At 39.0% G+C, this 144,179-nt stretch overlaps 1 protein-coding gene across 6 annotated transcripts; it reads right to left on the bottom strand.

Annotated features, from left to right (window-relative positions):
- Positions 1-40,844: 40,844 nt before the first annotated feature.
- l3mbtl3 (L3MBTL histone methyl-lysine binding protein 3) lies at positions 40,845-143,554 on the bottom strand. 6 transcript variants are annotated; one of them, XM_052024429.1, is made up of 23 exons: positions 143,435-143,554; positions 127,921-128,063; positions 127,504-127,615; positions 126,983-127,139; positions 121,661-121,808; positions 121,435-121,518; positions 114,550-114,649; positions 113,524-113,618; positions 110,106-110,210; positions 105,475-105,610; positions 102,683-102,774; positions 100,576-100,727; positions 96,560-96,636; positions 93,671-93,756; positions 92,313-92,423; positions 90,353-90,467; positions 84,773-84,875; positions 70,520-70,687; positions 67,547-67,681; positions 59,161-59,243; positions 58,079-58,242; positions 53,837-53,899; positions 40,864-43,625 (listed from the first exon to the last, which is right to left on the bottom strand). In XM_052024429.1, exons 2-23 carry the CDS (start codon positions 128,035-128,037, stop codon positions 43,482-43,484), a joined length of 2,547 nt encoding a protein of 848 aa, XP_051880389.1. In that variant the 5' UTR covers positions 128,038-128,063; positions 143,435-143,554; the 3' UTR covers positions 40,864-43,481. The 6 variants fall into 6 exon arrangements, with proteins under 6 accessions (XP_051880394.1, XP_051880389.1, XP_051880390.1 ...); XM_052024430.1 differs by having other exon boundaries at positions 127,921-128,060; XM_052024431.1 differs by lacking the exon at positions 143,435-143,554 and adding an exon at positions 140,983-141,082 and having other exon boundaries at positions 127,921-128,060.
- Positions 143,555-144,179: the final 625 nt, after the last annotated feature.

The following is a 144,179-nucleotide window of genomic DNA, read 5'->3' as shown; positions in this document are numbered from 1 at the left end:
GCAGCACTCGGTCTCTCAGTTCTACAACACTTCCCAGTGCCCTGCTATACACTGTGTATGTCCTGCCCTCATTTAACTTACCAAAATACATCACTTCACACTTGTAAGAGTTACGTTTCATCTGTTATTCCTTTGCCCACTTTTACATTTGGTCTAGACCCTGCTGTAACCATAGACAACCTTCTTCACTGTCCACTATACCACCAATTTTGGTTCACTTGCAAACTTACTAACCATGCCACCTATGTTCTCATCCAAATTGCTAATATATATGGCAAACAACAGGGGGCCCAGCACTGATCCCTGTGGCACACCACTGGTCATATGCCTCCAACCTGAAAAACAACCCTCAAGTACCAGCCTCTGACTCTTTCTGCCAAGCCAATTTTGTATCCAATTAGCCAGCTCCCACTGGATGCCATGTAATCTAATCTTCTGGACCAGCCTACATTGCGGGACTGTCAAAGGCCTTGCTAAAGTCCATGTCAACAATATCTACTGTCCTGCCCTCATCAATCCTCTTGGTCACCTCTTCAAAAAAAAACTCAGTCAAATTCATGACACATGATTTCCCATGCACAAACCTATGCTGACTATCCCTAATCAGTTCTTACCTTTCCAAATGCAGATAGATCCGATCTCTCAGAATCCCCTCCAGTAACTTTCCCACCACTGATGTTAGGCTTGCCAACCTGTAATTCCCTAGCTTGGCCTTGCAGCTCTTATTAAATAAAGGCACAACATTAGCCACCCTCCAGTCTTTTGGTACCTTACCTGTGGCTAATGAAGATACAAAAATCTCTGCCATGACTGCAGCAATTTCTTCCCTTGCTTCTCACAATGTCGTGTGATACTAAATGGCACAGGCAATGAACATGCAGTCAATACATGAGTTGTTCCTAAACTCATGAACTCAACACTTGGCTGTCACACATCTCTGAGACATCTCTTCTTAACTCATGTTCATTTTTTTTTTAATCTGCTTTTACTTGATGCAAGTAATGGAATGTATACCATGTTGTCCAATAAACTCAGTGTGAAGTTAGATTAGATATTAGATTATATATTTATTTATTAGTCACATGTACATTAAAACACACAGTGAAATGCATCTTTTTGCATTGCTAAGAATGTGCTGGGGGCAGCCCGCAAGTGTCGCCACTTTTCCGGCGCCAACATAGCATGCCCACAGCTCCTTACCTGTACGTCTCTTGATGGATTCCCCCAGCTCGTTGTTAATATCATCTTTCCTTTTTTTTAATATATTTTATAGTGATTTGCAAGACAGCACACAGCAAAACTGAATATCGATAAGGAAACACAGAATTAGAGGTGCCCCAGTCTATCAGCTGAAGAGCGATGTACTGAACCCAGAGATCTGAAGTCTCAAAACCTGCCTACAAATGCGGTGGAGTAAGTAGAGTTTGTATAATCATTTTGAGAATTCCCACTGTGGAGTCCACAACCCATAGCTATAAACTGTTGTACGATCACTTTACTGAACAGGAGGATGCCATGGAGACCAGGGCCAACCAGTGTCCTCATTGGTCCAGATCGAACATCAGCATTAATTTCCTTAAATTTCACTACCTTCTCTTCACTTGACCTATTAGAGAGCCAGATAACCCACTTACCATGCAGCCCATTTTCATGATTTTATCGCATATATTTGTTTGGTTATCTTTAAACATAAAATACAGCTTGTATTAACCTGTCAAATTCTTATTGGTTTAAATATTTTCTATTATCTTAATCACTTTAGTTTTATATAATTATTTTGTTAATTCACTCTGGGACACTTCCCAGAAATTATGCCCTGGCTTAAATTTTCTGTTAATTATTTCTTCCACATTCACTATAATAAAATAGTAATCTATTGATCTTAATTTTAAGTGCAAACCTGACAAAAACAATCTGAATTGTTGTATTGAGAATAGATTTCTAGAATTGCCAAGTATATGTAGACAGTTGCAATGTGTCACCAAACCTTTGCACTTAATAGAAATGCAATGAATCTAAATTCTTCTCAGTCTGTCAGTCAAATATCTCATTCAATTTTATGTGACAAGAAAAATGCTGAAAATTGACACTGACAAAGTAGCTCATGAATAGCTGGAGGAATCAAGCCACTCCACTTACAGAGCTGGTTCAGCCTTTTTATTGCCGCTGTCTCCAATCACTAACACTATTCAGAATCTATGGGAGGACTCATGCTTCCATGTTAATAACTGTAGATCTATTCCCCAGCAGTACAAATCTAGTTTTTATTCAGAATTTTATTTGTCTCTGAAAACAAAAGATAAACATTTCAAAATAAATTTAGTTGTTGTATATTTAAAAGTGTATATTTGTTTATATTTCATCATAATCATTTTAATGTAGATGCATCCATTCACCGTAAAATTTATTAGTGATTTCCAACCATCCGAATGTTCCTTTATTGAACAAGTATGATCAAATATGCACCTCTAGTCAGTTACTGACTAGTTGAAACATTCTCGCCCTACTTCTTAATTCAAAATCCTCTCGTGTAATAAATCACAGTGACTGACTGTGGGCTGAATAGAGTGCAAAGCACAAGAGCACAGCCTGCTTCTCAACATACAGTATGTAGCTTGAGAGTGGGAATGTCTCCAGTGCCAAAATAAATGCTAAAACTTACAGAAAAGCTGATAGACATAATTTCAGTTATATTTATTGCAAAAGCATATGCAAAGAAATTTTCAAAAGGACCATCTAGCTCAGAGACAGGTAATGTCCATACAGTTTGTGTAATGTCCATACAGTGGTGTGTTCAGCTTGTGAGGTGTGGGAGTACTGGGAGACATTCAGTCTCCCTGATAACTACATCTGCATGAGGTGCATCCATCTGCAGCTCCTTACAGACCGTGTTAGGGAACTGGAGCTGCAGCTGGATGATCTTCGGCTCCTACGGGATACTGAGGAGTACGTAGACAAAAGCTACAGGGAAGCAGTCACTCTGAAGCTGCAGGATGCATGCAGCTGGGTGACTGTCAGGAGAAGGGCTGAGAATAGGCAGGTAGTGCAGAGTATCCCTATGGCCTTTCCCCTCAATAACAGGTATACCACTTTGGATACTGTCAGGGGGACAACCTACAAGGGTAAAGCCACAGTGACCAGGTCTCTGGCACGGAGCCAGGTTGTGTGGTGCAGAAGGGAAGGGGGGAGAAGAGGAGAGCGGTAGTAATAGGGGATTCCATAGTAAGGGGGGGCAGACAGGAAATTCTGTGGATGTGAAAGAGACTCCCGGATGGTATGTTGCCTCCCTGGTACCAAGGTCAGGGACGTCTCAGATCGGCTCCACAGCATTCTGAAGGGGGAGTGTGAACAGCCAAAGGTCGTGGTACTTATTGGTACCAATGACATGGGTAGGAAAAGGGATGAGGTCCTGAAGAGGGAATATAGTTAGGTAGTAAGCTGAAAAGCAGGACTTCAAGAGTAGTAATCTCTGGATTGCTACCTGTGCCACACACCAGTGAGGGCAGGAATAGATTAATTTGGCAGATGAATGCGTGGCTGAGGAGTTGGTGCAGGGGGCAGGGTTTCAGATTTGTTGATCATTGGGATCTCTTCTGGGGAAGGTACCACCTGTACAAAAGGGATGGGTTACACCTGAACTGGAGGGGGACCAATATTCTTGCAGGGCGGATTTGCTAGAACTGTTGGGGAGGGTTTAAACTAGTTTGGCAGGGGGATGGGAACCAGAGTGATAGGTCAGAGGTTGCTTCATTTAGTGTACAACTAGATGCAGAGTGTAGAAAGACTGTGAGGAAGAACAGGCATTTGAAAGGGCAAAATTGCAGTCAGTTGGATGGGCTGAGGTGTGTCTAATGTGAAAAGTATCAGGAACAAGGCTGATGAATTAGAGCGTGGGTAATACGTGGAAGTATGACATGGTGGCCATTACAGAGACTTGGCTGTTGCAAGGGCAGGAATGGCTGCTGGATATTCCGGGGTTTAGATGTTTCAACAGGCACAGGGATGGACGAAAAAGAGGTAGGGGAGCGGCTTTGCTGATCAGGAACAGTATCACAGCTGTAGAAAGGGAGGATGTCCTGGAGGGATCGTCCACTAAGACACTGGGTGGAAGTCAGAAACAGAAAGGGAGCGATCACTCTATCGGGAGTATTCTACAGACCCCCCAATAGCAGCAGAGATGCTGAGGAGCAGATCTGGAGGCAGATTTTGGAGAGGTGCAAAAATAACAGGGTTGTTGTCATGGGTGATTTCAACTTCCTTAATATTGATTGGCACCTCCTTACTGTAAAGGGGTTAGATGGGACGGAGTTTGTTTGGTGTGTACAGGAAGGATTCCTGACACAGTATGTGGACAGGCTGACTAGAGGAGAGGCAAAACTGGATCTGGTACTAGGCAGAGAGGCTGATCAGGTTTCAGATCTCTCGGTGGGAGAGCATTTTGGAGATAGTGACCATAACTCCTTGACCTTCACCATAGCCTTGGAGAGGGATAGGAGCAGACAATATGGGAAAGTATTTAACTGGGGAAGGAGGAATTATGATGCTATTAGGCAGGAACTTGGGAGCATGAATTGGGAACAGATGTTCTTGGGGAAGTGCACAGCGGAAATGTGGAGGTTGTTTAAGGAATACTTGCATGGGTTCTGGATAGGTTTGTCCCACTGAGGCAGGGTAATGATGGTAGAGTGAAGGAACCATGGTTGACACGAGATGTAGAATATCTTGTCAAGAGGAAGAAAGAAGCTTACCTGAGGTTTGGAAAGCATGGATCAGACAGGGCTCTGGAGAGTTACAAGGTAGCCAGGAGGGAGCTTAAGAATGGACTTAGGAGAGCGAGAAGGGGACATGAGAAGTCCTTGGCGAGTAGGATCAAGGAAAACCCCAAAGCGTTCTACACATATGTGAAGAATAAGAGGATGACTAGAGTGAGTATAGGACCAATCAGGGATAAAAGAGGAAACGTGCCTGGAGTCAGAAGAGGTAGGAGAGAATACCTTGCTTCAGTTTTCACCAGAAAGAGAGACATTGACATTTGTGAGGATGGCGTATGACAGGCTGATACGCTAGGGCATGTCAACATGAGGAAAGAGGATGTGCTGGAACTTTTGAAAAACATCAGGATAGATAAGTCACCGGGGCCAGACGGGATATATCCAAGGTTATTAAGGGAAGCGAGGGAAAATACTGCTGCGCCTTTGGCAACGATCTTTACATCTTCACTGGCCACAGGAATGGTGCTAGGTGATTGGAGGGTGGCAAATGTTGTTCCTTTGTTTAAGAAAGGGAGTAGGGATAACCCTGGGAATTACAGACCAGTGAGTCTTACTTCAGTGGTGGTCAAATTACTGGAGAAGGTTCTTAGAGACAGGATTTATTGGTATTTGAGAAGCATAGGCTGATTAGGGACAGTCAGCATGGCTTTGTGAGGGGCAGGTCGTGCCTCACAAGCCTGAATGAATTCTTTGAGGGTGTGACAGAGCACATTGATGAAGGTAGAGCAGTGGATGTGGTGTACGTGGATTTTAGTAAGGCATTTGATAAGGTTCCTCGTGGAAGGCTTATTCAGAAATTCAGGAGACATGGGATCCAGGGAAGCATGGCTGTGTGGATTCAGAATTGGCTCGCCCATAGAAGACAGAGGGTGGTGGTAGATGAAGTATATTCTGCCTGGAGGTCAGTGACCAGTGGTGTTCCGCATGCATCTGTTCTGGGAGCCCTGCTCTTTGTGATTTTTAATATATGACTTGGATGAGGATATGGAAGGGTGGGTTAGTAAGCTTGATGATGATACAAAGGTTGGTGGTGTTGTGGATAGTGTAGAAGGTTGCTGTAGATTACAACAGGACATTGACAGAATACAGACCTCGGCTAAGAAGTGGTAGATGGAGTTCAGCCCAGATAAGTGTGAAGTGATACACTTCAGGAGATCAAGTTTGAAGACAGAATATACAAGGTTAATGGCAGGACTCTTAGCATTGTGGAGGAACAGAGGGATCTTGGGGTCCACGTCCACAGATCCCTCAAGGTTGCTGTGCAGGTCGATAGGGTTGTTAAGAAGGCATATGGTGTGTTGAACTTCATTAGATGGGGTATTGAGTTCAAGAGCCACGAGGTGATGTTGCAGCTCTATAGCACTCTGGTCAGATCACACTTGGAGTAATGTGTTCCGTTCTGGTCGCCTCATTATAGAAAGGATGTGGAAGCTTTAGAGAGGGTGCAAAGGAGATTTACCAGGAAGTTGCCTGGATTGGAGAGTATGTCTTATGACGATAGGTTGAGTGAGCTAGGGCTTTTCTCTTTGGAGAGAAGGAGAATGAGGGTTGACTTGATAGAGGTGTACAAGATGATAAGAGGAGTGGACAGTCAGAGACTTTTTCTCAGGGCGACAAGACTAACACGAGGGGACATAATTTTAAGGTGATTGGAGGAAGATATAAGAGGGATATCAGGGGTATGTTCTTCACACAGAGAGCGGTGGGTGCATGGAACGCACTGCCTGCAGAAGTTGTGGGTCAGATACATTAGGGACATATAAGAGACTCTTAGATAGACACATGAATGATAGAGAAATGGGGGGCTATGTGGGAGGGAAGAGTTAGGTAGATCTTAGAGCAGGATAAAATGTCAGCACAACATTGTGGGCTGAAGGGCCTGTACTTTGCTGTAGTGTACTATGTTTTGGTATTACAGATGGAGTATGCTATTATCATGCATACCCTTTCTTGTAATGTGTATCATGCTGCAAATTTCAGGGTAATTCAACACACTGAAAAGAAAATGTAAATCATCACTGGTTATCTTGTATCCTAAGAGAGAGTGAAAATAGCATATGAAAGCCTGAAAAGGAAATCCAAACCTTGAAAGCATTGAATTGTGTGCTGCATTTTACAGGATTTGTAGCTAACCTCTGAGAAGAATTTGTATTTTTGAACAAAAAAATTGTTTATGTTTCTTTTATCCACTTCTACTTTTCATGACTTACATTCAGTTAATAAATGAAAAATCAAAGTGAGATTTGGATTTCTAGTATACCAGCTAAACCACCACTTCATCAAAGGCTACTCTAATGAATGATGTTCATTAACTTACTCACCCATTTATGTTGGTGCTCCAGCTGGGATGGTCTTGGACAAACTGTTAGCTAGTTGGAAGAAATGTTTGCTGTAGTTAATCCTCTGGCATCCTTTAAGATGCATAGGAATCTTAACGGGCAATGAGATGGAGATCATACCATTGGTATCCATTATTAAGTGGCCCATATCAACGAGACATAAGATACTAAATGGCTCAGGATCCACATGTCAGTAGCCCAAATCTTTACAGTAATCTTGACTATATTTATCCAACTTATCCTTACTTTCACACACACACACACACACACACACACACACACACAATCCAACTCTTCTTGTGGCTCTTTGCCAACTACCAAAAGTGTTTTTCACAACTATGTATAATTTTACCTCATTATTAGGGAAAAATTAATATTCCGCACCTGTTTGGTGCAACATTAAACATTTTATAGTATACCAAAATTTCTTTCTGGATCTTACTTCTTGTCACATTTCAGTGTTTCCTAATTTAATCTAGTGGAAGTGATAAGCTTGTCAGAAGTAATGTATGAAAGCAGAGGGGGAGTAATTTTCCTCTGAATTTAAAGAAAGACATTACTACAATGGAAATTGCTTCCTATTATATTCTGTTTATTCATTCTGTCGAAATTGTTGACCAAGTTCGTAAAATATGAGTAAAGCCCTGTAAGAAACAAAACACCACAAAAATAAAAATCAGTGTTGAAAATTTTGAATAAACAATGAGACATACACATATTTCAAAATAAGAGCAAGATGATTAATGCATAGGCTATTGGAAAGGAAGAAAACTGAAAATAATGGTAATCTGACTACAACTTCCAAAGGGGAACTTAAAATACTAAAATAAACTAGTATTTTAGTAAGGTTGGGAAACAGGAAACAAGAGCAGGAGAAGCAGCAAATCTTATTATGTTCCTGTCCTGATGTATCCAAAGGGTTATTGAGATTAGGATGATCATGATTGGTTTGTTCCATATTAGTTGTTGCTTTGCTGATGGAATTAGCAATATTGTGACACCCTTGCCATCAACTGTTGAATTAAAATATAATATTTCACTTTATTTTTCTTTCTTGATCACTAGCAGAACATTCCTGCTTTGTTATCAAAGCTATTATGTATTCTTTTCCTAAAGTAAATGGAAAACTTTAATAAATAACATGAAGGGTATCCTGCATAGGATGCCCATGGAGCAGTATCACTTCTTTACAGTGTGCCTATGATGCAGGAGTTAGAGAAACCAATCATCTCACCACACCCTAACCCAGTTGTTCTCTCTTCCAGCTTTAACCTCTGATGCCCTGGCTCTGTTCCCTTCACTGTAGTAGAAGACAGGGTAGATTAAAGATAGGCTACAAAGCAAGATTGTTTTGTGCTTTTATTGACTACACGCTTTCTGAAAATTTGTCCAGTCCTCACATTTGGGTCCCTTATTTCATGGCAACGAGTGGAAATTTTTGAAGCTCCCACTTAGCTCTGTCTCCAGATTGCTATTAAAGTAGTCATGCTGTTTTTTCACTTTCACTTTGATAGACTGCAATTATGCTATTCACTGAAATGGATCAAGCTCAATATGAATACCAGAAATGGAGGCATTCATTGCAGCAGATTATCACACCATTTTACTTGGCCCATAATCCATTGTATTCTGCATGACAGACTTAACACAGTGCATGTTATGGTTAGTGTTTCAACACGTTCAGTTTCAGATTAGCATATTGATCATGAGACCAGTTTTAAAAGAGATATTAAGCTACGGTACTGTCAGTGGTTCAGTGAGAGAATAGGTAATTGGTATTTTAGTGTATTTACATGAAACTCAACCCATTAGGAAAGAAAAATAAATTACAGCGAAACTAAAAATGAGCAATGATCACCACAAATATGTCTCAATTTATGTAAAATAGTAATAGCAACATCAAGACAAATCGATATACAAGAGGTTTTTACTGCCAGTCATTGGTGGGCACTGAGGACAACTTCCTTAATAGATTATGGATGTTCACAGGGATAAGCTTTTCCCTCAAAATTGAAAAATTGTTTATGCCATTTTGCACCTTAGAGCCGCAGCAATCTGGCTAAAGGCCAGATCTGAAGGCAGAGAACTGTGTAAATTGGTAAATGGGAGGAGAGAGCCCATTGCAATAGAAATACATTTATGTGGCATCTTTCAGCTCCTCAGGACATTGCCACATCACTTTGCAGCCAACAAAATATTTTTGTTGAAGCGTAGCCACTATTGTTAAACAGACAAATGTCGACAGCCAAAATGCTTTCAGCAAAATCTCTCAAAGAGCTGAGAGATAAATTTCCATACAATTTACTATTGTAACACATTTATGACTCCACTTCAAGTAATTGTGAAATAAAGAGAATTTGCCTTCCTCATTTCCCCCAGGCACAAGGCTCCATCTGTTTAGAGGGAGGAGAGAGTTATAGAAATCATTGTAAAAGTTCTAAACACGTCAATTTGAATTGGGTGGAAAGGCAAGAAAGCAAGAATAAGTGATGGTTATTATAAATGCTCAAATTAACAAACTAGCTGTGCTAGCATTAAAACATAGCTATGGAACAGGAACATTTTTTTTCGAGTGATTATAGACATTGAAGAAGGCAGCACAAAAAACATAATAATAGTTCATATGGGTGTACCAGTCCTACAATAATATGTAAGTGTGACAAAAATGCAAGCTCCTGCACTGGCAATAAAATCCTGATGTTCAATAAAGAGTGGTTTGATAACGTTACTAATTTGTAAATTGGTACCCAGTACACAATGGTGATAACAGTATATTATCACATTTTTAAATGTAGTTTCCTGGTAGCTTTACTAGAACTAATTACGTTACAAGGATAAGTAGCAGATTTAAGGGAAGCAATGGGAGTCAAAGTGTCAAATAACTTAGATAATGATAAAGTAAAGAACTCATTGAGATCCCTTTATGAAAGTACTTTCCAGTGCAAGGGAACACTATGTTAGAACATTTATACTTGACCCAGATTATCTTGATATAAAAATGATGTAAAAATTGTTTGTTCGTACACTCCAGTCAAACGTATCACATTTAGAAGTTTCTGTGTGCAGTTGCAATCATAAAGTCCATCAAGAAGTTTAAGAAATATTAGGCTGGAAATTCTAGCACAGAAAGTTCTTACGCAAGTATGTATGCAAGGCCACGAATGTAAATTAACTCACTTTCTGTTGTTGCTGACATTGCTGCAACCTCTCTGACTAACACTCTCTTTCTTGTCTCTCTTTCTTGTCTCCCTCTCCTCATTCCCTCACTCTGTTCCCCCTCCCCCTCCAGTGCTTCATATGAAATGCCAGAGAACTGATTGTAAAGTGGAAGCCAACTGTTAACAAGCCTGCAGAATGGCACAGGCAATTTTAGCTCAAATTCATGCCTAGCTTTGACTCTTGCCTGAAGTTAGCAGAACTGGTGTCACCATGGGTGAGTTGGGCCAGCAGTGGAGAGCACATAAGGGCCCACAGGTGAAATAAGTAATGATGTGGAGAGGGTTGTGTGGAATCTGTGTCAGAAGCAGAAAGTCTGCAATAGGACATAGGCTACATCAGAAGACTTTTGCCTCCTTTTGAAAATTGAAATAAAAGAAAGTCACTTAGGCTCTTGGCCAGAATTCTTCCTGGTACAAGCTTCCTTTGACAGCTGAAAGTTATGTGTGTGTGTTTGTGTGTGTGTCTAATAATATTACTGAGATTTAGCATTACCATTTAAATTGGACCCTGGGTCATCAAAGAGTGTTGGCACCAAAGATGTCCAATGATTGTGAAGCCAGATGAAGACCTTTCCTTCTAGCTGACACATTGTGCCTGATAACGAGCAGTTATTTAAACACTGCAGTGACAAGAAAAATGCTGCTTCCATAGTGAAATATCAAGGGCACGAAAATCATCCTCTCATCTCAAAAGGCAATTGGGAATGGCAATGAATTCTGGTCTTACTAGTGACTCTCAGGTATCATAAGTGAATTTTGAGAAGAATTAACCTTGTTCTACATGTTTTTATTAAAACATGATCTATAGAAATCACTTAAAATAGTTCAAAGTTGACAAAAACAGTTACATTTCTTTATAAGAGATATATTTTATAAGGGCAGGACCACAGCTTTGAACTGGTCCATTGGTAGTGCGGTCAATTAGCTCTGTTGATTGCATGCTGTAGAATATATTCTATAATTTCATGAAACACATTAGAAAAGGTGGTGTTCACAGAAATATGTTTCATTATTGGATATGTTTCAGGGCAAAACTATAAATTTGGATCTCTATAAACTGGCATGAGAAAGTGGGAATCCAGTCTAAGTAATTTGTGAGAAGCCTTTTTTGCTCTAAGCCTGTATGTTGCCGTTAAATCACTCGTGAGTCACCACAATTCTCACCAATGAGTAACACCAAAAACAAAACAATCAATCCAATCTGTTTGACTTTCATCTGACATTTTCACTTTATCGAGCTTTGAATATGAGTATCTGTGCTTGTTTTTGGCAATTATATAAATAGTCCACTGAAACTGGCTATCAGCCTAAAATATTCTGACTAGTCCAGTTGGCCACCAGCCTAAAGTATATTGACTGGTTCAATCTCTGAAGCCAGTAGTCTTGACATACTTAATATAGAACACAGCTGGACATGCCCAAATGCTGGAATTAGCATCACTTGCAGTTAAAGTAGTACTCAAAAAGATTCAAATACTGACTAGTTGCTTGCCAATGGAAAATTCTTACCCCCTCTGAGGAATTGGAGAGATTTTTGGCAAGCCTATGATTAATTGCAAAATAGCAGTCTCTTGATAATATTAAGCTTTTTACTGTTACAAAGTATTGGACTGAATGTTAGCTGCTGAGACAGGATAACTTTTTGAAAGTGGCATTGTAAATTATTGAGTTAGAGATTTTCTTTTTTCTTTTGTTATGAACAATGATGCTTTACATTGTACAGCAATTATTAAAATACCATGAGCCCTTAATTAGGAATATTCAAATTTGCAACCACTCACTATAATTCTATCCTGCAAAGAAATCCCAATTAAGCAACACCTCAGATTTAAAATTCTCATTGTTTTTAAATCTTTGATTAGTATTGGCTCTCCCTACCACCGTAACTTCCTTTAGCCCTGCAGCCTTCTGAGATAGCTTTAGTTCCAGTCTCTTATAGATCCTGGATCTTAATTGCTCCACTACTGGGGTCTGCGTCTGTAGTTCCTCCATAAATTTCTCTGCTTCTCTTTCCTCCCTAAACTGATCTTAAATCCTTTCTCTTTGACCATTCTCTTGGTTATCTGCTCTAATATCTCCCTAGATGGTTCAAGATTATTTTGTTTGATGATTCTCCTGATAAGTGTCTTGAGAAATTTTGAAGCCACATTTTGTTAATGTAATTCAACAGTACTGCTGAAATCCGTACAAATGATTACCAATCAATGACTGAGTCAGGAGGTCTAAGAGAAGTGCTGCCACTTATCATTCAACTGACTTTTTAATGTTTTAGGAAACCTTTATTTGCTATTTCTTTTGTTCACTTCTTTATCTGACTAATCTTTTATTAATATTGCACCAATTTCAGTAGGTACAATTTGTATTGGCATAAAGGTTTCCTTGCAGAAATTCTGTTATTTGGAAAAAGAGCAGAAGGAAAATTTAGTCAGGTAAAGAGACACCAAACAGAGGCAGCTTGAATTCATGGTTATCCTTCAACCCATGCACATTTCTGTCCAGTCTGTATGATTCAGTCTTCATAGCAAAGTGGAACCCATAGTCAAATTTCTCTGTGCAGTGTTCGTAGACAAAGACATGGCACTCTAACTTTTGTGGAACAAGAGACAATGCTAACAACAGTCAATTTACTTTTAACAGAGATTTCAAGCAGGTATCTGTGCCTTGGTTTGCCAGAGCATGTAATTGCATCACTTCTACTAGGGTTAGCAGTGGACTGCATGAAAAAAACATCATTTTTTCAAGGTGGCAGAATTTCACAGGACATTTGAAATAAAGAGAGAATGCTGGAAATACACAGCAGGCCAGGCAGCACCTGTGGAGAGAGTAACAGTTAATGTTTCAGGTCAATGGCTTTTCATCAAAATGTAGAGCTATCCCTTTTATCGTCTTCATCCCTCCCACTTCTCTGCAATTTAAAAGATGCTCAATTTCTAAATTTTCCCAGTTCTGATTATTTGGCATCTTACCGAGATCAAGGACAGCTCCTTACTTCAGCTGGAGGCAGTAACCTGACAGCAGTGAAGTGACTTCCCATTATTCACCGGTCAGATTTTGCATCCGATCATGGTCAATGGATCAGAGAGGTTGTGCAATGTGTGGCTGATCTGTTATCACCAGTTTTCTGCTACCTTGAAAGTAACAATTGTCCCCTTTGTATTGGTTTCCAGTGTGAATGCATCCAGCTTTCTTTGTGCATGTTGTTCTTACATTTTTTTGAGAGGAAGATGATACAATGAAAGGAATACAACATATGAACATTGGAACAGGATGGATGGCCTCTGCACAGATATCCATCCAACTTGTACCTATACAGTATGCCAACAAATGCAGGAAAAGGAGCCTGGGCATGTGTATGTGAAAGTGCAATGGTCAATTCCTGCTCACCATTGACTTTGATCCATATATCTCTAACAAAGAGATTAAATTCAAAGTTACACATTCCTGAAATTGTTTCAAATTATACTGGGAAATGGGAGAAAGAGCACCCAATGTGCAGTCCTCAGGTACATTAAACATGCTTCTGAACTTTTTTCTAGAAGGCCAAAATGTCTATTTCCCTGTTTATAGAAAAATGTTTCCACTCTGCAGAATTCCTCAATGTCCTGGGTGTTATTGGTAATTGATTGAAAACTTTGTTTTGCATGCCATTCATACAGATCATTTCAAAACATAAGTACATTGAGGTAGTACAAAGGTAAAAGTAATAACAGAATGCAGAATATATTGTGTTACAGTTAGATAAAGTAGGTAGACAATAAGGTGCAAAGGCCACATTGGGCGAAGATTGTGAGATGAAGGGTTCATCCTTATCATACAAGAGGTCAGTTCAAGAGCTTTATAGCAGCAGGATAGAAGCTGTCCTTGAGCCTGGTGACACCAAAATGACTTGTACTCACAAATTCTATTTCTGAATTCACACTGAATAAAGTGAGGGAAAGAAAGGGTCTTTCCTCTGTTAATGAAGGTTACCATCTCCAGAAAGAGTTAATTAGCGAGTCTAGTTAGACATAGCTGAGCACAAGAAATACTCTGAAGATATGGAAGATGTCAGCAACTTGCTCTCTTTAATCTGGCACATGATACCAAGAATACCACCTAAACCAAACTGTAACAAACCTTGCAGTCACCATATATTATCAGTGAGCATTTTAAAGACATCTCAAAGCAGTGATATATCCAGCATTTTCTGATTTTAATTTCAGAATATCAAATTGGTACTTTTGTTGCTACTTACAATTAATGTTGTGCTTAGAAACTATTATCTATTGTTTGTACTCTCAGAAGAAATAAAAGCAGAAGCAAGCCATTTGACCCCTCATGCCTGCTCTGCTGTGTTCAATGAGAGCATGACTGACCTTTTATCTCAACACCAGTTCCCTGTACTAAATCCCTGTATCCCTTGTTTCCTGTTATATCTTAACATACCAAAATGGTAGAGACTGTGTTTCTTCTTCCTTTAGGAAGTTTTTTTTATTTTCTTCAAGCCTGCTGAGAGCAAATTGTCTATAAGCGTGTTCCTGACAGACATCAACCAAAATGGTGTCTGCCAAAGATCAAAATGGTAACACAAGATAAGCCCTAAAAGCACCATGACCGCTGTTGGCTTGGAGAAGAACTATCAACTACACACATTCAATATTAACGAGATCAATCATGTACACTACTACAGTTCTCTTAATATCAAAAAATCTATCAACATTTGACTTCAATATACTCAGTGAATGAACACCCAAAAACTCCTTTCTCTCTGGGTGAAGAATTTTCTTCTCATCTCTGTTCTGAATGGCCAACATCTTATTGACAAAGTTTCTTCTCAACAGCCAACCAGAGGAAACACCGTCCCTTCATCCACCCTGCCCAGACCCATAAGAAATTTGTACTTTTCAATGAGATCATGACTCATACTTCCAAATATAAAGGAGCACAGGTCTTGTCTGCTTAATTTCTCCTCGTATGACAAATTTTCATTGCATTCCCTCTATCCTTCCCTTGATAGGGAAGCTTGAACGTTCTACTATATTCCAGACGCATTCTCACCAGAGTTTTATATAATTGGTACAAGACATCTCTACATGCACTCAGTTCCTCTCATAGTAAAGGCCAACACATCGTTTGCCTAATTTCTTGTTAAACCTGCATATTTAGTTCACTTTGATGCTCTTGTCGTGGTAGTGAACTGGGTGAGAAACTACAAAAAATCTGAGTAAGTCAATCAAATGGTTGCGTTCATGCCTGACTTAGGACTGTCAACATCTTCTGTAGAAACTTTTGTTCATGCGTAGCCATGTTCACAAATTTCATTTTTGAATTCATGCCCAATAAAATGAGGCAAAGAAAGGGTCTTTCTTTTACTAATGAAGCACACCATTTCCAAAAAGAATTACTTTTCGAGTCTGGCAGGATATAATTAATAGTGCAAGTAACACATAAAGGGTATGTGTCTGTGATGCTGCTGCAAGCAGGTTTTTCATTGTACCTGTACCTCACTGTACTTGTGTACATGACAATAAACTTGACTTAACTTGACTCGATATATGGAAGAAGTCAGCAGTTCTACAGAAAGCAGCTAGGTCAAATTAAGTAATGTTTCCTTTTGCCAAGTAACATCTTGACTATGCCCTAATAATACATGGGAGGAAATAACTCCTCACAACCTATTGTTGATGACTCAACTGAATGCTTCCTATGACCTTACGAGCCAGACGGTGGTGGACACAAAAATAAATGAAACCTGAAAATAAAGCTGCATTGTAATCTTAAAAGAATTTTGCACAGGTAATCTTTTTGATGTCACAGAACTGCATGTTTATTTCCTGCAAACAAACTGTGAGAGATTATAACTCTGTGAGCAAATGCGTGATGGATTGACTGAGAGTTTAAATTCACAAAAATTGATGCTCCTACATTGAAAGGTTGACTTGAAACCATCAGCTTCCTGATTCAATCAGGGTATGTCAGGCTGTTACTGAAAAATAGCCTCAGGAGAGTAGGTTGTTAATAAATTGTAAGTTGCCCATAAAAAGCAATCTTAACATCTTATCTGGTACCATGGTCCTTGCTATATCTAGTGCTCTCAGCTGTTTCTTGACATTACATGGAGTGAATAGAATTGGCTGAAGGCTAGCTTCTGTGGTGGGTGAGTCTTGGGAGGAACTGGGATGGATCATCCACTCAAAATTTCTAACTGCATGTGGTTTCAAATACTTCAGACCTGTCTTTGGTGTGCTTTTGCAGGAAACACCATTTTCAAGTAAGGGGATGTTCTTGGAGTCTCTTCCTTATGTTGGCTGTTTAATTGTTAACCATCGTTCACAAGTGGCAGGAGTGAAAAAAATAAATCCATTCACAGGATGTGGTTGTCAGGAGAAAGGCCATCCCTAGGATTGCTCTTGCACTCAATGATTTGCTCTGCTGTTTCAGAGGGCTCTAAAGGTCAATCACTTTGCTGTGCATCTGGACTCACATATAGCCCATGATAATGATTTCTCTCTCTGAAGGACACCAGTGAAATCAATGGATTTTTTTTTACTACAGAATGTTTTACTATTGATGCTAGCTCTGTGTTCCAGATTTATTTATTATCTGAATTTAATTCCCCAATTACCATGCTGGAATTTGAACCTTATCTCTGAATCATAATCCAGACCCTTCGATTGCGTGTTCAGTAAAGCAAGTATTACCTAATTTGTTTTCACTGTTGTTCTGGTAAATTTATGATGTTGAGGGATTTTTGTGGTGTCAAGGACATCTGCCAGAATACCCACAACAACTTGTTCAGTCAAATCACAGAAGGAGTTGAACTACTGCAATTGCTTGTGGCAAGCAAATATTTGCTCATTTCAGAATTTTTCTGGATCAAAGAGTATCAAATAACAAAACGGTTTGTTGGAGAAAAAAAAATGTGCCTATCATTTAAAACTGAAGTGTTGAAATCAATGATAGTATTTGGAGGCCTAATTAGCATAACCAGTTCAATTGATCTGTTTCAGCAGATCTCTTGCAATTTGTAATAGTTCATTGGATTAACAGTGATTATTAATTTTGAACTTAAATCAGTGCGTTTTGCAAAGAGTTACTAAGCAGCAGTAAGTAAGCCTCAGTTATGTTAGGTGTTTATATTCAGCACTTTGAAGGATGTCCAGTTGTTTTGTTCTATATACATGCCTTGAGCTTCGTCAGTTTCATCTAGCTAACTAATATTGTACAAAACAAAGCATGTTCAATTAAGATTTTCTTTTAAAAATGTATTAATCCCCATCATTTCTCCATATGCCACAGAAGCCTCTCTGTGATAATTCCATTATTTCATGCCACTTGTAAGCAGCCAGGCGACTTGCTCTAAGGTCGCTGCTGATGCTGCTGTGAGTCAGTTGCTAGGAGATGAGCGAGACTAGTGGGGGTTGGTTCAGCCTTTGGCTTTACCTCAATCTCAGAATTAGCTCAGCACCTCCCCAGAAGGATTTAATAGTTCATAGGATCCCACTGTTCTCTAACAATAACACAGGGCTGAATATAGTTCATGGTTCATACAATCTCTTTAGTTAAGAGATAACTAAAATGCTTGCATATAGTTGTGACAGCAATCTATATCTTTAAATCAACTCCAAGGAGATGAAATCCAATTTATCAAAAATAAGTCTCAGGTGTAAAGCAGTTTTCTTAGTGTAAATTGACTGATATGTTAAGTCAGAAGAATTATGAGGTCAAAGTTTGAACTAGGCTCCACATAATTTATTATGCCATTATAAGTTATAAATGAAACCAATGCAATGGCAATATTATTTCTTCCTCCTCCAAGACTTTTCTTTAAAGTTTTCTCTTTCGCCCTACCTCTTTAAGTTGATAATTCATGTTGGAGTGCGGTTCTACACATTGTAGCAGATAATAGCAATTTCAAAGTCCAGGTAACAAGTTAATCTGTGCATCAGCACAAATAACCTTAATTCTGCCCATGTCTAAAATACACACATGCATACTTTTAATTATCAGCAGCAGGACTCTCAGCTGATTCTTGCATATGAATCTAAAAGTGGACCAAATTATATCAAACTCATCAGCCTTCCCAGCCCAAAGGACCATTGACTGAATCTCCTGATTAGATTTATGCTCAGCTGATGTGAAATTCTCTATTTTTCTTTCTACGCCACACTAACTTAGCAACCAATCTATTGTGTGGTTAATAGCATCTTTCAGGCTACCAGTTCAGTGACGCATTTTTTTTAATACCAAGAAGTTAATTAGGAGGGCAGACAGAGGTCATGAAATATCGATGGCAGGTAAGATTAAGAAGCATAATCAGTCATTCTATAAATATATATGAGGAGCAAGAGGGTAAGTGGGGAAAAAATGGGTCCACTTGGGGACCAAAGGGATTACCTATGTGTCAGGGGATGTGGGTGAGGTCCTAAATGAATACTTCTTGTCTGTATTCACCAAGGAGAAAGATATGGAGGATACTGAGTTCAGGGAGGGATATGCTGATTGTCTGGACCATTTAGGTATTAAGAAGGTGGAGATGTTAGATATCTTGGAACACATCAGAGTGGATAAATCCCAAGGACCTGATGAGATCATGGAATTGTACAGCACAGAAACAGGCCCTTTCGGCCGAACACGTACATGCTGACCGGGATGTTTATCTGCACTAATCATTAGACCCAGGTCCTTCTATGCCTTTCCTATCCAAGTAACTGTCCAAATGCCTCTTAAACATTATAATTGTGTCTGCCTTTACCACCTTCTCTGGCAGCTTGTTCCAGGTATTCACCATTCCCTGTGTGGAAAAACCTACCCTTCAGGTCTCCTTTAAATTTATCCCCTTTCACCTTAAATCCTTTGCCTCAAAGTTCTAGACTCCCTTGCATTGCGGAAAATGATTCTGACCATCTGTCCTATCTATGCCCCTCATAATTTTATAAACCTCTATAAGGTTACCCTTCAGCCTCCTGTGTTCCAGTGGTGATAAACCCTAACTGCCCAACCTCTCTTTATAAGTACGGCTCTCCATTCCAGTCCGGGGGATAGTATAGTCAGGGGAATAGACACAATTCTCTGTTTTAAGGATTGAGAGGCCTGAAGGCTGTGTTGCCTGCCCAGATGCCCAGGTTTGGGACATCTCATCTGACCTGCAGAGGAATTTGGAGCGGGAGGAGAAGGATCCAGTTGTCATAGTCCATCTGGGTACCAACGACATAGGTAGAACAAGGAAAGAGGTTCTGATGAGGCAATTTGAGCAGCTAGGTTCTAAATTAAAAAGCAGAACCCAAAAGGTAATAATCTCTGGATTGCTACCTGAGCCACATGCAAATTGGCACAGTGTCAATAAGATCAGAGAGTTAAATGCGTGGCTCAAAGATTGGTGTGGGATAAATGGTTTTGAATTTGTGGGACATTGGCACCAGTATGGGGAAGGATGAAGCTGTTCCGATGGGACGGGCTCCACCTGAAACATGCTGGGACCAGGGTCCTGGCAAATTGCATAACTAGGGCTGTAGATAGGGCTTTAAATTAAATAGTAGGGGGGTGGGTTCAACAGATAAGAAAAGTATGGATAAAGTAAAAGGGAAGGAGAGTGCAGAAGAGGTTAATGAAGTCTCCAGAATAAAGAATAAGACAGAAAGTTTAGAAAGAGATAAGAATTTAACTTCAGACAACATGGAGACAAATTTGAGAAGAAGGGTGGTGAATACAGGACTGAAGGTGTTATATTTGAATGCACAGTATATGAAATAAGGTAGATGCTTATAGCGCAGTTAGAAATTGGCAGGCCTGATATTGTGGGCATCACTGAGTCGTGGTTGAAAGAAGATCACAGCTGGGAACTAAACATCCAAGGATACACATTTTATTGAAAAGTTAAGCAGGTGGGCAGAGGGGATGAGGTGGCTCTGTTGTTAAAAAAACTGAAATCAAATCCTTAGAAAAAAGTGGCATAAGATTAGAAGATGTAGAATCCTTGTAGGTAGAGTTAAGAAACTGCAAGGGTAAAAAGACCCTGTTGGGAGTTTTGTACAGGCCTCCAAATAGTAGCCAGAATGTGGGGTACAAATTACAACAGGAGATAGAAAAGGCATGTAAAAAGGGCGTTGTTACAGTGGTCAAGGGGGATTTCAATATGCAGATTTGGAAAATCAGGTTGGTACTGGATCCCAAGAGAAGGAATTTGTAGAATGCCTACGAGATGGCTTTTTAGAGCAGCTTGTGGTCGAGCCCACTAAGGAAAAGGCAATTCTGGATTTGGTGTTGTGCAATGAACCAGATTGCATTAGGGAGCTGAAGGTAAAAGGAACCCTTAGGAGGCAGTGTTCATAATATGATAGAATTCACCCTGCAATTTGAGAGGGAGAAGCCAAAATCAGATGTATCGGTATTACAGTTGAGTAAAGGTAACTACAGAGGTGTGAGAGAGGAGCTGACCAAAGCTGATTGGAAGGGAACCCAACAGGGAGGACAGTAGAGCAGCAATGGCAGGAGTTTCTGGGAGTAATTCAGAAGATGCAGGATCAGTTCATCCCAAAGAAGAAGAAGCATTCTAAAGGGAGGATGAGGCGACAGTGGCTGACGAGGGAAGTCAAAGACAGCATAAAAGCAAAAGAGAGGACATACAATATTGCAAAAATTAGTGGGAAGCTAGAGAATTAGGAAGCTTTTAAAAACCAACAGAAGGCAACTAAAAAAGCAATAAGGGGAGAAAAGACGAAATATGAAGGTAAGCTAGCCAGTAATATAAAAGAGGATACCAAAAGTTTTTTCAGATATATGAAGAGTAATAGAGAGATAAAAGTTGACATCAGCACTGGAAAATGACGCTGGAGAGACAGGAATCAGGAAAAAAGAAATGGCAGATGAACTGAATAAGTATTTTGCATCAGTCTTCACTGTGGAAGACACCAGCCACGTGCCAGAAATTCGAGAGAGTCAGGTGGCAGAAGTGAGTGTAGTCACTATTACTAAGGAGAAGGTGCTTGGGAAGCTGAAAGGTCTGAAGGTGGATAAGTCACCTGGATAGAATGGACAACACCCCAGCATTCTGAAAGAGGAAGCTGAAGAGATTGTAGAGGCATTAGTAGTGATCTTTCAAGAATCACTAGATTCAGGAATCGTTCCGGAGGACTGGAAAATCGCAAATGTCACTCCACCCTTTAAGAAAGGAGGAAGGCAAGAGACAGGAAATTATAGGCCAGTTAGCCTGACTTCAGTGGTTGGTAAAATTTTAGAGTCCGTTATTAAGGATGAGGTTTTGGGGTACTTGGAAAATAGGCTGAAGTCAGCATAGTTTCCTTGAGGGGAAATGTTGCCTGACAAATCTGTTGGAATTTTTTGAGGAAGTAACAGGCAGGATAGACAAAGGAGAGTCAGTGGATGTTGTTTACTTGGATTTTCAGAAGGTCTTTGACAAGGTGCCACACATGAGGCTGCTAAACAAGATAGGAGCTCATGGTATTACAGGAAAGGTACTAGCATGGATAGAAGATTGGCTGACTGGCAGAAGGCAAATAGTAAGAATAAAGGGGGCCTTTTCTGGTTGGCTGCCGGTGACTAGTGGTGTTCCTCAGGGGTCAGAGTTGGGTCCGCTACTCTTCACATTATATGTTAATGATCTGGATGATGGATTTAATGGCTTTGTGGCCAAGTTTGTGGATGATAGTTGGAGGGTCAGGTAGTGTCGAGGAAGCAGGGAGTCTGCAGAAGGACTTGGACAGGTTGGGAGAATGGTCAAAGAATTGGCAGCTGGAATACAGCGTAGGGAAGTGTACGGTCATGCGCTTTGGTAGAAGGAATAAAGGCGTAGACTATTTTTTAAACGGGGAGCGAATTCAAAAATCAGAGATGCAAAGGGACCCAGGAGTTTTGGTGCAGGATTCCCTAAAGGTTAACTTGCAGGTTGAGTCGGTAGTAAGGAAGACAAATGCAATGTTAGCATTCATTTCGAGGAGACTGGAATATAAAAGCAAGGGTGTAATGCTGAGTCTTTATAAGGTGTTGGTCAGACCAAATTTGGAGTATTGTGAGTACTTTTGGGCACCATTTCTCAGGAAGTATGTGCTGGCGTTGGAGAGGGTCCAGAGGAGGTTTACAAAAATGATTCTGGGAATGAAATGGTTAACACAGGAGCGTTTGCTGGCTCTGGGCCTGTAATCGCTGGAGTTTAGATTGGTGGGGGGGGGGAGGGGGGGGGATCTCATTGAAACCTATTGAATATTAAAAGGCCTAGATAGAGTGGACGTGGAGAGAATGTTTCCAGTAGTGGGAGAGTCTCGGACCGGAGGGCACAGCCTCAGAATAGAAGGACTTACCTTTAGAACAGAGATGAGGAGGAATTTCTTTAGCTATTGGGTGGTGAATCTGTGGAATTTATTGCCACAGAAGCTGTGGAGGCCAAGTCATTGGGTATATTTAAAGCAGAGGTTGATAGATTCTTGATTAGTAAGGGCATCAAAGGTTACAGGGAGAAGGCATGAGAATGGGGTTGAGAGGGAAAAATAAATCAGCCATGATCGAATGGCAGAGCAGACTCGATGGGCCAAATGGCCTAATTCTGCTCCTATGTGTCGTGGTCTTATTGTCCAGTCACCAAACTGTCTTCCTCACTCTCTCCATTGCTACTGCATCCTTCCTGTAAGTCTGGCTACCAGAACTGTACACAATACTCTAGGTGCAGTCTAACCAATATTTTGTACGGTTGCAACATGACGTCCCAACTCTTGTGTTCAATGCCTTGGTCTCTGAAGGCAAGTATACCAAATGCATTCTCCCATAATGCTTTGAGACACAAGGGAGGAGATTGCTGGGGCCCTGGTAAAGATTTTTACATCTTCATTGACCACAGTTGAGGTACCTGAAGACTGGAGGACAACTAATGTTGTTTCTTTATTTATGAAGGGCAGTAGGGAAAAGCCAGGTAACTACAGTCAGTGAGCCTTAAGTCAGTGGTAGGGAAATTACTGGAGAAAATTGTAAGGGACAGGACTGATGTGCATTTGGAAAGGTAGGGTCTGATTTGCGATAGTCTGCATGGCTTTGTTTGGGGGAATTCCTGTCTCACTAATTTTACTGAGTTTTTTTGAAGAGGTAACAAAGGTGATTGATGAAGGCAGGGTGATAAATGTTGTCTCTCTTGACTTCAGTAATGCATTTAACAAGGTCTCATCTGGTAGGCTGGTCCAGAAGGCTAAGGCACATGGTATCCAAGGCAAGATGGCTAATTGGATCCAAAGTTGGCTTGGTGATAGGAGGCAGAGTGTCATGGTAGAAGGATGTTTTTCTGATTGGAAGTCTATAACCAGTGGTGTACCAAAGGGATTGGTGCTGGGATCTTTGCTGATTGTGATTTATATTAACAACTTGGATGTGAATGTAGGAGGTATGACTATTAAATTTGTGGATGACACAAAAATTTGTGGTGTTGTAGATAGCAAGGAAGGTTGTCTAAGTCTACAGCAGGATATAGATCAGTTGGAAAATTGGGCAGAGCATTGGTAAATGGAACTTAATCCTGACAAGCACAAGGTGATGCGGTTTGGGAAGTCAAATTGGGGTAGGACATATGCAGTAAATGGTAGGGCACTAAGGAATGTTGATGAACAGAAAGACCAAGGGGTCCAAGTTCATACTTCCCTGAAAGTGGCAACACAGGTGTATAGAGTGATGAAGAAGGCTAATGGCATGCTTGCTTTCATAGGTTGGGGCATAGAATATAAGAGTTGGGATGTTATGGTGCAACTTTACAAAACATTGGTTAGGCCACACTTGAAAAATTGTGTACAGTTCTGGTTTACCACACTGTAGGAAGGATGTAATTAAGCTCGAGAGGATACAGAAAAGATTCACAAAGATGTTGTTGGGACCGAAAGGCTTGGGTAATAAGAGACTGCATAGGGCAGAAGCAAAGAATGCTGCTGGGTGACTTAAAACTAGAGGGCAAAGGTTTAAGGTGTGAGAGGAAAGATTCAAAAGGGAGCTGAGGGGCAAGTTTTTCGCACAGAGGGTGGTGGGTATATGGAATGAGCTGCCAGAGGAAGTGGTGGAGGCAGATACAATTACAACATTTAAAAGAAATTTGGGCAGGTACCTGGATAGGAAGGGCTTAGAGGGATATGGGCCAAATGCAGTAAAATTGGACTAGCTCAGGAAGGCACCTTGGCTGGCATTGACAAGTTGTGCCAAAGGGCCTGTTTCTGTGCTGTATAACTCTATGATATGGATTCCATTGACAATAAGATGTAAAGAATCCCCAAATAAAAATGGAAACATCAATATATTGAGTGTGTTGCAATAAGGTTATTTCTCCTTATAAGGCTGTCCCACACTTCAAACTGTTTGTTAAGATGAATTGTAAATCAGCATCATAATTTTAAGTAACAAGTGAATTTGAATTGTCTGCAATTTTCTCAAGGTAGGCATATTTCTCTGCAGCCCTTGCTTTTAGTACATTGGTATGGCAACCTCCACACTTTCAGTGATAGCAATCAAACTAATTCTGGTTCTGCTGAATAAAAGCTGTAATATTATATGAATGAAACCCCCCTCTACCCCACAAATATCTCTCTGAACTGTTTCATTGTCTCAGATTTGACACAATTTTTCTGCCATTCAATATTGAATGAGCAGAAGTTTCCCACAACTAAATACAACAAAGACTGAAACCATTGTTTATGGACTCTGCCACAAATTCACATATCAAAAACGAGGGCATAGTTTTATGGTGAGAGGTAAGAGTTTTAAAGGGGATCTAAGGGGTAATTTTTTTTTACATAGAGAGTGGTTGATATCTGGAACACACTGCCAGAGGAGGTGGTGGAACTGGATATAATTACTATGTTTAAGAGACATTTATACAGACACTTAAATAGGCAAAGCATAGAAGGACATGGTCTTACTGCAGGCAGGCAAATGTGATTAATATAGATGGGCAAAAAGGTTGGCATGGGTGTGGTGGGCCAAGGGCCCATTTTTGTGCTGTGCGACTCTGAGTTTGACCCACCTCTAGTTGATACTAGCATACAATGTATATTTTGTGCAACATTATATTTGTTTTAGCTTGTGGAAAAGAGTAGATTCTGTACCAGCAATTGTTTTATTTTCATTATTGTATTATAAAATGTTTTCTTTTTAATTCATTTGCATTAGGGCTGATTTTAATCTTCTCCCCTTTGGTGCTTTGGGTGGATGGCTAGTTAAAATTATGGACATGTGCTCTCATGCCACTCCTGTCGTATTCATGTTAACTGATTTATTCTTCCCATTTCTGGACACATGCAGGAAGAAGCCTGATTAATATCTAAGCAACATATTTCGTAATTTGAACTGGTGGGTGGTGAAGCTGGATCATTAGAAATATTTAAAGTGGAGGTGGATAAATACAGTATTTGGTAGATTGAAGAATAGAGGAGTATGGAGAAATAGCATAGAAGAGGAGCTGAGGCCACCATTGATCAGCCATAATCATACTAAATGGTGGGGCAGGCTTGAAAGACCCGATGGCAATCTTCTGTTCCTATTTTCTTGTTTTCTCCTATGCATCGCCTTATCTCCAGATCATGGCTGTCAGTTTCCAGTTGGCACAGGCTCCTGGAGAACATTGAATTACAACTCTCAAAGTATGATTTGTTTTTCTTTAAAAAAAAGACCTTTATTCTATTCACATTTGTGCCCTAATAGCAAGACTTTTGCTTAAAAAAAATTACATCAATTTAAAGTACATTACAGTAGGAGAATATATAATTGAAAACAAGATGTTGTTCAACTATCTAAGTCCATGTGCATTAATAATAACAATGGCCTTTTCTGAGATAACATAATTCAGCAAGCACATTCTGGATTTTCACTCAAACCTGGGGTAAAATAGCACGAAGTAAGTCACATACCTCTGCATTTTTAAAAATATGTTTGTTGAGAAATGAGATATAAATAATATAATTAACCATACAAAACCTCCTTGTGCCCACACAAGCATGTTATGGATGTTCCACCAATCTGTTCTCAGCTTGCAACTAATTGAAGTGCACTGATTTTTAAGAAAAGTCTCTACCTATTAACAAATAGAAAACGTTGATCTGGAATACCTTAGGGATCAGTCATTTCTGAGCGAAAATAAAAATCCTCTTAGAAAATTACATAAAAAAGGAAGAAAATTAATTACCTGATACAGAGGTGAATTGGGCTCCAGTATAATTTTATACAGGTAAATTCCAGTACTCCTGGGATCTGTTCAATCTGTAATCACAGACATGGGGCTTTCAAGAATGGTTACAGCAAGAAGCAAGCCATATGGCATATCTAGTCCAGGCCGGCTCCATGTAAGAACAATCCAGGTAGTCCCACTGCGCCACCCTTTCCCCATAACCCTGTGAAATTCTTCTCTTGCAGGTACTTACCCAGTGCCCTTTTTAATGTTACGATTGTATCTGCCTTCACTGCTATCCCTGGCAATGCATTTCACTTGCTGTGTGAGAAAAATTTCCTTTTGCCACAGGTCTTTTGACTTCCTGTTTCCTCTAGTTCTTGACCCTTCCAACAATGGGAACAGCTTCTCTCTTACTGTTTCCATATCCCTCATGATTTTAAATACCTCTTGCAAACACCTCTTTTCTGAGGAGAATCAGCCTCTCCAATCTATCCACATAACTGAAATCACTCATTGTTGGAATTATTTTGGTGATTTTTTTCTGCAGCCCCTATAAAGCCTTTACATCTTTCTTAAAGTATGGTTCTCAGAACTGGGCAAAGTACTCCAGCTGTGGTCGAACTAGTGTTTTGTAAAATTCATCATGATTTCCTTGCCCTTGCACTCTCTGCTTCTGTTTATAAAGCTTAGAATTCCACATGCTTTTTAATCATTTTCTCAATCTGCCCTTCCACTTTCAGGAAGCTCTGCACATATACCCCAGACCTTGATGTCCTTGGACCACTTGTAGAATTGTGGTCTGTAATTTATATTGCCTCTTCTGATTTTTCTGCCAATATTATACTAGCTGCTTTTTTCTCTGGAGAAGAAATGCATATACCAAATATCATTAAACACCAGCATCATGACCACTTCTACTGCCACACAACCTCCAACATCAACCTTACTGCAACCTTTAACCAAAAGGCACACAAGCTCCTATATTTGATAATACAAGGAACCAACTGAACAAGAAAAATACCATGTCTAAATACAAATGCTATAAACAGTAAAAGGCTGTTAACTCATTGAAGTTATCTTCAGACATTCAGGGGATAACTTCACGATTGCATTCTGCCATCTGTCCTTAGAAATAGCTGGGGCTGAACTTCCTTATATCACACTCCTGTTATAACTCTAGAAGAGATGAAAGTTTGAGCAGGATTCCAATCCTCACCTAAACTAGGAATTCACACTTGGTCTTGAGCCATACTTTATAAAACTGATGAAGCCAAGAGTGTGGAGCAGAGATGGAGACACAAGAGACTGCAGATGCTGGAATCTGGAGCAACAAACAAAATGCTGGAGGAATTCAATGGGTCAGGCAGCATCTGTGGAAGGAAATGGGAAGTCCCCATTTTGGGTCGATTCTCTTCATCTGGAGTGAAAGATAGAGGGGAGATGGCTATATTAAAGAGGGGAGGGGATGAGGTGGAGCAAGAGCTGGCAAACGATAGGTAGAGGCAGGTGAGGAGGGGTGATAGACAGTGGAGGAGGGAAGAGTGGAAATAGTGGCAGAAGCTGGGAAGTGATAGGTGGAGGCAACAAAGGGCTGCAGATGGGCAGAGACAGGGCTGGGATCAGAGTTGAGACTAGGATCTCTAAGACTGGCACAGACCCGGCATAATATCTTGTGAAGCAAGATGTATCTATCTCCAGAACAGTAGTGAGACTTGTAGAAAGCAAATTCCACCTCCCCTCTTATGGAACATATCAGTGGGGAGTCTCTGGATGCTGGCTGGAGAAGGTTAGCAGGGAAGCCAATCCTGGAACATTTTGGGATTTTCAGCAGGAGATGAACCCTGATCTGGTGGAATTTCAGCTTTAAATTATAATAATACTTAACTAATCATTAAATATTTTCACACTATTTTGGCTGTAAGATGCTCTGAATAAAAAAAATCCCATCTCTTCTAATTGGTGATAATTTCTTTTACACCCACATTTGAAGTTCAAGCACTGATTCCCTCCAGAGCTCTCTGATCTGCAGATAGTTCCCAGAAGCACATCACTTCCCAAACTAATATGAGCAGCACGAATTCTAGAAAATAAATTATTTCTAGTGTATTTTATTTTATGCTATATGCATGGATAATACACAGAAGATTTCTTCTTGATCACTTGTTTTTCAATAATGATTACATTCCCACCACCTACGTATACTTGCTTAAAATTGACCCCATTACTCACTGCACACAAACTATATTCACTCAACCATCCACTTTAAAACACAAACTGTAGCAGCACAGCAATTACATAAGAAAATATCCTTTCTGAAATAAAACAGCTAACAACGTGTAATAGGATTGCGGTCTTGGCTTCACTGGGTTCAGGATCGCTGTCCCTTGCACCATTTCAGCTCTCACTTCACCTTGCTACCCAATCCCTGGACGTCCCAGAGGGCTGCTGTTGGTGACACAGGCAGATCAGCCTTCACCTCATCATCTGGGAAGGTTTCCTCGGGAGGCATGCCCAATGCAGACAGATTGCACTGGTGTGATAAGGCCAGTTTCCATCCATCCTCTGGCCCCTCTGCCTTATTTGCAGACTATTCTTGTAGAAGTAGAGGTCACCCAGAGTCTGCTTCTGTGACTTCACAAAGGAATTTACCATACATTGTATCATTGGCTAGGAATTGTAACATACATGCAAGCACATTCTAAAATATTGACGCACAGGCAAACCATGTCAGTTTTTTCCAGCGCTGTGAGGGAGGAAATTGTTTTTTATATATACACTATGTGCAAAGAATTTGTGTGTGCAAGTGTGTGATACCTGAACTCACAAGTACTTTCTGGAACTGCAGGCTAACTTGAATGTGTAATCTTGCACCATGGCAGGTGCTCTTAAAGCGCTGGTTCATGGCAGGTAGTGTCCTATCATTGGTGACCTATCACTGGGTGCAGAGGATGAACACAGGATTGTGTACCCTGCCTCCCTAATGCTTGATCAGATATTGTGATGACAGTGTCAGCTGCTTGGAACAGTTACCTATTATCATGCCCACAACCTCCTCCCTCCTCACCTAAGAAAATAGAATGCCTTACCTGCAACATCTGGTCCATCAGAGAAGAATCCACAGCTGTCTTTGGTGGTGAACACCCACCAGCAACTTCCCTTCACTTAACACTCATGCAGACATTTATCTGAATGTTAAGAAACTGGTCAGTGCTCACTGTTTCCGACTTTCCTGATCAATGCTCACTCTGTTCCCTCATTGCGTTTGTTGCCGCATTGACATCAGTCATACGTTGCATGTCCAGTTACCCAAGCAATCAGCAACTGGTTTAATTTCACATCATGTCCCCCACATGCATTAAGTGCTGATTACATTTAGCAAACAATTTAGCAGTTCCATTCAATTGCATAGCACATAAAAACACATGCTGTGCAACCAAATTTCTTGATCAATGTATATAATCTTAAAGGAATGAGAAATAAATTGTGTTCAAAGTGCCCTCACATTTGCTATTCACATGACTGTGCAGAGAAGGCTATGGACATGTACTGGTAAATAAGATTAGTATGGGTAGGTACTTGATGGTCAACATGGGCTTGTAGGACCAAAAGGCCTGTTTCTGTGCTGTATTACTCTATGACACTATGAATGCAAGCACAACAGAAGCCAGCAGGAAACAGTACCAGCATTCCTCAGGCCCTAGAATGATTAAACAAAGCAACAAATTTATTGTTCACGTATTGGATAGAGTGCTCAGATGAGTGTGTTCTGAATTTTAAATTGTGAAATAACCCATCCACTTTATAGATACTCAATGGGGAGAAAAGTGCAGGACTGCAGAGAAAGAGCTGGGGAATGTATCTGCTGGATTGCTTGTACAAAGAACTAGCATGGACTCGATGGGCCAAATGGCCCCCTTCCATACTGTAATAATTCTACAATTCCATGATTTGGTGGATTACATTTTGCTAAACTGTAAACTAGTAGCATATTCTTAATTCTTTTCAATTAATTGTTCAGGTGGTGTCCCAGTCAACTATCATCATAATAGCTATTTGTAGCAGCAATGTGCTCTAAAAATCTTCATTGGTAAACACCCCCAATTTCCTGGCTGGACAGCAAGGTGGCAAATGGGGATGATTCATACAATGAAACTTCAAACAAAAAGTGAAACAAAAGAAGTTGTTGCTTCTGGAGCTGAAGTGGGACAGATGATGAAAGGGCAGGATCAGTCTGGCTGCTGATTTGAATATCAAGGTGTTTGGAAGTGATAATGTAAATTAGCCTGTATATTGCTTTCTGGAGCAGGATTAAGGAAAAATAAATATGAACTGGGGGATTAAGGGTTGAACAGTAGTGTTGTTATGCATGAAAATCTAGTGACAACACAAAGAGAATGCCAGAAGAACGGGAAAAAAATTAAAGCTACAATGAGTAGGTTGATGATGAATGTTGCCAAGGTAGCAGTATCTGTGTTACTATTGGATACATTTTTCCTTATTATCCAACATGTTTTTATGCCATATGCAAACTTGGAAATTTGTCCATCATGTGTCCATCTATCTATCCACCCCTATCTACAAATGAACAGGGAGCAAGCAGGTAAGATATTGAAATTTATGGAATTCAGGGCCAAGGCTTATAATCAGTCAATCAATACCATTCACAGTGAAATCGGTACCACACCAATATTATTACCTTTCCTTTATTTGAAATCTCTTCAACAAGATGTCCACCTGAACACAGAGTCACTTTTCAAATGCTTGGATCTTGAAACTATGGGACTTCAACTATAGTTTGCTATCAGCTGTCATGAATAAATAAGTTCATGGAACTCTACCCAGTATGCACCAGAATCACTCTGTATAAATAATCTATTATAACAGGTTATGGACTCTCCTAAATGACAAAAAACTTTATCTGGAACCTCGAGTTGTTGTTTTCATATTGGTACAAGAAATTATGAATGTGCAAGGGCTCTCCCTTTGCAAACCTTCCCCTCTGCTCTGATTAGTAATGTTAAAGGCTAGACAGCATTTGGTAAATTTAGGGAGTTAATGCATCATGTCCAGATCTACAGAATGCCAAATGTGGAGTTTGGTGAGTGGGGAAATTGGGTTTGTGAGGAAAGAGCTGCTGTTCTAGTATTTTATAAAATAAGACTGGTTGCAGGAGCAGGAGTTAATGAGATCTTAGAGGTAGAGGCATTAATTAATATTAATAGTTCAAGAAGATGCTAACGACATTCTAAAGGAGAGAATTGATTTTTTATGCCATGGATAGACAGCTGAGATATCTCCTTTGCAATTCCTGGGTCATGAGGAAAATTAAAATCACTTCATGTGTTCTGGGTGATGATATACATAGGAAATATCTCCAACAAGCTTAGGGTTCCCTAAGCCTTAGGCTGAGGGACAGGTAGAGCCACTGTGGAGCATCAGGAGGCCGAGAGTGTCCTGGATTCAGGAGGTGGCCACCCCACTGGCAGAAAGAGTTTGTGTCAGTAAATAGATGGATACCTGGAAGAAAGGAAATGTAGAAGGTCTAGGAGTTTTGTGCAGGTATTCAGCACTGGAGACTGCTAGGAATGCAGACTGTACTTTGACACCAATTAGCAAAGAAAGACACGGGAAACGGAGGTATTTAAAATAGGGGGATATGTGGGAGGAAAGGGTTAGTTAGTCTTAGGCGTGGTTTAAAGGTCAGCACAACATGGTGGGCCGAAGGGCCTGTATTGTGCTGTATTGTTCTATGGTTCTATGGAAACAGTAAAGAATGTAAATGAAGTTGTTCTAAGACATTAGTGGGCTAACAGGTGTTTCTGTAACCGCCATCATGAGCCCTAGAAGGTATGTTATCTCTCTGACACTTGTGGAGAGGCTGCAGAATATTCTGCAAGGGGAAGAGAATAGTCATAAATCATGGTACATGATGGTACCAGTGGCATGGAAAGGACATGTATTGAAGACTTTTGGAGCTAGAGAGCAACCAAAAAGCAGAATCCTGACAGTAATGATCTATGAATCATTCATGTGCAATGTACTGGCAAGAGAAGTAACAAGGAGCTCAGTAGGATCAATACCAGGCTTGAGGTATGGTCCAGGAGAGAGGGGATCAGTTCTGAGGCAGGAGACACCTATTCAAAAAAGGACAATTTGCACTGAAAAAAGGCTGGGCTGACAAGAGAGGGGATCCAGCCAAAGAAAATATGACCAAAGATTGACAGGAAATACTATTACAGAATAATGGAAGATTTATAAGAAGGAATTGTTATAGGTGCAGGCTAGGTACATTTCCCCGAAAGGGCAAGATAAGGAAACCAGAGCCAGGACTTATTGGATAACAAGGGTGACTGAGAATATGATAAAACCATAAAGGTGACCTGGTGAACTCTTCAAGTGAGAACCAGGCTAAATATAATAATTGGAGAAGGGAATCCAAGTGGAAAATAAAGGCTGATAAAGAAACAATATGAGAATAGAATGGCAATTAGTGTGAAAAGTAACCAAAAAATCTTTTCCTGCGAGTAATTAGTAAGTGGCTATAAAAGGCAGGGAGGGAACTATTAGAGGCAAAGAAGGCAATGATTAGAGATGCAGGGCAAGGCTAGAATCGTTAATGAGTGCTTTGTGTTGTGCTTACTAAGGAAGAAGATGCTGTCAACATATTGATAGAAGTAAGACAGTAGAGGCGTCGGATGGGGTGATAATTGGTAAGCAGTGTGTAATCAAAAAGTTGGCTAGTTTCAAGAGGATAAGTTTCCTTGTCTGGATAGCTTGAATCACTGGATGCTAAGGATATTGAGGTGGACATAGCAAAAGAGTTGCTATAACTTTATGATCTTTCTCAAATACAGAGGGGGTGCCAGATGATTGGAAAGTTGCAAATGTGGCAAGTTTGCTCATGAGTGTTGAATCACAGGTTAATATGGGTGGTGGGTAAGGTTTTAGAAACAATAATCGTACAGTCATCAATAATAATGGGCATTTGGAGATATGTGAGTCATTAAGGAGAGCCAGCATTGATTTGTAAATGGCAAATCATGTTGGCCTAACCCATTTTCATTTTTTTTTGATGAAGTTTCGGAGAAGGTCAGCACAATGACAGTGCAGGTAGTGAAACTATCTCGTAGCTCCAGCATCTTGGATTTGATTATGATCTTTGGAACTGCTGGCTGTGTGGATTTGCATGTTCTCCTTACGATTGCATGGGTTTCCCTGGGTGCATTGAGTCATAGAGCACAGAAACTGTCTCTTCTGCCCAGCACGTCCACCCCGACCTTTTTTGCCCATCTACATTAATCCCATTTGCCCGCATAAGTATTGTATCCTTCTTTGCCTTGCCTATTTTAGTGTCTGTCTAAATTCCTCTTAAACATAGTAATCATACAGTATCTAATTCTGCCACTTCCTCTGGCAGCTTGTTCCAGGTGTCAACCACTCTCTGTGCTCCAGATGTGCTCCCACATCTTAAAAAAAAGTGGTTATTAGGTTAATTGGCTAATGTAAATTATCCCTGATGGAGACTTTTTTTTGGCGAATCAGGTACAGTTGACGGGCATGCGGGGGATGTCAGGGGTACGTTTTTTTACACAGAGAGTGGTGGGTGTGTGGAACGCACTGCCTGCAGAGGTTGTGGGGGTAGGTACATTAGGGACATTTAAGAAACTCTTAGATAGACACATGAATGATAGAGAAATGGGGGGCTATGTGGGAGGAAAGGGTTAGATAGATCTTAGAGCAGGATAAAATGTCAGCACAACATTGTGGGCCGAAGGGCCTGTACTGTGCTGTAGTGTTCTATGTGAAAGAGAATGGATTACGGGGAAATAAATGGGGGAATGGAAAAGATAGGATTGCAAAAAGCTGAGTTCCAGAGCAAGGTGACATGAAGGCAGTATTTGACTGAGTGTGGCATAGACTCAATGGGCTGAATGGCCTCCTCCTATGTTATAAGGAGATAAGAAATCTGAGAAAGGGATTGCTGTGGATTTTGTCTATGTATAATTTATGAAAGGATAACAAAATTGAGATTGATGGAATAGGAGGGCCAGTGTCACTTTGGAAAAAGAATTGGCTTAAGAACATAAAACAGGGTGCAGAGTAAAATTGCTAAATTCAAACATGATACCAAACTTAGGGGTGTGACAAAGAGTGAGAATGAAACTGATCCAAAGCAGTGGGACCAGATAACAGCCTAATTCTAGTACTGAAGATTTGCACTCCAGAGCCAGCTGTACCTCTCGCCAAACTGTTCCAGTATAATTTCAACATTGGTATCTGCCAAACAATGTGGAAAATTGCCTGCTCACAAAAAGGATAAATCCAATCTAGTTAACTACCAAATCAGTCTACTCTCAATGATCATCAAAGTGATGGAATCTTTCAGTGGCACTTACTCAGAATAACCCGCTCACCACTGCCTTGTCTGGATTTTTGCCAGGACCACTCAGCCCTAGCCTTCACTATAGCCTTGATCCAACATGGACCAAAGAGCTGAATTCTAGAGATGACAGAAGAGTGACTACCTTTGACATCAGGACGGCATTTGACTGAGCATTAAGGAGCCCTAGTAAAACTAAAGTCAATGAGCATTAAGGGGAAAGCAAACAATTGACTGAAGTCATATCTCGCACATAAGGGAATGGTAATGCTTGCTAGAGAACAGTCATCCCAGTCCCAGAACACGGTGGCTGAAGTTCCTTGGCGGTGTCTGAGGCCCAACCACATTCAACTGTTCTGACATGTCAGAAATTAGTACTTATTTAATATCCCCAATTTCAGTTGTGGTTCCAGCTTTAATTTTAAAAGAAGAAATACTTTTATTTTCTACTGAATATTTGAAGAAATCCTTTATCCCCCTTTCATTGTTTCCCTTGGAGTTTCTTGTTTTTCATACCTATAGCACATTTATTCAAACCACTTACCTACTGGATTTTTTGAAATTTTTGTGGTTACCCAAATATTACTTCACTTCATGCATTCAAAACATGGAAAATTGGCTAAAAGGATGCTTAACAAAAGTAAATCTTTTGTAAAAGTAAATCATATGAAGGAGCAGGTTATAAATAGAATAATAATCCCTTGAACCATGCCAGGCTCTAACAATATGAGCTCCACTTGCATCATGGTGATCAGTAGAAGTATCCATGTGTCATTCTACTACAGATATTTATGTGAGCTTAACTCCTATGGCATTGCTCGTGGAAGGCCAATGCTGGAAGTTAGATTTTAGTAGCATGTGTAGGGAACACCCTGAAAAGCAAAGAGGAGCATAGATCTTGCAGCATAAAACAAAGAAAATATTGTGAAGAGAGAAACAGGTCTTCAGGTTGCCCTAACTTTTACCAGAATTGGAAAAGCAAGAAAACAAAGTTTAAGTTGCAGAGAGGAGGAGGAGGAGGAGCAGGGAGAGCAAAGGAAATGTTTATGATAAGGTAGAGACTGAGAAAATCCCAATACTGTTCTCTCATTCCCCTATTTACTCTTGGCAACTGATCAATTTTTCTTTAATTAACCCAGTTTTCTGTACTCCACAAACTGTTTCATCTCTGTTTATCTTGGGGACTGATTTTTGATGTGGAGCAGACATTCTATTTAGCCCATTCTCTGCCCTCAAAATTATTGTCAGTGTTTAAGGAGGGATAAGAAAGAAATGGGGAAGGTAGATTTGAATGGGCAGCTCCTGTTAAAGCTAGAACTGGCATCTGGACAATGGATCAAATGTACCTTTCCAGTGGGATAATGTCTGTGACTCTAAAGAACCTGCTGTAATGGTGAGAGACAATGGATGTGGAGAAAGGAGAGAAAGTGCATATTGTTGGCAATTACTACCTTTCATCTTTTCTTGGCAGTATGAGAGAGATTGGAACATAACAGAAATGAAAATTTTATTACCATCTCCTCTTCACATAATTGGCCAAGGAATAAAGACAAGGCAGACCTCCAATCATAAATACTTTCTGTACCTCTATACAGCTCTGAACATTGGAACATCTGCATGCTGTGAAAACCTAATGTGGCCTGGAGTAGCTCTCACTCCAATTATCTATCCATGTCTGTTCCATATTCTTGGAACACATCAGGGGGCTGTTCTTTTTAAGCGTGATGGGTGGGAGCACAGAAGTGTGCACACTTAACTGTGTTTATTTACAGTAAGGCATACTAGGAAAAGATGTGCTGGCCAAAATCCTGGAGCTCTTTTCCAAAAGGTATTGGGTGAAGAACCTTTAACTCATGGACTCCAGTGAGCCACCTCAGGCATCTCATCCAACCTGCTCAAGGACATTAAGGATTGGGCAATATATGCTGGCTTTGTTAGTTAAAAAAACAATCTTGTATTAATTAAAATATTAGGTTTATATTATTAATGTTGTATTCAAAAAATTGTGAAAAAGCTGAAACCGAATGTACTTACATCACAGTAAATGAAAATGAAAACACTGCAGTTGCTGGAAATCTGAAATAAAAACAGAAAATACTCAGAGATCCGGATGTATCTCTGGAGAGAGAAAGAGTTAATGGTTCAGGTCAAAATGTTTCCTGAATTTTGTGTTATAATTATGTCATAATTGGAAAAGACCATAGTTATACTTTCTAAATAACAATTCCCCTGCAGTGCACCAGTAAGAGTGCTTTAGGGATTTGCTTTGAAAGTATTATCTGCTTCCCAGGACCTCCTATTATTGCACGGAAATGTATTCATGCAGTTAGCAGGATGCAGCACCTGGTTCAGCCTGCACTTCTACATTCTTGCACATTCCTTTGATGCTAATAGAAACTCTCAACTAAGATTTCATAGCAAGAATCTGCATAATTACTGTAGATTGTCCACATGCTCATCTCTTTAAAATGACACCACTGTCACAGCTGTTTACTATCATCGTATATTAGCAGTACCATCTAGCTTTCTGTTACTCATGTTTATGTTCCTGGAGCTTGGTTTATTAATAATTTGGAAGCATTGATACCAGTTAAATAATTAAGGGACAAAAAGAAGCAAATACAAAAACTTTGAAATATGAACAAAGGCTGTAGACAGCAGGGGAAAAGTGAGTTAACGATCTGGTAGGGCACATCAAGACTTGAACCTGACTTTTCTCTTTTAAGTTGTTGATTCTCCTATTGTGCTCTGCTATACTTTTTCCATTTTTATTTTGAATAATTCTATTCCAGTAATTCCACATGGGTTCACTCCAAATCACTCACAAACCACTGTTAATTTAGTCTGTGTTGAATGAATGTCATTTATATTTTATAGATTTCACAGGTCCAATCTTTATCTCAGTGATGCACATGTATAATGGCTCACAGGGTTTTAACCTACCAGGGGAGAAGCTACATGCTGTCTGGTGGTTGACACAAAATTTAAGCAGGCCGATTATTTACTTGGAAGTAAATAGAACTGACCTCCAGATTCATTGCCCAGTGTGAACAGAATAAGGGATGACGCATTTACCCTTAATTGTGTTCAGTTATTGCAGCTACCTCTTATCCCCATGACCATCCTTTGTGATTGTACATCTTCATTCATGACCCCTAGGGACTTACCCCCCTGTAGTGCTGCCTCAGTGTCAAGAAATGCGGGGTTTATATTTGAAACAACTGGAGCCGTTGAGGTCAGAGATGGTACAGATCTCAGTGAAACCACTACTATATTTTGGTAATATATTGTTTATCCAACCATTTAAATATTGTGTTCAGTTTTGGTCACCCTGCTATAGGAAAGTTATTAAACTGGAAAGAGTGCAGAAAAGATTTGCACGGATGTTGCCAGGACTTGAGGGACCGAGTGATAGGGAGAGGTTGGACAAGCTAGGACATTTTTCCTTGGAGCGTAGGAAACTAAGAGGTGATCTTTATAGGTGTATAAAATCATCATAGGTAGGGTGAGTACACTCAGACTTTTCCCCAGGATTGGAGAATCAAGGACTACAGGGGATAGGTTTAAGGCAAGAAGGGAAAGATTTAATAGGAACTTGAGGGGCAACCTTTTTACATAGAAGATATGTGAAATGAGCTGCCAGAGGAAGTGGTTGAAGCAAGTAAAATAACAACTTTTAAAAGACAATTGGACAGGTACATGGATCAAAAAGGTTTAGAAGGTTATGGGCCAAACACTGGCAAATGGGACTAGCTTGGATGGGCATCTTGGTCGGTATGGACGAGTTGGGCCGAAGGGCCTGTTTCCATGCTGTACGACTCTATCCCATGCATACTGGGTCAAGACCACTAGCCCCTCTTGCTTTGTCTTTGAAGGAAGATGCATTATGGTTGGTCATGCCATGAGAAAATAGCAATGTGAGAATGAGTTAAAGACTCGTTTTTGAAAGCAGTCATTGCTGCAACGTCAGTAGCAGTAACCTTTGGAAACTTTTGATGATTTGTGGCTGCATGGCTCTGAATTGCTGCATTCACTAGGATGTTGCTTAAGTCATGTGGTATGTCTTGCATGCATTATAGCTGCAGACTATCAGCCTGCCATCACTGCTTGCTTATAATATCAAAGCTCCTAAATCCTAGATTATTGTGAACTTGTTTTCTTGGTCCAACTAAGGATGGACCTTTATATTCCCTTCTCTTCCAACTCACAATTGCTCTGTGATTTATCCAATTATTTTATCAGTAGTGTCCTTACCCCTGAGTAGGCTGATACTTGAATCGTGAATCAACAACAACTAATAGGGGTCAAACAGAAAAACTGACACTTATTTCATGTGGGGAGAGATTAGGGCAGATGACAAAAAACATGGTCAAAGAGGTAGATTTTAAGGAAAGCTTCAGTGGAGGAAGTGGTAAAGAGACAGAGGTTTAGAGAGGAAATTCCACAAGTTTGGGATTTTGACATTTGTTGGTTGCCAATGATGAAATGGTTAAAATCAAAGATGGTCGTCGTACCAGTTTCTTAGCTGTTGAAGTTACAGCTAGAATGGGGTGAGACTGCTGAGGGATTTGAAAACAAGGATGGAAGTTTTAAAATTAAGATGTTGCCAGTGAAAGTGACTAGGCATAGGGGCGATGGGCAAATGTGGTAGTACAGACAAGAGCATTTTGGATGAGCACAACTTTAGTAGAATGAGGAAGGCCAGCCAGGGGGCTGGAATGGTTGAGTTTGGATATAAATATACTTTCAAATCCATCATTAAGGCAATAGATACAAACATCTGTTCTTTAAGTATTTTATATCACCAGCCTGAAATTTACAGCACTTAATTCTCCATCTTCCACGGGATGCCTATTTTTTATCAAGGTGAAGCAGAGATTCATTCTTATCACAATGATTCACTAAGTACACAGAGAACCCAGGCTTATTCACAGTGCTCTTTCATCTAGACTTCTGCAGAATAACATGTGCAATTGCTGCTGTATCTTCACCTTTCACTCAAGCATTGCAGGAAATTTGATTGGAGTTTGCATGTCCTTTCTGTGACTGCGATTTTTCCACTGGCTACCCTAGTTTCCTCCCACAGCTCGACGTGTTGGTAGATTCAATTTTTTCATATTTCAGCCCATTGAGGCTATGCCATCTCACAGACCAATCCTGTAACCTATTCTCCCCACATCAGCTTCTCTCAGATTCTGCCACTCACTTTTCCAAGTGGGACCTACCAATCTGCAAGTCTTTGGAATGTGGTGGGAAACTGAAGCACATGAGGGAAACTCACACGGTCACAAGGAGAACATGCAAATTCCACACAGATGTCACTAGAGGTCAGAATTGATCTCAGGTTGCTGGAGCCATGAGGTAGTAGCTCTACCAGCTGTGCCACTCTATTGGCTACTGTAAATTGCCTTTGGTGTGTAGGTAAGTGGCAAAGTAATGAAAGGGGAGTTAATGAGCACACAAAAGAGAAATTTGTAGGGAAATAAGGAGGGGAGGCTGATACAATGACTTTGCAAGGAAACAGCGTGGACCTGATGGGTCATAAGGCCTCCTTCAATGTCATAAGTCAGATATAGTGTAATCCTGGACATCGAGGGGTTGTTAGGTTCCCAAGAGTATTTCAGCATTTGCAAGGGGATCATCTTCTTTATTTAAATATGTCCACTCCTTCAGTTAATGGAATGTGCCTAGAGTCAGTGGCAAGGCTAGGGACAGCATGGAAGGTCAAAGGTCCTCATGTCTGATTTCCAACATGTTCTTCACTGCTGTGTTGCAGTATACAGGTGCAAAGGTTTTGAAAATGCTGATGTGAGCACTGGTACTAGCCAGTAATTCTAGCCATCGGTGCAATCTGGACCAATATCTTCATGTTAAGTGAACATCCATCAGAAAAACAGTGCATTCACAGTTGGGGAAATGTGCCAATTTTCTGACAATTTGGGGAAATTCAGGGCATAAAGCAGCTCCTTAGCTGACAATGTACAATCAGACACACAATTAATTGTTTTAACATTCAAATGTTCTTTTATTTGTTTCAGTAAAAGGATAGCACACAGTTTCCCACATAAGATAAAGGATAATATGAATGAAATCTGCTCTGAGGTAATTTATCTGCCATTAAAACCTACTGTGCTGTAGTGCAAAGGCCTTAAACGGTACCATTTGAGTTAGCTAATGTTGCCAAATTTTTTTGCATTGATTACTTCTCACAGCAAACCTTTAAGTTTCAAAGAATAATGGAGCATCTGTTTAAGGATGAGTGAACTGTCAATCTTAATGTTTTCAGTCAGTGGTGTTGATCGTGGAAATGGAAGTGGGTTTATGTTTGCTAAAATGGGCTACTAATTTTTCAGACCAAAAAGAACAAGAATCTGATTTTTTAAAAAAATGGGCAGTAAGATGCAATTGAAACAGTCCCGTTTCTGCCTTAAAGAGATTTATAAAATCATCTGCAACTAAAATAGAAAATGCTGGAAATACTCAGCAGATCAGGCAGCATCTATTGATCAAGAAGCAGAGTTAATGTTTCAGGTCAATGAACTTTCACCCGAACTGAGATCGTCAGTCTAAAACATTAAGTCTGCTTCCCTCTTCAGTGATGCTGCCCGACCTGCGGAGCATTTCCTATTTTTATTTCAGATTTCCAGCACCTGCAGTCTTTTGAGGTTCAAAAGCAACGTCCAAACATTTAGCCCTATAATGACACCCCATATCCCTTCAAATTTTTGGCCTGTTTGTCAAATGTGCAGCACCATAGAAAAGGGAAAATCTCTAGCTAAATATTATGAAGACTGAAGGCATTATCTTTGGTGACTACTGCAAACTCAGTTCCTTTGCCACTGGATTGCACCCGAATCTCTGGCATCTAACTGAAACAGAACCAGACTGTTTGCATCTTCGTACCACATTAAATCACGTACATGTCACCATTAACAACACCCATGTCGAACTCTATCAGATTACACAAGTCCACTCCCATTCCAGTTCATCTCCTGCTATAAATCACTTAACCTGTTACTGCCTCTAGATTTTAGTGTAGTCCTGGCTGACCTCTTGTTGTGATCTGTATAAACTTGAGAATATTGAAAACTCTGCTACCCATATACTAACCTATACAAGTTCTGTGCACACTTCAAACACTGTGCTTGCAGACATACACTTGCTTCCGGTTACGCATTGCCTCAATTTTAAAAATTCTCATCCTTGCTTGCAGATCCCTCTGTGACATCATCCTTGTAATCTCCCGCTCTACAACCCTTTCAATCATTTGAAAATTTAATCGCTCCCTCATCAGCAATGGTGTCTTCAACAGCACACACAAGCTCTGGAACTCCCACCCTAGGCCTCTCTGCCTCATTACTTTTCTTTTGAAGAAGCTTCTTAAAAATGAACTAGCTTTGGCAATCTGCCTGAATATCTTGTGACTTGAAGTTACTGTAATATGGCAAGATTCCTGTGAAGTGCCTTGTGACAAATTGCTAACTTAAAAGGCACTACATAACAATAATGTGTTCTGGTATTGCAAAGTTCAACAGCAAACCTCCCATTATTAACAACCAGTCTAGCTCAAATCGAAACTATTATTGCACAACATGTTCAACTCATGGCTATAATTTAAATTACATTACAACTAGGTTAGTTACTTTTGATCTGAAAAAAAGTATTTAAAGGCAAATCCAGGATGATGATTTCACAAAGGATTGTCAGGATATGGAATGCATGGTTCCTGTTGGTTGAATGTGTAGAATCAATTGAGTTGTTTAAATGAAAAGGTAAACTTACTGGGAATGTTGGGGTAACAATCCTAATTCTCCGGTCACTTACCGGAAATTATTAATATATTGATCTGGGCATGCTAACTTTTCCTTCTGTTGCTCCAGTCCAGTAAGTGTCCAGTGTGCAGAGGATCTGTCTCAATATTTTCTGATGCAAGTTTGTCACAAGGTTTGACTTTACCTGCAGTTCATTCATCCTTTAATTTATGTGATTTACACAAATGGTTATTTTATCAAGCATTAACACAATACTTAATAAACCAAAGAACATTGTAATTAAAATTGAGAAGGCCAATTGTGTCTTAATTAATTAGATCTTCCTGGATACTTTGGATATTAAATTAAGATGCATACAATCAAATAGTTAAATTAAATCCAGCTATGCTAAATTTTGAAAATATATATCCTTATGTACATTTCATTATTTTGGAAAATGAAATGTTACATTACCAGATATTACTGCAATTTATCAAACAATTCTATACACAACCAACAAAACCAAATCATTCCACTGCAAACAAAGAGGAAAAAAAATTAACACAATTAATCCATTTTAGTGTCTGATACATTAAAATGTCCAGTTCTTGAAAGAAACCCTTCAGCCATATTTAAATATACAATACCAAGGTCTATTACTTGGGCAGGTATTTGCATAATTAAGTCCTGAGGAAATGGATGGGAGATGAGCTCAATTTTTAGCACTGCTGAACATGCAAGTACTCTAAACGAGTCTGCCAAGTCAACAGTAAATATTCCAGTAGTATTGTTTTGGAAGTCCATTCTATTATAGAGTTCTTGTGCTTTGAAGTAAAGATGAGTTTTAATTAAGAAGCAGTTGATCTACAGCTGTGGTGCTGTACCTCCAGTTGTTTCAAAGCTCATTCTGTCCATTTTCCTCTGCAGTTTTAAACATAAGGATCGAATTGTAGATTTTCAGAGCTGGTCCTAGTTTAATGCTCATTATTTTCACAATATCTGTCTGAGTCAGTAGTAGAAATGCTTCTCCATCAATTTGCTAAAGAGAAAGGAAAAAATGTGAAATATATTCAGTACAATATGCAACAATACTAGTGATTAGTATTGAACTGTAATTTTCAAGATGACAATGATCTCTAGGCAACAAATCTTTTAATATCATTTATTACAATATTTAAAAATCTTATCAAGTCAGCCTTAATTTTCTTTAAATCATACTTCAAGTTATAGCCTGTAATCTACACGTGCACGAAGCAGTTTGTAAATTATAGCCCTGAAATGTGTTCCTTACCATGTCAGAAACACATTGTAATGCTGTAGGTCTGATATTACATTATTATGGCTATTTATTAAATTCCACCACCTCATCTATGTAGTTTACTTACCATAAAAGTAGACAAACAAGGAAAATTATTTTCTTTTAAAATGTCTCCTCTGCATTTTTATATATATTTTTCTTTATCTTCAAGGCCCATACACCATTAACTGGGGAAGCCTGCTGTTTGATTTCCCCATGCTGCCAAAGAATAGCTGCAGCTGGCAAAATGGAATTATTCTCCAGTTTCCCCTTCCCTTTAACAAACACCAAGCCCCTTCTTTGCACTTCTCCCCCATGGCCCATCTGAGAATAGAAATGCAGCACGTCATTAAAATGCTGCCATAAACCAACAACCTATTAGTCGGTGGCTAGCCAGACCTACAGCCTGGAACATTGCTCCTCTAGCTAAGCTTCATCTCACTCCAATCCTGCATAAATACGAGTATAATACTGAACTTATAACACTCTGGACACCAATTAACAATTTACTTTGAAGTCTAAGGAAAAAGAAATCTGGGGCTGAACTGATGTGATTATGTGCTGGTTCTTTGTAGCAATTAAAATTACCACATTATTTGACTGCAAAATATTTAAAGGAAATATATCTCCCTATAGAATGAGATTGAGTAAGCAACTCCTACTCATGACATGGCTGTGATCATATATGATTAAAATATAATAACAGATGATGCAGTTTGGGTTCTATTAAAAAAAATCCAGAAGATTAATGTGCAGGAAGCAGTTTTTCATTCTGTACAATAATGTAAAGTGAATAATTATGATCAAAACCTCTTACCTCTCTATTTTTAATCAAGATATGCAAACCAGATTGGTATTTAGCTGTCACCCATCTTACAATGTCCATTATATAGATCTAGGTCTATTTAAAGACCACTACATTACATACATGCAAACTGTGCATCACATTTTGTTCAACAATCTATTTGAAAATGGACACTTCCATTATCATTTATTGCAGTTAATCCATTATCCTTGAACTCTACTTTTTTTTAAAAAATATTTCAATCATAATGAAATTAAGTGCCTTCTGCACCCTTAGTTTGTATTTCATTCGTCACTCAAGTCCCATAAAGATCCCCCAACAGATAAAAGGGCACAATTCCAGAATTTTAAAAAATGATTAAAAAGGTAATTTTTGTGATATTTAATAACAACTATGGGAAGTCATAATTTCATCAAGTAGATTGAGTTTTATTTTTGCATTCCCAAGCACTGTCCCTCAGGACTTTAGGACATTTCCTTAAAAATTACTACAAAACTTTGCTCTGTGATATGAGAGGAAGAGGCACAATTTGCAATGTCTGGCATGCACAGCACAAAGGATGATCCAGTTCCTCTCAGGCACCCAGCCATCATGAAGCATGGTCCTAAAGGTATATCTTGAAAATATTCTGAAAAGGTTGCACATCTTGAGGCTATGGTCCACCACAAAACTACAGGGAGTGCTCTGTTCCATTCTGTAGGAAAATCTGCAAACTCCAAGATACAGGATAGGGTTTACTCCACATCCCTATTGTACTCATTTTGTGGCTTCAGCAATAAGTGTCAATTGCAAGGCCTGTCAACTTGCTGTCCATTCTTGCACAAGCTGAGTTATATATTGTCCAAAGGGTATGCTCTGATTTGACATTTGACACTGGAGCAAAACATGTGAGCTTGCTAGCTATTAATTTTTCATTCGTTCTCTGGATTTCCATGGGTGCTTAGAACAATAGATTGCACATGCATGGCCCAACAAGTCTGTCAACACATGCTATTTAGTCAACCGTAAAGGTAATCCATTCCCTAATGTCCAATTAGTATGCAACAACAGGCATGGATTTTTGCACATCACTGCCCAACATACAAGGGGAACGTCATGACTTATTCATCCTCTGACAATTAATTCTCCATCTTTTCAGAATCAAGACCAAGGTACTAGCTGGTTTCTTGGCAACAAGCATTTTTTTTTATATTAGCACATTTGACAACACCTTTGAGAGAAAAAAAACTATCAGTGAAATGGAAGAATGCTGAGAGGCAAGACGTAGCTACACTTTAGTTTGAACCAAATAGAGAGTTACACAGAAGATTCAGCATCTGGACCAAATCAAAAGGACTTCCATGTAGATTCTAGTACTGTTTCACAAACTGGATGCATGATAGCCTGTTCAGTATTTTACTTATCAGGAAAGAAGGATAATTGAGGATTTAAAGAAGGCACCAACTCCAAATCCACTGCAGTGATGAAAGGACTCTTCTGATGCTAGTGGAAACCGATTAAAGTTTTGCCAACTGCTGCACACATTTGAGCAAGCCTACATTTAGTTATAATAATTTGCAAGCATTTACTGAAATCATTCAGAATACTTAATCATTAGGGTCTCATGTCCCTAACCCTGCATCAGAAACTTAAAGAATTAGGTACTGAAAATAAATATTAAACTACTTTTGATTTATGTCTAACCAATGTCACTTGGACCACAGGGCAGTTTTTTTTTGGCCAGAAGAGCAAGTAGATGAAATTTCTGGCAGTGCCACAAGTTAAAACCTGCATTGATTCCTTTTCTGTCTTCCTGTGGTTCAGCAAGATGGAAGCTTGTCACTGCCTCACTAAAATGGATATCAGTCCTCTAGATGAATAATTAGTGATACATATAAATGCATAAGTGAAACTCACAATGTCAAGATCACAAGCAGATACTTTTACAAAGGCCTGGGTTATACTAGTGTACCATCAGACACTATGAAGTATGGCCATTTTACAAGGTACGGACGTCCCTAGCATCACTGTACATAAGAGACTAAAACATCTGTTACAAAGTTCACATACATCATTCACGCACAAAGACTAGCAGGTGTTGGCTGACAATACGAATGTTCTTAGTCATAGAGTCAGAATTCTACAGGACAGAAACAGGTCCTTTGGCTCACCCCTGTCCATGCTGACCTTTCTGCCTATCTACATCAATCCCATTTCCCTGCCTGCATTTGGACCATATCCTATTCAAGTGTCTGTCTAAATGCCTCTTAAACATAGTAATTGTATCTGATTCCACCACCTCTTCTGGCAGTGCATTCCAGATCACAAGATCACAAGGCAAGGGAGCAGAAGTAGGCCATTTGGCCCATCAAGTCTGCTCCAAAGAAAAGAAAGGGAAAAAGAAAAAAGTTATCAACCATTCTCTGTGTAAAAATATTGCCCTCAGATCCCCTTCAAAACTCCTTCCCCTCACCTTAAACATATGCCCTCTTGTTTTTGATACCCTTGCCATGGGGAAAGATTTTGACTGTCTACCATAACTATGCCTCTCATAGTCTTATATACTTCTATCAGGTCACCCCTCAGCCTCCTTTACTCCAGGGGAAACAGGCCCAGTCTATCCAATTTCTCCCCACGATTAAAGTCCTCCAGTCCAGGCAACATTCTAGTGAATCTCCTCCTCACTCTCTCCAGCACAATCATATCCTTTCTATTGTGTGGTGACCAGAACTGTACATAATACTTCAAGTGTGGCCTAACCAGTGTTTTGTGAAGTTGAAACATAATGTCCTGAAACATATGTTGAAACATATTCTATGCCCTGACCTATGAAGGCAAGCATGCCATACTTCTTCCTTACCACCTTACCAGCCCATGTTGCCACACTCGGAACTATGACCTTGGACCCCTGGGCTTCTGTTCATCAATAATTGTTAGTGCCCTACCATTTACTATGTCCTCCCCCTATTTGACTTCTCAAAATGCATTGCCTTGCACTTGTGTGGATTAAATTCCATCTGCCAACACTCAACCCAACTTTCCAACTGATCTATATCCTGCTTGTAGCCTTAGACAACCTTCCTCACTACCAATAACATCACCAATTTTCATGTCACCTGCATGTGCAAGATATTAGATCTGAATCAAGTCTTTAAGGCATAGGTTTTACAAAAAAGGTTTCTATGTCAAATAGTTTAGTTTCTACAAAAAAAAATCCTCAATCAATTGCTGTTACTGTTATTGACCTTAAATTATTTCTGTGGCAAGGCACAAAAAGAGAAGGTGTAGCCTAGAGATGAAATTTGCCTTATAAAGGAGCTTTGTACAAAATCTAGTAACAAGATGCATGATCATTTATTACCTCAAACAAACAAGGAATGGTCACCAACAGATTACTGCCTGTGTACTTTAAACTCAATATTTTGAGACTTCTGTCTGTATGATATGATGATGCACTGTAGAAGCCCAAATGGCATTTGCATATTTTATACATAGTTTACATTGAAATATACTTCCACAAAGAAAATCATTTGGACTATCCTGTAGGTTTCTAGCTATATTTACCAATATCTGATTTTATCTCCAGACATATTAAAATTATAAAAACGATAGATGTTGAAAGTATTTAGTAGGTCAAGCAGTATCTGTAGATAGAGAAAATGAGTCAACATTTCAGATCAACAACCTTTCGTTACAACCAGGAAAAGGTAGAGTTAAACATAAAATAATACAGCACAGAACCAAAATGTTGTACTGAACTAATTAATCTAATCCCTCTTCCCCGCACACTGACCATACCCCTCTCTTCTCTGCATATTCATGTGCTCTTAAATACTCCCATGCTATCTGCCTCTACCACCACCCCTAGGAGGGCATACCAGGGCCCCACTAAACTGTGTGTAAAAAAAAACTTGCCTTATACATCTCCTTTGCACTTTCCCCTTTTATAAATCTGTAACAAATTCCTGGCTCTTGAACTCAGTGCCTTGACTAATGAAGGCAAGTATGCCATACGCCTTCTTTACCACCCTATCAACCTGTGTGGCCATTTTTAGAGAGCCATATACCTGGACCCAAGATCCCTCTATTCATCAACACTGTTAAGGATCCTGCCATTTACTGTGTACGCTCCCTTTATGTTGGGTCTCCCAAAGTGCAGCACCTCACACTTGCCCAGATTAAACTTCATCTGCCACTCCTCTGCCCATATCTGCAACTGACCTATATCCTTTGGCAATCTTCTATGCAATCCACAAAATCAATCTTTGTGTTGTCTGCAAACTTACTCACCCACCCTATCATATTTTCATCCAAATCATTAGGTCCCAATACAGATCCTTGTGGAACACCACTAGTCACAGACCTCCATCCATCATAAACATGTTTAAGACGGAGAGAAAGGAAAGTGAGGTAAGTGACCAAGTGGGTGATAATACATCATACAAGGTGACAGTAATGAGACAAGTATAGAAACAAAAGTTCAATCCAGAGAATAGGGAATAGCAGAATCATAATCCCGTTTCCTACTCTGTGATGTTAGAGCTTGTACATTCAGGAACTTGTCACACAATTAAATTTAAAAATGTATAGGTACAAATGTTTAACTAATATCAGATACTGTTAGAAGCCCTGCCATTGCAAGGGATAGCCCCTTGCTGTATTACAGCCAAGTCTTACCGTAGGTTGTAAGGGGAAAAATATTCCAGAATCAGAAAAGGAACCTTGATGCAAATTTCTGGCAAAAATAATTAGGAGACTGGGTTTCTGCCAAAATACATAAATCAACTGAACTTGTTTACAACATATTTATAACCTCTGAAAGGTTCTTTAGATCATAGAATTGGAATTGGTTTATTATTGTCACATGTACTGAGGTACAGTGAAAAACTTGTCTTGCATACCATTCATTCAGATCAATTCATTACACAGTGCATTAAGGTAGTACACAGTAAAGCAATAACAGAATGCAGAATAAAATGTAACAGTTACAGAGAAAATGTACAGTGCAGGTAGACAATAAGGTGCAAGGTCATAACAAAGTAGAACATCAGGTCAAAAATCATAGAGTCATGGAAATTTATGGCAGAGGAAGCCACCATCTGGTCCATGATGTCCATGCCAACCAAAAATGGAACTATTAAGATTACTTCCAACTTTTGGTCCATAGCCTTGTAGGTTATGACTCTTTAATAGCTACTCAGATGAGCAATCAAGTAGCTCTATTACTCTTTGGGTGAAAAGATATGTCCTCAACTCTCCTCAAATCCTTACACCAATTAGTTGCATCTATTTCTCCTAGCTATTAACCTCGCTGCCAAGGGAAACTGGTCTTTCTTGTTCAGTCTGTCAAAACCCCTCATTATTGCATTGAACACAATTAAATTTCTTTTCAATATCCTTTTTCCAACAAGTACAACCCCCATTTCCTGTGGTCACTCTTTGTAACATTAACTCTCCAGCTCTGGCAACATTCTTCTAAATTTCCTCTGCACCCTCTTAGTGCTATCATATCCTTCCTATGCTATGGGTGAACAAAACTTCACCTAACTAGTGTTTAATACAGATTTAGTAATGACTTCCCTACTCTGTTAGATGAGACAAAGACTCAGGCATGTCCTGCTATTTTCATGGATTTGTGGATATGCACTGCAAGATCCCTCAATTTCTTGACATCTTATAAAAGATAGGATGCTGCCTTGTTTGACCTTCCTATATGCATTAATTTGCACTTCTTCAGATGGAATTCCATTTGCTAGGTTTTTCCCCAGAATCAGTGTAATAGTATTGAACAATTTTACATTTAATATTTTACACCTCAAGCATGAAAAATACTGTGTATCTGGGCATACAGTAGGTTAATTTTGATGGACTGGTGAACTTATACAATTAGCAAACTGTGCCTATTTCCTACTGGGATAGATTACGCACACTGTCAAATGATACTAATTACACAGAAGAGAAGTTCTGTGTCAAAATATTTGACAAGACAACAGCACACATTATCTGGAATAGAACACTTACAACAAAGAAGAACAATGTTAATTATTAGCTATGTGTACGTTGATAATTACGATATTTACAGGTGAATTACAGACAAAGATCATTTGTTCTTTACATTTTTTTAAATCTTTAATGACCTTCACTTGTAGACTCAGGCCTGGGCTGAGTTTACCCTGGCCACTACAACCCAAATAATTCAGTGATTTGCCACCATTATAAAATATCTAAATATTATATATTTTACACAAGGTTAAAATATCTAAGAATATTGACAATTTAGCTGCTCTAAAATCATGTGGACTAACTGTCCTGGTTTCAAATAAATGTCCTGGAAAGATCAAATCAAAGATCAAACTGTCAGTGTTGACAGGGGATTCCAGAACATCACATCGATCCTGCAGATGGTTGTCATACGTAACCTGTAGAAAAGTGGAGTTGAAGCCACCGGACACTGGCATTGGCTCAGTGGAAAAGTGCTTTCTGCCCTTTTTTCTGGATATTATGACCACTCCCTCACCATCCACCGTCACTGCCCTTCGGCCAGGAAGGTCAGACTATCTGGATTGAGATGCTACTCAAAATCCACCCACTGGATTAACTTCAGTCACTTCACTTTAAAGACTGTAGTCTCAAGCTGAACCACTGGTGAAGAACCTAAACCCCCTGAAATAGATAAACACATATTCCAAGGTTTGGTGGGGGAGGTGGTTAATGTTGCTCCTGATGTTCCACAACCTCTTCTTTTGACTGCCCTTGTGGTGTTAACAACTATTCTCTCTAGATGGCAAAATTCTGCAGCACGCCACAATAAATCTGGAATCATTGCCAGCAGTGCTTATTCAATGTAGTTCAGGAAGCAGAACCATGTTTAGCATACTGGCAGTCCACTCATGCCAGATTTCAGGAGGCAACATGGCTCTCATTGGAGGCCTGCTGTGTCTCTACCTGGTTTATGTCTGGATTGTTCATGGGTGGTCAACAATTAACCAACCTGTGTTGCAGAATTATGGCTGGTATAAAAGATGAGACAAAAGGCTGAATGAATTGTGGCTTTTTCCAGAGCACTAGGCATGGAGCCACATGATGCACTGCTTGTAGCAGTTGAGAAACATAGAATTCCAATAACTCAAGGTGCCTCCACATTTAATAACAGTGCTTCACTTTAACTTCCTATTGCCTGGCCAGCAGCCAGATTTAGAAGTTGGCATTTACTGGGCAGGATAGCAGTACGGGAAGTCAGATTGTCCACTAGAGGTTAAGAGCTCAGGAGGTTCTGTAAGTGGTCTTAGGGTTGATAGAAGGTGTGTATCTGGTGGTATGATGCTACTACTCCTGACCCAGATGGGTGGGGGGATATAATACTACCAGTCCACGACTAAGGGCAGGGCTAATACTACTCGTAGACCCAGGGGCAGGATGGCATTCCTGCAGATCCAGTGGTGCTGGCAAAGCACTGACCTGGCTGCTCCCAGCTCCCATCAGCTGTGGTTTTTCCAAGCCCTGGGAAACAGCTTTTAACAATTAAATTTACAAGTCTGGGCCTCTACACAGCCTCATTAATGTACTTAAATAACTATACCACTATTGTAGAATAGTTTACCAACTCTTAACTTGCCTTCATTAAAACCAGAAGTGGGCATGCTTGAGACAGACTGGGATAGAGTTTGAGATCTTTGAAATTTGACCCTCTTCCACTGTGATATTTCATAGTGTACTGGAGAGACTGATCTAAAGGGATGGTCTCAAGAAAAGCCACTTATAACTGAAGTGACATGAAATTTCTTCATTGCAAAAGTTGCAAATCTTCAGCTGCTCTGACATCAAGTTTATTTAAGAAAGATCAATACATTTTTGGGCCCCAATGAAATGGATATGTGGCGTCAGCAGGAAAAATAGACATGAAATACAGCATCAACTATGATCTTGATGAATGGTAGAGCAGGCTTGAGAGGCCATATGGCCACTCAGGCTCCTATTTAAGTTCTTCAATACAGTTAATTCCTTGACCAGGAACAAGTTGTGTGTGCTGGCATGCTACACTGCAGATACTTGCATAGATTGCTTTAATTCTATGGCATACAAATGGGAAGTGTTTTGTACTGTTATTGTAATTTAACAGCTCCAATGTTCTTGCCTACATGGCATAGAACTTCTTTTGTTATTAACAGTTTCCTCTTACTCATTGTGAGCAACTCCATAGGAAATCTGCTAAACACTTAAACCTATTTGCTTAGTACTATTTTTAAGACAGAGGGAATACTATCAGGAGAAAGTAATATGTAGGGGTAAAAAAAATCACACCATATACAAGACTATTTTATGAGCAGATCATAAAAAATAACCAGAGATGTCAAGGAAAAAGCATTTGTGACAATCCAAAACTTGGAGGAAGGTCAGAGATGCTACATTATTATTCTCAGTGATTGTTTCATACTAGAAAATCAGAAAAAGACCCCATGAGATGCCATGATCTTCACTGAGGAAGACTTTTTGTCTCATTGTTTCAAGAAATCAAATTTTAAATCAGCAACAGCAGTGACTGCCAAGTGTCCTCAATCAAAACAGACACCCTTCCAAAGAATTAATGCATCTTTCTAATAATAGAGCTAGGATGTTCATCATTATTCAATAATTAAGTATGCAAAATTAGATGGTGATTTAAAAAGGACATTCTAAATTACCTCTCGCTTCTTTTCATGTAACAAATGGTCACATCAGTGTCACCCTAAAAATGAACTAGATTAAGTGATCTATGGATTTAAGTTTAAAGCTTACCTTAATTATTTTAAATGTACATTTTCCACCCAATTGCATTACCTTGAATGATTTCCACCCCCCCCCCCCCCCCCGCCACCCTTTAATGGTTTTGATAGATTGGATGAGATGTTTCACATGACATGTTTCACATGACATGTTGCACAGTATTGTATACAGCAGTAGCTTTACTGAACATGGATTATTTTGCTCCTGTTCACACAAGTATTGTCAGTTAAGTAGATATTTGGTGGAAATGGATCAGAATGGCAGAATGATATGTCACTTAATTCAATTATGGAATGCATTTCTGCAAAGAAAGGGTAGTGGGGGGGGGTGAAATCCCTTCTCACATATATACTTCCTTTATGGGCTTCAATTAACATTTATTTCGATATTATCAACTCAAGCTTACCTCGTGCTTAAATGCTTTGGCTTGTTCTTCACAACCTGGCAAACTCAGTATAAATTCAGATACCTGCAGATATTACCAGAGAATACAGATCATTAACATAAATATTTGGATAATCAATATTTACTATTCTGGCTCTTATAATTTAATGGTAAAGCTCCTCTCTCTGCTGGTGGCAAGTCTGATTCCTAGCAGTAATGCAAAAACTGAAGGCAGAAGCATCATTAGCCTTATTGTTGATTACTGCTATCACTAAAAAGTGTGACCTTCCTCATGTTCAAATTGTTGTGGAAATTTGAAAATTTAAAAATATTAAGCTTTTGTATTTGTTTTTACTTTTCCCTTCTGTCCCCCTTGCTCTTACTTTTTGTGCAGTAAGCCACTTCTTTTATTCCCCCCTCTCTTTCCATGGCTGATTTGAACTAAATTCACACATGCAATAATATAAATTTAACATACTTTGTAGTATTTATTTCATTGTTGCATTTTACTGGCATCAGGTTAAGTCCTTGAATTTCTCTTGCCCTAGACTTCATTCCCACCTTCATGATCATTCCAAGACACCTTCATTATTGTGGATACATGTTTTGACCCCACTCAATGACTTAACTTGATATAAGTTCACTTCTACACATGAAAATACAAGTTATGTCAGTCAATGCCTTTCAAATGTGAGGGAGAAAGCAAGATTTTCTTTTCATGAAACCAACGGCTGACCACTGCAATTCAACAGCACAAGATATGAATATCATAATCTGATCAGGCATCCAACCCTTATCCAAAGTTACAGTGAATGTATTACTGTTGGTCCAAGAGAGAAAATCAAACGGGTAAAATAGTGGCCATCTAGAAATTGGAACCATCTTCACTTGTTCTGCCTTGAAGCAAAAGTCACACCTATAATGAGTTTTTGCAGATTTTTAAAGTGTTTGTCTTCATTTCCTGTTGGAATCTGGAAATTGGATTAGGCACAAAAATATTCTAAAGACCTTGTTCTTTGTTGCAAGAGATTTGAGTGTTTATTAGTGTACTAAGCTATAATCACTGCCTAGCAAATTGCTTTCTTAAAAAATGTGCATTTTAATTCTCTCATAACATTAAAAATTCTCAATTAGGTTATTAATTTATATGTCAAGATCTGTATTAAGTGTACATTCCAACCTATTATTTTGTTTGTGTAATTTCTTTAATGTGGTTGGCTTACAACTGACAAAGCAGGCATTGATAAAATTAAGTTCTTGTCACGGAGATACAGTGGCATGCAAATGTTTGGGCACCCCTGGTCAAACTTTGTTACTGTGAATAGCTAAGCGAGTAAAAGATGACCTGATTTCCAAAAGGCATAAAATTAAAGATGACACATTTCTTTAATATTTTAAGCAAGATTACTTTTTTATTTCCATCTTTTACAGTTTCAAAATAATAAAAAAGGAAAGGGGCCCAAAGCAGAAGTTTGGGCACCCTGCATGGTCAGTACTTAGTAACACCCCCTTTGGCAAGTATCACAGCTTGTAAACGCTTTCTATAGTGGGATTTTCACCCATTCTTCCTTGCAAAAGGCTTCTAGTTCTGTGAGATTCTTGGGCCGTCTTGCATGCACTGCTCTTTTGAGATCTATCCACAGATTTTCGATGATGTTTAGGTTGGGGGACTGTGAGGGCCATGGCAAAACCTTCAGCTTGTGCCTCTTGAGGTAGTCCATCGTGGACTTTGAGGTGTGTTTAGGATCGTTATCCTGTTGTAGAAGCCATCATCTTTTCATCTTCAGCTTTTTTTTTCCGTAAACAGACTGTGTGATGTTTGCTTCCAGAATTTGCTGGTAATTAATTGAATTCATTCTTCCCTCTACCAAAGGAACGTTCCCCGTGCCACTGGCTGCAACACAAGCCCAAAGCATGATCGACCCACCCCTGTGCTTAACAGTTGGAGGGGTGTTCTTTTCATGAAATTCTGCACCCTTTTTTCTCCAAACATACCTTTGCTCATTGCAACCAAAAAGTTCTATTTTAACTTCATCAGTTCATAGGACTTGTTTAGATGTTCCTTTGCAAGCTTCTGACACTGAATTTTGTGGTGAGGATGCAGGAAAGGTTTTCTTCTGATGACTCTTCCATGAAGGTCATATTTGTGCAGGTGTCGCTGCACAGTAGAACAGTGCACCACCACACCAGAGTCTGCTAAATCTTCCTGAAGGTCTTTTGCAGTCAAGCGGGGGTTTTGATTTGCCTTTCTACCAATCCTACGAGCAATTCTCTCGGAAAGTTTTCTTGGTCTTGCAGACCTCAACTTGACCTTCACTGTTCCTGTTGACTGCCATTTCTTAATTACATTATGAACTGAGGAAATGGCTACCTGAAAACGCTTTGCTATCTTCTAAGCCTTCTCCTGCTTTGTGGGCATCATTTATTTTAATTTTCAGAGTGCTAGGCAGCTGCTTAGAGGAGCCCATGGCAGCTGATTGTTGGGACAAGGTTTGAGGAGTCAGGGTATTTATAAAGCTTTGAAATTTGCATCACCTGGCCTTTCCTAACAATGACTGTGAACAAGCCATAGCCCTAACAAGCTAATGAAGGTCTGAGACCTTAGTAAAAGTTATCTGAGAGCTCAAATCTCTTGGGGTGCCTAAACTTTTGCATGGTGCTCCTTTCCTTTTTTCATTCTAAAATTGTACAAAACAAAAATAATACACTAATCTTGCTTAAAATGTTGAAAAGAATGTTTCATCTTTAACTTTATGACTTTTGGAGATCAGTTCATCATCTACTCTCATAACTATTCACAGTAACAGAGATTTTGACCAGGGGTGCCCAAGCTTATACATGCCACTGTAGGTAGATCTGAGGACAGCCACAAGTGCTGTTGCTTTGCCATTGACTGCATATTCAAGTCTACTAATCCAGAAGAATAAAGCAACATAAAGTGTTAAAATCTTAACTAAAATGACTATATTTTCAGCAACATTGAAGTACTATGCTTTTAAAATAACCAAATGCTTGCCCATTCAAAACCATTTAGTCAGTGGTTTGATCTGACCACAATACAAGTTTGTGCTGAACGATGTCCATCTGATGCTGATTTGTTTGGATGCTTTTAAACCATCTTTGAAATCTGATATTAAATCTGGCAATTATTAATGTCCACCTGTCTACCTCAAGTACTTCTATGGTTTAATATTATCATCATTGCATTATGTGTTTAAAAAAAACTATAAAGCTAATTTGTGATTTTGTTGTTAGACTTCCTAACATTTGCAAGGATTGTTAACTCATCTACTTAGTAGCTTATGTTAAACAGGACTGGTAATTTTAGTGTAATTTAGAGCAGTTTATACAAGATTATTCAAACAAATCAAATTTAGACAAACTTTTATTTGACCCCGAGTCAAAAAATGGTGGAGCAGCACAGGGGACATGGTGAGCATTGACCTGCCTGGTCCACCAAGCCCCAGGTATACTTCACTTCTGAGCTTCATTTCACTGACTCCAGGTTGAAGATGACTGGGATAATGTAGAGTCAACAGTCAGGAATCGGATATGGCACATGAAGCATTTTGTGCATATTCTGAATTGTTTGTGAAAGATTGTGATCACAGGTGGGGTAGTTAGGGGCACTAGAAACCCAACATGAACCTGGAGGAGCATTCCTTGATTTCCTGCTGAAAAAAGACACCTTAAGAAAAACTGACATCTCATTTTTAGTCTCTTCCAGAAGCATTCATTGATGGTGCAGGACGCGGGGAATTAGACACACATATTCGAATTGCGAGTGTGTTACCATGACATTTGAGAGCTCATCCTTGGTAGATGGCTATCTGAAGTAAGAAAATTCTCCTGTTTAAAATGGTGTGCATTTTGAATGGTTTAGATGGTTCCCAAAAGATAATATTAATGCTCTTTCACACTGATTTAATATTGAGACTATAGACCTTTTCCAAATTTCTCAATGGTGCTGTGTTGGCAAATTAGGTTGAATGAAAAAAAAGACATCTGCTCTTAATTATTATTTCCTTCAAGGCATACCTACCCTATTGTTCCAACCTGACATCCCATGATGTTGTTTAGTGCTAAAAAGGGGACTAAATTTTATAACAATTAGCAGAGACAGAAAACATTGTAGGCATAACTCTGATACATCCACAAAATTTATTTGCTTGCATAACTTTTAATATAGAAAGATATTATACTATATTGTGTGTGTGTGTATATATATATATATATATAAAAAAAATAACCACTTCCTACCGACCTGATCAATAGTCCATTTTGCTACTTTTCTGGCAGTGATGCCAGCAACTCCAGGCAACAGTTTGCTGTGTTGTTCCCAGCAGAGAGGCAGACTAGGCACAGGGCATGCAGAGGACATAAACACTGACTGGTGCAATGCCTGCTGCAGGCTGAAATCATCATTTTCTGTGGAGAGTGTATATATTGTTACAAAATTAACAGGTTCACATTGAAAATAACAGCAAACATTATAAATTCAAGAGCATTTTCCTTAATTATGCATTTCAAAATGAAGTAGAAGTTATTACATGTCACAAAATTAAAGCCAAATTATGTTTTACTCACAAAATTTAAATTTGGAGACTACTTAATTTCATTTATTAGCACCCACATACTTAAAATGACTCTGATCTACCATGCAGGTTCTGCTCAACCAGCCTGACTGAAATTGTTTGCATGGTGACTAGGGTAATGGACAGGAGAATGCCTCTGAATGCTACTTACAAGGATTTCCAGAAGGCATTTGGTTAAAGTTTCTCATTACAGACTGTTACCTGAAGTTGAAGCTCATGGGGTTTGGCAAATTATTGACCTGGTTACAATAGGAGACAGAAAGTAGGGCTAATGGGCGGATACATTGATTTACAGTTTGCGACTAGTGGTGTCCCATGAGGGTCCGTGTCAAGACTTGAACTCTAGTCCATCCATGTGTATAAATAAACTTATTTACAGAAATGTGTTGGTATTCTGTGATGAGCACAGAACTAGATTACATTTAGAATTAAAGGCAGATTCTGAGATTATTTTACTAATGTGTGCAGTCTTAAAACGTGATTATATCTTATGACACAATTAATAAATTGAACAAGATGATTTCACCCCTGGTGTCTGAAAACACCATTGTATTCCATTATTCCAAGCCTACTTAACATTAGTGAGTATATGCACTCAATTCTTCAGAGTTATTTTCTTTCTGATATAATCATCCTAAAATGACAAACACTTGTTTAAAACTTTCACACTGAGAAGTAATATTACACCCATGTCAATTTTCCAAATAAATTAATTCTGATTTGTTGAGTATGATGTCCTATGATCCCTTACCCTTGTTTTCATTTTGCCAGTTAACTTTATTTGTGATATCATCTTCCTCCTTTAACCTTGGATGCTTCAATGGTCTTCCCGCTCTAGAAAAGAGACACAGTCAGAAGAGCATCATAAAACTGAGCAAAATGATTGTGAAAACAAGATAAAATTGAAATATCATGTTACAATAACAAATGCATGAAAAATAAAATATTTATTCAGTCTTAGGATCTGGGTTACAAACTTGTCAATACCACCTCTCTGGTCAATTTCTTATAAAGTCCTTAATCCACAATTTTGCTTGAAATAATCATCAGAGATCTCCCACCTGTGCTTACAAAATGCTTTACAAAAAAGGTAAATTTTTGTTAAGAAATAATAGATGCTGCTGCTACTACTATATGAACACATTTAGTGCCAGCCTTTCCCTAGTGAGGAGAACCCTCAGGCTGTTTATGTCGTTAAAGACAAAAGCACATGGGGAGAAATGATATTGGTACAGATTACTGACAATGCTTACTGACACAAGTGTGAGAATATATTCTTGCTCTTTTAAGTATATATGTGTTAATAAATGTTACAAATGATGTCATTATGGATTATAATTCATTTCTACTTGATTATAAATCTTATCTTAAAAGGAAATAAATTATATAAACAATGTATGAAATAATTTTTCTTCACCTTTAAATGCATTGCATCATTTATTTGCATTTAACAATTATTTTGAAAAAGAGCATTATAAAACAGATCAAAAATTGCAGAAGTGTTCCCAATTTTATATCACAGGATTTTCAAATAGAAAGCTAATATAACAAACAACTTACATTGAAATGGTAATGCTTAAATAATTCCAAAACCCAATAATTATGGCTTATACTTCAGTATATTCCCTCATGGATTAGGAATCAATCATGTACAAGTTTAATAGCACCAAGCTACTTTGTCAATATTTGTTCGAGGAATTAAATAATAAACTCCACTGTGGAACAGTTTAATGTGCAACCATCTGAAAGAAATACTAATGGCAACATTAACACAAAAACATCTTTGTATTTTGAGATGTATCCAAGTATTTTCAATGCAGGCTACTTTTTTAAAAAAATTGTTCTTGTTACTATTTTCATAGACTAGCTTTCATTTCCAGCCATCAACCTTCTTGTTAACAAGCATCATTAATCTGAACAGCTTGAAATACGTGCCTGTGATGCTGCAAACAAATTTTTCATTGTACCTCACTGTACTTGGGCACATGACAATAAACTCAACTTGACTTTATTTTAATCACCCTAGGGCTACTTGTTCCTATGAAATACAACAAACCAAGTTAATGCAACCTTTTATCACAACCTATCACTTTGAGTCTTGATCCCCACCAAACCTAATATATCTTTCAGAGTGCTCACTTGCAAAATGAAATAGAGTCATAGATTCATAACATCACAGAAACAGGCCCTTTGGCCTAACTTGTCCATGCTGATCAAGTTGCCTATCTGAGCTAGTCCCATATCCCTCTAAACCTTTCCTATCTATGTACTCTGGCTATGATAATTCCTTTCTTATTTTTTCACTTCAAACCTCTGGAGATCATGTATCTTGGATTTTTTTTATGCCCGTGAACCAGCTTGAACTTGTGTTACAAGATTTGTGAAAATGAACTTTTTTTTTGAGGATCTTTAATTGAAAAATGTAACAAATAATTTGAAATAGTATTTTATAATTGCTGACTAATACTGCTTGTCTAAACACATTTAATCATTAATAAACCATTTTCTCAACAATTTATTTTGGAGGAGGATGAGGGTAAGTTGACCACAGTAAAAAAGTAAATGAACATTTGAATATCAATTGCAAGCAAGCCTGTTGATATATTAATGTTCACTCTTTTGCCAGTAGTAATTGAACCAAATGTGATGTACTAAATCTTATTCAGATAGGTACATTTAACAGAAAGAAATTCCTGAATTAATAATGAATTCATTAAAATTATATTAAATAGCCCAATACTGTGTAAGTATTTGATGTTAATTAACAATAGTGAAGTACATTTTTTTTTAAAAAAAAAGAGAAAGGTTATGATGTCTTCAGTTATATGAAGATACTACCAAATAATGCTGCAAGTCAAAGTCTCTGCAATCAAATTGTACATCAATCAAGGACCTGGCGGCAGGACTTCCCCAAGATAGTGTCTTAAATCCAACAAACTCCAGCTGCTTCATCAAAGACCTTTACTTTATCATTAAGCCACAAGTAAAGATGCATGTCAATGATTTTCAAGACATTCAGTAACTTGGAAACCCCCATGCCCAAATGCAGAAGTCTCAACAGTATTTAACCTGATTAAATAGCAAAGGGCAAATGCATTGCATAGCCAACAAGCATTTCCAACAGGTCTAACCACCTATCCTTGGCATTCAACAGCATTGCTATATTCCCCATCATCAACAACGTATTGTTCACCACTGACCTGAAACATAACTGAATCAGCCACATAAATACTATAGCTACAAGGAAGCAGGTAAGAGGCTGGATACTCTGTGGTGCCTTCCAATTCCCCAACACCCATGTACAAGGCATGATGCCATCACACTGATGTCTTCTCTTTATTTGTCTGGATGTGTGCAGCTACATGTTTTACATCATCTAGGAGAAAGTAAGCCATTTTATCAGCATACCATTCACCAACATTAGCATTTATTCCACTGACACACAGTGACTAGACTATGTACCATCTATGATACACTGCAGCAACTCACCAGAGCTTCCATAATAGTATCTCCCTAGCATAGTACCTCTGCTCTGAAGTAGGGCTAGGAATACCACTACCTCCCAGTCATACAGCATATGACATGGCCTGCGACTCTAACAATGGTAACGATCCTGGAACCCCACCAGATAGCACTGTGAAGATATCTTCATCATGTAAAGATCAATATTTCAAGGGGGCAACTCACCTGCAATTTCTCAAGGGCAATTAGTGATGTGCTATAAATGAGTGTCCTGACAACAATGCTTATATTCCAAGTACAAGTTTAAAAAGGAGTCAAAATATTGAATGAGGTGGAATTAAGGCACTGTACACATTGGGACAGGTTTTTAATTTTCAATGCTATTGACAAACAAGTGGTCACACATTAGTTGCCTATTTCAGATCTCACTAAAGTCAATATGAAGCAACATCTAGCAGGAGGCTAAATTTGTTGCTTCCTGTTTACCAACAAGGAATGAAGTTTTAAACCCATCCATAATACTTAAAGTCACATAAAAAGGGAAGAAAGAAAGACACTTCAACAAAGCCAATTTATATAACATGTAAATCATCAAGATAGCTTGCAGAATTTATTATCATATTCTTTAAAGTGATTAAAATGCCTATTTCAGAAATGTAAAGGCAAAACAGTGATGCAAGCTGACTGCAGATAAAACTAGCTAATGCCAATGTATTTTGATGGCTCTCAAGTTATCACAAATACTGTCTGCAGAACAGAATAGCTGTTCCTAAATTGTCACTATGATTTAATGAGACATTCTGGCAGCAGCATGCCCAGAAACTAATGCTGTCAATAAAGAACACAGTTTTAGTTGACTCATCCTGTGATTAATGAAGTCAGAAACAAGTTGCAGATTCATAATCCACATCATCTTTTTTTCACAAGTTCTTGGTCCATTGTAATTATTTATGCATTTTTTTTTGCCAACTTTCTCCTACCCACTTGAAGACATTCTATGCTTGAATGATGCTGATAGATCAATGAAGCATAGAGTGTATCACATTCCATCCAGGAGGTTTCTAAGAGCACAGTTTTGATTGATTTCCCTCCCCCTAATGCAGAGAGCCAACTTAGTGATCACACTGCCATTTAAAGACGAGATTTGTAAATTCAAAGCATGCTGGTGATGGAACACTTGCCCTGGATTTTAATCTAGTTTCAACCTACCCATTATTTTAAACATGCTGCACACTCTTGCTCATGGCTTGGCTATGCACTGAGCCACAGCGGGAATTTGACCTATTTAATTCCTGATTCAATTATTGCAAGTTACTGAAGACAGCAGCAGATGGGTCTTTCATGTGTAATATTCAGAGCAATTAACACTTTTCCTACAAACTGAACACACAGCAGATTCTTTGAAAGATCAACATGTCACATTAAAGGAAAGTTGGAGTCACTTATGGACACATATCAACATCAATATAATCTCCAATTACAATAGCATGTCATAGCCTGGCTCTACAGTTAATGTTAAATGGTCAGTACATCCTTTTTTTAAATTTATTGTCCATCCCTAATTGCCCTTCTCAAACTGCTGCAGCCCTATATCCACAGTCCTGTTGGGGAGAGAGTTCCAGGATTTAGACCATGACAAATGAAGTATCAGCCATATATTTCCACATCAGGATGGTATGCAACTTAGAGGACAACGTGCAAGAGTGGTGTTTCCACGTACCTGTTGCCCTTACCCTTCTCAGAGGTAGAGGTCATGAGTTTGGGCACTGCTGTCAGATTAGCCCAAGTAACTGCAGTGTATTTTGTGGATGTTACACACTGCTGCCACTGCATAGTGGTGATGAAGGATGAATAATTAGGTTAGGGTGATGGTAGTTGATAGGATAGCTATCAAAGGAGTTGCTTTGTCCTGGATGGTGTCAAGCTTCTTGGAAGTTGTTGAAACTGCACAGATCCAGACAAGGGAGAAGAATATTCCATCACATTCGACTTCTTATCTTACAAAGAACAGGAAGCCATTTGGCCCATTGGGTTCATGCCAGTCCTAGGAGAACAATCAATTAGTCCCATTCCCTCTCTCCTTATTTCCCTATGCCCCTGCAACTATTCCCTCTTTCATATGTCCTTTTGATACTTTTATTGCCATTAACCCACAAGTAAGGGGTAGTTTATACTGGTGAAGGAAATCCATGGTCACAGAAAGAACATGCAAAGTTTGCACAGACAGCCCTTAAGGTCAAGATTGTACCCGGGTCCCTGGAACAGTGAGGCTTGCAGGCTTTGGGGGTATCAGGAGATGAATGACACCACAGGATTCTTAGCTTCAGACATGGCCTTTCTGGTCAACGCTGACACCTAGGATGTCGATGGTGGGGTACTGAGCGATGGTAATGACAATGTTATCAGTGTTGTATTCTTAAATAGTTTCCTACCAGTTATTTTTGCCTACATATTCATACTATATCTTCACATCAGGTGATTTTTATCCCCCAGAACATTTCTGGAAGCTTGACGTAACAGCTATCTTACCCCCATGGTATACAAGCAGGTTGGAAAAAATGATTAAAATTTTAGTTTTATGCAAGTTGTTGGCTAGAAGAAGCAGGAGAACATTTCACTTTCAAGGCACAATACTTAGATCCTGCCTCTCCCATGCTAACAACTAGATGCTGTCTTCCAATGTTTTACAAGCTTGCGATAGGCATGGTATTGAAGAAAGAGCCTTGGTGAACTTTTCAGCATTTATGAAAGATTGGTTTCTAAAGATGTAACATAAATTAATGATACATGTTCAAACAATCCAAACACATTTGTCCACCCAATTTTCCTCCAAGACTTCTGATGAACATCTACTTCCACCATCTTTTCAAAATGATATCCCAATCCACATGAATAACTTTCAATTGAAGCTGCATCGTCACTTAGAGCATTGCTCTTAAGTAAAAGATAAAAATTACTGAGGACCTATGCCCAGAATACACAGTCTGAAATTCAAAACCACAAACTGCAATTTGCTTTGTATTCAAGGAATTATAGGGCACAAAAAAATTATGAATCTATCATGACCAGCTCTTTGAAAAAGCTATCAAATTTGTCTCTCAAGTTCTTCTTTACCACTCTGTAAATTTACTTGTACAAATATATATCCAATTCCTTTCGAAATTTACCCCAATTGCAGGGAATAAGCATAGTGATTACCTGCATACTTAAGGCCTGATTACCTTGTCATAGCCCCTTATTGCAATGGATGAGCTTTGCAAGGGAGTAGTCAACTGTGCACTGCACAAGGATTGACATCACTGCAGTCTGCCAATTGCTTCATACTCAGGTGTATTATGCACAAATAACCATTTGAGAGTTGCATGCATCCTGAAAGGACCTGACTGCTTTTAGCTATCAATTTTATTTTAACATTCAATCCTTCAATTCCATGATGTAAAGAATAAAATACATCACATGACCAAGTTTCGAGGTCATGCATTTCATTGCACTGGGATGAAAGTGGCACAGGAAATATCGATGATTTCAATGTCCACCTTCACCAGATGTTACTGCAATTTACATTAATAAAAACAATAAGCAGGTATATACATCTCGTGAAAGGATTCTGAAAAGGAGTAAAGTAAATGTTTCAATTTAGATTAAAATATAATCCAACTATTTTGACTAATTTTTCACATAGCCAGTTGCCAGACCAATTCAATTTACAGGGGAATTTGCACATTATATGGCATGACTAAATATCAGGAGTTTAAAATATTCTTTGTGAAAGTGATAGATGTCCAAAGCGAAGTGTCATTTTGTTAGTTAACCCTACATAACATCAAGTACAGTCAAATCAATGTTCATTTCTGCAATAATATTTTTAAGATAATTTCTGAATCGCTGCAACTGTCCTGAACTTTTGGTAAATTTTAAGTTGAACAGTAAATCTATTCATCAAACTCTGCAAAGTAATGCAAAACCACATGGCTACCATTCCAACAAAAATCAAAACATCTTAAAAAGTATAGTACTATTTGAATGATGATACATATATTTATGGACAAAGTTCTAGCCTGTTAATGCAAATGCACCAGTCCACATGTTGAACTGTTAATTTTATTTTTGAAAAATTGTATCGTTTAGGCTATAGTGCAGAAGCATATTTCAGGAGGCTCTAATCAAATACAATTCCTCTTCTCCTTTCACCCATTCCCTCCCCACCCAACTAGTAAAGTATCTATCTTCAAATAAATTTGTTTCAAATTCTATAGAATATGTGATAGTGATACAGTGATATATTTTACTTACAATGTGGAATTGCCACACAAGTTAAAATAAGGGCCACAGAACTGGTTGGCTAGCTCCAGTGCACTCCAGACTCTCATCCCTGTGCAGTGCAATGCAATGCAGGAGATGGGATCATGCCAGAGGTCAGATTCACCACTCTGACCTTTTGCTTCATCCCTGGACTCACCATTGAGACCAGAGTGCTCCGCAAGTTGCATGGCTGAGGGAATAAATACACTCACATTTAACCCCTCAGCTGGCACATGTAGCACAGTCTCATTCATCTGAATAGGCTCGCTGACCTTCATTAAAAATGCAAGTTTGAATGTCTTCTTTATTTCTCATTTCCCTTATTTTGTTGTACTCTAATTAACCAACTTCATGTCTTTAAAAAAAATCTTTAATTTTTGAAATTATCAGAGACATTTAGAAACCGTAATGAGGCATTTACCATTAGGGCAATTTGTGGGCAAGGCCTTCGGTTGCGCTACCTGAAGTCCACCTGTTCTCTCATGCCTTGGTTGACGTTGCTTCATAGAACAACCATAGAGTCAAGGTGTTGAGGTCACTGGAAGCCACAAAAGGCGAGTCTGGCTGCTGGGCTAGTGCAGAGAGGGAGCTACGAGCCAGGACAATGCCCCAGAGAACACCCAGAGCAATGCCCTAGGGTTGAGATGATTGACCCCCAATAACTGGAACATCTTCCTTTGTGCAAGATATGACTCCAGCCCTTGGAATGTTTGCACTTTGACATCCATTGACTTCAGTTTTATGCCTTGATGCCGCACTTGGTCAATGGTACCTTGAAGTCAAGTGCAATTACTTTTACCTTACTTCTGGAATTCAGCTCCTTGGTCCATGTTTGGACCAAAGCTGTGATGAGGTCTGGAGTGAATAATCCTGCCAAAACCCAATTTGGCATCGATGAGCGAGAACCACTTGAGAACCACTTGATAGCACCATTGATGACACCTTCCCATCAATTTGGTAATGGTTGACAGTGGACTGATTCAGGCAGTATTAACTAGATTGGATTTGTCTTGCTTTTTTTTTTACATATATATACACTGAGCAATTCTCCACATTTTTGGGAGAATGCCCTTGTTGCAATGCTGTTCAGTTGCCTAAAACTTTATCTGTAATTGGTGCTCTGCTTTTGAAAATTGGTTCCATTGACTTCAAATAAGGAGAACAATCCTTCACCGCTGCTATATAGCTATGGGCAGGGCATGAACTTCTAGGCAAAATCATGCATGCATGCATGCATGAAGGATAGAGTGGAGAACACAAAATAATTAACAAATTACACCGATTTCTGTACCCAGTAATCACACTGCAATTACAAGAACATCAGGCACTTTGTAGACAATAGATTACAGTTTGCATTTGCGTGGAATGCTGACCTGGGATATTTTCTTCCTTTGCTAGCAAACAAAAAGGATTTTTTGCATGGTGATTCTTCATCAGAGACAGAATCCTCAGCACTCCTTTTTCCTTCAATAGCTACTTCTGTGAGCCAATTGTCCTTTGAGCATTTTCTGTAGACCAAACATTATTGTACTTAAATTTGAATTAATTCAAAATGGTTTTTTTTAGTAATTTTTGTGCTGAAGAAATGGAAGTTAGTACTGCAGACTGAATATTTTCTCAATCAGGTAGGCAGCATATGGAATCACGTGCCTACAGTTCAATGAGAAATACATTTTTTCCTCTGACCTAACAATTCATTTTTGTCAGCACCTTCAGAGAAACATACCCCAAAGCACCAATTAAGCTTTTTCTCCATTGTTCACATAAAGATTCTTGGAGTGATTGCCAATTTGTGTCAGATATTTTGTGTGCTGTAGAGGCAAGTTAACTAGCAACTTTATAAGGTTACTTGAAGCCCCATTTTACATTTATCTTATTGCTAGAATATGAGATTCTCATTCTAATAGCATGTATTCAATCATCTCCAAACACCAGTGGCAAGGTCATTTGTTTGGCCAATAAGCTGCTTCATCAAACCATTTAATAATCAACTTAAATTAAGAAGCTACAATGCCTGTGCCAGGTTAAAATACATGAATACTATGTTTTATTATGCTGAATTACTATATGATATACCTATTAAACTTCAAAAAATATTCCTCTGCAAATAATGGCAAGAGTCCAATTAACATTTCTAACAGCCTACTCAACTTGTCCTCCATCTTCAAATGCTTGAGTGTATACACCCACAAGTCATGCTGTTTCTGCCTGCCCAGCTGTGCTTTAAAATTGTACTATTTACTCCACATTGTCTCCCACTTCCTTCCTACCAAACCATGCCAGTGTATACTTCCCTGCATTCAATTTCATCTGCAATACATATATTCATTTTATCAGTTTCTCCTTCTCCTCCCAAGGCCTTTATTGTCAGCTTTTTGTTTCATATAAAGTGCAACCTTTAAAATTCTTTGTATAATAGATCAATAACATTGTTTTAAAATGATCATTATTTCATTATCCACCTCATTATTAGGCATTTCATTATTTCATTAGCCACCTTAGAACCCACAAAACCAGAGCTGAAGCAAGTTATCTTCAACCTCAAGGGACAGCCCAAAACAAAAAGAGGCTGCAAGGAGTAGGAGCAGTAAATAACTCAAGAAGTAGGAGAAGCAGTAGACCATACACGTGGTTGAGCCTGCTCTAAAGTACACTTTGCAGAACAATCTCTATATTCCTTCATTCCTCAGATACACTAAACGTGCAATCAGATCTTTCTGGGTAAGGAATTCCAATGAGCTACAATCCTCCGAAATATTTCTCTTTATCTCAGTTTTAAATATACCCCCCGTCTAGTTCCAGACTCTCCATAGAATCATTACAGCACAGGAGGTAGTTATTAGACGTTCCTAGTCTATCCCAGCAAGTAGAAGAGCAATCCTGTCAGTCTCATTCCCCTGCTGTTTCATGATAGTTTTCCAAATAATTTTCTCTCATGCCTTTCCACTTGGCTTTTGAAGGCACTGATTAATTGTTCCTGCCACCACTGTAGGCAGTGTATTGTAGAACATAACCATTCTGCCCTTGTTCTTCTAATGAAACAACTTCCCTCTATTTATCCTATCTAATCCAATCTTCTCTCACTCTTCTTTTCTCCAAGGAGAACAACAGTCCACATGACCAAAATCCTTCATTTCTGGAACCCATTCTAGTTCATGTTTTCTGCACCTTCTTTAGGGTCTTCACATGCTTCTTAATGTGTGATGAGCAGCATGTGAATCAATACTCCAGCTGTGGCACAATCTGAGGCATTTTGATGAGGAAAACTTTGTACTTTCTCTGCCTCTCTTTAGGAGTCCCAGAATACTATATGCTTCACTAACCACCCTCTCAAGATGCCTTTCTGCTATCAAGGATTTGTACATGTGTACAACCAGGTCCCTCTTTTTCCAGACATTTTTGGAATTTTACTAGCCAGAGGATACATCTGCAGAGCGACTATCCTGCCAAGTCCTTTTAAAACCTTACTTATTTCAATGAGATCAACTCTTAAGTCGTCTAACCTACAATGAGTAGAGCCCCATCCGATTCAAGGTCACCCAAGGCTCCATTCCAGTAAATCACCTTACACCACCTTTAGAGCAAGGAGATTGGGCTTTGGGTATGGATATCAAACCTGTACTTAGAACTCAGCACTACACCATGAAAAAAAAGCACGGCTCAAACTGGTTAAATAAAATTTAGGAAAAAACCCATGTAATTCTTTGTGTTCACCAGAAGCACAAAGATTTTAGATCAAGTCATCAAGACAGCAATGTTGGAGGACTGGAGGGAACAAATAGGGTAGCTGCGCAGTTGGGTGAGCAGCTGGGGTGGGCCAAGTGTGGGTATGCATCTTGGTGAACCACAATATTAGGGAGCAAAACTAAAGCTTGCCACACAAAAACCGATTCAATTAAGGACCAGGAAATTAATACAAAGAAATTGAAATAATAGTAACAATGCAATGAGGTGATAAACCAAAAGTAACATTTAAGCAAAAATTAAGACGACGCAATAATAAGAAAACAATTGCCAGAGGACGAAGAAAATGTAAATAATAGTAAATTGACACCTAGTGATAAGGGTAAAAGCAGAAGTATTAATAAATGTTAAGCACAACAAAGTAACAGACCACAAATGTAAAACAAAAATTAAAATACAAAGCAACCACTGTTTGAAGGTGAACAGTTTTCAATCCTAGATCACATTGTTCTAAAGGATACAACTCAGAGCCTTCAAATACCAACAGATTTAGTATTCTCTGAGAAACAGAATTTAATCAACTAAGGTAATAATTCAGAGAAATGAAATGCTGTAAGTATGAAACATTCAGCTGCAAAACAACATGAAAAAGAATCTCAGACCCTTGAGATGTGATGGTAGATGAACATGGGATTGTTTCTACTCCATCTGCTTCCACCTTCTTGTTCCTTGGTATACCAGGACTTGAGACTGGCATTTCTCCATTCAATCGATCCTGCAGCACATTTTCTCTGTTGAGGTTGATCTCAGAGTATGGGCAACCTAATGCACTATAAAGGAAAACCATTTCTTACCGATAGATAAATAATGAACAGCATATTCCTTTCTTTGCAATGATCATCGCATAAAGAAAGATGCCAGATTTTAATAATCCCAAAATTACTCCCTGCAACCAACTTAAATCTCTACAAAGATACAATTCAGTGACCCAGTGAGTTAGAACTATGCTTATTTCACCTTTAATACTTGGGAGTTAAACTAATTTCTCATATCAGGGTCATCTGAATTTAATACCACTGGCTGAAAAGGTATTACACCTTTAACCTATTCCCTATGGGCAGTCAATTCATCAGCAGGAAAATATTCATGGAGAAACAAGAAACTGCAAGTGCTGGAATCTAGAGCAAAAAGTAATAAACTGCTGTAAGAACTCAATGGGTCAAAGAATTCATTGGTCAAGTAGCATCTCTGGAAGCAAAAGGGATGTATTGAAGTAGCAGGTCAAGACCCTGCATCAGGACTGTGGGGGGGGGGGGGGGGTGCGTTGGTGGAGGAAAACGAAAGTTGGCCATTGTACAGACGTGCAGGTAAGATAATGGGATGGAGCTGGACGATGATAATAGAAAAAGGTGAACAAAAGGGAGAGAGAACCTGGGAGGACTGGTGGGAGTGGAGAAGGAACACAGAGTATGGAGACAGATAGACAGAGGCTGGTAGGTGATAGGTAGAACCAGATGAGAGGAATGATGGACTGATTTAACCAGGAGGGGGAGGGGAAAGGAAAGGAAAGGAAAGGCAAGAGAAGAAACTCATGTAGATAGGCAGATGGAACCTGGTGGGGGAGGGTGATGAGTCTAGATTACAAGAAGGAGAAAGATGGAAAAGGTGAACAAAGGGAGAGACCCTAAGTGGACCAGGCATTTGTCTGCACCGTGACATTGGATAAGGCTGAGGACAGACCAGTCAGTGTGGGGATGGGAAGTGGAGTTGAAATGATGTGCAACCAGAAGCTCAAGATGGCCATTTTGGACAGAGAGCAAGTTTTCCGCAAAACAGTCAACTAGTCTACGCTTGGTCTCACTGATGTAGAGGAGGCCACATTGTAAGCACCAGACACAATGGACCAGGTTGGAGGAGGTGCATGCAAATCTCTGCTTCACCTGGAAGGGTTGTTTAGGTCTTTGGATGTTTATGAGGGAGGAGGTGAAAGGACAAAGTGTTGCACCTCCTGTCGTTGCAGGGAAAAGTGCGAGTCACAGAGAGAATGGTCCCTGACAAAAAAAAAAGCAGAAAGTTGGGGAGAGGGAAAGGTGTGACTGGTGATGGGATCCCGTTGGAGCTGACAGAAATGGTGGAGGATGATATGCTTGATGCAGAGGCTAGTGGAGTGAAAGGTGAGGTCCAAAGGAGCTTGATTTCTGTTGTCTGGGGAAGGGAGAGGGTAGGAACAGATGTGCAGGAAATGGAGGAAATGTGTGCAAGGGCAGAGAGGAAGCCATATTTCTAGAGAAAGGGGAACATGTCAGAAGCTCCAGAGTAGAAAGTCTCTTCTTGAGAACAGACGCAATGGAGACAGAGAAACTGAGATGGTGCCCTTAAAGAAGATGGTGGGAGGAGGTATAGTCGAGATAGCTGTGGGATTCTATGGATGTTTAGCAGCTATTGTGGCTAGTCTGCCTCCAGAGATGGAGATTAAAAAAAGGAAGGGAGTGTCAGACAAATCCACATTAAAGTTGGTGGCAAAGGCAAGAAAACTGATGAGTTCTGCATGAGTGCAGGAGGCAGCGCCAATGCAGTTGTAGAGGTAGCAGAGTTGGGGAGGGTGCCAGAGTAGGTTTGGAACAAGGACTGCTCCAAGAAGCCAATGAAAAGACATGCATAACTAGGACCCATGCGAGTGCCCATGGCTTCACCTTTGATCTGTAGAAAGTGGGAGGAATCAAAAGAAAAGTGGAGGGTAAGAACAAGTTCTACCAGGCAGATAAGAGTGTTAGTGGAGGGAAACTGGTTGGGACTTTGTTCCAGAAAGCTGAGGGCCCTGAGACTTTCCTGATATGATGAGATCTGTAATGGTACAGGAGACCATGGCCTGGTGCTCATTTGTGGGGTCATGGTCCAGTGGAAAGCATGAGGTGTCATCTGAGAACTGTCCTCTGCAAGGTAGAGGTCAGCATTGCCAGACCACAATGGCACAGTCCTTGTCAATGGGTTTGATGATGAGATTGGGATTGGTCCAAAGTGAGAGGAGGCAATAAGAGGGGCTAACACTGACAGAGAGGAAAATGGGGAGGTCAAGGTGGTTAATGTCACGTCAGCAACTGGAAATGAAAAGGCCAAGAGAGGGTAAAAGGCCAGAAGATGGTGTCCAAGTGGAGGGGGAATGCTGAGGACATGAGAAAGGTTCATCAGTAGGGGGTGAGGATTCCTTGCTGAAGAAATAGGCATGGAGGTGGTGGAAGAAGAGCTGGAATTCATTGAGACGCGAGCAGAGGGATACAAAGGCGAGATCTCTGCTGAGGACTGACCACTCAGCATCAGAGAGGGAGAAGTCAAGTGGGAGCGAATGATAAAGATATGGTAAGGCTTAGAACTGGAGTGAGGTCATCAGTGGAGGGTGAGGATGGATTCCTTGCCAAAAGTAGACCCTGATTCAGGGTCTCGACAAGATATGCCGGAACATCCCTTTTATCTCCACAGATGCTGCTTGACCCACTGAGTTCTTCCAGCAGTTTACTTTTTACTCCAAAAAGATTCATATTGTCTGAATTTACTCTGGGCTCAATAATAAATATCATGGCTGGCAAACTCATCTGCAGTTGTTCTGCCAAACATATAATAGAGTAAGCATATTACTACTTCCAAAATATATTTCATTCATCTTGTCTTGTCTTGATTTTGAAGATCACTTTGAGAACATCTTGTACAAGAAAATAGTCTGAACATACCAAAAACATTTGGGCATTGTAAGAAATGCTTCAATTGACTTTTTCCCCTCCCAAATAACTTAGTTTATCCCTTAAGAACATAGGACACTTAATTGACTCAATAATTTATACCTAAATTACCAGGCAATGTGGCTCGCTGTAAACTTCTCAAAAGCAATTACAGATGAAGAACAAATTCTGGGTTTTGCTGGCAGCACTCATCTCCCAAAAGTACCTGTTTATGAAAAAGGGTGCTGCCTAGGATTTCCTAATAGGGTAATTAGCCACCAGGTTGTGCTCCAACAGCTGTTTTGGTTATGGTTTGCCATATGAAATAGTGCCAGGTGTTATATTGAATTGGCTTTAAGCAAGGAAAAACTATTTTTCTTCAGAGCACACATGGAAATCAGGACAATCAAGGGTAGACTGGATGTGGGGACAGAGTTAAGGATTGGCACTGGTGGGGCCTGCAAACACAACCACGGATTGATTCAGTGTGTCAGGGAAGTGTGTGTTCGTGTTCCTTGGTGGTAGAAGTGGAGGACCGATAAGAACCAGCAGGTTAAAACATTAAGTACCTACCCCAGTGGGGCTTGCAGTACCAGGCCTGGGAATTGCTCAGGGAGACTCTTTGAAAGAAAAAAAAATCACACAGCTGCAGTGCAAGCAGTGCTATGAAAACTTGCTTTTGGGTTACCAACAGCAGACATGCTCTGGTTCAATGCGACTAATTTCTCCTGACAATACTCTGAGTGAGTATTGCAGGAATGATGTCACCCAGTAAATAGCTCATCCGCATAAATGTGATTTACAGCAGGAAATGCTTGGCTGGATTTGCAAAGTGGCACAATTTAACCTGAAAAAGCACATAAATGTGTTATACTCTGGAGGGCTAGGGGTGGTGAGGTGGCTGATGGAGGGGATGGGAACAATAAATAAATGATTAAATAAATAGAGATAATTGTCTTTCATACGTGCAAGACTGATAAAAGCATTGGCATGTGAACTAAAGTCTCAACATAAAATCATGCATCAATACACGTAGACAACCAAGTGAACCTGTAACAAGATCCCACATAGTTAAGCTTAACTGTATTTCTTAAGCTATCCCATGTACTGCATTTTAGTGATAGAAATGGCAAAGCTCTGGGAAGGGTAACAGAAAGCAGACTACCATGTAGATTAGGGAATTGATTTTTTTTTCCAATAATGAAAAATGTAAATGCTCTCTTCAGAAATGAGAGTTCATTAGTCCCAGAGTTAAAAACTTTAGATTTAATGGTCTTGCAGTTGATATGCATGTCAATATTAATTGGCTAGTATTATCTGAAACTAATTTTAGAGATTAATTAATTGCCTGCTGAAGCACCTCTGGTACTGCCTGCAGAATCAACATAATCTGGAGATGTAGTTTAGATATGAACTTCTAATGCTCATGTCTAATCAAGGCTCCTGGCTAAGCAGCATACAAGAGTGCCATCTCTAATACAACAGCACCATCTGTTTCCTTCTGTGCTACAGTTCATCAGTAGCATTCAGAAATACTTCAGATTTTGTGCTTAGCTTGAAGTGGAAGCCCATCCATAAGCGTGTGATTTCTGCAGTGCCTTGTGAAATTACAGCCTTATCAGTCAAAGACTATTGAACTCAGCTATCTGAAAAGGACATCATGTGCACTGTCATTTCCAACTCTACTGTAATAGATATTAAGACCAGGAGATGTTAGTATACCGATACAGGTATCTGAATAACCGGAAAGGAAACTGGCTGCTGACAGCCAGTTATATTTTCTCCCAACTAATTCTTCTTGCTTCAACCATGATCCCTCATTACAATGCAATCCTGGGGCTACTGTGTACAAACACTGATAGCCCAGTAACTGCCAATAAAGTTTGAACCCCATTTATTAGGAAAAGTAGTTGAAAAATGTCTAATTTTTATCTTACTCACCTATCAGTAACATTCTGATGTTCTGGACCTTCATTTGTTTGATATTGCTATTCTTCTGAATTTGCCAATTGTCCACAGAATTCAGACTTTACACCATGGTTGGTGGCTTATGCACTACAACTTGAGAACTGCAATTTATCTTTCTATGTTCCCACAAGATTAAATACATGTCAAATTAATTTTCCTACAGTAAATAGTCAAAACTAAAACAAAACCAAGAACTGTGAGAGTGCTCTGAAAATCAAAGTAGTATAGAACATACATTTTTAATTTTTTTTCCTTTGGGATGATAATGCTTTAATCACCATGCAATTTAATCAATCTTTTACATTGCCCTTTTAGCATTTGTTTTCCTTTTTGAATAGTCGTGCAAATAAAAATAAGGATAAATACTTCCAAACTTTTTGAAAAAGTGTTCCACTTTGTAGGCAAGTTATAGAGTCATGCAACACAGAAAAAGGCCCTTCAGCCAAACTGGTCCATGCTGACCAAAATTCCCATCTAAGTTAGTCCCATATCCCTCCAAACCTTTCTATCCATGTGCCTGTCCAAGTACCCTTTCAATGTTGTTAATGTACCTGCCTCAACCACTTCATCTGGCAGTTCATTCGATATACTGACCACCCCCTGGGAGAAAAAAAGTTGCCCCTCAGGTTCCTGTTAAGTCTCTGCCCTCTTACCTTAAACCTGTGCCCTCTAATTCTCGATTCCCCAACCCTTGGAAAAAAGACTGTGCATTGACCCCATACATGCTCCTCATGATTTTATATACCTCTACAAGATCACCGCTCATTCTCTTACATTCCAAAGAATAAAGTCCTAACCTGCTCAACCTCTCTCCGTAACTTAGTCCCTCAAGAACCAGCAACATCCTTGTTAATCTCCTCTTCACTCTTTTCAGCTTAATGGCATTTTTCCTATAGCAGGGTGACCAAAACAGAACACAATATTCCAAATGCAGCCTGACCAGCATCTTGTACAACTCCAACATAACATCTCAACTTCTGTACTCAGTGCCCTGACTGAAGGCCAGCGTACCAAAAGTCGTCTTTATCAATTAATATTAAATGGTTTCAATGAAAATATAAAATAGCAAAACACAATTGATAGCTAGTTTTTTTTTGGACTGTTAAATTGAGAAACTTGTGTTATATTGAGAAACACATCATTGCTTATGTTTCTTACTCCAAAATAAATTTCTAATTTGCACTTATCCTTTAATTTGATCTCAAGAGATTTCCCGTAAATAAATGTAAATATGTATTTATAGCCTGGACTGGTAACTATAAATAATTATGCCTCTTAAAATAATCGACGATCAGATACATTTAACTTAATCAAGTATTGCCAAACTGCATAGAAAACTAACACAGTTTTAAATTTGTCCATCATTTTGAATGCATTCATTTTTTGAAAACATACAAAGAGAACTGCTCAGATATGTCATTCTGCATTATTCCACTCCTTTTGATCAGTATATTCTGCCCATCATAAATATTGTACCTAATTTTAAATTCAGAGGATGAACCGAACAAAATCCAATTTGAAAAGCAAGTAAATACTTGATATCACCGTGCAAGATAATAGAGCAGAACTTTATCCTCAGATGATTATATCAAACATGTAATATTGTAACAACTGTGAATTGAAGATTGTGGGAGAAAATTCAGAAATAGAGTCCTGTACAATGCATTAAATAGCCATTTATGCATGTAAAGTATATGTGCTCAGTTAAAATTGGATCAGTCACAGTGGAAGTAGGAGCACAGTTTGCTACTTTGTTGCTGCTATCACTATTTGAAGCAACAGCTTGAAGACATCAGAATACCTGGTTATTAGGCAGCTTCAAGACCAATTATAGCCTGCTCAAACACCTTCCAAAATCCACAGGCCATGATGCAATTTACACCGCCAACATATAGCTGCAAGGATACTCATTCACTGAGTGCCTCAGTGATGACACCATTGATAACATTCCATTACTGAATGTCCTCTTGTCAATGACTGTCTACTCAGAGTGGAAAGCTGAGGGAGGACCTTCAGCCATGGTCTTGTACCTGGACTGTTCCCTCCATCAAGGTCTACATCACACTTACTCTGAACTTCCTTGCTGCTGGATCTTTATGAGTGGCTAACATAGATCTTCCCTTTATATCGCAGTTTACTGCTCACCTGTACTTAAAAACATAAGAAATAGGAGCAGGAGGATGCCATCCGGGCCATCGAGCCTGCTCCACCATTCAATAAGATCATGGCTGATCTGGCCATGGACTCAGCCCCATTTACCTGCCTTTTCCCCCATAACCCTTAATTTCCCTACTATGCAAAAATCTGTCTTAAATATATTTAATGAGGTAGCCTCTACTGCTTCCTTGGGCAGAGAATTCCATAGATTCACTACTCTGAGAAAAGCAGTTCCTCCTCATCTCTGTCCTAAATCTACTCCCCCGAATCTTGAGGCCATGTCCCCTAGTCCTAGTCTCACCTACCAGTGGAAACAACTTTCCTGCCTCTTTCTTATCTATACCTTTCATAATTTTATGTTTCTATAAAGATCGCCTCTCATTCTCCCGAATTCCAGCGATTATAGTCCCAGGCGATTCACTCTCCCCTCATAGGCAAACCCCTCATATCCAGAATCAACCTGGTGAACCTTCTCTGCATTGCCTCCAGAGCCTATATATCTTTACTCATGCAAGGAGACCAGAACTGCACACAGTACTCCAGGTGCGGCCTCAGAAGTACCCTGTACAGTTGCAGCATAATCTCCCTGCGCTTAAATTCAATCCCTCTAGCAATGAAGGCCAACATTCCATTTGCCTTCTTGATAACTTGTCGCATCTGCAAACTAACCTTTTGAGATTCATGCACAAGCACTCCCAAGTCCCTCTGCACAACAGGATGCTGCAATCTTTCACCATTCAAATAATAATCTGATCTTCCATTTTTTCCTTCCAAAGTGGATGACCTCACATTTGCCAACACTGTACTCCATCTGCCAGACCCTTGCCCACTCACTTAACCTATCTATATCTCTCTGTAGACTCTCCATATCCTCTGCACAATTTGCTTTCCCACTCAATTAAGTGTCACCAGCAAATGCAGATGCACTATACTCGGCCCCCTCTTCCAAATTGTTCATGTATGCGGCCCCAACATCAGCTCCTCCAGCACTCCACTCACCACTGACTGCCAACCAGAGAAGCAGCCATTTATCCCAAATCTCTGTCTTCTATTCATTAACCAATCCTCTATCCATGCCAATACATTACCCCCAACTCCATGCATTCTTATCTCATGGATAAGTCATTTATGCAGCACCTTATCGAACACCTTCTGGAAATCCAAGTATATATTTACCTGTTCTCCTCTATATTATTATATAGCGCTCATCATGTCCTCAAAGAACTCCAGCAAGTTTGTCAAACAGGACCTGCCCTTCCTGAATCCATGGTGTGTCTGCCTGATGGAACCATTTCTATCCAGATGTCTTGCAACTTCTTCCTTAATGATAGCTTCAAGCATTTTCCTGACTACAGACGTTAAGCTAACTGGCCTTTAGTTACCTGCCTTTTGCGTACATCCTTTTTTTTAAGAAAAGGACGGTGGCGTGACATTCGCTGTCTTCCAGTCCACTGGGACCTGTCCAGAGTCCGGAGAATTTTGGTAAATTATCTACTTAAATGATTCCATCTACTTTGATTGTAATGAGGAAGAGGTAACGTCATAAGCAGTGGAATTTTCTAGCATTTCTGACTTCCTACAGATGTTAGCAGGCATCGATGGCACATATTCCCATTAGGTTTCCACATCCTCAGTGATGTGGATCTTCAGAGAATTTTGTCATGGTCAATACCACGTTCAAGACACCTTCATCCACAAAGAGACTGAACTGCCAGACATTTTGTGTGACCAGACTGTCTGGTTGGATGGATCCTGGGAGAGAAGAGCTGCTTTCTATTCTTTTGGCTCTTCATATCAGTGCTCTGACTATTACTGAACAACAAAGATGCAACAAATCATTACAGAAAATGGCATTCATCTTCTAAAGAAAAAGTACCATTGCCCTCCAGTGTACACCAACCAGATGCAGAGACTTCATCATGGCATGTTCATTGTAAAACCTTAGTAGCTGAAGGCAGTAAGCCAATACCAGAGGAAGAGCAGCAAAGAGAGCAGGTACCCGAGGGCCAAGAAGCATAGCCTGAAGAGTAGCCAAAATAAGAGAGTGATATAGGTGGCGGCTGAATTGGGCAAGTGGGCTACAAGAGACTTGCTGACATAGAAATGGTTCTCATAACGAACCAGTAAAAACATAGTCCCCAAAGCAAAGCCAGTGTCCTCTCTATACTCCAATGGTCACCAACAATGTACCATGTCACTAATCAGGTGGGAGGGTGGGGGGGGCAGATGATTTAACAATCCTTCACAAGTTGCTTTGCAGATCTACTTGTACTGATCAGATGACATCAATAAATGAATGTCTAATCTAATTAGCAAAATGGTATGCTACAACTCTTCTCAGTTTGTAGCTCACCTGAGCATTTTTCATGAGGACATTAAATCTATTTGCCCATTTTTTTAAAAAAATGGGGATTCCCACATCTAAAAGAGACATTTCCTACCAGACTCTAATGTTGGCCCTATTGGGTCTCTTGGCATTCATAGCACACAGAACTACCCAGGTGTGCATCTCACTTGTACACTGCTTTGAGTGAATGTGGGAGATGTCTCCCTCCCCCTTTCAGCCTCTGTGGCTGCCATATCGAGTGTACCTTAAAGGGCTGCCACCTTTCCTCAGGTTGATGTACAGCAATGTGTCTGAAGCTGCACTAAATTGGGTTTTCTCCTAGTAGGAATTGCACAAGTTCTGCTTCAGCAAGTTTCTAGGTGTAAACCACTCTAATGCTGTTTCAAATGCTTTATAGCCAGTCTCATGATTTTTCACCGACAACCTCAATGGACATTATCACTAAAGCAACAAGGGTTAATCACACTCAAATATAGTGAAATCCAGTAATGAGGCTAAGGCAGCTTACTGCTGAGCAGCATAATTAGTAATACTTGGTGTTTCAAAAAATGGTAAGAGTAAAGCTTTTAGGTAACATTTTTTGTGGAGCCTAGATGACCGCAAGTATGGATCACTGCCATCTGGTGTCTGCCCCTCTCCATCTCACCTTCTCTGCACAAGAACTAGCACAACCTCCAAATTCTCTGAAGCAGTATCATTCCAAAACCAGTAATGGCCGAGTCCCAACTGAGACATTCAGCTTATTGACACAAGAGAAATAACTTTAATCCTCGCAATATCCCAGTCCTCCCTAGTTGAAATAGATCGTTTGTGTTCTGTCCATTGTATGCAACTTGCGTGTGACCAATCTGCCCAGTTCTACTTTTTGATCTGCTTAAAGGTCACTTTTTGAAATTAATTAACCTATTATAACCTAACAGCCAGTCTTGATTTTACTATGGATACCATGACTGCATTATATAAAACAGAGAGCAAGAGCTTCTGCAGCAATATAAACGGAAGACAGTAGCTAAAGTAAACATTGGTCCCTTAGGGGATGAGACTGGGGAATTAATAATGGGAAATACCAGAGAGTCTTAAAAATCGGTTCTTCAGGGTAAAAGACTAAAATAATCCCAGCTCCAATGGATAATCAAGGGGCTAAAGAGAAGGAAAACTTAAAGTGCTCTGTTATCACTGGAGAAAAAAAAAATGTACTGGGCATTCTATTTGGACTAAAGTCTGACAAGTCTCCTGGATCTAGGGTCTTAAAGGAAGTACCTGCAGAGATATGTGTTGCTTGTAAGCTATCAAACATTCCTGGAATCTGGAGAGGTCCCAGAGGATTGGCAAACCACAAAGGTGACATAACCATTCAAAAATGGAGGGAGACAGAAAGAAGGCAACTTTGGCCAGATAGCTTAACATCGCTTATTGGGAATGTACTGGAATTCATTATAGGAAGACATAATAGCAGGACATTCACAAAATCTTATGACAACCAAGCAGAGTCAACAGGTTTTATGAAAGGAAAATCATGTTTGATAAATCTGCTGGAATTCTTTGAGGATCCAACAGTAGTGAATTTGGGTAAGAAGGCATTGAATAAGATGGCACATCCCAGGTTACTGCACAAGAGCACATGGGATTGGAGGTACTATATTGGCATAAATAAGGGAAGGGGTTAACTAACAGAAAACACAGTCAGAATAATTGGGGCATTTTTGGATTCGCAATCAGTAACAAACCAGTGGAGTGCCACAGCATTCAGTGCTAGGGCCTCAAATTATTTACAATATACATTAAAGACTTGTGTGAAGGGACTGACAATTATTCTGATGATATGAAAATAGATGCGTTAGCGAGTTGCGAGAAGCACACAAAGCCCAAAAAGAAATTACATGAATGTTAAGTGTGTCGGCCAAAAAATTGGTAGATGGAGTATAATGCAGTATATTGAGTATAATTGAAAGGAAAAGTGAAAAAGCAAATTATTATTTAAATGGAGTGAAACTGCACAAAGGTATCTGGGGATCTGGAAATACAAAAGGGCTGGCATGGAGGTAATGCACGCAAGTAGGAAGGCTACTGGCACGTTGGTCTTTATTGTAAGGGGTGTGGAATAAGAACATACTGATGCATATTTTACAGGGTGCTGGTGAGGCTGGACCTGGAGTGCCGCAGACAGTTTTAGATTCCTTATTGAGAGAAGTATGTGCTTTCATTTCAGGCAGTGCACAGAAAGATCACTAGTTTGTTTCCTGGGATGGAAGAGTTGACAGCTGAAGAGATGTTAGGCAGTAGGGCCTATACTAACTGCAGTTTAGAAGAATGAGATGTGATTTTATTGTACATACAATATTCTGGGGTGGATTAACAGGGTAGATGCTGAGAGGCCATTTCCCCTAGTGGAGGTACAGTATCTAGAAACAGGGTGCAGAGTTTCAAAATAAAGGGGTCATCCATTCAAGACAGAAACGAGGAGGAATTCCTTCTCTCAGAGAGGAGTGACCATTTTGCATTCTTTATCCCAGGAGATCTGTGGATGTTGAGTCACTGAATATATTCAAAGTAGAGCAATACTTTGAATGAGTCTGAGCAGAGAATGTTAATGTGGTGTTGCAGCCACCATTGGATCAGTCATGATCTTACTAAATGGTGGAGCAGCTAACTATGCTGATTAGCCCACTCCTGTTCTTGTTTATTTTGTTCTAATGATTATTATGAACATTATATATACACCTCTTATTCTAGATTAATACCAAGGCAGATACAAGTCACTGAAAAGCTAACATAGCAGTTATTTTCCAACCATCCAAAATCAAGGCCCAAGAATGTGAACAATCTCAGCTAGATACCCCTCTCTCAAATGTAAACAGATCAGTAATTTATCCCTTAGTGGTGATGATGAACTTGCTTTGATACACAAATAATGATGTGGAGATTTCTGATTAACAATACCATTTCCAACAACTGGAGAACAGAACTCTAGTTTCATAAAATTATGGCAGCCAGAGACCGCAAGATATAAATTTGCACAATGTTAGCTTGATCCTCTTTCAGCCATTTATGTCAGTGATACTGTACACATTAGGGCTTTTGCCTTTTTTATTCTTATGTACACATGATCAATCTCAAAAAATGTACAGAAAGTCCTACCATGATAAAATAAGAAAATGATAGCAAACAATTTTCCTTAGAAACTTGATTTAAAATTTATACTTAATGTAGCAAATAGCAACATACCAATTCTGACAGATACCTCATTGGCTTATAACTAATCATTAAAGGTAGCCAAATCACTCCATACTCTTGATAATACAAATGTTATGATGTTGAATCCCATTTCAAACAAGGGATAGCCAAAAACAAAAAGTTTCATATTCGATGGAATCCAATGGTGCTACAGAATCTTGCTGAGATTTCCCCAACATAATATTGAGGAAATCACCTCTTAGATCCTGTGCTACACAGAACTGGCAAAGGATCCAAGACCCACTGTCTCCAATGGGGATTCAGTTGGGGAATTTCAGTATTCCAGACCTGCAGGTTAGGAGGCAAAGGGAAAAGATTCCTGTATTTATTTATGTGGGTTTTTAAGAAAATAACCAATAATTTTGTGATTTTATCCAATTTTACTAATTTCCAAAGACAGACAGTCCTCAGGTTATGCAAGGTTCCATTGCTGAGAACTGTCCACAAGTCAGAAATATCCGTTTTCTATACCTACCCATATTGTATCGCTCTACATACACTTGCTATTCAATGAAATGAAAGAATTATAATCACCCTAACACTACCTAAACTAATGGAATCTCCAGTCATTAAAGTATGTTATGAAACATTATTGGGGAAATCACCTCTTAGATCCTGTGCTAGACAGACCTGGCAAAGAGTCAGAGACCCACTGATTTCAATGGGGATTCACTGGGGACAAACCTGAAAAATGCTTTAAAATATATGGGAGATTTCCTTAAGTCAGGTCATTTGTAATCCGGGGACCCCCTGTATCCATGAATGTCAAATTCAATCACGGGTTTGACAGGAAACAATCCTGACCTCTGTTTGAGCCCCAGTCAGTCATTGATTGGACCTTGCTGCTCAACTCAAAAGGAAGCAAGGCAAGTCTTCCAGAACCAGCCCAGAAAAGTGCAGGCAGGTAGGGACTGTTAATGGTGATTACGGACAGAAGGCTTAGCCTAGCACAATCCAGCCCATAAAATGTGTATGCCACTGATAAACAACACTTCCTCTAGACAATATATTCAAATGATATAGAACATGGTATATAAACAAACACCAGAACAACTTGCATTTACGTAAAAGCTTTCACAACCTTGGGTTGCCAAAAGTGATTAATCACCAATCAAGTGCTTTTTGAAGTAGAGTCACTGTTGCAATGTAGAAAATGCAAGTCAGTTTAAGTAGAGAGCTCCCAAGAACAACTCTGAGCTAACATCCAGGTAATTTGTTTCAGTGCTGTTGTTTGAGGTATAAGAAGTTACTCAGATACTCTACTTTGTCTGGAATGGTGACAAGGGACCTTATGTTTCCACCGAGGGTGGCAGATGGCCTCAGCTGAACAGCTCACCCAAAAGACAGAATTTCCTTCTGCAATGCATTGGAATGTCTGCCTGGATTTTGTTTCATGGAACTCCAGGGACTTGAGCACAAACTAAAGGACAACATCAAATTCTACTCTGAATGTTAAAAACAAAATTGATCTATTTTCTAGCAAACACTTCTTTTACCTGTGGTGGCCAGAATGTTTCACTCCTTTTATGTGGCCGATGCCTTTACAACCTGGAGTAGGGCATCCTCCTTGTTCTGAAGCTTCCACCAGATCCAATGGGCCTATTTGCATCAAAATACAAACAGTTAATTCTGCAAACCATATCAAATTTACCATATTCCATTTTGCCATAGAAGGTCATTTTAGCCCATCAATTTTGACTTCCTAATCTCTTCTCCCCACATTCCCATCAACTCCTCCTAAATTCCAGTACTCACCTAAACACCAGGGACAATGCACAGTGGCCAATTAACCCGCACACCTTTGGGATATAGGAACAAACTCAAGCACTTGGGGGAATCAACCTGGTCAAAAGGAGAACATGCAAACTCCACACAGACACCACTGGATCTCAGGATTGAATCGAGGTCACTGGAGCTGTGAGCTCTCCTCTGCTGCCCTCAAAGTGTCAAATCAAAATTTTTAAACAGTTCACAAAGCCTAGATCCTGAATGAGTTAGAATTGAGAAGGATACAAGAATGTCTATCACTCTTCTTTGTAATGAAACCTCTTCATGTAAAAGCTAAAAAACTTTCCCCAGAAAACAATTTATTTACTTTTGTGTCCAGACTTCTTGCCCTCCCTATATATATATATATATATAAAACCAACAAGACAGGTTAAAGCCAGAAGGTAGGATAATATATATATATTACACACACACACACACACAAAAAACAGGGAGGCAATGCAGCACTAATGATTCCCCTACCATCTTTTAAGGTGTTGATTAAATCCAGTATCTTTCTGGTCTGTGTGGATCATCTGCTCATTTAATTTATTTGTTGAGCTATTTGGAAAACCCTGTACTAACTTTAATGCTATGTTCAAGATTAGGGTACTGTATTTTTTTTTAAAAAGAGTTTGACAATACATACTAAATATATGGATTTTAAAGTCTTATTCATTCAGTCACAAATTTCAATTTTGGAAACGTTGCTCAGTTCTATTGAAAGGTGAACTTAATTAATCTAGAAAGTAACTACTATTCTACGGTGAAGTAACAATGAGTCAAGATGTACAAAGAACTTTGATGATGGAAACAGAGACTGCAGATGCTAGGATCTTTGATTATGTAGGCAGAACTAAGGAATAACTAAAATTAATGACCTTTGTTCTTCCTCATTCATTTATCCTCCACATACCAATGAATGTCCAGGACTTGTAAAAATACAGACACGTAAGTTTACATAACTTCACATTGAGACCAGCTTGCGTTAGAGCATATTAAATTACTAAATTAAACAATGTTTCCTGAAAGCTTACAAGTTATTCCATGCACCTGTCTTGTCAAAAGCATTGATTTTTTTTGTATTTCTGATATAAATAACTTTAATAGAATGTTTCTATTTCTTATCCTGTGTCAGCTGAAGAATGATTTAAAGCTTTTTTTTAAAAACACGCCATTCACCAGTCATTGTCTCTTTGTCACGTCGATCCTGATTGAATAACAGCCAATGATTCTAAGCAAGTAGATTACACTGATATTTCTGCTTCAATTACCCAATAACATTTTGATCTATGCTGGAATAATCTAAAATAATTTGGCAAAATTTCTCTTTTCACTGAAGCAGATTATGAAGGGAATGAACAAATTCAGATGACTTGAAGATCTCCATCCAAGCCAGACAATGTGACCTTGCAGCACGATATTGCTAAGCTTCCTATTGTTTGACCAGTCAGTACCACTCTGTTCAGACACTGCCATGTTTTGTTATCTCAGGCTGAGTGTGGAGAACTCATTCAGTCTGGGGAAAAAAAAACCTAATGAACCCATTTGTAAACTGCACTATCTAGTCAATCAACAAGACCCTTGATTATTGCAGATTGCATGGCTTAATTACTAATCTTCTACTAAATGTTATTTTGGTTTCAAACTGCCATCACTCAACATGTCATTTTAGAGTGCATGTTTACCTCAGAGACAATGGTTAACTTCTCTTCCCAAAGAGTACAATCATTCATTAATCACAGATTTAAGTCTGAAATCTCACTTAGAATCATCAAGTAACACAGCATGAAACAGGCTCTTCAGCCCAACGCGTCCGTGTTGCCCATGGTGCCCACCAAGCTAGTCCGATATCCCTCCAAACCCCTCCTATCCATGAACTTATCCAAATGTCTTTTAAATGTTGTTATTGTACCTGCCTCAACCACTTTCTCTGGCAGCTCATTCCATATATGCACCACCCTCTGTGTGAAAAAGTTGCCCCTTGGGTTCCTTTTAAATCTTTCACCTCTCACCTTTAACCTATGCCCTCGTTTTTAGTTCCCCTTCTCTGGGAAAAAGACTGTACGTTTACCCTACCTATGCCCTTTGTGATTTCTAACAAGGTCACCCCTCAATCTCTTACATTCCAAGGAATAAAGTCCTAGCCTGCCCAACCTCTCCCTACAACTCAGGCCCAAGTGCTGGCAGCATCCTCAAATCTTTTCTGCAGTCTTTCCCATTTAATGATGTCTTTCCTACAAAAGCGCAACCAAAACTATACACAGTACTCCAAGTGCAGTCTCACCAACATCTTGTACAACTGCAACAAAACGTCCCAACTCCTATATTCAATGCCCTGACTAATGAGGAACCAGATTCCAAAACCACAACCCTTCATGGTATGCCCCAGCAAACAGCTACCACCTCCTCACCATAACATGGGTACAAATTCTACCAGATTAAATGATGGTTCCATAAGTGGCAGATGTTGAATACCTGCATAATTTATTAGCCTTACTAGCACGTCTTATAGCCAAGATCCAGAGCACAAGGGCTAGTTCTCAATTCCATAGTTCATATTAATGTAATACAGAAGTTATTCTAAACTGCTGCATCAACTGTAGAACATCTACCTTCAGCTCAGCTGATGCACACTTTCGACATGATACTTCACAGGGCTCCTGTTCAGTGCATTGCACCAGGCTACTTCACTACCAATTGTTTATTAAAAGGTTTTCAAATGAAGAGTTGGAAAAAAGGCAAATTCCTTGCCTAATTTATTCAATGTCAGTTCAGTACAGCCTAGACCACTCCATCTTTTTTGCCACTGATTTGCCTCACCATTAGCTGCTGGCTCTTTTTGCACGTTTGTTGCTTAATGTCACAAAATCTAATATCTGTTAATTAAACACAGAGTCCTATAGGAACCTTGTATTGATTTCTGTAAGTAAGCACAGGGAAAATTTAAATATATATCAATTAAGAGATATCCTGGTCAAGGTATTGTCTTGTAGAGAGATGAAGTTTAGGGGTTAGTAAGAGTAAGGGTCTTTATATGCTTTCACTTTTCTTTGAAATACGACATGTTGACAGTGAATACCTTGACAGAAAATGTACAAGGCACTTTTTTTTTCCAAAAGAGTAAGATGGATAGGTATGGTAATAGCACAGAATCTATTTCACACAAGTAAGTTTGAGTTTCTTTTTAAAATAAAGAGTTTGTGTTTCAAAAGGTTAAGAGCACCCTGCAAGATTTATAGGAATAGAAACCTGCACCCTGTCACTTATAATTACAAAACCTGAATTAGTACATGTCAGTTATCCATTGAAGCCAATCTCACAAGTCCAGGACAACGCAAAGCCACTACTATATGTGGATGGGACATATTTCCACTCTAGTTAAGTACTACTAACTTTGAATCAAAAGCTCATGGTGCACTTATTCCCATTTTTATTATTTGAGAAGACATAAAATTTAATTTGTTTTAGAAAGCCTAATATGGAACATATAGAACAGTACAGCACTGGAACAGGTCCTTCGGCCCACAATGTCTGTGCCGAACACAATGCCAAATTAAACTAATGCTTTTCTGTCTGTACGTGATCCATGTCCCTCCATCCCCTGTATATTCATGTGTCTATCTAACATACTCTTAAACACCACTATCATATCTGCTTCCACCACTCCCCCCAGCATTAGATCTCCCAAAGTGCAGCACCTCACACTTGCTCAGATTAAACTCCATCTGCCACTTCTCTGCCAATATCTGTAACTGATCTATATTCTGCTGTACCCTTTGACACTGTCCACAACTCCACCAATCTTTGTCTGCAAACTTACTTACCCACCAATCTACACTCACGTCATTTATTATAATCACAAACAACAGAAGCCCCAGCACTGATCCCTCTGGAACACCGCTGGTCACAAACCTCCAACCAGAGTAACACCTTTCCACCACTACCCTCCGTCTACTAAGGAGAAGACTATTCTGAATCCAAAATTACATGCAGTTCAAATATTATATTTCCATCACTTAATTACTGACCTTTAGGAAGAAGCATGTGATTTTATTTTCAGTCATCCACTTTCACAAAATCTGTCAGCTGAAATCAATGAATTTGGCAGGGCATTTGTGTGTGTATTAGTGGTTTCTACATCTTCTACCTGGGCTCCTAAACCCCACCTATCATTACTGGGATGAGGTATTTAAATAAGCCTAGATACCTGAAAGGTGATGGTTGGTAATAATCCAATTCTGGGATTGTGCTCAGATCCTTTGACACTCTCATAACCTTCCATTCTGTTCAATGTATAGATATACAAGGTCCTTCTTCAGTGTTTTGAAAATTTGACTGTAAATGCATGTGTGGGATTGCAAAAATTGTAGAGCATGCTTTTGATGGTTTCTTATTATCTTCTTGTCATCTTGCTTCACACTGAAGCAGTTCTAATATCATAACTATAGTTAAGATCTCCTCGAATTTGTGAAGATAATCAAGCTTTGAAAAAAACCTGTGTGCTACTTGAAAGAAGATCAGTATATAGATGAATGAAGTATAGTTATATTATCTTGGATAACATGTTTTCTGGAGAACATTATGTTGCATTTTCTTATACATAGAAAATACAGGGGTAACAGCATCATGAGGAGGACACACACTAATTACTTTAGTGATTAAGCATTACCCAGTAATGCTTCTACGATGCCATCAAAAGGTTTGAAGGGGTAGCATGGTGTAAGGGAATGTTGGCATTAAGGTTGGAGGAGACTACTGTTTCCTCCTGGGGTTGTACTCTGAGAAGCTGGTGGTAAGCTAAACTTCAGGACTTCTCTTTGGAAGTCTGCACTTCCTACCTGGGATCTGCTGATAGGAATCCCACTGTGAAGGCCTCCATCATTTAAAAATAAGTCAGGTACTGATGTTATCACTGGGCTATGACTTTTGAATATTAATGACATCTTGTCTGTGTTTGCAAGAGCCAGTCAGCGCAGACTGTGTTCTGCACTTCCCCCAAGTGTTGGAATTTTATTGAAGTTATTGTTTAAAAAGACAATACAAGTGAAATGGAGGCTTTTGAACATTCTATACATTTTCATCTGGACATCTCATGTAAGACTAACCAAAGGGTCACTAGCATAGTCTGTATAAAAATATATGAAAACAAATTTAAAGAACTTCACTGGCGCAAACAGTAGTTGGGCAGATGACAGCTGTATTGATTAACAAACAGTTGTATTTGAAGGAAAATCATTACTTCTCCAAGCTTCTACTAATAAGATGAATGTGATCCTTACACGGAAGATTTAATAGATGGAACTTACTGATAGGTGGTTGAAGAGGGTGACCAGTTTTAGCACACCAGCCTGCAGGGTGGATATCAGCACTGTCAGCATCAATCCAGTAATCATAATCATGGTTCCATCCATCAAAATGTATCTAGATAAACAAGTTTACAATCATATTGAAACACTACATAATAGCAAAAGCTAAATTTTTGCCAAACACAGTATTTTTTTCAGCTCCATGTTCATCTGAAGTACCAATTTATGTCAAACTGTCAAAAGTTTTAAATTTGGTAATGAAATAATCTTTCATATCCTTTTTACATTTGTTATTGTATCACCAACATCATTGGATGGGTTTGTTATTTCACTGGTCATGTTGCAAGTGTATTCTTTCACTCACTAATGCTTTTGTTTTTTCTGGGTCCAAACCCTCCACATCAGCCCCTGGATATCATCCAAAGTCCCCATACAGGAGTCTTTTACCCCCCCTTCCTTCTTTCCAAATTATTTTCCTTTGAAAGACTTTGTTTGCTCTCAAAGTTCATTGGAGTTATGTAGAAGGAAGAGTATAGGTTCTAATCAAAGGTGATTGATCGGAAACAGAATCAGGTTTATTATCACTGACACGTCGTGAAATTTGTTGTTTTGCGGCAGCAGTACAGTGCAAGCTAATACAGTCTGACCTGCCAAGTACCTCCAGCATCTGATTTTATTTCAGTAGAAAGAGAGACATTGACTACTTCACTTCAGTCTCTTCCATTTCTATCAGATATTAAGCAGTAGAATGTGGATGTTTTCCAATTGTTAACAAAGCACAGAAAAAAAAAAGTTTTCCATTTGCTTCAAAGGTAACACTTCTTTGAAATAACTTTCAGTACCCATCACCCCTGGTTTTCCCTGTTTGTAAGGGAAGGCGGCATACGTTTAAATCATGGCTTGAGTGAACAGCCATCATTTAGACAGCTTAAGTACCATGAATGAACCCTTGGAAATAGTGCACATTGCACATGCTTAGAATGTTTAATCCATCGTCAGTTAAAAGTGCTGTTTTTGGGGGGGGGGGGGGGGGGGGTGGAGGAGAAAGAGTAAACATCTTAAATTCAACCCAGCTTTGTTTTAAAAACACGTAAATAGAACTTGTATTGTTGACGCAAGTGACAATTCAATGGATATACAGGTCCTCCACAATGTTAAGGCAGGGATCTGTTCCTGAGAACTGTTCATAACCCAAATAATTTGCAAGTCAGAAATGCAACCATGGATCGAGTTTCCACACAGCAGCAGATGCCTGCAGCAGCCAGTAAAAACATCCCACTGGTCTCCCAAATGCTCATTCGTATGTTGGGGAGGACTGTATTTGATGATGCTGAATTCAACAGAAAATATTTTTAAAACATTTTGGAAATTACAAGTTTTAACCATTTATAAATGAAAAATCTAAGCATTAAAAATAACAGTAACATCTAATACCCAGATGCCATCCCTAAAAGGAACCAGTTAACCAGATACTTTAATTTGAAAGACAACATGAACTTAAACCGAGCAAAAACTGACCTTAGAAGTTTGACAAAAGATGTTAATTATTTTTCTTATAGATATAAGATTTTGAATAAGATACAAATAGATATTGAACCAAATTGCACTGAGGACTAGGCAGATATACTTCATTGAATCTACGATGTTTGCTTCTTAATTAATACTTTACACCCTTATTCATATGCTTTGTTTCTAAAATCCCAATGCACGTTATGATATAAACTGAACGAAAAACTGACTAAAGGGAAAGTGAAAATCAGCGACTAAATTTAAGTTGACTTCAGCTGTGTTCAATGTACTTGCTAGGAGATATGACCTTACCAAAAATGCCAGCTGCCTGGATAATCCATTGGACCAACTGAACCAACTTTTTAAAGTCATGCAATTAGAAGAATGATTGAAACAACAGTATATTTCAGCCACAATTAAATCAAGGCAAACACCTTCTGAAACAACCCACCATTACTCGGTGATCATCTGTGTCTATGACTGATGCGACTCTGATAAGCATTGGATTCCGTTTGTCAACGACCTCAAATTTCATGTTTGGTAGAAATCCATGCGCAGGCCGCTGAAACAAAACAGAGAAACAAAGACTTATTTAGATATACTTTTCATATATAACCTTCACAAAATCTGATGGCTAGATCACAGTACACGAATTCCAATTTTAACCTCAAACTGGAAATTTGAAGAGGTAATTTAAAATATAAAATTGAATTTAACAACAGCATTCAAAGTAAAATTCTATTGCATGGAACAAAGTTTATGTATGCTACTTGAATCCAGTCACTGAATTAGATCACGAACTCACTACATCAATCTCAAAATTCACTAATTGTTTCCAAGTCCTCTGTGCACAAAAGACTTGAACACACAAAGGTGAACAGGCAAATGCAGTGGCATCAATAGCACACAATGCTCATCAGAACTTAATTTCCATGAAATTCACTGATACAGGTCATTCATCCAGAGGCAGATTGCATCAACAAATGCAACGTCTATTTGGTAAAATTTAAAGGGGGACTGACTGTATAGGTTCTAATTCTGTGGAATCCAGCACTGGTTATCTGCTGCAGGTAGGTGCTCTTCAAGTTAAAAACATACCCTTCAATGCAGCTCTCCCTCAGGCTACCACATTCTCCCCTCCAAACTCAATACCTCCTCCCATCTTCACATCTCCATCTTGATCCTTTCCCATCCACCCACAACTCTGACATTACCCCTGGCAGTTAATCATGACCCAACCTTTGATGTCCCAATTTTCCATCCTCCCCCCTCCAAATGACTGACATCCTGAGACCAACCTGCCAGCAAACCATAGATCTAGATAATATCATTTTCTGCTTGCTGTGAAATGAGAGTGGAGGAAAAGCTTTTGAGCCCATTAAACTTGCAAGCCTCACTCTATTGCACACATCATCTTGAGCTTTGTGTGCAATGCAGTATTGAAGCACAAAACACATTTTGGCCCATCATGCATCATCCATTTAACTCATCCTTTCCTGGCACGAAAGACTTTCTGAACCACCATATTTTATTATACGAATAAAACTTCTATGAATTAGCATTATACAAGATTAATTTTAGCTCATGCTAATACTGTTTTTTATGTTTAGATCAGCCTCTGCAATGAGTTTCAGACAGTGGGCAAAATATAATCAAAATGCAATAAACACTACAGAATTAAATTTGGCATTGATTTTTTACAGGACCAAAATATACAGAGTAGCCCAAAGATATTTCATTTGTCATAATTTGATGTTAATGTATTAAATTCAATTTGGATCATTACTGATTTATTTCGGCATTACTTACAGATTTAAAAGCCCGTGCAGGTGCAGGAAGAGAGTTTGTTTCTTCTAAGTACTTCTCCCATGAAAAGTGTTTAGGATCATGATAATCTAAATAAATTAAATCAACATTTCATGAGCAATCCGAAGTCATTTCTTTAAGTTTTTCCAGTTCTACAATTGAGCTTCACAGTATCGGGACAAGCAAGCAGTTTCAATTTGCAGCTCTTCCAATACAACAAACATATGCATTACACTGTTGAAATACCATAAGTAAACTATTTTGTTTGGGTTACAATATGCTTAAACTTCTATTTTTTTTAATATATTAAAATCTTATTCACCTGCTCCTCTATTTTCCACTTTCAAATGTACGTTGTGAATGTGTAATCTGAATGGGAAAAAATTGATACGAGGAAACGAGCTGCTGAATACCATTTGTTTTAGTATTTTAAAGTGCAGATCTCTAAGGCAACTGTTTTAAAATGCTTCATGTTATCTGAGCCAATTCATTTTTACTTGAAGGTGAATGCACCAAATTTCAAAGCTGCTGCCTAAATTCACCATTTACCAGATACTGATGATGATAACAGCATTTAATCATTAACAATCTCTGCTTCTTTCAAGATCAAAAATCCCAAGAGGTTCTATAGCTATATTAAAAGGGTGGCAAGGGAGAGGGTAGGTTCCCTTAGAGATCAGCAGGGCCACCCATGTCTTGAGCTGCAGGAAATAGGTGGGAATTTTAGCAAATATTTCTCCTCGGTATTTACTGAGGAGAAAATAGTGGTTGCTCAATAGATAAGGAAAACCAGTGGAGATGTTTTGGAGAACATTCATATCACCAGGGAGGAGGTATCTGCAGCCTTACAGCACACTAAGATGGATAAATCCCCAGGGCCTGACCGAGTGCATCGTCAGACTTTGTGGGAGGCCAGAGGAGAAACTGCGGAGGCCCTTGCGGAGATTTTTACTTCATCGTTAGCTACTGGTGAAGTTTCTGAAGACTAGCAAGTAGCTAATGTTGTTCCATTGTTTAAAAAGGGCAGCAAGGACAAGCCAGGGAACTACAGACCCATCAGCCTGACATCTGTAGTGGGGAAGTTACTGGAGGGAATTCTGAGCGACAGGATCTACCAGCATTTAGAGAGACTGATTAGGAGGAAGCAGCATGGATTTGTGCGTGGGAAGTTGTGCGAGATGAACTTTTTAGAGTTTTCATGAAGAGGTAACCAAAAAGGTAGATGAGGGTAGGGCAGTGCACGTTGTCCAATTGGACTTTATCAAGGCCTTCAACAAGATCCCACATGGTAGGCTGGTCTGGAAGGTTAGGTCCCATGGAATCCAGGAAGAGCTAGTTAGATGCATTCAAAATTGGCTCAGAGATAGGAAGCAGAAGGTGGTTGAAGGTTGTTTCTCGGAATGGAGGCCAGTGACTAGTGGTGTGCCGCAGGGTTCCATGTTGGGACCCTTGTTATTCGTTATTTATATAAATGATTTGGATGCAAACGTACAAGGCTTGATCAGTAGGTTTGCGGATGGTGATAGTGGAGAAGGTTATCGCAGATTACAGGGGGATCTTGATCAGTTAGGGAAGTGGGCAGAGGAGTGGCAAATGGATTTCAATACAGCTACATGTGAGGTGATGCATTTTGGAAAGTCAAACCTGTGTAGGACTTGTACTGTGAATGCTAGGGCACTAGGGAGTGTAATGGAACAGAGGGGCCTAGGAGTAGCGGCATCACAGGTAGACAGGGTGGTGAAAAAGGCGTTTAGCATGCTGGCCTTCAACAGTCAGGGCATTGAGTATAGGAGTTGGGACATTATGTTGCAGTTGTACAAGTCATTGGCGAGGCCGCACTTGGAGTACTGTATACAGTTTTGGTCACTTTGTTATAGGAAAGATCTGGTAAAACTAGAAAGAGTGGAGAAAAGATTTACAAGGATGTTGCCAGGATTAGAAGGCCTGAGTTTTAGGGGAAGGTTGGCCAGGCTAGGTCTTTATTCCTTGCAACACAGGAGAATGAGAGGTAGCCTCGTAGACGTTTATAAAATCATGCGGGGCATAGGTGAGGTAGATGGTAGCAGTCTTTTCCTCAGGGTAGTGGAGTCCAAAACTAGGGGGCACTGATTTAGGGTTAGAGGGGAAAGATTTAAAAAGGGACTTGAGGGGCAACTTTTTCCACACAGAGGGTGGTGAGTATACGGAACGAACTGCCAGAGGAAATGGTTGAGGCAAGTACAATAGTATCATTTAAGAAGCACTTGGATGGGTACATGCAGAGGCGGGGCTTTGAGGGATGTGGGCTGAATACAGGAAATTGGGAATAGCTGTGTGGGCACTGTGGTCGGCATGGACCTCTTAGACTAAAGGGCCCGTATCTCTGCTTTATGACTCTATAACATACAACGTTTTTAAAAATTAAAATACATGCATTTTTCAGATGTTTTGCAAATTTCCCAATATGAGATATTTGTTGGAGAATTTGAGATTACCTGTCTATTACTCTCTCTATTTCTGACACACCGACAATACTTGACAACTAAATACAAACAACTAAATGCAGACCACGTCAAGGCAATACTCTGAATATACATCACAATTCAGTGACAAAGAAAGTCCAACTTTAGCATAATTTTGACTGGTGATAGGCCAATTTTTTTTAAAAGATTTGAAATAAAAATCACGTTTTTGCTCTGCACAAAAGAAATTTGTTCACACATTGTGAACTTGGGCATGGGTCACTTAAGTCCAGGAAGATTTTCTATTAATTAGTATTTATGGATGGGAATTCCTAATTGTTTGACCTTTACATATCTTTCTGATGTGCAAAGCTCCATGTCAAAACAACAAGGTCACAAAATCTACTCCACATAACTTTTCCAAATAAATCAAGATCTTGAGGGCATTCACCTGGAGGGGTTGTAAGGATTTTCCCGTGCTGCTGGCACCATCCAACTGGGTGAATGTACGGACTAGTGGCATCACACCTGAAAAATAAACAGTTCATCGTACCCAAGTGAAGACACATTATTGCCACAAATGCAGGACTATTAATCACCATCATGTTCATATTTAACCAGAAACTACATACTAACTTGCTACATTTTTCAACATTTTCATAACATACCACAATTTACTAAACAAAAACTCTGCATACCTCCTCCTTTTAGGGATTTTAACCAAACAATTCAATGTTGATTGTGTTTACAATCAGCAGTCAGCACAGGCAGTAATTGGGTTAGATGGAGCAAACCCACAACAGTGATTCCTTACAGCTAAGCAAAAGCAGCCCACTGATTTTAAATTATATCATGTTAAAAAGGCAAAGTGTTTCCATTGGACCATTCAAATATATTGGGATTTGATAACAGTGCTATTAAAATTGCAATTACTTTTCTTTTAATTTCACAATTAATCACAAGATTTTTTTTTACTCCTTTGACAGCACTAGTAAATATCAAATTTTAACTCCTGGTCCATGATCCTAATAGTAATACAAGTGTTAAAGACCCAGCTTGTGTTCAAATGAGATTGCCTCCATACATTCACTGAAATTAGTGGGAATGAGAGAGGGACTCCAAGAATTTCTGTGATAAAATTGTCAGCATCGTTTCTGTGTGGTATGCAGTTCAATTTCAATGGAAAAAGAATCATTTGAAAAGGAACATTGTGGACATAATACAGGTTCCACAAAGCTCAATTTTTCTTCTGTCCTCTATGCTCTTAACAAGGCCACAGGCAATGACACCCAATAGCCTTGCAATAGCCTGCACTTGCCCCTCCCTATTACCCAGACAAGACTAAAACCGACTTTCTTCACAGAAAAGGCCTTTCATTGTGCAACACCTATCACGTAGCATGTCATCTTGTGAGCTACTGAATTCTGCAGCACCCTCACAGTGTTCATTGGTTTGCTGTGAACCACACTATTAAAATGCCTCTAAATGTGCTTTTCAATTTTTAGACCAACAGATATTTAGTTTGTGCAATAATGAAGGAAAATGAAATAACCAAAAAGTTATTTTTGTGGACATTATGGATATCAACCACAGGGACAAGACCACATTACATTGCTGAAACCATCAGATCTGGGACCAAGTTGCAAGGTCCCCCTCTGAAAACCCCAGAATATACTTTGCACATGGGCTACCTTTAAAGATGATCAAGAGAAAGGTTAGTTTCAAGTGTAGACTGTATCACAGACAACAATCACCTAAAAAAAAGTGGATTACACATTGATGTGCTAAAGTGCAGCAGCATCTGTGCTATGAGAAACAGTAACATTTCAGTGCCTACAACACTGATGCTGCCTGACCTGCTGAACGTCAGCATTTTCCACTTTTATTTCAGATTTCCAGCATTTGCTGTTGTATTTTTTGATTTTCAATCAGAGTCATATAGGCCCTTCAGCCCACCGACTCCATGCTAACCATTTATTCATGAACACCTTTTTATTCTCCCTATATTCCCATCAATCCCCCCCCCCAAGATTCTACCACTCACCTACACATTAGAGACTACTTAAAGTGGCCTATTAACCCTTCCAACTTGCACATCTTTGGGAAGTGGGTGGAAATTGGAGCAGCCAGAGGAAACCCACACAATCACAAAGAAAACGTTCAGACTCCATGACAACAGTGGATGTGGTTAGGATTCAACCCAGGTCACTGGAACTGCAAGGCAGTGGCTCTGCTAGCTGTGTTACATTTTATTTCACAGAGAGTTGCGGACTACCTGTTTCTTTCTCGGTTGGGAATAAGAAACTAAAAATGGCATGAGAGTCTCCAAATATAGTTGCATGACCTCTGCTCAAGTTGTCAGGAAAAGACCCAAGGACTAAGAACGTCAGGATCCCAATTCAATTCAAAGCCATTTGCTAACCCTCCTGCCAAACTTGTGAACAGCATGTGTCAAAGGGTCCATGATAATTCTTTACTTTAGGCATTACCTCCAGTTAGTAAATGTGAAGGCATCTCCCTGCCACTCAAATAGAAACTCATTTATTTTATGAGAATAATTGAGAATATACTTTGCCAAGAATCTTGTTTGCACTAGAGATTTGCTCTCCAGGTATGAAAGGAGCACTGTGCTTCATGAAAGGTGTGCACTACTAGCAAGGAGCAGTTATTTATTCTAAACAGATGGCCTCTACTAGTCTTATAATGTTTACATGCAACATAAAAATAGTTGCTAACACTGAAAATATTGGAACTGGTTTGTGAGGGAGATCAAGCCAAAATTAACTTTGGGCTGTTGAAACAGGACTCTTGCCATCAATATTTCTTTCCATCAGTATTTTACTCGCAGCAGTTATTTGACTAATCATTTACACTGAGCTGGTTGATCAGGTTTCACTCAGTATTTGCGCAGGCACTTCCAACGGGCTCATAAGATATTTGCTTCTGACCTGTCACTGACCAGGAAGTTTTAAAGCATTTAAGTAGCTCTCAAGAAATAAGTAATAGAACTTCCACAGGGGTTCTTTTAATATCCCCAGTGGAAACTCAGCAAAGACACCAGAAAAAAAGACATAATGGCCATGCATGTTCTTCAGGGCTTCTGCTGATCTTCTTCAAAAGGATTTGGAGAATCCTTGAAAGTATCCATGTGTCCAGAATTCTTACTTTATTTGTAATCATGGAACCAGGCACCAATTCTTTTTTTAAAAAAAAAGTTCTTAAAAAAAAAAGAAACTGGGGCAAACTAAAGTGGCAATAAATAAACCATATCAATAAATTACATATTTTCAACTAATAAATGCCATTATTGCAAAACTTAGCTTATTGCAAAACCCAGAAAAGTGTGAAGTGATACACTTTGGAAGATCGAATTCGAAGGCAGAATACAAGGTTAATGGCAGGGCTCTTAGCAGTGTGGAGGAACAGAGGGATCTTGGGGTCCACGACCATAGATCCCTCAAGGTTGCCGCGCAGATCGAGAGGGTTGTTAAGAAGGTGTATGGTGTATTAGCCTTCATTAGCCAGGGTATTGAGTTCAAGAGCCGTGAGGTAATGTTGCAGCTCTATAGAACTCTGGTTAGACCACACTTGGAGTATTGTGGGCAGTTCTAGTCACCTCATTATAGGAAGGATGTGGAAGCTTTAGAGACGGTGCAGAGGAGATTTACCAGGATGCTGCCTGGATTGGAAAGCATGTCTTATGAGGATCGTTGAGTGAGCTCAAGCTTTTCTCTTTGGAGAGATGGAGGATGAGAGGTGACTTGATAGAGGTGTACAAGATGATAAGATGCATAGAGTGGACAGTAGGAGACTTTTTCCCAGGGTGAAAATGGCTAATACAAGGGAGCATAATTTTAAGGTGATTGGAGGAAGGTACAAGGGGGATGTCGGAGGTAAGTTGTTTTTTTGTTGTACACAGAGTGGTGGGTGCGTGGAACGCACTGCCGGCAGAGGTTGTGGGTGCAGATACATTAGGGATATTTAAGAGACTCTTAGATAGCCACATGAATGACAGAAAGATGGAGGGCTAGGTGGAAGAGAAGGGTTAGATAGATATTAGAGCAGGATAAAATGTCACCACAACATCATGGGTTGAAGGGCCTGTACTGTGCTGTAATGTTCTATGTTCAAAAAGGGTGCACCTCTAGTCATCACAGGATTTTAAACTCACGAGAAAACTAACTATTTTATGCATGGAGTGATCGACTGTTGGAATGGTCCTCAAGATTACTTGCCTCCTTCACGCGCCAAATAAGAGTGGAGGAATCAATCTTTAAAAACATTTCTGAACAGATCAGCTGTGAACATGCAAATACCTTTCCTGTGGTACTTTAAGTCAAATGATACGATTGAATAAAACTAGAGTTCTATTGCCCTCTTGTGGTTAGAACAAATTTGATCTCTTTTTTAAAAAAAGAGATTCACAAAGCATATACAAAAAAAAGTATGAAAGTACAACTTCCTCACCAGTAGTCATAACTTTCATCCCAGTTGTCAAAATGCACCAGGAAACGATTATCAACCATATCGGATACTGTTGCCACACAAATAAATTCTGGATTCTTTTTATCGACAGCTTCCAGTTTCATACCTAATCGAAAGCCCAACGGTGTAATTGTCTAAAATGAATAGATTTAAAAATATTTTTATTTTACCTACAACAATGCACCATACATTTCTTTCATCATTGCAACAAAACCAAAGATGTTATAAGTTACTGAAATTTTTCCACTCAGCTGGATAATAGTTTGGCGAGGTCACAGCTCACAAAACCTAGCTACATTTTCCATTTGACGATTTATCTGTCCTAGGATTACATTTATAATTGCCAAACTATTTTAGTGTATTAATCAAACAATAAAATAAGAATAAGTAAACAGACATTTGTATTCTTTAAAACTGAATATCTGAGTACATAAGTAAAATGCTGAGGTAGAAGGGAAATAAGTAAGTGCATTTTACATTATAATGACAGGGATACAATATATTCTTTGCTGTAAACAGACCAGGTAGTGTTCTACCTGTCATTCCATTCAAACAGCAGTTTCACTATATCCGGAGATTCCTTTTGAGGAACTATAATTTTCAGACAGTAAATTATAGCATTTCAAGGCAAGTCCACCACTTGATTGGAGAAGTCACAACATTTTTCAAATAACAAAATGGGAGTACCAATATTTAGCAAGACGGGGTAAAGAGATGGCAATCAATGACTTCACTTAATTTCAAATCTTAGCTGCATTACACAAGGCTTTTAAAAAGTGTGGCTTCCTATAAGAAACTGAAAGTCAATGGTTAGTCAACACCATAGTGTCACCACAAAAGTGTCACCACATATCACATAATAGTCAACGATAAGGACTGTCATTCAATTGTCAGATGAGAACAAAATCAGGCTAAGTGAAAAAATCCATTCCAAAATACAAATGTATCGGTAAAGGGCATACAAAGTATATAGGAACTAAAATAACTTCTTCCAGAATATTTCTGCTGCAATGATAAAAGTGGGTGGGATCTAGGCTTGGACCAGCTACTGGTCTTGAAAGGGAACTCGCCTTCACTACGGTAAGAAGTGGAACCACAACCTATCCTATATTAGTAGCAGGTTCTCCTGACAACTTAATTTCTCATATCTTGAACTTCAGGTGTATCTTTATGAGATAGCTGAATAGGGTATAACTTCTTGCCCAAAGACCAAACTGTGTAATATAGTTTAAACCCACAATCACCTAAAGCTGCTGTAAATATACAGGTGTACAAATTCTGAAACCCTTAAAAGGTTTAATGGAAGAAAGATGAATTTGCATGAAAAAAATTAAGTAGCAAAAATAGATGGGTGATACGGGTGGCCATTAATGAGCATCAAACATTGGCTATGAAACTTATCTAACTTTTTTCAAAACTTAAATGTCTAAATAATTTCACTTTGAAAGTATCTTGTTATATTCTTGTATTGTATATAAAATATAAATTCATTTATTACTTAATTTTATGAAACTCATTGTTGACTTCTTTCCCTCTTAAATACATTTTCTTTATTTCTGAAAGTAGAAGGCATTTTTAAAAGGAAAAGAAGTTAGGAGACTTCTGTCGGGATAGAAACAGTTAACATTTTAGTTTAATGGTTCATGTTCTTGAAGATTATATTGATTGCTATACCAGGACACCCAATCAAACCCAATGAGGTAGTACCCATCCCAGCTGCAGTTGCTGGCCTGTGAGCTACCACTTCCGTTTGTCTGCCAGGTGATGCTTGGGGTTTTGTTCTGATGCAATTCTCTGATGCAAGGTATGAGTTCCATCAATTAAGATCACCCAGGCCTCCACATGCCAGGAGTCCCCGAAAGTGGCCCACACCCAATTCGGGTATTACAAGCACTGTAACACTTCCCCACAATCCCATCTCCACCAGCCTGTTAAAACTGGGGCTAGGGTACCTAAAATTCAATTTTTGATTCACAAGTAATATCATTCCTCCTAGTGGTAGCTGCATATTTCACAAATAATACTATGGCAGTTGTGGACATCCCATCAGATTTCAAATCACTGTGTTGAAAAGCTTGCTACTCCTTACCGTGTTTTGGTTTTCAAACAGAGACTTGGGCACAGCTTGAGCCTTGCACATCTTCAGGTATAATGGCCAGTTAAACTCATCTTCTCTGTAGCCTGGAGCAGATAACACTCAATTTTGCATATACTCATATGCACCAAAACCATCAAAAGATCCCAAGAGGGGCTTGTTGCACAAAAAAAAAGACAACTTTAGTGCTTGTCCTGATGCCAGTTTGCTGCTGCCAAAACTTGATTTCAAATAGGGATTTCAAAAAGACATGTCAAAATCTACTTTGTAATTTGGCCACAGACAGCATATTATGTTAGTAAAGCTATATGGTAGCAAGGCATGATCCAGTGGCATAGGGATAAGATCAAAAAGCTCCTAGACATTCTTTGGTATGCAAAGGAGATTTGGAGGAAAAGTGTATGCATTTCTATTTAATGCAGTGCAGAATTGTAATTTAAAGAGTTAAGTAGGCTGGGATGTTTCAAAATTTTCTAAGATTACAAGTTATTTTTTTAAACTCAATTTAAAACTAAAATATACTAAATATTTTTGACAGAAAAGTTACAATTCAATGTGAAGATAACATTATGAGCACATGCATCTTCAGCATCTACATTGGATGTACTAGACAAGCTGCCTACTGAACTCCATTGTCATTTCGGCAAAGACAATGAGGGGCAAGGGAATGGTTCCCATTGTGGCTATGAGTTCATAGAAAATAACCAGTGACTGGCATATAAGGTAGCCTGTTTAACTTTATGAATCATTGTCATTCTTGTGAAAACTGAAAAAAAATCTATCAAAATTTCCACAAATGGTGTCAATGTCACTTCATAAGCATTGAATGCAGATGTTATCTTAAAAATGCTCATCTAACAATACAATTATTATTTATTACAAACTGTGCATGTTAGTGTACAAGTGTAACATTTTATTACTTAAAAATAAGAACCTGCATAATCTAGTCAGCAATATTTAACCTGCACTTGCTAAGGCAATAAATCTTAAGTTATTGCACTTTCATTCCTGATGCTGATTAGAATAAGTATGCTTTTTGTACCGATTTGTAAAAAATATTTTGTTTTAATCCAACAAGGAGATGCAAGTACCTAAATAAAATGGTCTATTTCCAATGTGTTTCCTATGTTTCATCTAAATTTTATTGAACATAGAACATTACAGGCCCTTCGGCCCATGACGTTGTGCCAACATTTTATCCTGCTCTAATATCCATCTAACCATTCCCTCCCACATAGCCCTCCATTTCTTTATCATTCACGTGTCTATCTAAGAGTCTCTTAAATGTCCCTCCTTCTGTTTCCTGGTGCGAGGAATGGTTTATTAAATGACTTATTCAAAGTACTTCCACAGAAAACTATTTATCAGTCCTCGAATGGAAACTTGCCAATTTCAGTTTCCTGTTATTTAACCAAATTTCGAAAGCAATTTATTTCATTTGGCAATGGACATTTTTCAAAACAAGCATCTAATGAACTGATTTTGTTCACAGCCAAAACATCGACAAGTTCACAAAAAGGAAATTCACCTAAGATAGGACTTTCTTCCATTTCCTAATTACATATCAAACCAGGTGCAGCAAAAACACTTACTCATTTCACGATCACAAAAAATGAAAAGAAATTCAATTTTGTCACAAAATTCCATTAGTGAGTTCCTCTAATTTTTCTGTTAAAATTGAACAAGAAGTTCAAAATACCTTTATAAATGTCTTGGTGACTTTAACCTTCCAGTGCAGCTGGAGGAGGGCTGGATGTTTAAAATAAAAAGTGGAAATCCAATTGCACTAGCTCTCCAAAATATAAATAAGAGAAACCCGAGGGTCTTTAGCCCAAAACATTAATTCTGTTTCTCTTCCCACAGATGTTGCCTGATCTGTTGGGTGCTTATAACATTTTCTGTTTTTATTTCTGATTTCCAGCATCTGAGGTCTTTTTTGACTTTCACACATCAAATCTCCTTCCACTAGAGGGCATGAGATGGGTCAATCAATATATTTTTTTAAAAAAGATGTTACGCTTCCAGTTTAACTCAACTGTTAATTTTAAATGAACCCAAGCTGAATTTCTCATGCCTTGGGAAATTTGCCTGCTGAATAGAAGCGCAAATTGCTAGGAATATTGCATCAGTGTGCTTACAACACTACTTGTCAAACAGAAAGAGCAGGAGTATCTGCACTGAACGGACCCATCAGAATTACATGTTTGAACCAATCCCATATTAAGCTAATCCCTCCTTCTCTTCAATGAGCACTTGATGATTTATTTCCTTCTGCTCCCATACACTTGTCAGACTTTGCTCTGCTCCCCAGCTGCTTATCTCTTCAAAATTCAGCCAGATAATCAATCCAGCTTACTGCATTCATGAACAAAGAGGCCATAAATGATAAACACAAAGCATTTGCATAGAAGTACTCAAATCAAAAATGGAGTATAGTTTTAACGTTATGAAAATGCTTCCCTATCTGGGATCGGATAGTGTTGATGAACTCGGTGCTCTTTTCCTGTCCCATTAGGTTCAAAACATTCACAGGGCTTAAGTCCAAAACATGGTAGCAAGGAAAATCATAAATTTGTGGTTCATCAGGATTTTTTTTTGGCATTCTTTACCACCCCTGAGATATCCAGTTAAACTTCAAAAGAGAACATGATGCAACTGTTTAAAAGATATTTTGCAGCATTTTTTAAGTGATTAAAGACAGTGATTCCCCATCATTGACGGTAATACTTGATAACCATTTAATAAAGACTTGAAAATGATTCACACAAGTCACGTCTGAAACTTACCTCTGGGAGGATTAAGCTTATGTCCAGTTTTCTCACACCATCCCACAGGGTGAATGTCTGGTGAGTCTGCATTTACCCAGAAGTCATAGCAATCAGGGTATTTGTCAAAGTGGAGCCTTATTCTGTAGCCACACACCTGAGAAGTCAGATTATTTGTAGATCACACATTAAACATTTCAAAATATCCACCATTTAAACTATTTTAACTCTTAAACTGAAAAGACACCATGTAAGTGAAGAGAAATATTACACAATCAAGGGAGTGGTTAAAGGAGGTGAAAGGAATGTGGAATGGAGTTTCTAGATCCATGAAGACTCTTATTTTTGCCCTTACTTAGCAAAATTTGATCAAAACAGTCAGGTATCCTTGAATCTGCAACACCCATATTGATACCATATGACATCATACACCATGAAACCAAAGTATGGCCATGTGATACACTGCTTGGCACTAATGACCAACAGAAATCAGAGAAAAGTAGCAATGTGAGAAGGAGTCATATCTGCAGATTCAAAAATCTCTGAAGGTATACATGGAGTGATGCAAATGCCTCCAATCCCAGATTTTGAAATAGTGCCTGGAGAAAAAGTGACAAATCAGATTCCTACTCCTCCGTACTTTCAGCAATGCAACAGCTTAACTGATATTTCAGCTTGAAAATCTAACAAAAAGCAACAGCAGAAAAAAAATGTGAAATAAATATCTTGCGTCTCTGCTTTTCAGCCTTGTGGAAGATGAGGGGAAGCTGGAGGCATGAGAGGCCAATTTGGCTTCTGAAATGTGGCTTCCAATCTACCACAGTGAACAGAACCCATGAGTGGAAACATATTTGTATGTTTGCATACACTGTCCCACCTGACAAATTCTGGTTCTCATCACCCACTTCACAATATTATCATCTTGTCCTTTCTCTTTAACTTCCTAAATTTTCCCTCACCTGAACCATCCCACTGCTCCAAGTCCACAATATTTAATTTGAAATCTCATTTACGGCTCTAGTTATTTAATTCACTAGGATACTGGCCCCAGCCCAATTGAAGTGAAGCCTGTCCAACTGAGACAGCTCCATCTTTCCCCCATACTGGTGTTGAAAACAATTCATCCCTCACCATTCTTTGAGCCACTGATTTTATTTTTTGTTCTTATTTATCTTATGCCAATTTGCACTTGGCTATTCAACATAGCCTATCACGCCAGTGTCAACCATGATGCCGATTTAAACTAATCCCATCTACCTTCACATGATCCATATCCCCCTACTCCCTGCCTGTTCACGTGCCTATGTAAATGCCTCAAACATTGCTGTCATATCTGTTTCCACCACCTCCCCGGCAGCACGTTCCAGATACCTACCACTCTGTTTTTAAAAAAAAAATTGCCTTGTATATCTCCTTTAAACTTTCCCCCTCTTACCTTAAAGCGATGCTCTCTAGCATTTGACATTTCCACCCTGGGAAACAACTATCTACTCTATCTGTGCCTTTCAGAATTTTATACACTTCTTTCAGGTCACCCCTCAGCTACAGAGGGAGTTTGGACAAACTGGGATTGTTTTTTCCTGGAGTGTTGCAGGCTAATATTCTCCAAAGGAAGAGCTGTAATGTGGCAACCAGAACTGCACATAATATTCCAAAATGTGGCCTAACCAAAGTTTTACACAGCTGCAACAGGACTTCCCAACTTTTATACTCAATGCCCTGACCATTGACGGCAAGCATGCAATACAAATACTATTAACTGTGTTGCCACTTTTGGGAACTATAGATGCACCCCAAGATCCTCTGTACATCAATGCCCCCAAGGGTCATGCCATTTACCATAAACTCTCCTTTTACAAAGTGCAACACCCCACTTGTTCAGATTAAACTCCATCTGCCATTTTTCCACACATATTTCCGAATGATCTATATCCTGCTGCATTTCATTCTAATTACAGTAGTATCTCATCTTAGCAAAAGCTCTATGCAACAAAATTCCTGAAATTCTGAAAGCTTCCTTTTCCAACCCAAGTTGCTGCCTGCTTTTGTTTAAGGGAACCTATGCTGTCCTGCAACAGTCATGTCATCTAACTAATTGAACAGCCAATGAAATTGAAAAGTTCTGACAGATGATAAACCAGGAAGTCAAAAAGCTCTAATTTTTATAACTTATCACACACTTTACAGAGAGTGAAATAAGGATTGGGATTTATAGATGGATTAAAATAGTTGAAAAAACTATATCAAATTTTGAAATTATGCTGAGGGATTAAACTCCAAATATAGCAAAATATTTTTCAGAAGAGGGGTTGTTCAGCCATAAATTCTGACTTATTGTACTGCTAAAAGTTCAGCTAAACGTCAATTAAAAGACATGACATTCAGTTTTTTTACTTTAATAGTACATAATAGGTTGAAGTTCATATCAATTCACCAGGAAATTAAAAAATGGAATTAAATGACAAACAGCAAGTACAACCAGTGACTGATAATCTCACATCCAATAGCAATGAAAGTTCCATCACCACCCACCCAAAGCCAACCTTCTCCATTTTACACTAACTGCTGTGCAACAATTCACCCTATGCTGGAAGCAATCCCAAAGAATTTCTAGATTACTGCATTTAACTGCTCATGAGTGCATCTCAGTCTGATTTCCTTCATCATAATGATAATTGCTAATGGCACACCATTATCTTCATTGCAAATTCTAAACCAATATGTTTCAATAAAGCTTCTTGCAATAGTTACACACATGTATTATAATTAAAAATGCTGCCCTTTTCTTCAAATAGCTATTTATTACATGAGGCAGGCTGATGAACTCTAAGGTCTGAGCCCCAAAATCAATCAAATGCTTACAATAGCTGACACTCTAGAGGGAGGACATCAGCAGCAGTTTGCCATGCCACCCACATTCAGGTGTGATCTGCAAGGGTGTGGTTACAAAGAATGAAAGTTTTTAAATATGTGAATAGCAGACATCAACCTAATTAATGGAAGTGTCTCTCCTTTCAGACACCAAAGATCATTCAACATTTCCAATTGAGCTTGGACCCGAAACCAACACTCTCAATGAAAGAAACACATCAAGTTAGATTGGCACTGCAAAGATTATGATGAAATTCTCAAACCAAAAATAAGCCCTTCATATAAAGACAAAGAGCTTTTAGAGTTGCATTGTGTTTCTTTAAATACTTCCTTTTTGTAAATGCTTAGATATCTGACTGAAAGCAGATTGCAATCTTGAGCCACATAGAATTTCCACTGCATTAAAGGACAACAAAAACAGGTCCAAGTTTGATTAAATTATATTCAGACAGAATTCATTTGGGCTTGATCTTGTAACCAAAATTTCACAGGTATTCAATGTTTTTTTCCCCAATACACAAAGCCTGGAAATTTGATTTCACCCATTTCTGGCGAACTAAATTAATGTTAGCCCAACACCAAAGAAGACATCAGCAAAAGAAAACTTTGCAAAATTGAGACATTCTTGCTTTAGGAAAACATTGCAATTTTTACCCATGCTAAAATGTGCTTTACACATACTACCGCTTGCAAGGAAGACATTTGTGCACTAATCTATGGAAAGCAGGTCAAACTGTGAGAGGGGGGGTTATGAAGAGGAAGAAATTTATCTGGGAGCAGTGGCTTAACAGTGCATGGACTTCCTGAAGACCAGCCCCCGACCCTGCCCACCATGGAGAAGGAGCCCCCCATGATCATCAGCAGCGTTGGATTACAGGTCAAGGAATCTGATCTGCTGTAATCAGTTCACAGAAGCCTTGATCTGAGGACTGCCACAACAAAATTACATAGAAATAAAAATTACAAGGAATGATTTTCAACACATAGAATTGATATCCATGGGGATGGGATCAGGAGACTGGTATGTGGAGAAAGGGTGGCAGCACATGAAGTCACAGAGTTTTCATTACTTCCACTGTACCTCTATGTAAATTATGTGGGGCATTAATCGTGACCTTTTGATCCAATTTCTGACATTAAGTAACTAATACAAGCTGTGCTCATTGATGATGTTACAACATACGAAAAACACGATAGGAAGATAACATCCGAGTTAGGGTGAATTGCAGCAGGAAGAGCCTAGTCCAATTTAATTTAGTCCAATACAAGTGAGTATGGGTCAAAGAAACATGCAAACACTGGTGAATACCGCTATGACAACAGAGCCCCTTCCAGGTGCTATTTGTGACAGGTCACAGTTTGATAACTACTGAGGTGACAACTTTATAAGGCATAATCCCAAATGTGTGAAAAAGGCCAGGAAGATCACCACAAAGTGTTACTATCTGCTAGATGGATTTATTAGATGTATTCTATCTTGATGGCAAATAAAAATTGGTAAGAAATGTTTGCAGTTTAACAGCATAAAATAGTAACAATTGAAAAACAAATTTATTGAAATTTCACTTACTGTTATACTCCATAAATTTTCAATCGTTATGGTTTAAAATAATAATATAAACTGAAGCCAATAGAACATGAAGACCTAATTGGAATCAAAATGGGACACAAAAGGTTTTGAAAATAAGGTTTGTTGTTACTCCTATTTCCTCCACTGTTGTTGCCAATGTATTCTTTCTAGTTCCAATGATGTTATTAATAGATGATATCAAGAAACATACCTCAGCCACAGTAAGAACACAGTACATGGATGGATGTTCTGGGTCAACTCCTTCAAGTTTCATTCCAACTTTAAATCCATTTTTACTCTGTGGAAATGATTGATACTAAAATAAAATGAAAGAAAATGTTAGAAAAATATACCTTGACTGTGTAAAATAATAAAAATATTGCTCGACTACAAAAGCAAAACAAGAACACACTTAACAAGGGATAGACTGTTATAGAATGTCAGCAAAAATAACAAAGCATCTAATTGCTTTACGGGATCCTAATTAGTCAAAAACTGACCTTGAACCAAAGAAAAATACAAGGATGAAAGACTAAAAGTTTGGTTGAGAGAGGTAAATTTTAAAGGAACATCCTAAAAGAGAAGAGAAATGAAAGAACACAAAGTTTCAAGGAAGTTCAGTTCTTCTACACTATCTCTTGGGTGCGAGTGTCTGCCAGTACATCAACAGGCACAATGCTCGAGGTGAAATCTAACCAAAACGCCACATACTCTCAAGCAAAAAAAAACTGCTGGAGAAACTCAGCAGATTGTTTGTTTTTGATCCAGATTCCAGCATCCGCAGTCTTTTGTGTCTCCATATACTCTCAGTTCCTCCAACTATTCCAATAACCTTTCTCTTTGTATAGTTTGGCAACCATGCTGTTTGATTGCTGCCCCCAATGACTGGGCACCATAGTTGTTGAGTTTATTAATATTCTGCACATCTGTCAACTTTGCCCACAATAATTTCAGCACAGCAGACTGCTTATATCAATCACTATGTTTCTTCCTATGGAGTAGATTTTCACCCTCAGTGTTCCCATTTACAAGGCTCCATGTTGGAGCAGCTAACTTTACGCAATATGTAGTTTTTCTACACTTGTCCATAATCTCCACTTCTTCGTAGACCAGGGTCCATTCAATCAAATATTTATTGCTGGTTATCGACTTCCAGAACCACTAAAATATATTTTTGTTACTTTCGGAGAGGTGAGCTTTACACTTCTACACATCAGTAAGGAGAATGCCTCATGAAATTGGTCTGCTACAAGTATAGGAGAGTAATGGTGCTGAATGTGGTTAAAATCATGTACATGGTTTCTTTTACTTGCACATCAAGCCTGCAAATTGTGGCTCAGCTTTTAGTAGCACAAAACCTACTTAGAAATTCATTGCATTATACTTTTCTCCTCCAGTGTTATGCAATTTAAAGTCATTTCCACCCTACCCACCCAAGTAACAATCATTTCCTAGTTGTTGTGTGAGATTCCAGAAATTCAAATAGGTACTTGTGCACATAAGTCACCCTTACACTCTTGCTATGTTTTTCTGTGTTGCTATTATCAGTTCCCATGCAATACTTGGTATGCAATATTACAGGTGAACTTGAGCGACCTTGTGCCTGGAATGATCTCTTTAGGGCATTCCTGGAACTGCATGGTCTTCCAGACATTGATACACTGGGACACCTGCCAGGAATTTAACAACTTAACTCATCACTCACTTATCGCTATCCCTAGTAATCAATTGACACTGCCATCATGCTTCCAGTTCCACCTCTTGGATCTGCCACCATCTCCTCCCCCTCCCCACCCTACTACCCTGCCCTACCCAACAGTCCCCGAAGCCTTTAAAATTCCTAAATCCAACCTCTAAAACAGAGTACAGGATGGCTTATTCTTAACTATTTCACTGCTACATCTATCTAATGCATTCATGAGGATGAATAACAATCTCTAGGCAGCCACAGAACCATAGAAAACTACAGCACAGAAAACAGGCCATTTGGCCCTTCTAGTCTGTGCCGAAACATTATTCTGCTAGTCCCATTTACCTGCCCCCAGCCCATACTCCTCCAGACCTCTCTCGTCCATGTATCTATCCAATTTACTCTTAAAAGTTAAGAGCGAGCCCGCATTTACCACATCAGATGGCAGCCCATTCCACACTCCCACCACTCTGAGTGAAGAAGTTCCCTCTAATGTTCCCCCTAAACCTTTCCCCTTTCATCCTAAAGCCATGTCCTGTCATACTTATCTCTCCTAATCTAGGTGGCAAGAGCCTACTTGCATTTACCCTGTCTATGCCCCTTATCATTTTATAAACCTCTATCATATCTCCCCTCATTCTTCTCCGCTCCAAGGAATAAAGTCCTAACATGCTCAGTCTTTCCCTGTAACTCAACTCCTGAAGACCCGGCAACATTCTTGTAAATCTCCTCTGCACTCTTTCAATCTTATTGACATCCTTCCTGTAGTTCGGCGACCAGAACTGCACACAATATTCTAAGTTTGGTCTCACCAATGACTTATACAACCTCACCAAAACATTCCAACTCCTATACTCAATACTTTGATTTATAAATGCCAGGATGCCAAAAGCCTTTTTTTACAACCCTGTCTACCTGTGACTCTACTTTCAAGGAATTATGTATCTGAACTCCCAGATCCCTTTGTTCCTCCGCACTCCTCAGTGCCCTACCATTTACTGTGTATGTCCTCCCTTGATTTGTCCTTCCAAAATGCAACACCTCACACTTGTCTGCATTAAATTCCATCTGCCATTTTCTGGACCATTTTTCCATTTGGTCCAGGTCCCTCTGCAAACTTTGAAAGCCTTCCTCGCTGTCCACTACACCTCCAATCTTAGTGTCATCTGCAAACGTACTAATCCAATTTACCACATTATCTTCTAGATCATTGATATATACAACAAACAACAATGGCCCCAACACAGATCCCTGAGGCACATCACTAGTCACAGGCCTCCAATCTGAGAAACAACCATCCACAACCACTCTCTGTCTTCTCCCACTCAGCCAATTTCGAATCCAGTTTACAACCTTTCCATGGATACCCATTGACTGAACCTTCTGAACTAATCTCCCATGTGGGACCTTTCTTTCTTTTTCAAACTTTTTAGTTTTCAAATTAATATAGATTAATATATCAATGTTTATACATGTAATACAAAGAGATCAGGAGAATAATCATGACATGGATAATCATAAAGAGTGGGACCTTGTCAAAGGCCTTACTAAAGTCCATGTAGACAACATCCACAGCCTTACCTTCATCTACTTTCTTAGTGACCTCCTCAAAAAACTCCACAAGATTCGTTAAACACGATCTACCACGCACAAAGCCATGCTGACTATCCTTAATCAACCCTTGGCTGTCCAAATACTTATATGTCCTATCTCTCAGAACACCTTCCAATAATTTACCCACTACTGATGTCAGGCTCACTGGCCTGTAATTACCTGGTTTACTCTTCGAGCCTTTCTTAAACAATGGAACAACATGAGCTATCCTCCAGTCCTCTGGCACCGCACCAACATGTAAAGTGTACCACACACCATGCATATTCACATTCTACAATGTGACCCTGATATATATAATTTAACAGTTGTATAATTAGGACCTAACCTCTCTAAAAAGCTTTGTAGGTGCTGCCACAGCTTTCTCCTCTTCCAAATAAGAAGCCCAACACCAGGTTTTTCTCTTTCCTCCAAAAGTTAAAGCTGCAAAGTAAAACAAAAAGTATAGAACATGTTAGGCAAATATAGTTTCTAAATGCATAATACATTTTGACAGGATTTAATGAATAGGACTAAATTACACAAAACTGAACTGCATGACAACTATTTTAAAGTGGCAAAGATTTGATATTCAACTTGAATGGCTGTTGTAGGAGCCATTATAATGCCTAATAAGCCATATTTGTGATCTTGCCAAAGTTTTATTTCCTCCAGGTCTAATTATCACAAAAGTGTTCCATCCAATGGTTCAGAAAAACACTCGCAAAATTGGGTCAAAAAAATTGAACAATTTTGATTACAACCCCATTTTATTCTACACCACATGGTGTGTAAAACCAGTGATCCAACCAATCACACGAATTTCCTGCCTGATGAGAAAGGTTAACTTTAACCCCTAATTATCAATCAAGGCTCGGAAGCGAACTTGGTTACCTGTCTAACATTTGCAACAATTGGACAATCACATTACCCTTAAAAACAATCATAGTATTCAAAGCATAAAACTTCTCTATTGCTAGATATTAGTAGACCTATGGGATTAATTTTCTATCGTTTTCTTGTTACATCGACCTCATCGGTTTCAAGCACTTTTGTTTATAAAATTAACTATTTTTAAACAGAGACAGGTTTTGCTACATGCCCATAGTAAAAGCCAGCAGGATATAGATTTTCAACTGTTTTTATAGTACAACTCTAACATATTTTTTTAAGTAACTTAAATTTACTAATATAAACAGGAAAGTGAAAAAAAAAGCTCTTCACTCCTCTCCCTGCTTGGCTCATTTCCAAACCAACTTCAAGTTGACAACAAAGGAAAAATGCCTAGGAGCAGAGGTAGGCTTGAACAGTAATGATTATTAATTGATTGGATCTTGGACCCATGTTCTCTGTATATTTTTATTCAGCAACTTACTTTGTTTTAATAATCCAGAGTCACATTTTCTTTTTCTCCGAGCTCGAGCTTGATTGTTCTGAGTTACTTTCAGCATCTTCAGCTCTCCTGGTTTCTCTTCCTAAATTGCATAAATGACATTAATTTTCATCCAGTCACGGAATTAACCAAGACTGCCCTCTTTTGGTTTCAAAGTTCTCATAACCATGGAGGTCACCAAACTTAAAATATCATGACCACCACTAAGCAGAACCTTAACCTCCTCATCCAAAGCCAAATAAGGTGGGTTACAATGCTCCCAGCCAAATTCAATCATGCCATATATACTGGAGAGATCAAGCACCTCTGCCACATGTATCCAGAATATACAATTGTCCTAATATCCAAGAACTGAATACAATAGAAAGAGACAACAGCAGCACCTTTTCCCATTCTCAATTTACCAGGAAATTTCACAAGGAAATTTTACAAAGTCGGGCAAGTGCTGGCTTACTTTTAGCAGAAGGCCATTTAAAATTGCTAACTGTGTATATGTAGCAATTGGTAGGATATTAAGAAAATTCTGAGGTGCAAAATGGGCTCAGTGTATATTATGTGTAACAGCTTTAACAACAGTCCTTAAAGAGAACTCTACTGATTGTTTAGCACATTAATCTTCCAGCCTGCTGCCACTCATCTGCACTTGCCCATCCTCAAATATTTTCACCCTCCTACTACTAGATTGATGGCTTGACTTCCCCAGCAGAGGTTCTGGATTTCCCACAACCCTACTGGCTGAACCACCTGTGAGCACTGATTCAATGCTCAGAGTCCATTTGTATCGAGCGAGAACAACCCTCAAAATGGATTGGGTTCACCAAGAATTTTCATCCACCACTCTCCATGTGCCTGCAATCACAATCCACTACATAAAAGCATTCTGAGAAAATCATTTTTTTTGTGCTCAAGTAAAACATGACTACTTCAATTTTTTTTTCTGATCTTTTAAATTCTTTGCCTGCCAGAAGGTATATTAGCTTTGATTCAGTGCACTTGAGTCTCAAATGGCACGAATAGACATTTTAGAAGAAACTTGAGAGTTAAGGGGCCAGACCTTGCTGACTGTGTTCGCAGCCACAATCGTGCCTACAGTCCACTCATGCCCCCACTTGTTCTGCCTGGACACAACCAGCCAATCTCACTGGCTGGCTATAGCTCAATCAATGTCAGGATGGCAGCAGGTTCAGGTGGCACAATTGTTAAAAACAATTTAAAAAAATAATCAAGTCTTTTTCAAAAAGGTGAACAAAATGCAAATAATTAATACATTAAAGTAAAGCAGAATAAACTTTAAAAAAGTAATCTCCCAAATCTTCACTCTACGATCTCCATTAAAATCAATGGGGTTTTGGATCCTGCATCAGGTCTGACTTTGTGCAGGATGTGAGAGTCAATTCCCTAGTGGTAGACTGAAGAATCTTATCCAGAACAGGCCCCGACCTTCGACTCCATGTGGAGACCAGCAGTGGACTGCACTTCTCTGCTACTGAGAAACAACTTCTTCTCTCTCTTTCCCAGTTTCAATGAAGGGCCTTGGACCCAAAATTTTAACTGTTTTTCTTTCCACAGATGCTGCCTGGCCTGCTGAGTGTTTCCAGCATTTTCTAATTTTATTTCAGATTTCCAACATCAGAGGTTATTTTGATATTCATTGAACAAATGGATTCCACCATCCAAATCTGCCATCATTAACACTGGGCTTCCATGTTTCACACTACATGCGTGTAAGTGCCGGACTAATTACAAGTTTAACAGATGAATACCAGCAAGTACATTGGAACCACCAGGAATTTTAAAATCCGGAATGTGTTTTCTTGTGGCACAAATTACTTCAGACTGGATTTTCACATTGGAGGCCACTCAACTCTGGTTTTGGTATTTGGTATACAATTACAGTCCCAGAAACAAAAAGTAACTGAAACTCTGTGTATTCCTAGCATAGAATTTCCAACATGTGCCAAGACTCTAATTATCCCAGAGTGGAACATGACCGAGATGGTATTTTTTGCTGAATGAACCATTCCAAAATTTCAACTTGGCATATCCTGTCAGGAATCATGCTTGCACAGGTCAGCCATTTTCCACGTCAGACACATAGGTAATGATGTCATTCCTGGGCAACACTCTTCTAAAACCCTGTCAGGGGAAACCAGTTTACGTCATTCCAAAGCAGGCCACATCCAGGAAACTTTCAGTCCAACCAGTTTTGAATAAAGGTGCTTGTTCTGCAGCTATGCAATATTATTTACTTACTTGCTCTACTCTGAGTCCCACAACTCTCCCCATTTTGCAGATCTGCAGCACATCCCCCAAGCTCATTGCCCCACGCACCCCCCCCCCCCAACTTTGAGATCACAAGAAACTGCAAAGAATCATAGACACCACTCAGCACATCATGAAAATCAGCCTCCCCTCCATGGTCTCAGACTACACCTCACTGCCTCAATAAAGCAGCCAGCCAATGTAATCAAAAACCCCACCCACCCCAGACATTCTCTATTCTTCCCCCACCCCCATCAGGCAGAAGATACAAAAGCCTGGAAGTACATACCACCAGGCTCAAGGATAGCTTATATCCCACTGTTACAAGACTATTGAATGGTTCCCTAGTACAATAAGATGGACTCTTGACCTCACAATCTACCTCATTATGGCCTTGCACCTTATTGTCTGCCTGCAGTTTCTCTGTAATAGTAACACTATACTCTGCACCCTGTTATTGCTTTTCCGTTGTACTACCTCAATGTACTGATATGATGAAATGATCTGTACAGATGGCATGCAAAACAAATGTTTTTCACTGTACCTCAGTACCTAAGTCAATTTACGTTGTCTATTGACCCCTCAATCCAAAGGCTCTGATCTTTTGAAATGTCTCAGTCCCCGACCATCTGAATCGCAGGCTTCAATTAGCCAATCCCAATCACCAAACCAATCTCTCCTACAACAGGCCTTGCTCTCCATAACTGAACCCAATCACCTGACACCTGGATTCAGATCAATCATATCCATATCTCAATCTCCTAAACAACCCATCACATCATCGACTCACTAACGGTCAATCACAGACCCCAAGTCCTGCACGGTATTGAGGTTCAGGCACAACTACAATCAAAAGTGGTGTGGAGACATCATCCTGCAACTGATGAACATGTGGCTACAGGTGCAGATGAATTTCTAGCTCCATTGTTTAGGATTAGTTATTCATGAATTGTAACGCCAACATAAATTAAAATGTTAAACAAAGGACAAATAATTTAATGCTCCCAATGTCATTTTCCTTTCTATCATCAATATAGATGATACTCAAGATTCTTTTCCTCCCCATATTGCATAAATTCTGCTGGACCCATCTTTGAAGGCCTTAAATAAACAGTTTTTCCATTCAGTAGTCAGAGTCAAAAGATGGTGGAAACAGAAACTAAATTTGTTACTATTTTCAATTTCTTTGTTTGTTAATTTGGATTTATCTTTTGCTACAATTTAACACAAAAGAAAACATGTTCCATGCTGACTTCTTGGGAGGGAGAAAATCAAGTAAATGTGCACAAAGTAGAAAGAGTCAAGGGAGTTATTGTACCGTACTTCTTTACCACATAGGAGGTCATTTCAGCTTTGAATCATGAGAAGTTGCAGAGCAACCCCATTCCTATTTTTTCCTGTAACCTATTTTCCCATGTTCCCATCAACCCTACACACCAAGGGCAATTACCCTACTAATCTGCACACCTATAGAATGTGGGAGGAAACCAGAGCACCTGGGGAAATCCACTTGGTCACAGGGAGACAGAACTGAAGACAAGGACTGAACCCAGGTCACTTGAGCAGTGAAGCAGTAGCACTACCCACTGCACAGACTAGCATCTGTGCAACTGCTATATATAACAGGACACATAACAGAACATTCATTATAGATGTAGAACCATTTCAGATTACTTTGCTAGTTCTACAAGTGCTTAGGAATAAAGCTGTATAGTACTTTGCTTGCCTTTAGGGAGCTCTAAGTAATAATGTCTTGCTAACAAAGTTGAGTGGAAAAACATTAAGAGGCAAGTTCAACTTTGATGGCGTGGTCCATTTTAACTTGCAGCTATGATCCGATGACTGACAAATATGCTACGATTCTGAAACTCAATTAAAAAACCTTTACCATTCTTTTTGCAGAGTTAAAAGCTTTTACACATAAAAAGGATGCAAGATTCTAACTGAAATTGCTAAGTAAATATTTGTTCAGTGTGCACAGTCATAGGGTCATACAGAATGGAAACAGGCCCTTCAGCCCAACTGGATCTTGCCAACCAAGATGCCCCATCCAAGCTAGTGCCATTTGCCAGGATTTGGCCCATAACATTCTAAACTTTTCCAATCCATGTACCTGTCCAACTGTCTTTTAAGAGTTGTTATTGTACCTGCCTCAACCACTTCTAGCAGCTGATTCCACATCGATACCACAGATTATGTAAAAAGTTACCCCTCAAGTTCCTCTTAAATCTTTCATTTTAAATCAATGCGCTCTAATTATTGATACCTAAACTCTGGGAAAATGACCAAGTGCATTCACCCTATCTATGCCCCTCCTGATTTTATATACCTCCATAAAATCACCTCTCAGTCTCCTACACTCTAAAAAGAGTGAAGTCTCAGCCTGCCCAACCTCTCCCTATAACTCAGTTCCTCAAGTCCTGGCAGCATCCTTGTACATCTTTTCTGCACTCTTTCTAGTTAAATAACACCTTTCTGAAAGCAGGGTGGCCAAAACTAAACACAATAATCCAGGTGCAGCCTCACCAGTGTCCTGTACAACCACACCACAACCTACCAACTTTTATACTCAGTGCCCTAACTCATGAAGGCCAGTCTATCAAAAGCCTTCTTCACCACCCTGTCTACCTGTGACTCCACTTTTCAGTGAATATGTACTTGTCCCTCTGTCCTACAACACTCCCCATGTCCCTGCTGTTCACTGTGCAAATCCTACCTGGATTTGACTTTCCAAAATGCAACACCTCACACTTATCCGAATTAAACTCCATTTGCCATTCCTCGGCCCACTTACTCAGCTGATCAAAATCCCCCTGTAATCTATGATAACCATCTTCATTGTCATCTGCAAACTTACTAACCATGCCCTGTACATTCTTATACAAATTGTTCATGTAGATGATAAACAACAATGGACCATCACCGACCACTGAGGCACACCACTAGTCACGGACCTCCAGTCCGAGTAGCAACCTTCCACTGTCACCCTCTGCTTTCTACCATCAAGCCAATTGTTAAATCCTTTACACCACATAAAGCAGCATAGTTCTCTGCCAAAGATGTTCATTATTCAAGGATCATCAAATATTGTCCTAAACCTCTTTCCCCTGCATACTCCACCCTCACCTCCAACAACTTCAAGGTCTTCATGAAATTCTTTTCCACCAAGACAAACTATCCATTCAGCTGCTTCTGCTGCATGCCACCTTTCCCTAGCTCACTGTGCCCAACTTCTTCTGGTTCTATTCTACTCTGGCTCTGATCTTGCACCTTTCTCCAGAATCCACTGCCACCAAATCCATCCTTGACCCCATTTCTCATTTACAAGTTTTTGTTTTAAATTTCTGCTAGTGGCAGCATCAGCAGTGTACTGATGACACCCAGATCGACCTTACCGCCTCCTCTCTTGACATCTCCACTATTTCCAAATTGTTACTAATTAAGCAGAAAATTCTCCCAGCTTAAAACATGGAAGGAGGAAGCCACAGTCTATAACCACACCTCCAACCCTACCCATTGACTCCACCTCATACTCTGGCACACACAAGAACTCCTGTCACATACCCATGTAAACACCTAATTCCACTTAAGTAATACTGTTCCATCCCTGAGAAAACCCTTAATCATGTCTTTGTTACTTCAATTATTCCAACAGGATTCTGTCTAGCTTCTTGTATTTCATTCATTAATGTTATCTTGGTTTTATATCTCTCCACAGATGTTGCCTGACCTACTGAATATTTCCAGTATCCTTTTATTTAGATATCTAGCAATTCTGCGCTCTGCATCTCAGTTTCAACTCCTCCATCCACCCGCCCCCCACCCCAAATAAAACCAGAAAATTCTGGAACACTCAACAGATCAGGGAATATCTCTGGAGAGAGAAACACAGTTAACATGGCAGGTTGATGATCTTTCAACATAGCTGAGAAATCTGAGAAAATAGGGATGTTTGAGTTGCAGTGTAAGAGAAGAGGTGCAGAGAGCAAAGGGAACCACATGAACTGGTTTCTCCTGACAGGGCTCTTATAGATCAACCCAGTAATGTGAAAATTTCCCCAGAGACAGAAAATTGTTGCCAAGAAATATCAATGATCTGCTCAGCAATGCTCAATTTGGATTCACCTGCAGTCACTCAGCTCCAAACCTCCCTAAACTTTATGGTAATAACTCAGAAATAAGAAGAGTTAAATTCAAGCAGTAAAGTCAAGGCAACATCTGACCTAGTATGTAGTTTTTGGGACCAAACAATATTGCAGTTCAATAGCAACTCAAACTACAAAATCTTTAAGTATTAGATTAAAAGAGATCCGATTTATTCAGTTCCCATCCTCCATGTTACTAGGACAGGGTACATGCTGGAGAAAGATGTCTGAAGTTGTAAAATTTTGCACAACATCTCACTGAATAATTTTTAGTGTACGTACATAATGGTTAAGCTTCCCTGCAACATTTCCTCCTTTCCAATAGAATCAATCTGCCTCCAATTAACTATGAAAATTTTAAAAATACAAGCTAGGTTATTTTTATTTAGTGCACCATTGAAGGTTTGATTTAATTCCAGGTAACTGCACATGGTTTAAAAGTTTGAGGAAAATTACTTACACATTTGGTAGATGGCAGAACTCCCCGACAACTCACAGCGTTTCTCTGGGAATATCTCATGTTGTATCCCTGGTCTTTGATGAGCTACAGTAATATTTTAAAGTGTCAACATGCTCAGAAAATATTATAAATCTAGCAGGTATTTAGCATGTATTCTTTGAACACTACATTTTGATTGACCTCTGCAATACGCTTTCCCCAAAACAGAAAATAAACTAATACATACAATGTCTTCCTCCTCTTCCTTCAACATCTCTCCATTTTCTTTCACATCTCCTTTTAAAGGCAGAGCTGGCTTTTGTCTTTTTTTCCGATTGTATTTAGAAACTTCTTCACTATTGCATGTTGGTAGTTCCTTTTTCAACATAGACACCCTGCAGCAAAATAAGAAATAAATAACATCAACAGAAAGTCAATGGGGGCTAAATTCAATAGCCCTGTAACCAGGTGCAGAGATCATAAAGAGAAAGTATCCCAAGGCCTTTGATTGCAACGCAGGCAGCATGCCAATTATACCCTGGCTACTTACTGCATACTTCAACATGGGACCCAAAACAGGGAGCGGCTAGCTCCAGTTAAAGCAAACATGCACTGCTCGATGCTAGCTAGCATCTCTTAAAAGAGAGGTGCATTGTTGATAGTCATATGGGAGATGAATCAGACCTGGGAAACACATCTGATGTGTATCCTGCCTATGTAACTGTTAAAACCCTTTTCCTTTTCTTCTGATCATTCCTGGTTTCTGCAACCTCCTACAGTTCTACTTCCTCTAACCATGACCTTTTGTGCATTATTCTTTTCCATTCACCCTTGCAATGGTTCTACCATCTGGTTAACCTCTGCAATTATCTACTCAAAAACTTTTCCACCACCTTTTCTGCGAAAATCACTTTTTTTGTTAAGGCATGCTCCTCCCCATGTTAAGGCTTGCTATCCATTTCCTACATGCCTCTCTGAAACACCTCCCCGAGTCTAATATTAGCAGCCATTCCACTGCTTGCTTCACTGCATTTACATTACAGCAAGAGTTTTGTACTCTATGTGCTCCCTTTGTTCTCATCAATACATGTCCAATGCAAAATCTAAGCGAAGGGATACAATTGGAGAACTGTGGCAGCAGGAGCCCAGAAATAAAGAATGTATTTATTTGCTGCAACATAGAAAACAAACTTTCTCCCCAGAAATTGACTAACTTCATTTTTATTTTCTGGGGCCGAGATGACTGGCCGCAATTAACCACAACTATCCTCTTTTCTGCAAGGCATGACTCTAGCCAAATGAAGAATTTTCCTTTTATTCCCATCAATTCCAATTTCAAACTGACTGTGGACTGACTCTGTAATGGCAAGGACCTGCTACAAATTGAGAAACAAGTCACTAACAACTTCTAGCTGAAGAGGGCGAAAGCCCCACTAGCTAAATACCTCATGTTTAAGTATATGGTAATGCTCTTGTCATATCCTTCCAACATGCTTGGGGTGAATCAGGATTGGTCTTCTAGCCTGCCATTAATTGTAGAGCAAGGAACACATCAGTGCTAGGGGTTGCAGATTGTCTTGTTGCTAAGGGTCACAGTACTCATGGATGCTCAGCTTTGAGACGTTATATCTATCCTGAATCTATACCATTTAGCACGATGAGTAGATTGGTAAAGACAAGGTAATGCGTCACCACCGACTGGCCCAGCTCCATCAGGCAACTGTATCCTTCAGGTCCTGATGAACTTAGTCCATATTTTTCTTTCCAATGAAATTGAAGTGAGCAACCTAAAATAAATTGTTTATGCCTTTTAATACCATTGCTACTCTCACTGTCCGATGTCCTTTAGCTGGTGAATCGGTACTGTATTGTAAACCTCTCAATACCAAGAGGTTTACTACACAGAAGAGTACCGATTCATCAGCCAAAGAACATCAGACAATGATAGTCACCAAGAAAAGGTATCCTTGCCCTTGCTTGACATGATGCCAGAGACCTCATGGATCCAGTGTCAACAATGAACTCTCATTTTTAACACAAATCTCCAGATGGCCCATAGGAGGACTTTACAGTACTAGGTGGACTAGATGCCTCTGTTATTTTTAGCACTTTAGATTGATGCCAGAGTCTGTCTGCTTTTATTCAAGTTATTAATTTACTTTGTGGCCTTGATACAACTATTTTCAAAGGGCAGTTAAGTCATCAACATTGTTAAGGTGCTGATGTCTCATATGGACCACACTAGGCAAAGATCCAAGATACCTTTTCCAAAAAAACTATATATGAGAGGGAGGAAAATAAAGTAGAAATACTTCACAGAACAGGCAGAATCTGTGGTGTAAAAAAAAGTCAGGAGTTATACAGCACAGAAACAGGCCCTTCTTCCCAACTCATCCATGCCAACCAAGGTGTCTTCCTGAGCTGCATTTGGCCCATATTCCTCTAAATCTTTGCTATCCATCTGCTTTTTAAACATTGTAAATTTAACTGCTTCTACCACTTCCTCTGACAGCTCATTCCATATACCCACCACCCTCTGTGAAAAACTTGCCCCTCAGGTCCCCTTTAAATCTTTCCCCTCACCTCAAACTTATAGTTTTAGACTCCGCTACCCTGGTTAAAAAAAACTGTGACCATCCACCTTATCTACGTCAGTCATGATTTTATAAACCTTAATAAAAGGTCATCCAGCAGCCTCCGGCACTCCAGGGAAAACAGACCCAGCCTCTCAAGTCTCTCCTTATGACTCAAGCCCTCCAGTCCTAGCAATGTCCTTGAGAGCCTTTCCAGCACCCTCTCTAACTTAATCACATCATTCCTATAGTACACTGGCCAGAACTGCACATAATATTCCAGGTGCAGTCTCACCAACATCTTGTAAGGCTGTAACATGACATCCCAATGCTCCATCTGATGAAGGCAAGCATGCCACATGCCTTCTTCACTACCTTGTCTACCTGTGTCGCTACTTTCAAGGAACTATGTACTTGTACTCCTTGGTCTCTCCATTCTACAACTCTCCCCAGGGCCCTGTCATTCACCAAGAATGCTCTGCCCTGGTTTATCTTCTCAAAATGCATCATTTCCCACTTGTCAGAGTTAAATTCCACCTGCAGTTTCTTAAAGTTAATGTTTCATGTGAATGACCTTTCAACAGAATTGTACATAGGGGTTTACTGGCCAAGAGGTGTAGCTAGACGAGGTGGATAACATTTCATGGGACAGAAACAAGCAGCCTCCTTAGAGAGGAGATAGGATTCACAGCCTCAGGTTTGAAAAAGTCTGATTCTCTAACAGATGGATCAGGGTTCTGAGAAGACGAGTACTGGGAAGTTGTAAAGCCTCAGGGTGAGTTGGGGATAAATACATCATAGCCACATCCCTTGATGCAGCAAATGTCAAAAAGTATTGTCAGGCTGAGAGACTGCCCAAAGGATTAGCACCTGCGCGTTAAAAAATTACTGTTGCATTCTTTCTCATCATCAAGTCCTCGCCTGCTGCCAGCATGCATTAGAAAATCATAGCAGTGCACTGGCAAATTCTTTATTAAGTGCTGATGACAAGGTCCAAAGGCAATATTGTTTCATCAGCAATGAAACAGATTACAAAGATGCTGCTTTGCAAATTTTTCAGTTATGTCAAAATGGGAAATCCATTACCAAAATGATTTCATCGTTTAACTTCAAATCCTATTTGACAGGGCAAGAAGAGGCATTGAAAGCATGCATGAAATCCATGGAGAGGATCAATTTCTCCCAAGGTGCCAGACGAAAGGAAGAAATTGAAATTACCATTCTGTATTCACTCACTTCATTATTTGAGAACCTATTAAATCTCTTCCAATTCACTGGAGATGGCTCCAGCGTCTGAACTCTTTAGTCACATCTATATCATCCCACCCTTGCTTGCTCTACCTGCCAAAGGTCTAAACATCCTTCATAACCTTCTGCTTAGGGGTGGCTTAAGAGTGACATAGTGCCAAATATTAACTAGTGAACTTGCACTTAATTGATTCACGGCAGTTTAACCCCAACATATTGCCTCCTAGTTCCCTAAATAATTTTCTGCTTTTTTTCCTGCTGAAACCTATTGCTGCTCATTAACATTACTCCAAATCCCCGTGCTAAGAGCAGTTGCCCTGTATTGCACTGAAATATAATGGCTAACCATGTTTTTGGCACAGTACTGCCTTATCTGAATTTTTATTCATCTATCTTCTGACTTGGAAGCATCCTCGTATTTTCTAGCTTTATCATTAGAGCTTGCTAGCCAGAAATTGGTACTAGTATATTATTGTTCGAGGATGGAAGGTTGCCATAAGGTGTTGCTGGTCATAGCTTCTGCCACAGCCAACCCATGTCAACACAGTTTCTGGATGTTTTTTTCTTCAAAAGCTAGATGAAGAGGTTTTGTGTGTGTAGGCAGTACAAGCATTAGTTCAGGAACTTCAGGATTAAGACAATTTCACAATCACACATTGTTTGAAACTTTACTGACAGGGATTGCAAGTGTGGCTTGTTATTTCTCACTGAATACAGGAGCTAGTGTACAAAGATACCAAAATATTTGGAGGATTGACTGGACAACTGCAGTGCAGTTAGAGTTGGCCTTGCCTATATAGTAATAGAAGTGTTGTTTTCAGAATCAGTGATGTCACAGAAGAAATGTTCCTCTGGCACTATTCAAAGGTCTTGACAGTATCAAAAGATAGAAATTAATACCAGCACCATCATGATCCAGATATCACAAAGCTCTTTTCAACCTCAGTCAACTTGTCTGCTCTCTAGTAGCCAGCCCTATCTGGCTACTGTCTAAACCAGCCTGGAAGGTCTTAATCCAAAGAGCTACAGTCTCTCCATTGCCAACATGGATTCTCCAATTGTTCACCTAAACAGGTATTTTTGTGCAAAAATGGAAGTGTTGTTGACACACTGAAAATAACTTAAAAGAATTTTTTTTTTTAAAGATAACAAAAGCAGTCTGACACTCATCTCCAACTTCCACGCTCTTATTCCAAAGAATGTTTATGATGCATGCTTCTTTAGAGGTCTGCTGGAATTTCTTTGTGCCACTGGTTTTATACTGTTTTTAAAATAGCTATAAGCCAGAATATGGAAATGAGTTCCACTTGAAACTTTGGTCCAAATTCCTAGAGGGAAGATGGGAACAGGAACTGGTCTAAATTTCAGTGCAACTTTAGTGCAAAAAACTGATGAAATCCCAGCCCTATATAGTTTAATGTTCAAAACTATATCCAGTGTGCTAATCATGACCCAACAAGTGTTTCACAGAAGCTCAGCATTGCTTCATGGGTCTTGCACAAAACAGTAGGGGCCCTTTGTTTGCCTCCCCAAAATTACCTGTTCATCTTCACTCAAGATCTCCCATTTCTCCAGTGACTTTCTATTGTTTTGACTCAGAGTTCTTGTTCTTTTACTTCAGGAATTTACCATTTCACATTCATATGCCTTTCAAAACATCTAATTTTGTGCCTACTGGATCACTACACAAAAAAAATAGAAATCAGTATCTTCATTACAGAAAAGATAAAAAAAAATTGAGAACTTACTTTTCTTTTGCTTGCTGCATACATTTTTCACTACAAAATTTACTTCCATGACTAAACTCTTCAGTCATCCCATAATGACCACAATTCTCACAGCAAAGTATGCCTTCCATACTGGGTGGCTCTTCCACATTTGATGGAATGGAATTTCTAGATAAAACTAAATGACAAAATACAATGCTTATTAATATTGTGAACAAAATATTGTCACATATTTGATAAACTATACATCAATATTATTCAATTGCAGTCAAACCAAAGTATAAAATTATGACAAAAGAAAATTTACAATGTACAAGATAGCCAGTAATAAGTACTGAATAAATATTCATGTTCAGCTTTAAATATGAAAGTTATGATTCCCGCTGAATAACTTCATAAGTTTAGTTGTTCCAGGAATTCAAAAGAATATTTTGCTTAAAAAGGGGCATTCAGAAATGTTATCAATTAAGGAATATAATTCAAAACTTATACATACCACACACAAAACAAAAATGATAATCATCCTAAAATATTACACTGACCTTCCTGTGCAGTGGGCACACTCCATGTTGTTGTTGCAGTTGCCTTCTTTATCCTATCGACTTCGGTTTCATCTGTGATGATCTCCAATGCACCAAATTCATTTATTCTGAACTGAAGACAGAGGTTAATAACAAGATCAATCGTTATTCACAATACCATTCACATGTTATAAGTTATTAGGAATTAAGAAAAATGTTTTCTACCATACAATAAATAATTTCCATTTGTGACAAGTAATCCCCAATACATACTGTATCAGCAGTAGATAAAGATGAAATAACAGAAAAGTCAAATCAACCATAAGCATTTACAATCGTACCACAAAACTATTTTCTTGGAAAATATTTCAACATGCTTTGCAGCAACTATATTTCTTCCTAATCTACTTGTTAAACACATTTCAATATTCGTTTTACCTTTAAATCACTCCCTGGAAGTGTAGCTATTCCATCCTTCCAATCCATAGCACTGAAAACATCAAAATCCTGGCTACCAGTCGCAGGGGAGCAGTCACTCACAATGCTTTTCTCCATTACAGAAATTACGGTTGTGAAATCTACTGAAGGGGAAAACAAAACAGATTTGGATGCCATCTGATTTTGACTGACAGTAAAAATACCATACCCAAAAAATAAAACCTTAATCAAATGTTTATTCCAATCACTGATACAATACCTCACCTCTTTCTACACACAAAAAAAGTTAATCTTCTTCTCAAGAGGAACACACCTGCAAGTTGGCATGGATAGCAACCATGGCTATTCCCAGCAAAAAAAAATCCCTGGAGAGTTAATGCTCCAGATGGCCATATCAATCTCCTGCCCACACCCAGTGGGATGCAGGTGAGGAAATGCATGGAAGAAATATTCAGGATTCCAGGGTGCTAGAAGAACAATGCTCCAATGGATCAGGTATCAATGGTCTTTCATGCCACAAAAGTGCCAAGCAATGACCTCTCCAACAAGAGGAATTCAACCATCAGCCCTTGCCATTCAATAGCATACCATTACCAAATCCCACAACATTAATATACTGGATGTCATCATTGACTCATCAGGACTAGCCACGTAAATACCGTGACTACAAGAGCAAGTCACAGACTGGGTATTGTGAGGAAAGCGACTCATTTCTTGTCACTTCAAATCCTTGCTATCATCTACAAAGACGCAAGTCAGGATTTTGATGGAACACTCTTCAATTGTCTGGATGGCAGCTCCGACATCAGCACCCAGGACAAAGCAACCCACTTGATTGGTACCTCATTCACCACCCAAAACATCGACACCCTCCACCATTCACCGAGGCGACTCCGAGAGCAAACACCCCCAATCCTACCAAACCTCTACTGCCAAGAGTGATGGGAGATGCAAAAGTTCCAGAATTTTAGGCACATGGGAACACCACCACCTACATGTTACCCTCCAAGACTTGACTATCTTGATGGAAATATCTCTAGGTCAAAATTGTGGAACGGCCCACCAGAAGGACTGGAGCGGTTCAAGAATGCAGCCATCTACCATGCAGAAGAAGAATAAGCACTAGCCTTGCCCAGATCTTAACAGAATAGAAAAAAAAATTTAAATGAATAAAGAGGAGCAGCTGAAGTCTGGATGGGGGAGGCAAGCCTAAGGGGAGGATGCCATGCACCCCCCCCCTCCAAAAAAAGATTTTCTTGCAAAGCCAAAATTAAACAAGTAAAACATAAATAAAATTAACCTAAACTTGTCCAGTCCTGGTTCCTTTTCTTGTCAGGCTAACCTGACAAAGAAGTCAACGTGATTCAGGAAATATCAAATACAAAATTTTCAATTCATGATTACAGGGAATTACCAGTGAATAGGCTTGAGGTGATATTACAGCTGCATTGCATTGTTTTGGTAATTCTGGAGATGCTTGTGATCCTACTGGTTAGATAAGCATAATTGTCCTGACACTCAGTTGTTGAGGCAGATACTGCAAAATCCATCTTAATTTGTATTGTGCCAGTGAAGTACATTTTGTTCCTAACTGCTAAATTCCCATCCTTTTTAACGACTCAATAAAAGCAGCCGTCTTTAGCAGTCTTGAATAGAAAGCAACTTCTATCAGAGTAGAGGTTAATGGAATGCTCATGTTCACGTCTAGTGGTGCATTTAGGTAGTTATATTTCTTATGCTTCATGCCAATAGAGCTACATGTTATATCGACAACTCCTTGAACTAGAGGGAATCCTCTCGTATGAAAAAAAGTCACTGTGCAAATGTTATGGTAATTATGTGGTAACATACTGATGCACACATGTGGATGTGGGCAATATCCCTATGGGCACTTGGAAGGATCCTAACCTGTAAAAATCAAAGGCATTGGTGATCTTCATCGTCACCAATTATGAAAACAGCAGATCAGCTTGAGGCAAGGCTGTCACAGCCTCCTTCCTGAAATACCGTATCCTGGGGTATTGCACTTCAGATATGCTGATGTACAATCACTGTAGCAAGGTTTACAGCTTGGAGTGTAATTGGCATAACATGATATTCCAGGCACCCCTTCTCATCCTAAGAAACACACAAAGTGTACAATTGACATTACAATGGGAAACCCAGGTGGTCAAAAACATTTATTATTTAATTTTGTGTTTAAGAGTTTTGCCAGTGAGCAAAATGGATTTAAAAAATACTTTCTTTCCAAAACTCCTTTCAGAGCTAGGTTATCTAGTTCTGTTCTACTTGGGGGTCATCTGTGAAGGAAGGCCATGGTCTCCTGTTATTCTTTCCATAACGTTGGCTCTTTTTTTTCCCCCCCAAAAACATTACTTTTATTTGGCTACTTTTCAATGCAAAACACCCTAAAGGTGTCCAGGTTTCCCTTGACAGTTCCCCATCATATCTGAAATTCGAAAGAATATGAAGGTAGGAAGTGCCACTTAAGCACCAAAATAGTATACAGTCTTTACATTTAAAATGCTCTACTTTATTAGTAATCAGAAAATAACTCACTGAGTGTTTCTGGCAACCAAAATCTTTGGAAAGAATCTATAAAGTTAATTTCTCAAATGTGGACCCAACATGATTTAAGGAAAAGGTTGAGTGGCCAAAAACAACAGCATAATGTGAACTTAACGCAACTCCATAAAATGAAGCATTTTTGAAACTCGGCTTCTGAAATCTTATTTATAGAAAAAAAATCAAGTTCCACCAATGGCTCGCTGAACTACATCCTTCAATTGTGGAATTTCACGTGTTAAGATTCCATGCTGCATTGATGTAGGACTTTTTTTTAAATGTTATTGGTGCTTTTTTTGGTAGGGGAATATTCATAATGCGTAGCAGTGTGCAAAATACTCATACGAAATGCTGATGGAAAGATGTACTTCACAACTTACAAGCTGTGTTGCTTACCCCACAGTTTCAGGAGACCTACAGCATTACCATGCCTTAAAATTTTAACGAAAACTGCCTGTTGAGTAGGTAACATGTGGAAGAAATGGATCAAACCAAACCCAAACACAGGAATCCATTAGGTTCACTTCAATAAATGAACATGCAACTGGAAGTCATAGTCAATTCTCTCCTCCATGACTCCCAATGACAAGTTTTGCTGCATCCAAGTACAAAAATAACTTAAATCAACTAACTTAGTTCAGACACAGCTGCAGTTTGAGTGTTATTGATTTGTACAGCACAGTTACTCTCCAAAAAATTGAAGTCCATTAACTAATTTCTCACTGGCTGAGATTTTACAGGCAATGACAAAAGGGGCTGGGGCTTGTTACTGACCTGAAAAGAAAGTCGGCAGAGTTGCTTTGCATACTTCATGGCATTGCTTTTGCTATTCTGACTCGACATAGAGTGGAACCAACTATAAAAGAAGCCGTGACTTTCAGGAATAACAATATCATTAAGCAGAATGAGCAACCAGATTTTTGTCCCCAATTCTCAGAACAGGAAGAACAGAAAAGTATATAAAAAGAGCCTGTATCATAATTAAAAATCTAAGGAATATTTTCTCATGGAATGGAGGAATTTGTAGGTCATTGATATTAGCTCTTTTTAAAATCAGAGTTTCTTCATTAGTATTTATAACAATACATTAACAGTCTGTTAACCCTCCTTCAATAAGTCTTAATATCTTCAACACCTACAATGTATAAAAATTTGAATCAAATTACAAATCAGTGTGTTGATTGCAGATCTTATCAACACACTGACTTAGAGGCAAAAAGAAAACCTGGTCTTCCTCAGGGTTTGCTTATCACTGTCAACTATTTCTGGATTTTCATATTTAACCAAGCATGTGTTTTGCCTGAACATATCAGCTGCACACCGTAATGATGGTGCTTACAAAAACCGTTCATGTCAGCATCATAATCACTAGGTCTGGGCCATGCATTGTTTTATACATACAAACATTAAAGTCACTATTAAAAACACTTAAATCCATTTCATAATTTAAAATCACTGTCAAGTTCATTGGTAGGCAGACTTGCATTTATATAGTGTCCTCAGGAAATCTTGAAGCTTTTCCAAAACAAGGCATTGTTTTTGAAATGCTGTCACTGTTGTTTACTCGTCAAAAACAACAGTCAAATTGCAGTAAGTTCTCACAGTTAGCAAAAAAATTAATGACCAATTTTGGTGGTGCTGGCTTTGGGATTAAGTGCTGCTTGTGCACATGGAGAATTTAATGCTCCTTTGAAAAAGTCACACCAGATCAGTCATATTCACCTGAACTCCTGGATAAGGTCTCGAATTAAACTGTTAGTTAAGAGGCCAACACCAAAAATTCAGTTCTCTCCGAATAGTTCCATGAAATGTTAGTCTAAGTCACAGGCTCAAGTTTCAGGGTGTCTTGATTGAAAACATCATTATTAGGAGATGTGTTAATAGCGTGATTTAGCTGCAGTCCAGTACTTCAGAAGTAGGGACTAATGATCCAGAAATATGGAATTTAAAAATGACTACAATGTCCAGTGAATTTAGACATACCTGGAACTAACCACCAGATTGTCCTAAAAACCCCTTCTGGTTCAGCAATGTACTTTAAGGAAAAAAAACTCTGCTGACCTTCCATTATACTGTCTACAGGTAACTGCAAACCAGCCATCTCCTAACTGTCCTCTGGAATGGCCAAGTAGCTCACCACTACTTTCAAAGGACAACTAGGGATGTTCAATAAACATCAGTCTAGCCACCAGCATCCAGACCATAAGTGACTATGGAAAATGATATCTCAACTGGTATAAAGTATGCCAAGCTAGCTTTTAACACAAATATGAGAAGGTGAGAGTGAATAACAAAAATGAGGGGGGGGAATGGGAGGGTTAAATGCAGTGAAAATGACAACATATTGGGAAGTTGCCTCCAACCCTTACATCTACCCAATTACACCAGGACCTATGTGACCAACCCTCTCAGGGAGGGGGAAGAGGGAGATTACCAATTTCAGTATGTTAATCACTCTGAGCCTGTGCAAAGAACCAGGGCTTGAAGAAGTGGGAGCAGCTGTCATCATCTGTCACCATTTGTGGACTTAAAGCCCTTCTCAACACTTCCATAATAAACAGCTTCAACAACGGCTTCGTGCACTAGAGCTACATGTTGGGAAAAAAAGAATGCACAGGGTCGGGGGTAATATATTAGTATGGTCAGGAGATTGACCAACTTAAAGAAAGCAGGAAATTGGGATAAGAGGGCAATTTTCAGATTTGTCAGATGACACAGGTGTCAGTGCTGGGACCTTACGTATATTAATGACTATTAGGGACCAAGTGTACTGCATCCAAATTTGCTGATGATACAAAGATAGGTGGGCTAGTAAGTTATGAAGAGGACTCAAAGGCATTTTGATAAGTGCATAGGCAAAAAGTTGCCAAATGGAGTATAGTGTAAGAAAAGGTGAGGTTACGCATTTTGGGAGGAAGAATGAAAAAACAAGTTACTATTTAAAAGGAATAAGAATCTAAAATGTTGTGGTACATGGGGATCTTTGGGTTCTAGTACATGAAAAGTTAGCATGCAGGTAGAGCCAGCAATTAGAAAAGCTAATGGGATGACAGTCTATATTGCAAGGGATTATGAAGCAGGGAAGTTCTGATGCAACCTTACAGAGTGCCGTCTACAATTTTGATCTCCATATTTCAGGAATGATTTATTTGCATTGGAAGCAGTGTAGAACCGGATAGATGTGTAAAGGGAAATTGTGTAGCTTAGCCCTATGCTCACTGCAGTTTAGAAGAACGAGTGATGATCTATTAAAATGAACAACTTTCTGAGGAAGGTTGACAATGTGGATGCAGAAAGGATACTTTCCTGAGTGGAAGCATCCACAATTTGGGGCATAGTTTCAGAAAAAGCAGTCTCCCATTTATTACAAAGATGATGAGGGGCAACTTCTGTTAGGGATTTCAAATCTTTGGAATTTTCTATACCAGGGAGATCATTCAACACAGAGATTAGCAAAAATTTAAAAGCACAAGGGAGTTAAAGGATATATACGAGAGAGCGGGAAGGTGGTAGAGGCCAAGATTGGATCATGGCCCTACTGGATGGCAGACCCAGCTCCAGGGACCAACTCGCCTATACTGTACCTGCTCTTGTTTCTTATGTTCTTACGGTCCTTGCTAATATAAAAAGCTGTCCGAATTGGTCCCTTCTGGAACTGCTGCTTCCTTAACTGAATGCTTTTATGATTCCAAGAAAATAACTCACATCAATTTCACAGGATTAATAAATCAGAAGCACTAATAAGTCAGTTAATGAAGGGAAGACACAGTGTTAAATAATTTTAGACATTGACTGTAATATTTACATGTGACGGTGGGGGACAAAAAGCCGTCCTACAGAACTGCAAGGAAATACATGATGGAACAGTGACAAATACTCTCAGAGAAAATAATATCAAGGTAGATTAAGTCACCAATACCAAGCTTTGTTGACTGATCAGTCAAGTCAGAGGAGAGCCAACAGAGACTCTGGCTACAATTCATAATGCCTTCATAACTGCACAGATTGCCCACAGTCCAATCCTTATCCAAAGCAGGATAAACTAAGTTGCTGCAGAACAGTTATGGAAAAACTGTCAGTATCCATAATGTTAAAACAAAAAGCATGTAGAATTGTGTTATTTAAGAAAATCCAGAGTTTTGTTAAAAAGACAAAGTGAGCCATTTCAAAAGATACTGTAAAACATGCTTAAACACTCAATTTTTGTTTCCACAGAAGGGAATGGAAACTAATGTGTTTAATGTAAACTTAGTACCAAAGCACATTTCTCATCTCTAGTTTCCCCAAGGTGTTGATCAACTACCTTCTAGAATATCTGTAATGAGGGCTTTTGTATCATACCATTAGATATCATACCAAAAGGTATTAGCACAGCAAAAGGTAAAATAAATCCATGTTGAGTCAGTATGTGGACTGGGAAAGATGTTTGGAGACAACATGTTTTAACAGTATCCTTGCTCATATGCTTTTCATCCATGAAAGTCATGGGCTTGGAGGTGGTCCCAAAGTAACTTTGGTCTATAGCTACTGTACACCCTGAGATTTTCCATGTTGCAGGAAAAGCAAATGTAATCGAGAGGATAGACATCAAATACAAAAACCAGAATATTCCTGAACACTAATACAAATATATATATTAGGTTCAATACTGCTATCTACTGAAGAAATTTAGATCTCAGATGTGTTACAGTAATACTCACATTACTAGTTAAATAAAAGTTTGTAATGCAACTATGTTCAAAACAAATTTCTTCTGATGTATATTTTGAATATTTGTAAAAACTAGTGAAAAAAATGTTTGAAATTAATATTGCTATAGAGTAGAACCTGTATCCTGGAGCTTGTTCCTGGACCTCCTATGCACACTCAAGAATCCACTAAACTGTAACAACAAAATCAGGGCTATGGGCCTGCCCTTCCCTGCATAAAGATGTGTCCCAAACCTTGGCTGACCCATGGTTGAAATTGTTTACATGTTTACAATATTTTGATGTCTGCTTCTGGGAACTTGATGAAAGTCAGGATCTTATTTAGTAAACCCAGGTTCGGGGAATTAAATCAAATTAAATCAAATTAAATCAAATCAACTCCCTTCAAGAAAATTCAAACGCCCTCATATCCCCATGGTCAAGATCAATGGAAGGTCAGCAATACAACTTCTGCAGGATCCTCCCCTCCATACAGTACCAGTTCTAGTACTCTTAAAGTGACCCAATGGTCACCTCAATGACCATTACTTTTTATTTCATTCATAGGACATGGGCATCATTAGGAAATAAACAAGCCTTGCTGAACTTAATTGCCCTGGAGAAGATAATGGCAAGACACCATCATGAGCTGGAGTAATCCTGTCTGTGATTATATTCCCAACATGCTATTAGGTGTTCCAGGATTTGGACTCAGTGATGCTAAAATAACGAATAGCAATATTTTGCTCATCTCCTTGTCCTTCTCATTGGTAGAATTTGTAGGTTTGGAATGTGTTGTTGGAATGACCTTAGTGAGTAACTGCAATGCATGTTGGAAATGCTACACATTGTAGCCACTGTGCACTATAGAGTGCCAATCAAAGGGCTGTTTTGAAATGGGTGGTGTCAGTATCGTTGCAGTAGCACTCCTTCAGTTTGGGAGTATCCCATCACACTTGATTTGTTTTGTAGATATTGGAACAGCTTTGAGAAGGCAGAAGACAAATCATTCATTGCAGGATACTCAGCCTTTAAACTGTTCTTGCAGCCAGAAGAATTTACGTGGTTATTCAAGATGTTAATGGTTAGGGACTCAGCAATGACAATACAATTGAATGTCGAGGACTCTCTTGTTGGAAACTGTAATTTCCTGGCACTTGAGGAGCAAATGTTACTTACCACTTATCTGCTGATACCAGAGTACTTTGTTGATCTACTTACTTGCATGCTGGACTGCTTCAGCTGCTGAGTTCTGAATGGAACTGAAGTTTGATCTTATGATAGAAGGAAAGTTATTGATAACAACTTAAAATGGTTAGGCCTAGGATACTGCTCTGAAGAATTCCTGCAACAATGTCCAGGAGCCGAAATGACTGACCTCCAATAATCACAACCATCTTCCAATTTGCAAGATATAACTCCAATCAGAGGAGGGTGTTCCATTAGCTTTAGTTTCACCATGGCTTTGGTGCCACATCTGATTAAGTGACGTACTAAGGGTCGTCTATCTCAGCTTATGTCTGCAATTCTTTCTTTTGTCCAAAGCATTGATGGACAGGTTTTTGATGAATGATGCTTGACTATACTGTTGATGACATCTTCCATCACTGTGCTGATGATTGATTGTAGACTAAAGAAGCAGAAAATAGACTGGATCCATCCAGCTTTGTGACCAGGACATATCTGGACAATTTTCTAAACTATCCTATATGTCAACCTTGTAATAGTACTGGTAGAACTCAGCTAAAGGCATGACATTTTCTGGATCCCAAAATCTTCAGGACTACAGCTGCTATGTTACTATGTTCCACAGATTTTGCTCTCAGATTTTCTTGATATCATGCAGAGTGAATCTAAATTGTGCTGATAGGGGGCATCTGGAGGTGGCAAGCATGAATCATATGCATAACTCTTCCAGCTGAAGACAGTTGTAAATGCTTCAACCTTCCCTTCTGCAGTCAAATGCTGAGCTTTACCATTGATGCTTATGGTGTAGTTCATGACCCTCTTCCTCCTGTGAACTTCAAGCATGGACGCTACCAATTAAGGCTGGATCCAGGAAGACTGTAGAGTTTGATTCACTTTGTTGATTATGAAATCACAACTTTTTCTATAATGTGTTTCCATCGCATTTTATAGACTCATTACAGTACAGAGGATGCCATTTGGCCCACTAATCTCAACCATATGCATGCATGCTGTATCCAGTCTTGAATACTTTAATTAGGTTGGCACCTCATATTTTGTCACGCCTTATGTTCATGTTGAAACACACTTCCACACACTGTATTTAAACAAGGTTGTTTACCTAGCTTGATGATAATGGCAGGTGGATTGCCAGGCCATAAGATCATAGATTGTGAAATAATTTAATACTTCTTTGGGTGCTGACCCATAGGGCCTCAACTCTTCTGAATGCACCCATATCATGCTATACAACACAATCACATGACACAACATGATACAGGTGGAAGTGTGTCTCCAGAAAGACAGTGATGGTTGCTCATACAGCCGGCAAAATCCAGATTTGAGGACACAATTAAGCAGTTTTCCCATTGTGTTGGTTTCCTTACCATTTACCACAGGCCCAATCAGAAACGCATGTTTAGGACTCAACCAATCCTGTCATCACTGGTGCACACTGCCCATTCTGGACAAGATGCACCAATGTCCCTCAAGCTTTGCTCCTGAAATGCTCTTCCCCCCCCCCCCCCCGCCTCCCACTGCCAATGTGTTCAACATAGGAGAAGGAATGATTCATCAGCTGAGGAATATAATTAGCAAGAAGTTTGTCCATGAATTTTATGTGGTGCAGACAACATTGAGCTGTGTCAGGGCCACTGCATTCCTTTTGTCATCAACTTTGGCAGCTCTCTCTTACTTATGGGACTGGCAATGGAGTCTAGGGCATTGAATGAAAAGCAGGTGCATGCCCATGTTCTTCTACTGCTTGACAAATCTGTGGGTCAACTTTCAATTTTTGAAAAATCCCCAGATGTTCAAGAGGAAGATGTTGCAGAACCAATTGGCAGGTTATGTCATTGTGATTGTTAATACCCAAGTAGATTTCAAATGGTCTGCCCAATTTTCTTAATAGTTTCTTTCAAAAGACAGTTTGATACAACTTAGTAAATTACCAGGCAATTTCAGATGGTAGTAATAAAACATGTTGCCTTAGTTCTAGTGTCACAATATAGGTCAGATCAAAGGATGGCAAATTTCTTCCCGGCAGTATATTGAACCAGATGGATTTTCATAACAATTCATTAGTTTCATGACCACTATTAAATCACTCTCAGTTTTTATTTCTAGATAATTAAATTATCTGGAATTTAAACTCCCATGCTACCATGGCAGGATTTGAACTTGCACCTCCAAATAATGAGCCCTGGGCTCTTGATTACTGATAAGGATATGATAACAGTGATTAAAGTTGTTGGCTGTGGGTCAAAATATTGAGCAGCTTCACTATTAAATCTAAACTTGCACAGTCCACTGCAGCAAGTATCATGCATTGTGAAATATCATCACGTTCCTATGCTCAATTGAAAACTATACTGCAAAATTTGTATTCTAAAAATACTTTGTGCACTCTGGGTATGTAGTAAGAATTAAAAAAAATCATAAACCATGTAACCCAATGCAGGAGGCAGCTCTCATATCCAACTAGAGACGTGAAATCTTCTCATTCCTCAGCCACACAGCGATCTGCTTTTCAAATATACACAAGTTTCACAAAATTTATTCTCAATAAGTAGGAAGCAATAGAGAGTATTCACTAAAAGCACAATTAAACTTTTGTTTAATTTTATATACATAATTCCAGAAGTTATATCAATCACAACAATTTTTATCATCACAACTTAAAACTGAAGTGACAGAACAATTTCTGTCATCCAAATGATTACAAAGCTAATTAATGTATGCAGGCAACCAAGCAACTATTTTGGGGGGGAGTGGAGGGCAGGGGGTAAAAGGTCACTGTATTTAACTATTGACAAACTTTTCTTTTGCAACAACTACTTCTCCAACATAATGTAAATGTTTTAAAAATAGTTTTATTTTGAAAGCTTCTGCATATCATAACACACAAAACATACAACTTCAATACTACAATCATTTCAACAGTCCTCTCCAGCCAGCACTCTGCAAGAAGAAAATCCCCCATTAATATTTTAACTAATCAAACTCAGACTGTGCCCTGTGCTTTTTTCCCCCCACTCTTTCAATCACAAATATTTTCCACTGTTGAGAGAACCAGCTCAAGTTAATGAATACAATCAAATAGAGTAACTTGCTATTGAGTGATTTAACTAATCAACCAGAAATGATCAGCCTAATGGTTCTGTAGTAATAACAAGGAGAATATTACTCTTGTAATTCTGCAATATGCTTATATTCTTAACAGGTTATTTAATGTCAAATTACCATGCTTCACTTCAAATGTATTTTGGCCCCTTTTAATCATGTATCATACCTAATTGATAGACATGGTGGTTGGATTTGGTACTATTAAGTACCTTAATGTCAGATAGGATAGTTTTTTTTTTACACAGATAATCATGAAAAAAAATACCTCAAACACAAAAATGAAGATAAAATAATAATACCAAATAATTTCACTCTGGAGACATGACCAACATTATACATGCGTGTTGTACTTCTGAAGTATACAGATCTACATGTTGCAGCTCAGTTTGCTTCAGCAATCAAAACCATTTTCAGCATGTATAGTTCACTTATTTGGAGAACAGCAGGTTCCTCCTTTTCCATCACATAAAGATTTTCACAGTGATAGAAAATATTTTTTCACATTAAACTGTAATACATTAAAAACTTATGAAACACTTTAATAAGTCTGATCTCAGATCACTTTAATACAATGTTACAAAGTTTAAAATTGCTAAATATATGATATGACAATATCTCTTATAAAAACTATTGTTAAATATCCACTATTGAAAAGTCACTTTTCCAATGAAAAACAAATAAAATAGATGCAGAACCCTAATTTCATGTTACAACAAAATTGTATTCCACCAACCTACAGCAAATGATGTACAATTTTCCCCCAAATGCTGCCAGCACATTTCTGATGCATCATTAAATTGACATCGTGCTCATCTAATATGATCATGGTGATATTGATATGCCTTAATTACAACAGTTATATATACCACTGTCCTTTAATACTCCGATGAGGATTTAAACAAAATTTGTAAGTATTATCTTTGGTTTCTTACAGATTGCACTCCCGATCCTTCATTCTACCATGGGTTTAGCAAAATTCTTATGACAATTAGGAAAGTCCAGTTCAACAGTCCATTAAACCTTTTCAATAAAATGATGAAAATAATACTTTGCACCACCAATTTCACACTCTATTCCAATGGTCCCTGCAATCAAAAGTCCTGACAACTTCTTCCAAAAATCAATACACAAACAAAAGAAAGGCTCCCAGACAGAGGAATAAAAGAAAGATAGCTTCTGAAAAATTGTCAAAAAAGATAAACTCAGTGTTTTAAAGCACTGAAAGGCTACGAATTGGCAGAAGAACCTCATACATAAAGTGCGTAGACATTAGACCATCAAGAATTCAGCTTGCCAACGCCAGCATCCTTTAGGGAACTGCTGCCAACATGGCACAACATCTAGGACCTACAACCTCATAGAATTATCAGTTAGATCTATTAAGTGTTGTGAGCCATTTACAGACCAGCAATAACTACTAATAGTTAATAGTACGAATCACATCATTTTCAATAAATTAAGCAAGAACAAATTTGAATTCCTCATGATTGCAACATACCTTTTATTTGAGTTGATTCAAGACAACATTGACCATACAAATCCTTTGTTAGACGTGGTCCCAGGAAAATGAAGAATATATATTTTGGAATGCCAAGGATGCATCCTTCAAAGCAACAAGAATATAAGAAAATAGGAGCAGAAGTAGGTCAACTGGCCCCTCAAGTCGAACCCACCTTTCAATATAACTCATGCTGATTGGCTCAGGCCTCAACTCATCTTCTGCGCCAGTTCCACATTGCCCTCAAATCTTTCAAAAATTACATCCAACTCTTCTTTAAGTACCTCCAATGATTTAGCGTCCACAACCCTCCAGGGTAGAGAATGCGAAAAATTTATCACCCCGAGAAAAAAAATTCTACACTTGTCAATTTTAAATGACCACCCTTTTAGCTTGTAACTATATCCCCTTGTTCAAGTCTCTCCCACTGGTGGAGACATCTCAACATCTATTCTGTCTTGCCCATTTAGGATGTTATTTGTTTCCATAAGATCATCTTTCCTTCAAAACATTATAGAATACAATCGAAATTTTATTAGCCACTTTTGATAGTAAAATCCTATTGTCACAGTCACTGATCTAATGAATCTCTTCTAGACAGCCTCCAATACTAGTATAAGTGAATGAAGATGTTTAGTTTTCAGAGAATGCCAAATTTTAGTGTTATCTCACTTCTTTGTTGGTAATACAACATAGCAATTTAAAAATGATTAGTGGTCCCATTTCTTTGCTTTGTTCAAAAGTATTAGCACAAAATTAGTAAACTGTAGTTGGCCCTTCTTCCTGTGCAAATTCCTCTGTCACCCAACAGGAATAATACTGATAGAAAAATATTTGACTTGAAAATTAAATTCACTTTGTAATTCACATAATATCACAAAGTAAATGTTTTGGCAGTGCTTCCTTGACCCTCAATAGTATACCAGAAATTATTTCCCAAGTAGCATGTGACCAGAGATAAATTCATTATTCTAGAAATCAGATCAATGTAATAGGGAGAAAATTAATGCAAGGCAGAAAGCCCCTGATTAAGAAACTGATTCCCAAACATATCAGCAGAAAAAGCGGGTCAGAGAGAAAATATATGAATAGGGAACAAAAGCAAACATATGCACAAGTATAGTCCCTTTAAATTTGAACAATTAAATTCCTATCTTTGCCTTGAGAATACTTGACAGCCAAGTGCAGTATCCTCTCCTGCACCTCTAGACAAAAACCATTTGAGGTCGCTCTGCATCACCTTTTAAAAAACATGTTTTGTAGTTGAGTGAATTCTGGAAACTTTCAAGTATGTACAGTAGTTTCAAATAATGAATACAAAAGAAAATACATTTCATTTACAGGACTACCGTAGCTTTTATCCGCGTTCACACCAGTTCATTGCAAATCACGAGTAGCAACTAACGTTGCTATAAACCGTTTAAGCAAATAAATAAATGAAGCTAGAACATTAAATAAATCGTCGTCGGACTTTCTTACTGTCAGGTCAGGTCCGATGGCTCTAATATTTAACAGAAATTTAACTTCTTGAATTTCAAACCCGTCACAGATCATATTTCTATAACTAAATGCTTACACTGTCAATAAGGTTCCCGGTAACAATAAAAAAACTTAAACCTACTGGAGAATTTATTAATTTAAATGTGCATCACAATCGCGTGGACTTCCTGAAATAAGCTCATCAACCACTTCAAACCTTGCCTCTTTAAGTGTAATGTATATTTATATAATATTTTTCCTTTCCTCACTCTTTTTTTCTCTCTCTCTCGCAGAATCCACCCTGAGATTTCTCTTCCTCAAACACTTCTTGTATTTTATTTGGGCAGTTTCTCAAAATGGCGGAGTCTATATTCATGAAAAGGCCTAAAAGGAGACACGTTGCATTCAAACGTGAATTTATTGCATTTTTTTCAAAAAAAAGAAACAGAAAGAGAGATGAAAAAGCAGACTAGGAGTCGGCCAGAAACATTGTATCGAACGGCAGCTCGCTGCCATTCCACTGGAATCCTCGCACTTTGCTCGGGAGCCACAAAATGGTCTGTGTCACTGAAGAGTTCAATGTTTGGAATAATCTGAATAATATTCAGCTCCACATAGCATCACTCATCATTTACCAGCAAAAGTCAAACACTCTCTTTTTCCTCATCTATTTGCATTGTTTTCCCCTCTCTATCCTATTTTGTTCTACCATTAATCATTTATTTCTAATTGCTGGGGGGGGTACTCTACTGCTCTCGCAGACACACAGTCCCGGCCACTCGGTTCTCTGCAACTACTTTATTTAAGTTACAGCAAATGCAATTAGGATAAACGTCAGGAAAGAAGAAAGAAGGGGTGAGGTGGGGTAGAGTTAAATACCAGTCCAGGTGAAGAGAACACACAGACACACCATTAATTGTCAGAGAGCTTTGGTCCTAATTTTTTTTAAATTAAAAATTGCACCGTTTCTTACCCAAATTCTGTCACGAGTAGCAGACAAATTTCCAGGTCGACAACGCGCACGCGCGCAGGACAGCTGCTAGCAAGGAACTGCAGAAAAAACTAGACACTCAGCCACTCACCCACCTTCTGTGAGCTTTCTTCTAAACGTCTGCCTTTCAATCGCTCATTTCTCATTTGCATATTATTGCTGTATTATTTTCAGTTAAAACTTTATCTGCCTAATAAGTAGTTTTAATTTATTTGGACATATACTAAATCTAGATCTGGACTACATTTATATAATGTATTTTGGAAGGAGGGAACTTGCATTAATGTTTAGTTATTTGAAGACAATGATGTCTCTGACGCATATTTCTTGTGCGTTAGGCTAAGTTGCTTTTGGTGGAAAGACTAATTTCTTTCTCTGGCAGCCGAGTGAATGATATTTTAAATATCCTTCGTTGCACGTCTTGAATGTTTTTTGGGGATTTTTGCAAACATTATTACGATTTTTAGGGTAGAAGTGAGTGGGGAAATTAAAACCAAACACCCATTCAGTCATACAACCATTCTTCAGTTTAAGAAAGGGGCAATTCCTAGAAAATGTTTTGTTAAGAAAAATTCCATAAAAGGAAAAAGCTGGGTGAAATGCATTATGAGTATTTTGCATCATGTATTCCAGTGGGCGGAGAGTTGCATGCTGTTCATTAAACGAAAAAGTTGATTTTTAAGTCAAAGATACGTACCCCAAAATTACATTGCAGTGAATATTTGTA

This window comes from Pristis pectinata, chromosome 10 (assembly GCF_009764475.1).
Source record: "Pristis pectinata isolate sPriPec2 chromosome 10, sPriPec2.1.pri, whole genome shotgun sequence".
NCBI lineage: Eukaryota > Metazoa > Chordata > Chondrichthyes > Rhinopristiformes > Pristidae > Pristis > Pristis pectinata.
Note: the sequence above shows the minus strand (reverse complement) of the source record. Positions and strands in the feature narration are given on the sequence as shown.

Bases quoted from the DNA above. Each gene is read 5' to 3' on its own strand.
- l3mbtl3 (XM_052024429.1), bottom strand. From the start codon at position 128,037: ATGGAGAAAAGCATTGTGAGTGACTGCTCCCCTGCGACTGGTAGCCAG. The intron at 100,728-102,682 runs GTAAGGAGTAGC...TATTCATTTTAG, and splicing joins TGTTTGAAAACCAAAACACG to ACAATTACACCGTTGGGCTT. The intron at 53,900-58,078 runs GTCGGTAGGAAG...TAATATCTGCAG, and splicing joins CAAAATGGACTATTGATCAG to GTATCTGAATTTATACTGAG.